The sequence below is a fragment of the Molossus molossus genome, unplaced genomic scaffold, assembly GCF_014108415.1.
Source record: "Molossus molossus isolate mMolMol1 unplaced genomic scaffold, mMolMol1.p scaffold_m16_p_17, whole genome shotgun sequence".
Taxonomy (NCBI): Eukaryota; Metazoa; Chordata; class Mammalia; order Chiroptera; family Molossidae; genus Molossus; species Molossus molossus.
This window is the reverse complement of record NW_023425352.1, coordinates 1,729,398-1,869,260: the sequence shown is the minus strand read 5'-3', so window position 1 is coordinate 1,869,260 and position 139,863 is coordinate 1,729,398. Positions and strand designations below refer to the sequence as shown.

General features: G+C 52.4%; 6 protein-coding genes across 11 annotated transcripts; 2 read left to right on the top strand and 4 right to left on the bottom strand.

Annotated features, from left to right (window-relative positions):
- Positions 1 to 25,534: 25,534 nt before the first annotated feature.
- Positions 25,535 to 56,816, bottom strand: ACADSB (acyl-CoA dehydrogenase short/branched chain). Its single transcript, XM_036265983.1, has 11 exons — positions 56,721 to 56,816; positions 41,331 to 41,487; positions 41,029 to 41,129; positions 38,291 to 38,497; positions 37,331 to 37,501; positions 36,538 to 36,663; positions 35,349 to 35,441; positions 31,842 to 31,931; positions 28,608 to 28,745; positions 27,995 to 28,094; positions 25,535 to 26,268 (listed from the first exon to the last, which is right to left on the bottom strand). The coding sequence occupies exons 1-11, from the start codon at positions 56,760 to 56,762 to the stop codon at positions 26,198 to 26,200; spliced, it is 1,296 nt and encodes a 431-aa protein (XP_036121876.1). The 5' UTR covers positions 56,763 to 56,816; the 3' UTR covers positions 25,535 to 26,197.
- Positions 56,817 to 58,414: 1,598 nt separating this feature from the next.
- Positions 58,415 to 72,658, top strand: IKZF5 (IKAROS family zinc finger 5). Of its 6 annotated transcripts, none has more exons than XM_036265455.1 (6): positions 58,415 to 58,706; positions 59,342 to 59,406; positions 61,649 to 61,811; positions 63,764 to 63,936; positions 65,963 to 66,142; positions 68,741 to 72,658. In XM_036265455.1, exons 4-6 carry the CDS (start codon positions 63,804 to 63,806, stop codon positions 69,682 to 69,684), a joined length of 1,257 nt encoding a protein of 418 aa, XP_036121348.1. In that variant the 5' UTR covers positions 58,415 to 58,706; positions 59,342 to 59,406; positions 61,649 to 61,811; positions 63,764 to 63,803; the 3' UTR covers positions 69,685 to 72,658. The 6 variants fall into 6 exon arrangements, with proteins under 6 accessions (XP_036121348.1, XP_036121347.1, XP_036121350.1 ...); XM_036265454.1 differs by having other exon boundaries at positions 59,342 to 59,435; XM_036265457.1 differs by lacking the exon at positions 59,342 to 59,406.
- A 277-nt stretch (positions 72,659 to 72,935) lies between these two features.
- Positions 72,936 to 81,277, bottom strand: PSTK (phosphoseryl-tRNA kinase). The gene is made up of 6 exons (XM_036265404.1): positions 81,053 to 81,277; positions 78,427 to 78,718; positions 77,985 to 78,183; positions 75,188 to 75,263; positions 74,640 to 74,733; positions 72,936 to 73,500 (listed from the first exon to the last, which is right to left on the bottom strand). Exons 1-6 carry the CDS (start codon positions 81,275 to 81,277, stop codon positions 73,292 to 73,294), a joined length of 1,095 nt encoding a protein of 364 aa, XP_036121297.1. The 3' UTR covers positions 72,936 to 73,291.
- Positions 81,278 to 92,205: 10,928 nt separating this feature from the next.
- CUNH10orf88 (chromosome unknown C10orf88 homolog) lies at positions 92,206 to 100,719 on the top strand. Its single transcript, XM_036265351.1, has 6 exons — positions 92,206 to 92,384; positions 92,827 to 93,030; positions 94,167 to 94,239; positions 95,119 to 95,325; positions 97,354 to 97,805; positions 99,693 to 100,719. The coding sequence occupies exons 1-6, from the start codon at positions 92,221 to 92,223 to the stop codon at positions 99,925 to 99,927; spliced, it is 1,335 nt and encodes a 444-aa protein (XP_036121244.1). The 5' UTR covers positions 92,206 to 92,220; the 3' UTR covers positions 99,928 to 100,719.
- Positions 100,720 to 107,432: 6,713 nt separating this feature from the next.
- On the bottom strand, positions 107,433 to 108,612 carry FAM24A (family with sequence similarity 24 member A). Its single transcript, XM_036264614.1, has 2 exons — positions 108,503 to 108,612; positions 107,433 to 107,670 (listed from the first exon to the last, which is right to left on the bottom strand). Exons 1-2 carry the CDS (start codon positions 108,610 to 108,612, stop codon positions 107,484 to 107,486), a joined length of 297 nt encoding a protein of 98 aa, XP_036120507.1. The 3' UTR covers positions 107,433 to 107,483.
- A 6,872-nt stretch (positions 108,613 to 115,484) lies between these two features.
- Positions 115,485 to 123,799, bottom strand: LOC118632330 (ATPase PAAT-like). Its single transcript, XM_036265359.1, has 6 exons — positions 123,621 to 123,799; positions 122,979 to 123,182; positions 121,803 to 121,875; positions 120,721 to 120,927; positions 118,248 to 118,699; positions 115,485 to 116,361 (listed from the first exon to the last, which is right to left on the bottom strand). The coding sequence occupies exons 1-6, from the start codon at positions 123,782 to 123,784 to the stop codon at positions 116,127 to 116,129; spliced, it is 1,335 nt and encodes a 444-aa protein (XP_036121252.1). The 5' UTR covers positions 123,785 to 123,799; the 3' UTR covers positions 115,485 to 116,126.
- Between the last annotated feature and the right edge of the window lie 16,064 nt (positions 123,800 to 139,863).

The following is a 139,863-nucleotide window of genomic DNA, read 5'->3' as shown; positions in this document are numbered from 1 at the left end:
ACTTTATTCATCTGTCTGTCCGTGTCAACCCATTTTTTAAAAAAATTTAATTCTTATTTATAGACTGACCTTAATAAACTCTCCTCGAGCCCTGCGGGTTTGTCACTGTCATGGATGAAAACGTTATTAATGGCAGGCTGGTCGGCCGGGGACAATGGCTGCCCTTTACCCTCCCGCAGAAACTCTGCCGGGAAGAGGGAGCTCGGTCGATGAGGTCAGAGGTCGGCCGTGGGGGCGCATCGTTGACGCTCTTGCCCATCACCAGAGCCAACCCCACCCGCGCTCGTGAACCGGCCCAGCGCCCGAATGCACCGGAAAGCACAGCACCGGCCCCGGCCTGTCTGTTCAAAATAAAGACAGACACCTGGGGGGACAGGCAGTGAGGGGCAAGGTGTCTGACGCTCGGGGGTGGACAATGGGCGAGGCCTGGGAGCGAACGTGGCTGGGGAAGGGGGCCGCCTGTCACCTAGGCACCTCCGCGAGCGCGTGGCCAGGCTGCCGGGCCTCGGAAGAAAGAAATCCCTGGGGCCCGATCCGAAGTTCAGACCCTGCAGCTCAGGTCGGGGCTGCCCCGCCCACGGGAATGTTTCCATTCTCATTCCTTTTAAAATCAGAAGGAAAAAATGGGTAGAACAGTAAAGGGCATGTAACAAGGAATCCAGCCTAGATTTTGTCTTGATATCAATGCAGTCATAAAATAAGAATTTAAAAATACATATAACATTATAATATCTATATACACATGTACATATCTAAAGTTATATATATTATGGGGGAGAGGCCCGCGAAGACAAAAGTCCCTAAAGCCCACCAAAGCCCTAACGTAGCTTCTGGTCCAGACTCCCAGGCAGCTTTAACGACATCCCCGACTCCTCCAGCACCGGCACTCCATGTTTTATTTTTTTTTTATCCTCACCCGAGGACATTTTTTCATTTTTTTTTTGTTCAGGTAGAGTGGGAGAGAGAGGAACAGAGAGAGAGAGAAACATCGATGTGAAGGGACACATCGAGTGGTTGCCACCCGCACAACCGACCAGGGCCGGGGACAAACTGCAACCGAGGTACGTGCCCTTAGCGGGAACCGAACCCGGGTGTCTCCGGACCGCAGGCTGACGCTCTAACCTCTGAGCCAAACCGGCCAGGGCCACTCCATGTTTTATTAAAAGGCACACTTCGGCCCTGGCTCAGCGGTCAGAGCGTCGACCTGCGGTCCAGAGAGACCTGGGTTTGGTTCCTGCTAAGGGCACGTACCTTGGTTGCAGTTTGTCCCCGGCCCTGGTTGTGTTGTGCAGGTGGCAGCCACTCGATGTGTCCCTTTCATGTCGATGTTTCTCTCTCTCTCTCCCTCTCCCTCCCTCCCACCCTATCTGAACAAAAAATGGAAAAATGTCCTCGGGTGAGGATAAAAAAAAAAGGCACACTTTGGTGGCCTCCTCTCCTTACCTGATGTGACAAGCATTCCAAAGACGTCAGCTTGTCAAGGTGGAAAAATACTGCATCGTATTATAAACCAAGGCTGCTCCTATTAGCCTTAAAATGAGAGGTGTATATGTGACATCTCGGGCACGCCCTCAATAGACCTTAGTCACCGGCTCAAATGGGAAAGTGGTTGGGTCCCTTCTGTGAGTGGAGGGCTAACCCTGCTTGAAGTATAGTTTTTTTCTTTTTCTAGCGACTTAAAACAGGCTTAACCATCATTTGTCAGAGTATCTAAATCCCATTGGTTTTCATCTCCGGAGAGGCCTGGCATGGCCAGTGACATGGTTTGGGTGTCAAGGGCTGAGCTGAAGGGCTGAGACAGCCACAGCTTCCCTGAGCACGTGGCCACCGGGACGTGGGGAGTCCTCTCCGGCCATCGAGCCTGGAGCCGTCAGGTAAATCACGCCACGTCCCCATTAACGTCTCATGTTGTTGCAGGGTGGTAATTTTGACAGCAAAATAAGCCACAAAACTGCATATGCTATTGGGTGACATGTAATTTTAACTTCATTCAGGAGCAAGACTTTTGAGACATTGTTACCTGCGGGAGCAAGCAATAAAACAAGGATGCGCAGGAATGTGTCAAATAGAGGGCCTTCCTAAATTACGCCGGGAGGCCCAGATTAATACCCGGAATCCGCGCCGGGCTGAGTGAGGCGCTCGGAGCAGAACATCCGCCGCGCCGGCGGCATCACTCACCGCAATGAACTGCAGCCGCGCTGACAGCCTGGAAAAATGCCCCCACTTTTCAAACTGTACAAATGGTGGTTGGACACAGTAACTCAAAACTGGACACTTCATTTCAAGTTTAAAGCTAGTGGCCCAGCCACAAACTATTACTCCATCTTCTTTATTTGTGGTCCATGGTTTTGTACTCTTTAAGAATCAAATAAATACTGGTGTAATGGTTAGCAACTGCCAGTTCAACGAAAAATACTGCGAAATTCACCAATAAGTCTTCTTTCCACACACACAAATTTATGCCCCAAGAACAGAGCCCATTCCTGCCACGGGGTCTGGGCAGTTTTTTAATGTAGAGGGAGACTCACTTCAGTGATAAGAGTTTAAACTTCAACTCCTTCCTCCTTGCTTCTCGCTCGTAGATCTCGCGCTGGGAACGGAAGGAGGTAAACGATCAATGTATGTAAGTGGAGGCCCATTAGCTGGAGCCCATTGGCGCTGGGCGGGAGCCAGGCAGGACTTCTTCCCAGACCGGTCCTGCTGCACAGGCTGCGGATCCGGGGGACCCGGGACTCCTCCGGCTCGGCAGTGGCCGAGGCTTCCGGGCTGTCCAGAGGAGCTGTCTCCACTCAGCACACATGATGGTTGATAAGGTCGCCATGGATAAAAAGAGCTCCCGTGTCCAGAGTGCCATTTTTGTTAACTTTTTAAAAAACAGCTTTATTGAGGTGTAATGCACGTATCACACAACTCACCTGTTTAAAGGGTACAATCCAGTAGGTTCTATTTTTTATTTATTATTATTATTTTTTTTCCTTGATTGATTCTAGAGAGAGAGAGAGGGGAGAGGAAGGGAGAGAGAGAAACATCGATGAGAGAGAACATGGACTGGCCGCCTCCTGCACGCCCCCCGCTGGGGATCAGGCCCACACAACCTGGGCATGTGCCCTGACCGGGAATCGAACCGGCGACCTCCTGGTGCAGGGCCAATGCTCACCCACTGAGCCAGAGCGGCCGGGCTCAGTAGGTTGTAATGTGTCAGCAGATCTGTGCTGGCGTCACCACGATTCTTTTTTTTGGCAGAATTTTATGGTTTTATGAACACAGATACAACGTGCACACACTCTGCCCGGTGGCTTTCTGCAACGCGCAGCCTGGCCCTGGGACTGGTGACTCTGATGGCTGCTCTCCCCACAAGGCTTTGCGGCTCCGTGACGCTGTGGACCAGACACTCACGGAAGCCACCGGGCAGCGTGTTCTGTTTTCTGGTTGCTCCCATCACCCATGTTGGGCATCGGGTCTGGCCCTGGAATCTCCTGCGCACCCTACTGTCAGTGCCTCTAGGTTTCCGCCAGTTCCACTTAATTTTGACATATCGGTCTGACTGGTGCCGGCTGAACTTGGTCCTCTTTGTGACAATCCCGGGTTTCACGAGGGGTCTGAGGGCAGCCGTGTGCCGAGTAGAAGATCGCTGCCCACTCCATAGGCAGCGCCGAGGAGGAGCACCGCAACCTTTTTAAAAATATTTTTTTATTGATTGATTTTAGGGGTGGGGAGGGGAAGAGGGAGGGGGAGAGGGAGAGGGAGAAGGGAGGGGGAGGGGGAGAGGGAGAAGGGAGGGGGAGGGGGAGAGGGAGGGGGAGAGGGAGAAGGGAGGGGGAGAGGGAGAGGGAGAGGGAGGGGGAGAGAGATAGGGAGAGGGAGGAGGAGAGGGAGAAGGAAAGGGAGAGGGAAACATCGATTTGTTGTTCCACCTATTTATGCATTCATTGGTTGATTCTTGCATGTGCCTTGACCAGGTATTGAACCCACAGTCTTGGCACATTGGGATAATGCTCTGACCACCTGAGCTGCCCAGCCAGGGCCCCCACAGTCAATTTTAGAACACTTTCATCATCCCCCAAAGAAACCCCGTACTATTAGCAGTCACTCTCCATTTCTCCTCAACCCCCTAGCCCTGGACAACCACTAATCCACACTGATCTCTGTACATTTGCCCAGTCTGGATATTTCACAGAAATGGAATCTAATAGGGTGTGGTCCTTTGTCACTGGCTTCTGTCACTCGGCATCATGTTTCTAAGGTCCATTCATATTGGCATGTATAAGTGCTTCATTCCTTTTCTTTAATCCTCTCCTAAGGATATTTTTCTATTTATCTTCAGATAGAGTGGGAGGAAGGGAGAGAGAGAGAAACATCGACATGAGAGACACATGGACTGGTTGCCTCCCACACAACCTTGACCAGGGCCATGACTGAACCACAACCAAGGTATATGCTCTTGGCCAGAATGAAACCCACAACTCATCGGTCTACAGCCCAACGCTCTAACCACTGAGCAAAACTGGCCAGGGCTGTGCTTCATTCCTTTTAATGGCTGTATAATATTCCATTGCACAGATATACCACATTTTATTTATCTATTCATTACTTGATGGACCTACCTCTCCCAAGGCCCCACCCCAAATTTCGGTGGCAGGCCTGCTATGTTCCAAGCATGCCGAGCGCAGTAAAGCATGTATTTAAGCATGGCTTCCAGGTCTGTGTGACATAACGAGCATCACGCCAGGTATTATTAGTCCCTAGTTAGTTGACAGCAGGGGACACCAGGCACCCGAGACAACAACTCAGAATGTGACTTTCTAGTCAAGGATCTATCTTCCAGGTGACACTGATACACTTGTGTGGGGCCAGCCCTGCGACCTGGGAAATGCACGGCCCTCTCAGTGAGAAAGGGAAGGAGCTAGACTGTGTGTTCTTTACAGAGGTGGCCTCAGGGGCCCAGGAGGGTTAAGCACCCTAGCAAAGATCACACAGAGCAAACAAGCCGTAGAATGCACAGATTTGGGGTTTGGCAGGGCTCCTCTCAATACTCAACTTTGGGTGAGAAGTTGGTTGTGACAAAGCCGTTGTTCTAAGCGTACTAATCCTATCAGGAGGCTGAGGGAGACCAGGAGGGGCTGGTTCCAACAAGGAAGCCAAAGCAGAGCTTTGGGCACTGTGGGCCCTGCCTCTCTGTGCCCTGGGCACAGGCTGGGAGCTCCTGCCTGCAGTCCATTCTCCCCGTCTTCCTCGTTGACCTCCAGGCATCAGTATGCCAGCCAAAGACTGCATTTCCCAGCCCCCATTTCTGCAAGGACTGGTCCATGAGGAAGCAGAAGTAGTAGGGTAGGGCTTATGGGAAATCTCTCCTTGAAAAAAACCCCAAAAAAACCCAAACTTCTTATTAAGAAAAATTTTCAAGCATAAAGAAAGGTAGAGAGATTATGGTAATGAACACCCATCTATACCTGTCACCAGATTTAATCATTATTAACATTCTGCCATCTTTGCTTCTTTTTTCCCCAAAGTAATTAAAAATATTTAGACACGACGACATTTTACATCTAAACATTTTAGGATGCATCTCCGGAAAAGGACATGTTCTTATATACGCACAACACCTACTATCATACCTAACAAAATAAATAACAACTCCTTGTTATTGTCAGAGAAACAGCCCGTATTTAAGTTGGGAAGCCTCCTTCCAGGATACTGGCTCAGATGAGACACGGCTGCCCTTCTGCTCTCCGCCTTTTGCTTTCTGCTTCCCTAGGCTGCAGAGACAAAGGCTGGAGCTCCAGCAGCCACCCTGTGACTCTGAAGTCCTCCTGAGGACAGAAGCCAGAGATGGCAGTAGAAAGAGGAAAAGGCAGAAGCAAACAAACAAAAACAAACAAAAAACCCAACTAACAATAAAATACAAAAAATAAGCAATCAAACAAACACCACCACCACCACCCTGCTCCCCCGCCAAACACCAGTTTAATTTGAATTTCCGTTAAACGAAAATAACTGGCACAGTATAAGTATGTCTCATGCAATAGTTGGGACATGCTTAGCATTTCAAAATTATTCATCGTTTATCTGAAATCCCTGCATTTTGCATGGCAACTGTGTGGTGGACCTGGGCCCCTGGCGCCTGTGGCCCTATCCACCTTCTCGCCTTCCCCGGCAGTTGTCAAATCCTCGGACACATGAGCCACCCCGCCCTCCCAGGTGACTCAGCTTGGTGGCTGCTAACAAGCACCAGCCATAGCCTGGGCTCCAGGCACCAGCCAAGCTCAGGAGGAGCCCCTGGCAGAGGGTGGGGTCCTGGGGCCCCTGGTACAGGGGCCCAGGGAGGGTTCGTCTCCAGGCCTTGTCTCCCTTCCGTCCCCAGGGGACTGTGCCCACCAACCTAGCCTGTGGCTGTGGCCAGAAGCAAAGGCAAGGAGGGAGCCAGGGCCAGTTGCTCCGCTGAGAAAGGGAGCCTGCCGAGCTGGGGGAAAATTGGGGTTCAGTTAGTGTGGTGGGGGCCCGGGCGGGGTTTGCAGCCAGTCCCCTCTGGCGGGGGACAGGCCAGGACAGGGTTGAACGCCTCCCGGGGAGGGCAGCCCTGGAGCGGGGCCAGAGGACCTCTCACGCGCAGGACAGCCCCTTACTCACTGCCCAGGCCACGAGGCCAGGCCTCCGACTGCGCCCCAAAGCCCTGCCTCCCCCCTCCCCCTCTGGGGCCCACATTCACCCTGAGCCCTCACTGAACACCAGCTGAGCTGCCCAACGTGCGGGGCCTGGCTGCCCGCTGAGGATGCTCCAGACCCCGCGTGGCCGCCCGCGGGCTCGGGGAGCGCGGGGCATTACCCTTCATGGACTCAGAGGTGAAGGCGGATTCCACCTTGCCGCGGGGATGAGGAGAGGAAGACAGATGGATCAGCTCCCACTCACTCTATGCTAATTCCGCTAACCAGTGGACCAGGAAATGGCCGGTCATTTGCGCCGCCATCAAGACTCCGCCGAGACGCCGCCTGGAAGCTCCCTTGTCGTTAACGCTGTCCCCTGTGGAGGCTCCTCAGAGCGTCGCTCCAGCCAATTTCCAGAGTTGCAGCGATGGGAGGAACGGGACAGGTGATGGATGTGCAGGTCTTCACGGGAGCCCCCCACCTGCTTTCAGACTGTCCTGTGTCCCACACCCACTGGGTGCCCTTGGCCCCGTCCCAGCCCCTTCCCCGGCCCCTGTACTCCCAGGCGCCCCTCGGGGCTGCGCCCAGGACCTAGGGCTCCTGGAAGAGGACAGAATGGCCAGCCGTGTGCCCGGCAGCGTCCGGCTCTCAGCCGTGGGGGCCCCTCCCCACTGCTCCGGCTCGCGGTGGGGACCCGCAAGATCACTGCCTGGTGTTTGGGGAGCTCTGCTTCCCCATTCCGTGACATGCCTGAGGCCAAACCTGGGGCTGCCTCCTCGGCTGCCCCTCGCCCCTTCAAGTCCAAGCCTTGCAGCCCCAGAAGTTCAGGCTGGAGTCCAGTCCTCTGGGCCCCCTTCTGTCGCCCACCAGCCCTGGGATGTCCACTGTCCTTTGCTGTAGGGCGGCCAGCATGGCAGAGCCCTCCCTCCCGCATCGCACAGAGATGGAGCTTTGCTGCTCCGCGCCCCGGACTGCGGTGGGTGCCCTTCGGCCCTGGCCAGTGTGGCTCAGTTGGTTGGGTGCCATCCCAGGCACCGAAAGGTTGTTGGTTCGATGGCTGTGGGCTGGATCCCTGGAAGGGGCATGCAGGACGCAGCCGATGGATGTTTCGTTCTCACATTGATTTTTCTCTCTGCCTTCCTCTCTCTCTAAAATCCACTTAAAATCTTAAAATAAATAAATAAAAAGACGGTGTGCCTCTTGTCCCAGGGGCCCGAGATCTCCCGTGGTGTACGGAGGCCCCAGTCATTGTCATTTTAGAGAAATCGCTGCTGTAACAGCCTCGTTTACATGGATCCTCCAAGCAGGGCCTCCTTTCCCAGGAGGTGGTACAAGCAGGAGAGGTTTTCTGTGGGATTTGTCTTGAAACAAAAAATTCGTATTATAATTTATTACAATAAATTATCTCATTTTTTAAGTCAAGACTGTAACTGCGTCTGCGATCTTAGACTGAGCTGACGATGAAGCCAGTGCTGATTTGGAGGTATCAAATCAATATCAAATCCACATCAAATCCACATTTTTTCTTTTTTTCAGCAAGAAGCTGTCCAACGGCTCACCCTGTGGGCCGTTCACCGTGGCTGATTTTCACCGCGTGGTCTTACAATGCGTCATTTTCGCAAACTTATGCGGAAGCTCCCTGCATTTCCACGAGGGCGTGTCTTCACCCCTGGCACTGGGGTGGCCTCCTTCGGGTGTCTGCGGTGTGGTCACCCTGCGCATTTTTCTCTTCCCATCAGGGATACCCAGATCCTTACTGCTCCTCGGCTGTGCCTAGAATCTGAAATTCTTCTCCAGCACCATTTGCCCGACTGCACGAAACCCCGCAATCCCGACACAATCTGTAGTTTTACTTTGCAATCCATTTATGCTCCGCAATCGGTTCATATGGGCTTTGCACCGGTGAGCAGGGAGGGACACTCAGGTTAGCAGAAAAGGACAATGGGGAGGGCACTACTTCTGCAGTGAGCAGTGTCAGGAGGGCTCTTGCTACCCCGAGGAAGCCGCCTGACCAGGGCGCTCAGGTGCTGAATCCTAGAACAAGGGGGACCTCGGCGCGCCGGTGCTCCCGTCAGGCATCCAGATCTTTCTTCTGACTCCGAGCAGCAGAGGCGAGACATTCCATCCCATGTGGTCCGCTGCTCCCTGGACCGTGTCTGAGACTCATCCCGGTGGGGACAGGAGCCCCGGGAAGGCTAACGCAGCAGAACTGCCAGGAGGAGCCCCGATCTACACAGAACCTCCTTACACTGGGTCGAAGCAGCCTGCTCACCCCTGCGGGTGCAGGATTCAGCCTGAGATGACTTCCCGCGTCATTTCCCTGGGGACAGCAGGACGCAGGGGCTGGTGACAGGACTCTGGGAAACCCGCTTCCTTACACACTAGTGTCTCCTTCCAGGTCTTAAACAATAAGTAAAACGAATCGGGTGTTTACCATGGGCCAGGTATTGGGGTACGCATGCCGCACGTATGATGTAGTTCTCACTACCCTTTCCGTGCGGCCCCCCTGTGACAGCTGAGGAAACAAAGACGTGGAAAGATGACTTCCTCCCAGGCCGCACACGAGCAGTAAGTTGCAGGTCGAGGGCCGTGGCGGCCGGCCCTCATCCTCAGAGCGGGCCTCGCTTTGGAAAGGAGCGTGGCTTTCTCGTCTGGGTTTAATGCTGGGCGAGCAGAGCCTAATGCGGTGCGACAGGCTCCTTCTGCCCCCCCCCCCCCCAGGTGAGGGAGGAAGAACTAACTCGCCAACGTGCAGCCTCCAAATGGAACAGCAACGCGCAAGGCAAACCCGGGGTCTCCTACACTAACAAGCGTGCCTGATGCTCAATTACGAGCCGGTGTGCACGGTCCTGCGCCTAAGTGAGGGAACCGTCTGTTCTCGGAGGGGCGCCTGCCGGAGAGCCGGGTTACTGCATCGCAACGATGCCTCCTTCCCGAAACTCATAAAATAATTGCGCTGACCACGCTCAATGCAGACTTTTTTCTCCCAGGGAGCACTTTGATGGCCCCTGAAAAGTCACTTTTGGGGGGGGGACGCATTATCCCTCAAGATCCGGTGCCGCTCATTTGCATATGAAAGACGAAGTCCATAAAAGCCCTTTCTTATTTTCTAACGGGGGTTCAAATCAGGGGCCATTATCATCCTATAGAAAGACCCGAATGGCATATGGATCATTCTGGAGAAGGGGACGAGGGCCTGTTAAGGGAATTGTTTTAGTTTTTGCAGGAAATTAATCAGAGGGCTGGGCTTTGTGGAGCCGGAGCGAATCTAATCTGTCCTTTGTTCGAATCCGCCTTGCTCGATTCCTAGCAATTGTAGACAACATGCTCTTTTGTTCGCAGACACTTGTTACATGCATAATTAGAGGCTGCAGTCGCCGTGTTTAAAGAAAAACTGTTTTCCAGTGTAATGTGTGATCTTGATAATAGTATTTTCATCAAAGGTAGCAATTACATTCATTAAGCTGGGACGGCACGGCGGCCGGGAAATTAAGAGGAAAGTGAATAAAAAGCTCCCCTCCCCCTTCGTCGTCTCCTCCCCTCTCGAGCTGAAATGCGCCGAGGTAGCCAGCAATGACAAGCACGCGGCGAATGTAAAAAAAAATAAAGTCCTCCTTAACCTTTCTGAATAATGACCCTGCAGATATCCCAGGGACTGCCACAGAGATGCACTTCTCAAATTAAAGGGCTTTATTCTCCCTTAATTTCCTAGGCGAGTTTCAAACGATCCCAACATACGAGCAGGTCCTTAAAGGCCCTGGGGCTCCCCGGGATGAATTCACAGAAATGAATAGTTTTGTGTTCTCAGAAACCCACAACAAGGCACAAATCAGCCAGTGTAGGAGAGAAATAAGGCCATTTGCCTATTTTTAATTACCCCTTTAACTATTCATTTAGGGTGCCTTCCACTCGGATTTTGAGGCTTCTGTGAACACAGTCCTCACCCCGAGGTATCCGCCCTGGGAAACAGCCCGGCTTCTCGAATCTCCCGGTGTCGCTGGAGAAATTCACTCTAGAAAAGACAAAGTGTGTGTGTGTGTGTGTGTGTGTGTGTGTGTCCTCCAGGCAGAGGCTCAGTGTCTTCACCCCCCCCCCACCCGCTCGGAAGTCCTGCTTGCAAAGTGTGTGTGTGTGTGTGTGTGTGTGTGTGTGTCCTCCAGGCAGAGGCTCAGTGTCTTCACCCCCCCCCCACCCGCTCGGAAGTCCTGCTTGCAAAGTGTGTGTGTGTGTGTGTGTGTGTGTGTCCTCCAGGCAGAGGCTCAGTGTCTTCACCCCCCCCCCCACACCCGCTCGGAAGTCCTGCTTGCAAAGTGTCCTTGCAAAGCCTCAGAGGCTTGATGATTTCAATTTCATTCAGCAGAGCGGGGAGAGCCAGACTTCCCTGGGCAAAGGAGACGGGAACGTGCCACCACCTCTCGGCACCCTGGCTCCGGCCAGGGTTCGACCTGAACTGCTTTCTGAGAAAATGAGACCGGCCCACAGAAAGCAACTGGGGTCCCGGGTTCTGGAGATTGGACATACCCAGCAGTGCGGCAAGCATCGTCATCTGTGAATTGATCCACCCAAATGCCATGCAGATCACCTTGGAGCTGGAAGCCACAGCGCCGACAGGCTCCGTGTGTCCTGCTGGCTGCACAGCCAGATGTGGCCCTGATGCCCACCTCCAACCTCGCAGGCAGGGTCTCACCCTCGGCTCGGGGAGGTGCTGTGTGGAGCGCAAGTGGGACTTCCGGAGGTTTTTTTAAAAATAGTTTTTCTTTATTGATTTTAGAGAGAGAGAGAGAGAGAGATAGAAACATCCATGAGAGAGAACATCGATTGGCCGCCTCCTGCACGCCCCCCACTGGGGATCGGGCCCACAACCTGGGCATGTGCCCTGACTGGGAATCGAACTGGCGACCTCTTGGTGCAGGGTCGACGCTCAACCACTGAGCCACACCAGCCGGGCAAGACCGCCGAAGGTTTCAGCTTTGTGATCTGACCTGCTGGTTAGCCATCGGTTAGACGTGATGAGACAAGAATACTGAAGAAGGGTCCCGGAGCCCAGCTCTGGTCCCAGCTGGCGGCCACATGCCGGCTCTTCTGTGGGTACAGTGGGTACACACACTGGACACCTCACTCCACGCTGCCAGCCTTCCAGGTGGCATCAGTATCATCATGTCCATTTCAGAGTTAGAGACAAAAAACCTGACAGAGGTCGAGTGACCCACTCCAGGCTGTGCCACTGAGGGATGGGAAAGGGACATGCCACCCCGGCCGCCTGACAGCCAAGCCAGGCTCCTGGCTGCGTGGCCGAGGGAGCAAGGGCTAAGCAAGAGGGACACTGACAAACCCGGGTCCCAAGCAGCTCAACAATTACAAGATGTTTCAGAAGAAACTTTAGATTATCTTGGGTGTGTTTGCTTTGGGGACCTCTTTTGAAAACCCATAGGTAGCCCCCCGAGAGCAGAGGGAGGACAGGGCCAGGTACCCAGGGACCGGGCACCTCAGGCAGCTGAAGGTCCCAGGAGGTGCCCAATGGCAGGGTGGCCGGGGGGATCTCCAGCCAGCAGTGCGGGGGAGCGGGAGGCTTTTCTCTGGTCTTGACCGTGATCAGCTTATGGAGTCTCAGTGTTTGGGGATATTTTCTCATGATCATCTGCCCAAACCCTCCCTCCTGCCGGGTGGTGGCTCCCTCGGCACCAGCGGGTCCCAGCTCCGCACCCCAGCTTCCCAGTCCCTAGGTCCATGGAACGGCCTCAGGTCGGTTCTGTGCACTTAGCCCCGCTCATTTAGAAAGTGTTGTGTGTCAAGATAATAATAATTATCATGAATAAAAAATAAAATTTAAAAAGCCCAGCTGGTGTGGCTCAGTGGTTGAGCGTCGATCCCTGCACCAAGAGGTTGCAGGTTCGATTCCCGGTCAGGGCACATGCCCAGGTGGTGGGCCCGATCCCCAGGAGGGGCGTGCAGGAGGCGGCCAATGTTCTGTCTCATGGATGTTTCTCTCTCTCTCCCTCTCTCTCTAAAATCAATAAAGAAAACTTATTTCAAAGTACCCCCCCCCCAAATAAATAAATAAATAAAATGAAGATTGTTGCGCGTCCCTTTGACACCACCGTGCCCTGATCCTGGCACTGGCCTTGCCTGAGAGTGACCAGCAGCTTGTGCGTGTGCGTACGTGTGTGCATGTGTTTGTGTGCATGCGTGTGAGCTCGCGTGTGTGCACGTGTGTGCGTGTGCATGCGTGTGAGCTCGCGTGTGTGCGCACGTGCGTGTGTGCATGCGTGTGAGCTCGCGTGTGTGTGCACGTGTGTGTGCGTGTGCACGTGTGTGCGTGTGTGTGTTGGAGGTGGGGCAGTGTGTGGTCTCTTGATGTTCTTCCTTCCACCTCTGGCGCGGAGGTTGGTTGTGGGGCCGCGGAGGGCAGAGGGAGAGCAAAGACCTGCCTCCCTGCCCGGCTGTGCGCACTGCCCACCCTGACATCGGGGAGCTCCTGGCTCTGGCGACAGCTCCCTGCGCAGACCGCAGACCGGTCTGAAGGTCCGAAGGAGGGTTGGCCACAGCCCCGCCAGCCACAACCCCTTGGGAGAGCACCCCATTCTCCCGCGGCTCTCCCTCTGCGGTCCGCACCTCTTTGTCCTCACCATGAAAGGGTCCAGCGTGATGACGTCACCCAGTCCCACCCACCTCCTGTGTGTTCCCAGGCCTGTGGGCACGCGTGGGACGCGTCCTCCTTGGCCTTGTGAAACCAGAAACTGGACATGGCGTGGTCCTGGCCACCCTCTGGGGTCCTCCCATCGCTTCCCGAGTCTCTTTTCTCCTGCTCTTACGGGGGAAATCAACAACCCCGGCTAAGGACGGTGTGCAGCTGGGACACCTCGGGAACGCCAGGCTGCCTTCCTCCTGGGGACCTCAGCCTGGGCCGGGGCCAGCACCCTCTCCTCCGCCCTCACGCCGAGGGTGGCGGGCTGAGCCGGTGCTCCGAGCCTGCGGGAGCTGGCTGGTCCCCCTCCCAGCCGTCTCCCCAACTTAAAGCACGAGCCACCCATGGACGCTGCCCCTGGAATTCACTGAGGGCCCTTTTGAAAGTGACAGACGGCACCACTGCTGATATTCCGAGCCGACGGGCGTGGGAAACTGGGACATACTGTCCCCTGGTCCTCGAATACTTCAGGGCTCCAGCTCATTCTGCCAGCGGGAGAGCTCGCCCTCCACCTCTGACCCTTCAGCTGGCACCGACGCTTCTCCGAGCCCCTCCCAACCGCCTGAGGGGTGTCCGCTTTGCTCACCGGTTCCGCTCTGGTCATGCCCTTCCCAGTGACCACGTGCCTCAGGAGGCTGGCTGACCCAAAGGCCTCCGCCTGACGGCGGAGCGTGAGTCTTTTTTTTTTTTTTTTTACCTTCACCCGAGGACATTTTTCCATTTTTTGTACAGATAGAGTGGGAGGGAGAGAGAGAGAGAGAAACATCGCTGTGAAAGGGACACATCGAGTGGCTGCCACCCACACGACCAACCAGGGCCGGGGACAAACTGCAACTGAGGTACGTGCCCTTAGCGGGAACCGAACCCGGGTCTCTCCGGACCGCAGGCCGACGCTCTAACCGCTGAGCCAAACTGGCCAGGGCCGAGCGTGAGTCTTAACGACTGTGGCCTGAGACTGGCCGGGAGGAGGCGAAGAGGCCCGCGGAGGACGCCTGCTCCCCTCACTCCCGAGCCACCCTGCATCCCTGGGCCACCGCCGTGCAATGTCCCGGTGACACCTGCGGCGGCTGCAGCCACCAGCCAGCAGCCGCAGGACGGACCGTGGAAGGAGGGGAGATGGAGGGCGCCTGGGCCTGGGACCTTGCCCAGCTGAGGCTCCGCCGGCCGGAGCTCCCCGGACCCGGGTGTCCAGCTGTAGGACCGACCGAGACGACCGCCGGCCCCTCCGTCCAGACGGCTCACCACGCGGCAAAGCCACGCGTGCTGGAGGGGCCACCGTCCCCCGGGGAACTGTCCGAGTGGTGCTTTACGGTCTCGCAGTCCCAGCTGGCCCCACTTGAATGAGTGAAGGAAGGACAGACCTTTACCGACAGCCCTGAGCACACCGTGCCCTGCTCCAGCCACCCTTCCGACACCGTCGAGCCCAGCACCTGGCCCCGGCTTCGTGGAGGCCAGAGCGGGGAGGCGTCCGTCTGTGGGGCTGAACCGGGGAACTGTAAACAAGACTCACAGCCCTGGAGTCCGGGAAGTCCAAGGTCAGGGTGCGTGATCCGGTGTCCGGGAGGAATGGCTTCCCCAGTGACACCCTTGTTCCCGCGGCCCAGGGGGCTGGGAGCTCTGGGTCCCTTCAGAAGAGCCCTGATCCCTTCGTCCCCGCCCCCCAGAGCCCAGCCTCTGGACAGTCACCTTGTTAAGATTTCAACGCACAAATTTGGGGAAACACAGTCTGCAGCAGGTGGAAGAGACTCTCTCTCTCACCCCAATTAGGTGGTTTCACCACCGCTGTTCCTGGCTCCGGCGCCTCCCGTCTGACCCCGGCCATCTCACAAGTTTCCCTCATTCAGAGAGAAAAGCAAGTGTCTCCTAACTTCAGAGACCCTCGCGACCCACCTGACTTGAACCCCCGGACTTGTCTGGATGTATTTGGTGCATAAATGTCATCGACATACTTCTCCTCCTGTTTCCTCCCCCAGAAGAGTAGCCCAGTCCTCCTTGGCTCCGAATGTCTCAGCAGCCCACGGACCAGGGCTCGGCTGCAGGTCAGCCTTCGGCTCATTACCTGGAGCACCTGGCGTGCCCCGCCCAGCCCGGCTCCCAGGTGGGTGCTGCCCCGCCCCAGCCCCGTGGGGCGTTCTCCCGCTCCCCTCGCCCCCGCAGCTCGCGTCGCTGGGCGTCGCTGGGCCTTTGCCGACTCGCTGGCTCCCGAGGCGGCCTCTTTGCTTGTCCTTTGGGTCCCTTTACCCCACACCTGGAAGCCAGCATCTCAGTCTGGCTGCAGCCTCCCCTCATCCTCTCTCAGTGAGAAAAGGCTGGACCCCTTTCCTAGACTTACCTTCACCCCTAACCGAAGGGTATCAACTGCTGTGAGGTGCAGCTGGGTGGGGAGGGGGCACAGCCTCCGCCTCCTCTCAGGACTCGAACCCGGCCGCTCAGCCTCCCGGGCTGAGCACAGTGTGCCCCTCTGCCGGACACACCGCCACCTGCTTCGTCTTTCACATGAAGTTTAATTTGCATTTTTCTATGAACATACATTCTACTTTTGTACACTTTGAACACGATTATTTTCTAAAATCCTGTGGGTCATAATGAGTACATATAAGATCATAATAGAAATAGAAAATACAAAAGTAGAGGTTAGAAAAAAACAACAACAAAAAGCTAGAAAGAACAGGGAATAGAAAATCTCCAGAGAGGTGGCTCGTTTAAAAATTTAAAACTCCCTAATAATCAAGTGAGCACCAGTAAGACACGGCACAGTCTTTATTTAACGCGAATTTAATTACCGGCAGAACAATGCAAATCTATATGAAAACACTTCTCATCAAACCCACAACCTGGGAAGGCTGGGATCCCTGCAATTTTACCCTCTTGATTAAAATCGTTATTACTAATCAAAACAATAAGACCAGCCCATCCGGTGTGGCTCAGTGGTTGAGCATCAACCCTGCACCAAGAGGTTGCCGGTTGGATTCCTCGTCAGGGCACGTGCCCAGGCTGTGGGCCCATCCCCAGTGGGGGGCGTGCAGGAGGCAGCTGATGGATGTGTCTCTCTCTTACACCAATGTTTCTATCTCACTCTCCCTTCCTCTCTCTAAAAAATAAAATAAAAACATGTTTATTTTTATTTATTTTTATTTTTTTTTATCCTCACCCGAGGACATTTTTCCATTTTTTGTACAGATAGAGTGGGAGGGAGAGAGAGGGAAACATCGACGTGAAAGGGACACATCGAGTGGCTGCCACCCGCACGACCAACCAGGGCCGGGGACAAACTGCAACTGAGGTACGCGCCCTTAGCGGGAACCGAACCCGGGTCTCTCCGGACCGCAGGCGGACGCTCCAACCGCTGAGCCAAACCGGCCAGGGCTAAAAACATGTTTAAAAAAGAAAACCCAGACCGACCACAGCTGGGGTGCAGTGTGCGAGCCCTCGGATGGGCTGGGCCGCGGCACAGAGGCCTGACTTCCCCGTGGCAGGGCTGCAGGTGCCAGAGGTCTCAGAGAGGAAACCCATGAGCAGAGGCAGTAAAAACGGCAGAGAAACTGGGGGCCCACACGACTGGGAGTTAAGGGCGTCGGGCCACTCCAGACGAAGGCCAGAAAAAGGAAAGTCGGGAGAAATAACAGAAAGGCCTCAGGGCCGACCACCAGCTGACCCAGCAGCCCCGGGAGCAAGCCCTTTCTTCTGCTGGACCGGAGGAAGGACCACGATTTCCCTTCCAGATGTCCCTTCCAGACGCCTGTGGGACAGCCTGGCTTCTGCGCGATCGTGTGCAGGTCTGGCCTCTAGGGGTCAGTGGTGAACACCGTGGCGCTGGCTGCGTCCGGGTCCTCCGTCACCTGTTATCAGTCAGAGGTCAGGCAGTGAACTCGCTTTGGCATTTGTGTTCTTCTGCAAATTGCCCCGGATTGCCAGACCCACTAGAAAGTTCAGGCCAAAGCAATCAGCCGGAATGAGGCCAACAAACATCGGCATACATTTAGGGTCAACGAGGTGAGAAGTCTGTTCACCCAAAGGTAGCGATGAATGTCCACACCAAATGGTGACTTGTCTCGTAGGAACATGGCAATAAACGACCAGAGGCTACATTCTTTACGTAATGTTAAATAAAAGATGGCCCACACCTCTCTCTAGGCGGGAACTGTTTTGCTTTTGGTGCATCTCAACCCGAGTGCGTTGCCAGATTTCTCGCCCACTGGGCAAGGGCAGGGCTGTGTCAGCCTCCAAGTGCCTTTTATTACAAAATACATCTCCGATGAGCTCAGCAGCGATCAATAGCCTTTGTCTCCTTGGAAAAATCAATCGTGCTGAAAGATGGTGAATTCACGCGCGAGGAAATGCACACACGCTGCACTGGTAGGGTTGTTGTGTGCCCGACAGCCAGACGAAACACGCGTGCAGGGGCCGCCCTGACCCTCAAAGGCTGCGCACCTCCCGGTCGGCTGACATCTCCCGAGGAAACTCCCCAAGTCTCTCTGAGAGAAATCACTAGCATTTAAAACACTGAATTCAAGGTGGTTTATCTCGTCAGTAGTCTCTTCGTGAACTTTTGCTAATAAAGGTAAAATCTCATTGAGCAAGCCCCCCAAACCTCCTCGTTTGGGGTGAAGGGATTGTGACAAACACATTGCCCTCAATTGCTTTTGGCCCCACACAACCGGGCAAACAGCCGGTGCGTGGCTTCTCAATAGCGCCTGAGGGGTGCACAGGTCATCTGTCCGGAGCTGATCACCTCTGATCAGCGGGGGTCCCCCGCCCCTCTAGCAGGTGGGGCGGTGGGGAGATCTGGGTTCGCCTAGCCGGTCCTGCCCTCGGGAGCCCTGGGAGGCTGAAGCAAAACATCTGAACACTCGGGTTTTGGTGTGCGATGCTGAGCCGGGCACACTCGAGACCCCGGGGCACCGTGACCTGCCCAGTGGATGGAGAAACCTGCTTCTAGCAGGACCACGGGAGGGCTGGGGACAGAGACGCCCCCTCGCGGGACTGCGGGAGGGCTGGGGACAGAGACGCCCCCTCGCGGGACCGCGGGAGGGCTGGGGACAGAGATGCCTCCTCGCAGGAGGGCTGGGGACAGAGACGCCCCCTCGCGGGACCGCGGGAGGGCTGGGGACAGAGACGCCCCCTCGCGGGACCGAGGGAGGGCTGGGGACAGAGACACCCGCGCCTCTTTCAGAGAACTTCCTCTGTCGTCAGGCCCTGAGCAGCTAGTAAGAGTGTCTCCCGCCTACTCCTTCTGCAGCTTTGAGGACAGTCACCAACAGCCAGCCGGGCCCCCCAGCCGGGCAGATCTGAATGCCTCGCGGTCAGCGACTAGGAAACGGGCCCGGATTCCGGTCTGCGCCCCCGAGGCGCAGTTTTCTGCGGCAGTGAAGACACTGGCTGCAGAAGGAGGGGTGTGAGGTGGAGTCTCGCTAAGTGCTGGGACTTCCACTCAGGGTCAGCCACAGGAGGAGGCGCTCCGTCCAAAGCAAAGGAAGAGAAGTGTCCACCCACTAACAGTAAAAAGACAACTTTTAAAAAATTCCTCACCTGAGGATATGTTGATTGATTTCAGAGACAGGAAGGGAGGGTGAGAGAGAGAAACCTCGATATGAGAGAGACACTTCTACTGGGGATGGAACCTGCAACCCAGGCAAGTGCCCGGACTGGGATGCGAACCTGCAACCTTTTTGGTGTACGGGATGATGCTCCAACCAGTCGAGACCCGGCAGGGAAAGGGTGGAAAAGGTGACGCTTGCGAACACTGTTAAATCCACTGACACAGTGAGGCCAGGTGGAAACAGGTGAAGGGAGTGGCCACGACCGGGGACCATGACCCATCCTTCCAGCCGGTGGAGCAGTGACGCTCGGAACCTGTTTGCAAGGACGGGGACTTGCACCCTCAGCTGAAGGACAGAGCCGATCGGGCAAACAGGCTACACAGAACGTTAGGAGAGAACAAGCCCCAAGTCCCTGGGGGTGGTCTTTTCTTTTCTTTCTTTTGTCCTTCTTGGTGTGACACCCAAACGGACCTACTGACCTACCGACTCAGTGAAGTTGGACTTAAAAGGCAATAATTCAGTCCGGGTGGGCAACCCTTTCCCTAAGGGCCAGTCGGTATTCTGGGCATTGCGGGCAAGAGGCGCAGCCAAGGCCGTTCTGCCATCACAGTGTGAAAATCATAGTTCCCGGGTCACCCCGAAACGGGCCGTGGCGGGCTGTGGCCCACCGTGAGCCCACCCGGTCTGCACCACGGACCTGGGCTTCGACTTCAGTAGGCTCCTGAGTTTCCTTTTTTCTTGGGAACAGGTATTTTATGTCCACGAAAATACTGCCTTTGAACAGCCGGGTCTGATCACAGATCCAGTCCGCAGGACAAGCTGCTCCAGGAGCGGTGAAGCCTCGGGGCCCAGCTCGGCAGCCGCAAGACCCCCGCTCTGTGTGCGCTTACACCTGCTCCGCGTTCGGCGCCCCCGAAGTCAGAGCCCCCCGGTCCCTCTGTGTCAGAGTCTAGTCCCCCTGTGGCTGCATGGACCTGCCTGCCAGGCTGCAGTTAGGAAAAGCAGGGGAATCGGTTCAAGGAAAACGACGTACCCAAGTGAACAGTCTCAGTAACCCTGCAGGCAGCTTCAACGTTACCTATTTCAGTCACAGCAGCAATATTACGTTAACTGCAATTACGCAGGTCCGCCGCACCCATTATCAGAACGCCCCGAGTCTGCGGCCAAACCACCCTGAACACTCCTGATCTCATCTAACAATGCCCCCGAGCCGCCCGCACCCAGCCAGCGAACCCCGAACCCAACGGGCCCACGGAGCCCTTGCGCTGCACCTCCTTCGAGCTCCCTGCAGACCAAGTCCCAAAGCAGCAGAAACGCCTGTGCCCGAGCGCTGGGGAGAAAGGGCTGGTTATGCAGGTCCCGCTTCCATAGATTATTCCGGCACGTGCCAGGCGGTGACGTCACCACGGGGAGACATTGGACGAGAATTTCATCCTGAAGCCCACGGGTCCTGGCCTCTTGTCCATGGCAAATGCTGGACCACACGAGGGCCCCCAGTTTGCCACGGCACTGCCACGCCCGAGCGCCCGGGCGGCAAGCATGTGGCCTTTGGCCGGTGAGAGGCTGCGTGGACACTGTGACAGCCGGGGGGGGGGCGCTCTGGATGCGGGAACAGCAAGCCCATCACGGCTGACTGTGGATGCCGCCGATACATGTGACTTGTGTTTAATCTTTAAAGAAAATGCCAACAGGGATGATACCGTGAGCTCAGGACACCTAGTCCCGGGGCAGCTCAGTGTGTGTTCTAAGAATTTAGATACCTGCTTGTGGTTACAAAAACCATAGTTTTTGTTTTTTACTGTTCTGAACAAATATTGTGCTATTTGTAATTTTTAAAGTAAGACAACTTGGGGGTGATTTAATCTCAGTGCGCAGATCTTAGTCTTTTTTTATCCTCCCCCGAGGACATTTTTCCATTTTTTGTTCAAATAGAGTGGGAGGGAGAGAGAGAGAGAAACATTGACGTGAAAGGGACACATCGAGTGGCTGCCACCCGCACGACCAACCAGGGCCGGGGACAAACTGCAACCGAGGTACGCGCCCTTAGCGGGAACCGAACCCGGGTCTCTCCGGACCGCAGGCCGATGCTCTAACCACTGAGCCCAACCGGCCAGGGCGAATCTTAGGCTTTTAAACTGTCCACAGGATCGTGGTGTGTATTTCTGTGACTCGGTCTCCTCCGTGGCCAGGTTTAGGTTTCCACGGCTACAGACCACGCAGCTGGGAGTCTCTGACCCGCCTTCCGGTCACCCTCCAGGAGCCCTCACCCTTGTCCACAAGCTGTCCTTTATGTTATTTTCTAATTAACCCAAGTTCCTTCCACTCTAAAGTGACGGCTAGCTTGTTCACAGCCGATGATTTATCTACCACTGCGTATAGCGGGTGTGGCCTGTGAAATTCCGTGTTTTTGGAGTTTGTAGAAATTTCCTTTGTGGCAAAATTCTAAAGTCTGTTCATTTGCTTTTGAAAAGAAACTAAAACTTCTTCCTCTCAATGTCAGACTTTGAATCATGCTACTTGGATGCTCTCCCCCTGTTCTTGCCCCTCCCTCCGGGACTGACCTGTCGGGGCGGCTCCGCTACGTTCTAGGTCCCTTCTGGGTCGACGCTGCCTCTTCGGCGTGTCCCCCTGGCCCTGCGGTTACTTCGCCCTCACTTCAGGGTGTCTGACCAGACGCGGCTGCCCAGCTCCCGCTGCACCAGGGCTCCGGTTCCCTCACCCGCCTCCACGCCTTTCTTTGTACAGGAGACTTCACCACGTACACCTGTCAGCACGGCGTTTGGCTGCATTCCGACCTCGTTTTGTTTTCAACTTACTTCTTAAAACCCAGCCTTTGGTAAAGGCGGTTTCTCCTTCTCACTGTCGCTGTCCACACTGATGAGCCCCAGCCCTCAGCGCTGTGCCAGGCAGCTGTGGGATCGGGGTGCACCTCCTCGGTCCCCTCTGCAGAGCTCCCCGGCCCTTCTCGCCCTGTCGCCCTGTCCGCCGCAGCTCCACCCCTCCCCCTGCCTGTCGCCTGTCGCAGGCCCTGCGCAGCCAGCGTCTCTGCTCGAGAAGACCTGAAACTCGAGTCGGGAGAACCCTTGGCTAATACAGTGAAGCCTCCACGAGCCAGACTCATTCGGGGGTGTTCGCTGCAGCAGAAAGCCTGCTACATCATCCAGTAGGTTTCCCGAACGCTATGTTCAAATACTGACAAATCAGTTGACCTGTTTTCACTTACGTAGACACGTTTGTGTAATTAAGTATGAAAAGTTTCATTTCACAGAAAATCTTCACGTACATTACAATCATTTTACCTTTATACTGACTGGGTCTAGTAAATGTGTGCGCTCCCCAGTCCCGAGTGAACACGCCCACGGCTGGGCGTGGCTGGGCGCGCGTGGGAACATCGAAGGCACGTGTTGAAAGTGCGCAGAGTCCCGCCTCGAGACAGCAGAACCACGATGCGAGGTGACCACGTGCTGACCATTCCCGACACTGTTTCTGGGCCCTGACGCTTGGGCTCGAACATACAGACTAGTCGTAGACATGTAATCTTTACGTCGGCAAAACTGCTATAGTGTTTTTTCCAACATATGGCCTGTTCGTGAACATTTGTTCAAAATAACCGTGAATTAACAACAAAATATAACCTGCTAATTTAATTGTAAGCAAATCTTGGTTTAAAGCATTTTAAAATGAACAGGTGTTCACTTCCACATGTGACATACGGACCGGAAGTTCTGTGCGTTAAACCCGGAGTCTGTTACCCAAGGTGGGCAGACTCGAGGGCTGGCTCGGAAGGGCCAGCTGGCGTTGGCATCCAGACTCCCGAAGACTGAGGACCCACCACCCCTGCCCGAGTCAGGGTGCCATCCTGTGGAGCCCCAGCAAGCCCCTCCCTCAGCCCCGGGCCTGTAGCCAGCCACGAGAGCAGCTGCACAGGCGAGTCGGTGGCGAGACGTCAGGCCATGGAGGGCACAGCAGGACAGGCAGAGGCGCTGGACTCACTGCCGTCCTTCAGCGGCGCCAAGGCAATGCGCGTGCACAGGCTGCCCTGGGCGGGTTCCATCGGGTGAGGACGCACCAGCAACGGAAACAGGACCCTGAGGGGACACCCCTTTCCCCAGGACCTGCTCTTACCCATCTCTGCCCCGCAGCGTGGGGCCCACAGCGCCTTGGACCCTGGGACACGGTGACCTTTGGTCGCACGTCCCCGAATGACAGAAGGAAACAGGGACTGATATCCAGATTTCTGGAATAACGTAGAACCACCAGAGCGGAGCGGCTGAGTGAAAGGCGCAACAAGGTGACATTTCCCAGAGCGGCCTGCGAGCCACGGGCACGAGTGTTGCCCAGACATGGTCTGTGCGGGGACGTGCCGGAAGAGGTGGCCTCCCCACCCAAGGGCTGCTCGTCTTGCTTGTAAAAAAAAGGGTCCTCTGATAAAATTTTCTTCAGCATCAAAAGTTTAAACTTGGTCTTCATTATTAAACCTCCTCTCTGAAAATGAACAAAACTGGCTTACTCGAGAGGCAGATGACCGCGGGCACACAGTGGTGATGTCCACCCCGCAGATGACATTGTGTCCCTTCATCCGCGCGCGCCACAGACAAGCCTGCGCAGCAAGTGTCCGGCTAGCTCCACTCTCCTCCCCACTCTGCAGACAACTCTGGTTCTGCGATGCAAACGTCGGACGTAGACCACTGAACAAACCGTCCACCTCACGGAAGATCAGCAGAAACACGGCAGCAAGGCTACAGCTGGTGCACCGAGGAAAAACGTCACACCCTCAAGCCCGCTGACGTCACACGGCAGCCCCGGCCCGCTGCTCCGGCTGTGCCAGCTCCGCCCGAGGAGCAGGCCCTCTCTGGCAGCGACTCGCCTATGTGAGCAAGCACACCGACCAGCTGTGACACTTCCGAAACGTGAATTCATCAGTCACTCCTACAGCACATCAGCAAGAGTTCCGAGGCGCACAGCCAGGATGAGGGCCCAACCTGCTGAACAGAGACGAGGCGAGTAGGAAGAGCCCCAATCGGGGCCAGCGCACCAGACCCTCATCCGTCCCTGTCCCTGGACGGAGGACCTCAGGCAAGTATTCCGGGCCAGGAACCCTTCGTTTTAAAACCAAAGAGTTGGCTGGATGGTCCTCTAGAGCCCTACTTGGTTTAACTTTCCATGACTTTAAAATCTTTGACACAGGCCCAGCTGGTGTGGTCAGTGGTTGAGTGTCAACCCTGCACCAAGAGGTACTGGTTCAACTCCCGGTCAGGGCACATGCCCAGGATGTGGGCCCGATCCCCAGTGGGGGGCGTGCAGGAGGCGGCCAGTCGATATTCTCTCTCATCGATGCTTCTACGTCTCTCTCTCTCCCCCTTCCTCTCTCTCTAAAATCAATAAAGCAAAATAAAATCTTTGACACGGGCTCCTTGGCCTGTTATAAAACGAGACCTCTCACAATGCTAACCTGGCAGTTGGGTTGAGTCCAGCTCCGCCCATCACATGCGGTCAAGAGGTACCTCGGTGCTCCTGATCCGTCTCTACCTCTGAGCCTCACGTCAGCCTCCTCCTCAGGCTAATGGGCCATGATGACCCGTACGTATGTGAACTATGACACAATTTCCAACTGTTCTTTGTGAACATGCACAGAAGACGCACGTGACTCGAACTCTACCGATGCTAAATATGAACTCAGGTCCGGTGGGCGCGGAGGCCCCCGGCTGCCCTGTGAGTGTCACCGAGGTCCGGCGCAGGGTCACACACTCCCCGCACGGGTTAGGGTTCTGCAGGAGGGGCTGGGATTCCTTCAGTGACGGGGCTCTGCTCTGCTGTGAAGCCCCCTCTCGCCGCGTCACAGCCGGGCACCCACACCCTCCCTTTCGGAGCGCGTCCCTCCTTCCGGGTCGGGTCCGTCTTCCGTCCTGACAGACTCAGTGGGGGGGGGTCTCCATCATCTCCCCCTTTGACAGTTTAGTAGACGTTACCTCTTTCTTCCGAGGTCTAAATGTATCCTTATTTCTTCCTAATATTTCCATGTAATTCCCATGTCAGTTGTATTACACAATTCTGAATATTTAACTATGATCTGCATTACTCCATTTACAGTAATTTACAGAAATTACTCCATTTCAGTAAATATAAATGTCGAAGCAAAAGTACGTTGAAAATCCCAAGTTTTCTTAACAAACACTATCCTTTCGGCACTAAACGCTTCCCTTCGACAGCAGTGACTACAAGCCCTGAAGGTTGCCCACGTCTCTGAGCCACACCCCTCTCAGGGGGCAGGGAGCTGTCGCCACCAGTCTACACCCCAGGGGACTCAGGACATGTCCCCGGAGGGTCTCTCCAGACTGGGATCCCAGGAGGAAGGAATGGCACCAGCTACATGTTCTGTTGGCCTCTGCCTTTCTGTAATTTGTCTTGTAAAACAATACAGTTATTCCTGCTTTCCAAGATATAAAATTATTTTCATACTATTTTTCTCTATTACTGAATATGCTTTTTCAAACAACAGGTCCCTTCTCTCCCTCATTCCTTGTGAGGTTTTGATACAGTTTTTTGCGGGGACAAGACATCTCCCTCTTGAGAATCCCCGAACCAAACAAAACACAATTTCTGAAGTACCACCCACGGTAAAGCCCAGTAACGGAGTTTGAAGAAATAGTATTCAACTCAATGCACAGAGAAATTGTATTGCTGAAAAACATTGCATGATAGGACAGACATTATTGAACATATTCTGATTATTAAACCAAATTATTTAAGCTTTACACCAGAAAACTAACACCACACTTGTTTTGCAAGGGTCTGCGGAAACCATTCCAAATGCACCTTCACACAGGTCAATCATCGGAACAGATTCTACTGCTTTATTGTGTTCAAATAACGTCGTCTTCGTTTATATGGCTGACAGAGTTAGACCCTTATTTTCCACCCAATCTCAGGTATTTACAAATTTTTATCAGTTTCTACCTAGTTCAGCAGCTTAGAACTGATCTCTCTCCTGCAGGACGGCACGCTCCACGAACACGTGACTCGTGCCGCAGGACGGAGTTCACAGGAATATACAAACGCCGCGTGTCACGAACACTTGGAACGCTGGCGGAGAAACCGTCTGCACGTTTAGAACAATCCCCACGGAACTCTGAGAAAGCTTCCGAGAAGATACGAATGCATTTCTCCCCAAATTTTAAAAATGGTCGCCTGAAAGATGGAATAGAAAAGGTCTACCCAGGCCCCAGGACAGAGGCCTTGAGTGGATCACGCCAGTCCCGTGGTGGCGGACTCTCCGCGAACGGCCCGACGGCTCCGAGTCCCCGCGGGCGGCACAGGGAGGCCCTGCGGGGTCAGTGCTCCGCGTCCAGCAGCTTCGCGATGGTGTTCAGCTGGATGTTGGACGCTCCTTCGTATATCGTGCCTTAAACACAAGGACAGTGATCAGGAGCGGCCCCAGGGAAACGTTGAGTACAGAGAGAATCTGCCAACACCACCTCTGCACTGGCCACCACGCTGTCACTAGCAGCACCGTTCAAGTGCCCCCAGACATGCTGCTGACGAGGCACTTTTGCTGAAGAATCATTTTCCGCTTGGCAGTAAGATTCTGGTTCCAGAACCGGTATCACACAGGCGGAGGGCTGTTCCCAGATGGTCAGTGCAGAGCGTGGGTGTCATTCAGGACGGGCCGCTTTCGGTACTATGGCCTCCATCCCCCTACCTGGTCCAGAGCACCGGTCGCCCGGGCTGTGGGCCCTAGCTTCTGAAGTTAGAACTGAAGCCTCAAAGAACAGCATTAAACAAATCCAGCCCTGGCCAGTTTGGGTCAGTGGTTAGAGCATCAGCCCGCGGTCCAGAGAGACCCAGGTTCGGTTCCCGTAAGGGCACGTACCTCGGTTGTAGTTTGTCCCTGGCCCCAGTTGGGTGGTGCGGGAGGCAGCCACCTGATGTGTCCCTTTCACATCGATGTTTCTCTCTCTCCCTCTCTTCCTCTCTCTCCCTCCCACTCTATCTGAACAAAAATGGAAAAATGTCCTCAGGTGAGGATTAAAAAAAAAATCCAAAACTAATGTTTAGTAAGAGAAAGATTAAGACAGATTTTTTTAAAAAAAATTCTCACCTGAGGACATGTTTTTTTCATTGATTTTGAGAGAGGAAGGGGGCGAGAGAGAGGGAAAAACATCGATCAGGTGCCTCCCGTATACACCCTGACCAGGGATCAAACCCCCAACCTAGGTATGTGCCCTGACCGGAAATTGAACCTGCAGCCTTTTGGTGTACCGGACCACGCGCAACCGAGCAGCCCAGCCAGGGCAACACAGTCTGTTGAGGCATTTAAAGAGGCAACCTGAGCCCTGGCCGGTTTGGCTCAGCAGTTAGTGTCGGCCGGCAGACCAGAGAGTAACGGGTTCGGTTCCTGGTAAGGGCAGAACCTCAGATGCAGTTTGTCCCCGGCCCTGGTCGGTTGTGCGGGTGGCAGCCACTCGATGTGTCCCTTTCACATCGATGTTTCTCTCTCTCTCTCTCTCTCTGTTCCTCTCTCTCCCTCCCACTCTACCTGAACAAAAAATGGAAAAATGTCCTCCGGTGAGGATAAAAAAAAAGAAAAAAACAGGCAATGTGGTTTTTAAAAATAGAAATCCATTTTCAAGGACCAGGTGGGAAAAGCCCAGCTGTAGAAAGGAGTCTGCACACGGGACACAGGAGAGGCGAGGCCTCCTGCCCTGTCCCCCGCCACGCGACCGCCAGCCGCGCCCCCCCCCGCCCCCGCCACGCCCCGCCAGCCGCCCCCCCGCCCCCGCCACACCCCGCCAGCCGCCCCGCCGCCCCCGCCACGCCCCGCCAGCCGCCCCGCCGCCCCCGCCACACCCCGCAGCCGCCCCCCCCGCCCCCGCCACGCCCCCGCCACGCCCCGCCCCGCCAGCCGCCCCCCGCCCCGCCGCCCCTGCCACGCACCGCCAGCCGCCCACCTGCCCCCCGCCACGCACCGCCAGCCGCCCCGCCACCCCCCGCCAGCTGCCCCCCCCCCCCCCCCCACGCCCCGCCAGCTGCCCCCCCGCCCCCGCCACGCACCGCCAGCCGCCCACCTGCCCCCCGCCACGCACCGCCAGCCGCCGGGCAACCAAGCCTGACAAGAGGGAAATTCTTACCAATCTTGGCGTCTCGGAAGTACTTTTCCACGGGGTAATCTTTGGTGTAGCCGACGCCCCCCATCCACTCGATACATTTACTGGTCGTCAGTCCTGCCACCTACCAAACACAGAGGCAAAGGGCTGGCTGAGACCCGCCTGCTGCGCATGCCGGGCGCTGGCGCAGTGGGAGGCAGGCAGGGGTGACGCCGGTGGCCGGCGCTCAGACGGACGGCTGGGGACGAGCTTCGCGGGGCAGGGGGCCGGCGTGCAGCTGTGGAGGAGGGAGACTACTGCCCAGGCGGCCACGGCGGCCGAGGCGGCCGGCTCTCCAGCCCCGCCTGAGCCACCGCAGGGCGCGGCCGGCTCCTCCGGGTTCTCCCTGCAGCCGCCGCCCACGCGCTCACTGTGCCCCGCCAACCGGGTGGCCCATAGGGATGGGCCCACAGGGGGATGACGAGGGGTCTTCGGCCTGGGCTGGGCGACGGATTCCAGTGAAGAGCCTGCGAGAACCCGAGACCTCGCACACTAGAGCACTTCGTTCTCCGCCCCTGTGGGAACTGCCAAGCCCAGGTCGCTCCTCAGCGGCGGTCAGCGAGCACACGCGGGGCCAGGCCGAGTCGCGGGTTCTCACCTCCGACGCGTGGTACTTGGCCATCGCTGCCTCCTTCACGAACGGCCGCCCAGCGTCCACGAGCCTGGCAGCGTTGTAGGTCAGCAGCCTTGCAGCTTCCAGCTGGGTGGCCACGTGAGCCACCTGGTGTTGGAGCCCCTGCGACGGGGACCCCGAGACAGAACGATGACTTCCGAGGTCACAGCTCGCCCTCGGAGACCCGCCGACCCAGGGACGTGCCTCCCCCTCTAAGTGCCCCGAGACCTGCAGCCTGTCCTGAGCTGTGATCCTGTGTGTGCTAAGAGTTTCTCAGAGTTCGTGTAATTCATGACTGTCAAGATTTAAAAACTACATGATCACAAAATCAAGTTTAAAAATTTGATAGTTAATAATTGTCTTCAACCCCTCTGATGATCGAAGTTGAGGTTTAATGAAAGTCCAGCAAAGCAAAAACCTGAGTATATTTGTTATTTGCTTGAATGAACCAAACCTGACCCTGCAGCCCTGGCGGCCTGTCCCGGAGACCGCAGGCGGCGTGACCAAGTCCGTCTGCGGAGCTGAGAGCAGCCTCAACCCTCTAACTCCAGCCAAGCGCCACGCAGATAGATAGAACCAATGGTGTTTCTTTTTCTTTCTTTTTTTTTTTATCCTCACCAGAGGACATTTTTCCACTTTTTGTTCAGGTAGAGTGGGAGGGGGAGAGAGGAACAGAGAGAGAGAGAGAGAAACATCGATGTGAAAGGGACACATCGAGTGGCTGCCACCCGCACAACCGACCGGGGCCGGGGACAAACTGCAACCGAGGTACATGCCCTTAGCAGGAACCCAACCGGGTCTCTCAGGACCGCAGGCCGACGCTCTAATCGCTGAACCAAACCGGCCAGGGCCAATGGTGTTTCTTTTCAGGATCAAATTCTAAAAGTTCTCTTCTGATCACCCACACCAGGCAGCTGAGCAACGTCATGATCAGATCCGCCCGCCCGCCCCCAGCACACGGACACTGCTTCCTGGGCGCACGGGACCGACAGCCTCCCCGACGCGGTCCTCACGCCACCCGTCACCGCGACGTGCGCAGTGGCTGGCTCTGGGAAAGCACTCGTGGGACTTAAAGTGAAAATCAGACCAGAAGCCATGACAGAAACGCTGCAATTCTGACACCTCCCCAGGTGCGTCACCCTGGGAACACATCTCCACGCGTGAGATGGCGATGGTGCGCGAGCTGCGGCAGACCCCGGCCCGCCTGTGGTCTCACGTTCTGGCCCGTGAGCTGCCCTGCACACCCACGGCTTAGGGCCTCCCACACGTGCAGTGCTGGCCCGCACGACGCCGTCACTATTAGACCCTGAAGCAAGGCGGCAGGAGAGCTGCTCAAAGGGAGGTTTTGCGCCAGGTTAAGTGATTCCTCTGCGGTAGCAGGTGACACGCTCATGTAAGCTTGGTAAGCCGCCCTCCAGTCTGCCCGCCTGTGCGACCAGCGGAGGTCGCGTAAGTGAGTGGAGAGGAAGACTGCGCGTTGCCACCATCCAACCCCCGCCTGCCAGGGGGGCGCGGGGAAGCACGCACTGATGATGGGGGGGGAGGCCGGGGAAGCATGCACTGATGACACGGGGGGGGGGGCGCGGGGAAGCACACACCGATGACGGGGGGGTGGCGCGGGGAAGCACGCACCGATGATGGGGGGGGGCGGGGAAGCACGCACCGATGACGGGGGGGTGGCGCGGGGAAGCACGCACCAATGACATGGGAGGCGCGGGGAAGCACGCACCGGTGACGGGGCGGGGGGGGCGGGGAAGCACGCACCGATGATGGGGGGGGCGCGGGGAAGCACACACCGATGACGGGGGGGGGCGCGGGGAAGCACGCACCGATGACGGGGGGGTGGCGCGGGGAAGCACGCACCAATGACAGGGGGGGGCGCGGGGGAAGCACGCACCGGTGACGGGGGGGGGGGGGCGGGGAAGCACGCACCGATGATGGGGGGGCTGGGAAGCACGCACCGATGACGGGGGGGGGGGCGCGGGGAAGCACGCACCGATGACGGGGGGGGGGGGCGCGGGGAAGCACGCACCGATGACGGGGGGGGGGCGCGGGGAAGCACGCACCGATGACGGGGGGGGGCGCGGGGAAGCACCGCACCGAGACAGGGGGTGGGGGCGCGGGGAAGCACGCACCGATGACGGGGGGTGGCGTGGGGAAGCACGCACCGATGACGGGGGGGGGCGTGGGGAAGCACGCACCGATGACGGGGCGGGGGGGGCGGGGAAGCACGCACCGATGACGGGGGGGGGCGCGGGGAAGCACGCACCGATGACGGGGGGGGGCGCGGGGGAAGCACGCACCGATGACGGGGGGGGGCGCGGGAAGCACGCCACGATGACGGGGGGTGGCGCGGGGAAGCACGCACGGTGACGGGGGGGGGCGCGGGGAAGCACGCACACGTGGGGGGGTGGCGGGAAGCACGCACCGATGACGGGGGGTGGCGTGGGGAAGCACGCACCGGTGACGGGGCGGGGGGGGCGGGGAAGCACGCACCGTGAGGGGGGGGGCTGGGAAGCACGCACCGATGACGGGGGGCGGGGGAATCACGCACGATGACGGGGGGCGTGTAAGCACGCACACGATGCGGGAGGGGGCGCTGGGAAGCACGCACCGATGACGGGGGGGGGCGCGGGGAAGCACGCACCGATGACGGGGGGTGGCGCGGGGAAGCACGCACGTGCAGGGGGGGGGCCGCGGGGAGCACGCACCGTGAGGGGGGGGGCGGGGAAGCACGCACCGGTGACGGGGGGGCGCGGGGAAGCACGCACCGATGACGGGGCGGGGGGGGCGGGGAAGCACGCACCGATGACGGGGGGGGGGGGGAGCGGGAAGCACGCACCGATGACATGGGAGGCGCGGGGAAGCACGCACCGATGACGCGGGGGGGGGGGGGCCCGCGGGGAAACAAGCACCGAGGCCCCGGGGGTGGGGGGCCCGAGCTCGGAGAGGCGGGAACCTGTCCCAGGCCTACAGCGAGTGGGACAAAGGGCCCGGATGGAACCCAGGGAGCCGCCTGCAGACCCGTGTCCTGGAGCTTCTGAAGCTGTGAAGGGACAACTCCGAAGCCCGAAGCCCGAAGCCCGAATCAGGCCTGGCGGCCTCTGGACGGCGGTCTGTCCACCCCTCCCGCTGAAGGCCCGAGGGCTTGGCGACCGCTCTCATGGACAGGAAGGCAGGAGAGTGCGGTGCAGCTGAAAGATGCTACTAATTACATACCTGAAAATCAAATAATCTTTTGCCAAATTGCATCCTTTCTTTAATATATGGAATAGTGTAGTCAAAACATCCTTGAGCCAATCCCAGCATCTGTTAAAAAAAATATCAGAATCCCTCATCTTGTTGTAAGATTATGCTTTTAATTATGAAGTCAGCTCTCCTTCACAGCTGACTGAAGGGTCGGGGAGGAAGGGCCGGGGATCCCAGGGTGGTGGCACCGAGGGACCCGCACGGCCGCCGCGGAGCTGGACTGCTGGTGACCGGGAGTGCGTGGGTCTCCTGTGGACAGGGGCATGTTCGGTTCCGGCAGAAGCAACTCCCGCAGGGCTGTGCTCCCGACCCAGCCCACACTTCAGGGACCCCCCCTTTCAGCTCTGATTCCCCGGCATCGAGGGAGCTCAGAAACTCTGCTCAGAACTGACTTCAGGGACGGTGGGGGAGCCCTCGTCCTCGGGGCGTCAAGTGAAGAGGTCACTTCTTCACCTCCTGTCTTCTTGTCACTTGACCAGGACTGATAAGAGCTTTGGTTGAGCCCTGGCTGGTTTGGCTCAGTGGTCAGAGTGTCGGCCTGCGGACTAGAGAGACCCGGGTTTGGTTCCCGCTAAGGGCACGTACTTCGGTTGCCGTTTGTCCCCGGCCCTGGTTGGGGTTGTGCGGGTGGTAACCAGTCATTGTGTCTCTCTCACATCGATGTTTCTCTCCCTCTTCCTCCCTCTCGCTCTATCTGAAGATAAATGCAAAAAAAAAAAAAAAAATCCTCGGGTGAGGATAAAAAAAAAGCTTTGGTTGAAAAGAGCATTAGAACAGGAGAGAGCGTGTTGCTCAGACCTGGCTGCAATTAGAACTATCTGAGGGACCTGGGACCTTCATTAAAAACGCCGATGAGGCCCTGGCGGTGTGGTACAGTGGTTAGAAGCATCAGCCCGAGCACTGAAGGGTCACTGGTTCAATTCTCGGGCAAGGGCACGTACCTGGGTTGTAGATTTGATCTCCAGCCCCTCCGGGCACATGTAGGAGGCAACCAACTAATGTCTCTCTCTCCTCTCTCCCTCTCTTCCTTCCACTCTCTCTTTAAAAAAAAAAAAAAAAATCAATGGAAAACCCTGGGTGAGGATTAGCAAAAAAACAGAAGCCAACAAAATAAAAACACTGACATGGGGTCTAACACCTGTGCCCAAAGTGGGACAGGAAGGGGTGTGGCCGCAGCCCAGCCCATCAGAAACCCAGGAGGTGACCACACACAGAGCTGGACATGAGAACAGCCCATGGAAATCGTGAGGCACAGACCAGGGCACCGTGACAGTCCTGGCTGAACCTCCTCATCACTGACCAATCTCCAATCCACTGAACGAGTCAAGCTTCGAAATGGTCCCTAAATTCCAACGTTACTTAGTCATTAAATCACTATGTAATTACATCGTGCTATGTAGGCCTCAGAAAAAGAATCAATAGTTAAAGCTTTGGGGGGAAATGCCCCCCAAATCAGTATTTCATTAGTATTTGTTCACATTTTCCTTTGGCCTTTTATTTGGAACGGTCTGGAGAACAGGGTATCAGGCCAAAAGTTAAAGGGCAAGACCAAAGAAACAGACTCCAAAAGAGCGAGTTAAAGTGAGGCGGACTCACTGCACTTCTGGATATAAGGTGGCGTCGCCACACCCTTGTAGATACAGTGTTACTCCGTCAACACTGCCCTTCACCGAGGTGAACGCTGAAATAGCAGCTGTGGATCACAGCAGGCTCCCGCCTCTGTGAGATGCCTCCGCATGAGCTCTGAAGACTCAAGTCTCCGAGCACGGAGCTGAGGCGGCGCCTCTCCCTCTAACAGCGCCCGGTGTCAGCCACGACATGACCGCTACCGGGCCTCACTTCGGTCAGGCTCCAGATGACCGGCGCACTCTGACTCGCGCCCAGGCTGCGTGTGTCACTGCCAGACATCTGCACTGCCCACATGTCCAGGAATAGGAGGTCTGCCCAATGAAGCTGACAGTCAAGTCGAACAGGAGCAGGTAAGCCCATTCTCCAGTACCATGCGATTTAATTCTCCAGTGACATGCTATCCAATTCTCCAGTAACATGCTAATTCTCCAGTGACATGCTATCCAATTCTCCAGTGACATGCTATCCAAGTCTCCAGTGACATGCTACCAACTCTCCAGTGACATGCTATCCAATTCTCCAGTCACATGCTAATTCTCCAGTAACATGCGATCTAATTTTGTGGGGAAGTATATGTTATGATCTAAGAATATTTTGTTAGCAAGTTAACAGCAGCAGAAAAATGCCGAGTAACATTACTAATTAGCAGCATTTAACTAACCCAACAGGTAATAGACATGTAACATCTTCAGAAATCTGAAAGCTCTTCAGTTCTTAAATTCTGGGCACTTACTGATTAAAAGCAAATGAATGTGGTCTTCAAAAATGGCATAATTCACAATAAAACCAAATACTGTATTGTCTTAAATCTAGAAAATAATTATCACCTAATAGGAAAATAATATTACAAAGGGCCAATATGGCAGGAAGTCAAACAGTTCTCACCTTACATATCTCCTGAATTGTGCTATTTTACTTCGAGCATCCCTCACACACACACAAATCGCCTGAATTACACATGCAAAACACGAAGCAACAAGTATTTCATTATCTACAGATTAGAGACTTTTACTACATGGTACAGTGTTATTCTTTTTCTTTTTTAATCCTCACCCGAGGACATATTTCCAATGATCTTTTCAGGTGGAGGGAGGGAGGAAGGGAGGGAGGGACACAGCAACTGGTTGCCTCCTGCATGACCCCGACTGGGCTGGGGATCAAACCCGAGACTCTGGTCCACAGGCCAACTCTAACCTCTGAGCCAAACTGGCCAGGGCAATATTATTTATCCACTTATTTATTTTTAAATAAAGTGCACCCATTTTATTTTATTTTTAAAATTTTTTTGTTCATTCTCACCTAAGGTTATTTTTCCATTGATTTTTAGAGCGTGTGGAACATCAGTGTGAGAGAGACACAAGTATTGGCTGCCTCCGGCATGACCCTGACCGGGCCAGGTACGTGCCCTTGACCGAGAATCGAACCTGTGACCCTTCGGTCCACAGGCTGATGCGCTAACCGCTGAGCAAAACCGGGCAGGGCTTGTTTATTCTTCATTTGAAAAGTTCTTCCAGAATGAATTTCATGCTTTGAAAGCTGATTTTTTAAAAGTGCTGTACTGATGATGTTTTTCAGAAGTTACCGATCCAAGTGCTGGATAACACGCTCATGTTCCATAGAAAAACCGTCGCCAGGGCGCTGGTTGGGTCTCGGACCTCACGCCGGGACCAGAGGAACAGGAAAGCACAGGGCCCTCGCGCAGCGCCGGGGGGAAGGGCGCCCTCTTGTGTTCGCAAGCTTCCAATACGCCCTGGCTTTGCTGCATTTTCTCCTTCCCACATTTTCTTCCTCTTCCTGCATTTTAATTGACCCACAGGGTGGAGAGTCCAACGGTAAAATCTGACTAACCTGTGCCGCAATTCCTATTCTGCCTTCATTAAGGCTCCCTATGGCGTACTTATAGCCATGTCCAACTTGCCCCAGGATGTTGGCTTCTGGAACCTGAAAAAAAAAATGCAGTTATTTCTCCATTTAATCTGACACGATCCACTGTGGTTCCACGTGTCTAAATGCACACACTCCAGGTGCACTAGTGTGTGCACTAGTCCAGCACAGCCCTTCAGCTCCAAGGAGACCATCACCACAGCCGTGTCTGCACAGCCCACGGGGAGACAGGACCCCACTGCGTCCCCCGAGCCCAGCAGACGTTTGCTGGATGAATGAGTGAGTCTAGAAGGGACCCTCACAGGGCTCATCAACAACACAGAGGAGGAACGTTCTCCCCAACTCCGATCTGTCCGGCAGAGTATGGGGTGTGCAGGGAACTAGAGAAGACAAGTGAACACTTGCTAACGTGTGGGAGGCAAACCTCTCTCCTGTTGACACTACTGGCCCATAAAAGTGAAGTGGTGCATGTGCAACATGCACGTGTGTGCAGAGAGGAGATATTCTGTTTGTTCATAATTTTTAAAAATCTATGCTGGAAACAATACGAAACCACTGGCCTCAGGGTATGGAGCGAGATGACCGGGTGGGAAGGAGAGGACAGCGGAGGTGGGGCGGGAAGACGGCAGGAGTGGGGAGGCTCGGACAGCGGCAGCCGCAGCCCCGGAGCACACCCTCGCCCACGAGTGAGACCACGCTCTGACACGCGTGGTGGACCCCCCACAGCCTGCCCGGGCTGTGAAGCTCTCAGCACCAGCATCTGGGCAACGTCCTTCCTCGTGATACTCAACTCGAAACGGTGGGGCACTGCCGGGTGGCTCCCACTCTCCCTGAGCAACACCCCCACCTGGTGGCCTGTGGTGGCACCAGGCGTCCTTTGTTGAAGCTGTGCTGGGTTCCCAAGCGCCACGTTTATAAACGGGGTCATTGCTGACCTTGGCTCTTGAGGCCCGCTGGGCAATGAGGCATCCACTCTTGGGCTGAACTCTTGCGAAAAGTGCACTTAGTCGTGACCTAACCTATGCCCACAGTAAGTCTTACCCGGTCACCCCCTGTGCACGTCTGGGCACCTGTCCCGCACAACGGCAGCGGGCTCCCTGCGAAGCTGACTTCGCAGCAGTCACATCTTCACCGGGAATCCCGAGGTACCCACCTTGACGTTGTCAAGTGTTAACGGGCAGGTGGAAGAAGCCCTGATCCCCAGTTTGTTCTCTGCTTTCCCGACATGAAACCCTTCGGCATCGCGGTCGACGATGAAGCACGTAATTCCTTTATACCCCTGAGAAGAAGATGTAAGAGGTGACTACCACTTGGATTGATGAGGCCCCTTGTTTCCAAAGAGTTCAAAGTAAACAGAAAGCTAAAAACAAACTTTAGCAATAGTTATGAATGGGTCAGAACAGCAGCCAGTGCATTACGAACAAGAATCAGAGGGCATTGGATTCCAAGTCAGAGACGTCGTCTTCCTGTTACTCTTTCTGGAACAGGAGGGCTAGTAAAGGTCAGTCCCACTGCAGTCCCACATGACCGCGAGTACTCCAAGTCTCATATTTAATTTTATTGCTTTAAAGTTATAAAACTTAATTCAGTGAAATGTTACATTAGAGAAAAGACAAAAGTTAAAATGTATTTATTTTGCTATATGTCTATTTCCCAACTGAACACAATATTCTTAAAACTGAATGCACTAAATAGGTACTTAAATTTTTGAAATAGGAAATTCCACAGAATTAAAGATTACCATCCTACATGATGTATTAGGAGGTCATCAAGGGTGACCCCTGCAGTGGTTAGGTCGACAACAGGAGGTCGGTAAACAGAGGATGAAAAGACACCGCTGTCGAACATCTCGGCGCTGAGAAGGAAGAGCTGACGACCCCCGAGGAGGAGACGGAAGCAAAGACAGAGAGAAGGGGCGGGGAGAAGCAGCCGTGACTTGAACTGACCGCGCTCGGGTCCACGTTCGCCATCACCAGGAACAGTTCGGCCTCTCTGGCGCTGGTGATCCACATCTTGGACCCGCTGATGACATAGTAATCTCCCTTTTTATCAGCTCTGGTCTTCAAAGCAAATGAATCGCTACCTGCTCCGGCCTCTGAAAGGCAGAAGCTTCCTACCTACACATGGGAGGAAAATACCCCCAATTAATCATCATATTTATACTCTGTATAGGAATACTCACGGTGAAATAAACATTTGTAAACCAAATGTGTCGCTACTTTTGTTTATTTATTTGCTTTCTTACTATTTTAGAGAGAGGAAGGGAGAGGGAGAGCAAAAGAAACATCAACATGAGAAACACCGATCACTGCCTCCCTCGATCCTACTGGGATCGAGCTGACAATGGCCAGGACCTCTCAGTCCACGGGACACTCAACCACGGGCCACACTGGCCAGGACCTCTCAGTCCACGGGACACTCAACCACTGGGCCACACTGGCCAGGACCTCTCAGTCCACGGGACGCTCAACCACTGGGCCACACTGGCCAGGACTGTGTAGCTACTTTTAAAACCTGTACTTATCAAAATAGTAACGGTACCGTGACATAATGGTATTATTTTCCAAAACACCCTGTTTGTCTAGGACAGTCTACAGACCTAAGTACACAGACACAATGTTCAGTTTATTAAACCGGCTCTCACGCTTACAGTAGAAAGACATGTGAGTGGAGCCACCAGTGAAGGTATCACAAAATACAGTTGAGACAAAAACTGATCGATTTGTTGCCTTCCAATTCTGCCTACATTTCCAAGTGGCGGGCGAGCGGCACTGATGTGCTGAGCGCGACCTGGTCCGTGGGACGCTGCGCTGCGTCTGGAAGTGGGTCGGCGTCACAGGTACTTTTCTCCTGAAATGCACACCGAGCACAGGAGGCCCCGTCCACGCCCACACCTGTCAGCTCACCTTCTTGGTAGCGAGCTGGGTCAAGTAGGCAGCCTTCTGCTCCTCTGTCCCGTGCTTTCGAATCAGCCCATTGACCACTGTGTTCTGGACGTCACATATCAAAGCCACCGACGCGTCGACTTTGGATAACTCCTCCACCACCAGGACGAAGGAGAAAAACGAAGCCCCGGTCCCTCCGTACTTGGTGTCGACGTCGACCGCCATCAGCTGCGGGAAGACGGGGACAGAGTGGGGGCGCTACTCTCATGTGGCAAAATTTCTTGCAAGAACAAGTTGAAACATAAATTGGAACCACACAAGTTCTAAATTTTAAAATCTGTATGTGTAATTTATTTATATATACCTATATACATATATATACACACACACATATACACACACACATATACACATATATGTATATAACAGCCCTGGCCAGTTTTGCTCAGTGGTTAGAGCATCAGCCTGTGGACCAGAGAGTCACGGGTTCGATTCTGGTCAAGGACACGCACCTGGGTTGTGGTTCAGTCTCAGCCCTGATTGGGGTCATGTGGGAGGCAACCAGTTGATGTGTCCCTCTCACATTGATGTTTCTCTCTCTCTCTCCCTTTCCACTCTATCTGAAGACAAATGGAAAAATATATATATATACACATATAAAACAAATCATACATATTTGAAAAGATGAAGTCAATGCTCCAACTATTTGTTTCCATTTGCGATCTAAAAAACAAAAGTAAGGGGTGGGATGTTTGGAAAGAGAATGGAACGCGACAGCGAGGAAATATCTACTATGGACTCTGATGACCTTTGCCACTAAGAACCGGCCTTGCCTACTGGACAGCGGCCGGCGGGGCTGGTTGGGGCGTCAACATGGCCCTTCTACTGACTTCCCCTCGTGAGGGTGTCGTTTCGTCCGACACCATCGCTCCGCCAGCCTCCTCCACCGGACTCTTCAGTGATTCGGTGGCCATTCCACTAGGCCACTGTGGCAAATGCAGGTGGTTAGCAGACCACATGTGGCGGTGTCTCCTAGAACCACACTGGACGAGGCCCAGGTGCCCAAGGCGTGCCCGTAGCCGCTGGGCCAGTCAGCGACCACTCCTATGCTCCATCTCTGTGCCCTCATCTCAGGAAGAGATAGTGCACATGTAATTCAAGACCCCAAGCTGTCCACAGGTAGCAGGACAGTGCTCCTTCCTGTCTCTCCAGACACTGCAGTCCTGGGGACTTAGCCGCGTGAAGGGGGCCACCAGGGAGAGGAGCGACATGCCGCTCTGCGAGGGAGGACTGTGTGGCTCGGGTGAGCCTGGGGCAGGACGGCAGTGGCTGCTGATCACACCCAGCAGCTGTCAGAGACGCCGCTGCTCTAAAAGCAGCAGTTTCTCTCCATCGGAAAGGACGTTCTTGTCAGCTGTCCTCACAGGCCACACGTGAGCAGGGCTGAGGCTCAGGCCAAGCTGGGAAAGCTGGGGGAGGGGCACAACCCCGCAGGCCCCCGAGACCGCACAGCTGAGCAGGAGCGGGCTGAGGGGCTGGAGGCCCTCCGTGCTGTGGACGACCGGGAACTAGCCCTGCGAGGCGATGCTGAGACCCGACTCCTGACTTCTCAGAGAAGCCGGAGGGTCTGCAAACGAGACGATGAAGGCCATCTGAGAAGTGGACTCCCAGATGCCCTGTGACCGCTGCAGCCCACACGGGATTCCGTTTCCCCAGTATCACTGCTGAAAGGAAGTTGGGAAAACCACTACTACTCATGGTATAAAAGCTGGTCCTTCTAGAAAATATGTTTGTATTGATTTGTTTAGAGAGAAGGGAAGGGAGAGAGAGAGAAACATCACTTGAGAGAGAAACACCGATCGGCCGCCTCCTGCACGCCCCCTACCGGAGATGGAGCCCGCAACCCGGGCGTGTGCCCTGAATGGGAATCGAACCCGGACCTCTCAGTCCCTGGGAGGGTGCTCAATCCACAGACCACACCGGCCAGGCTAAAAAGTTGGTCTCTTTAAAATGAAGAGAAATGAAAACAATTTAGTTAAGTGGAAAAGGCTATTTTTCAAAAGGATGACAGACAGGATTTAAGCCAATGGCTCTGAACAGGAGCTGAGCTCTGGGCCATCCTAAGTGTTCAACAGAGGCGTCACTGCACACCTGCGGGGGGCGCAAGGGCGAGCTGATGCCTCTCCCTCCCGCAGCAGAGCAGCGGACACTTCTGCAACGGGCAGTGTGCCCTACACAGCGGAAACCAGCTGCCCTGGGTCATGTGGGATCCAGACAGGGCCTCTGCCTCCAAGCCCACCCACACCGGGGCTCAGGCAGATGTTTGCTCTGAAGTTTTACTGACGGAGGACACCTTAGCCTCAGCATCACTGAGCCAGATCATTCTGGGGCGGCTGTCCTGTGCACTGCGGGGTGTTCAGCAGCACCCCCAGTGTGACAACCAGAAATGTCCCCAGACATTGCCACATGTCCCCTGGGGACATAGTAGCTCCTGGACAAGTACCAATGGTCAAAAGAAATCACTCTCTCTGGTTTCCAACCTTTTACTTAAAAAGCACAGTATTTCTCATTTAAAATGTTAATTCAATGTTTACAAATCTTTAGGCTCACGATCTGAAAGAGAACAGAGATCATTCTGGCCAGGAAATCAGAGTTCATTATTCTATCATCACAGTCCCTGAAGTGAAAAGCGTACATGCATTTTAACCCCAAAAAGTATTCACAAAAATTTAAAATCGAAAGAATTATGAATTCTATACCCCTTGTTGAAATAATCCTTGTATTACTGATTTCTCCATTTTTGAATTTTCATCCATTGTTGAAACCAAAGGAGCTATTTGTTCCTGGGCAAATTTTTTAACTGTAGGGAAAAAAAAAAATACTGGTGAGACTTTATTCTATTAGTATAACATGCATTACCTTTTTTCAAAAAAATTTTAAATCAATGTCAAAAAATTCCATTCACAAACAGATGAACAGGTTGCCCGGCCCGCGCGGGTCTCGTGACCACACACTGCGGCCCGACGCACGACTGGGTCGCGGAGGTCGCCGAGGTGCTCACCTGCGCTCTTCATCATGGCCTCCTCATCGGTGAACGTCTGCAGGGGGGCGCAGGGGAGCCCGCTGTGTGTCGGACTGAGCAGCGCTTCAGACTGGGAAGACCAGAGGGCCCGAGGCGTCTTCCAAGAAGACAGGCAAGTCGGGTAGTTTCTTCCTAGCTGTAAAAACAGTTGTCGTTGAATAGGGAACACACACACACGCACACGCACACGTGAATAGGGAACACATACACGGATAGGGAACACACACACGAATAGGGAACACACGCACACGCACACGTGAATAGGGAACACATACACGGATAGGGAACACACACGCACACGCACACACACATGCACATGTGAATAGGGAACACACACACCACATACACGGATAGGGAACACACACATGAATAGGGAACACACACAAGCACATGAATAGGGAACACACGTACGAACAGGGAACACGCGCGAACAGGGAACACGCGCGAACAGGGAACACGCGCACGCGAACAGGGAACACACGCGAACAGGGAACACACACGAACAGAGAACACGCGCGCGCGAACAGGGAACACACGCGAACAGGGAACACGCGCGAACAGGGAACACACGCGAACAGGGAACACGCGCGAACAGGGAACACACGCGAACAGGGAACACACACGAACAGAGAACACGCGCGCGCGAACAGGGAACACACGCGAACAGGGAACACACGCGAACAGGGAACACACACGAACAGAGAACACGCGCGCGCGAACAGAGAACACGCGCGCGCGAACAGGGAACACACGCGAACAGGGAACACACGCGAACAGGGAACACACGCGAACAGGGAACACACGCGAACAGGGAACACACGCGAACAGGGAACACACGCGAACAGGGAACACACGCGAACAGGGAAACAGCCCGAACCGGTAAACACCGAGCAACAGGAACACCACGAACAGGGAACACACACGAACAGGGAAACAAACGCGAACAGGACACACACAGCCAACAGGAACACCACCGAACAGGGAACACACGCGAACAGGGAACACACACGAACAGAACACGCGCGCGCGAACAGGGAACACGCGCGAACAGGGAACACGCGCGAACAGGGAACACGCGCACGCGAACAGGGAACACGCGCACGCGAACAGGGAACACACGCGAACAGGGAACACACGCGAACAGGGAACACACACGAACAGAACACGCGCGCGCGAACAGGGAACACACACGAACAGGGAACACACGCGAACAGGGAACACACGCGAACAGGGAACACACACGAACAGAGAACACGCGCGCGCGAACAGGGAACACACGCGAACAGGGAACACACACGAACAGAGAACACGCGCGCGCGAACAGGGAACACACGCGAACAGGGAACACACGCGAACAGAGAACACGCGCGCGCGAACAGAGAACACGCGCGCGCGAACAGGGAACACACGCGAACAGGGAACACACGCGAACAGAGAACACGCGCGCGAACAGGGAACACACGCGAACAGGGAACACACGCGAACAGAGAACACGCGCGCGCGAACAGGGAACACGCGCGCGAACAGGGAACACACGCGAACAGGGAACACACACGAACAGGGAACACACACGAACAGAGAACACACGCGAACAGGGAACACACACGAACAGGGAACACACACGAACAGGGAACACACGCGAACAGGGAACACGCGCGCGCGAACAGGGAACACACGCGAACAGGGAACACACGCGAACAGGGAACACGCGCGAACAGGGAACACGCGCGAACAGGGAACACACACGAACAGGGAACACGCGCGCGCGAACAGGGAACACACACGAACAGGGAACACACGCGAACAGGGAACACGCGCGAACAGGGAACACACGCGAACAGGGAACACACGCGAACAGGGAACACGCGCGCGCGAACAGGGAAACACAACGCGAACAGGGACCACACGAACAGGGAAACACGCGCGCTGAGCGGAACAGGAACATCACGCGAACAGGGAACACGTGCGAACAGGGAACACGCGCGAACAGGGAACACGCGCGAACAGGGAACACGCGCGAACAGGGAACACACACGAACAGAGAACACGCGCGCGCGAACAGGGAACACGCGCGAACAGGGAACACGCGCGAACAGGGAACACGCGCGCGCGAACAGGGAACACGCGCGAACAGGGAACACGCGGTAACAGAAGTGGCAGGACGACTTCCCGGGGAACAACTCCGAGGCCCTGTCTCACCACGCGTCACCGGACAGGGGAGCTAACCCAGCACCTTTGAGGTCACTTCGCGGAACAGAACCGGGCTCCCTGACGTGGGGGCGCACCCGCCGCCAGCCGCTAGGGAGACCCTCCCGCAGGTAACTGACTTGCCCCTCCGAGGAGACGCTTTTGGGGCGGAAGCCGCTCTCCGCCGCCCGCCGCCCTGCAGCTCGTCACGGGGTCGGGGGAAGCCTGCAGCCCAGGGCGCCGGTCTCGGCCCAGCACCGGCGTGAGCAGCTGTGACCCTGGCCAGCGATGGAGCCTGCCCCGGTCTCCCGTCCTGGTCTCCCTCCCGTGCGATCCGCAGCACGTCCGCTCGGGGTGAGGACCAACGAGCTGCCTGGGGCGGGGCGCAACTGCACAGGGCCGGTGAGCGTCGTGACTTCCCACGGGTCGCGGAGACCCAGGGCAGTCCCCGCAGACGCAGGCGGGGGTTAGCTCCGCCCGCTGCGAGGCTCGGACCTGCCCTGGCCCGTGTCTCGTGCCTGGAACCCTTCGGCGCTGACTGCTCCGCGGTGGACCTGCCACAATTTTACCGAAGAGAGACCACCCATTGTCAACGCTCGCGGTACTTCCCAGTGCTGTTTCGCGGAGTTCAAGTGCAGGGAACACAAATAGGAGCCAGTCTTTCCTGAGCCCAAACCACGGGAGTAAGAGAAGCCACAAAACCGCACACACGACGCGATTCTGTGCATACGAAGGAGGCAGAAAGGAGAGCAGAGCTGCCTGGGGCGGGGCGGGGCGGGGCGCAACTGCACAGGGCACGACTTCATCCTTCTGGGGGATGGAAACGTGCCCAAACTGGATGATGGTGACAGTTACACAACTCCGTAAATTTACTGAAAATCATGGTATCATGCACTTTGAAAGACTGAATCCTATGGTATGGAAATTATTCCTCAATCGAGCTGTTTAGGAGAAATGAGCGCTTTCCTTTGTTGAACAAAGTGAAGAGGCCGCAGGTGCCGCCCACGCGTGGTGTGTTCCAAGGGCAGTCTCACAGCTTCCGAGGAAGGGCGGGTGCTCCGGACGGGACAGCACAGGGTCCCGGAGCAGCCTGGCAGGAAACAGCCCCGTGCTGCAGGGCTGACAAGCAAATGTACTCATCACTGCACATGTTTTCTCAAGAGCTCTGATCATGCAGCGGAGTTTACTGAGATTGAGAGAGAAAAGAGAGGAGTCCCGTGCTCGACACCACGGGTCACTTTCCCACGCACCAGCAGCTCCGTGCCCAGGGCACAGGCACTCTGCTCTGGGGTCAACTGGGGAAAAGGCACTGACCAGGAGGAGGAAGACGTGTGTCTCCATTTCCGCACTCACGTGCTCTGTTTTGGGGACTGAGGCAGGAGTTGAGGGCAGCTGCCTGCAGCGTGTCTCCTTGTTAAGGGACAGGGACGTGAGCTGCGGGCTGGAAAGGAGGACGCGGTGCGCCAGGCGTCTTCTTCCTGATGAACCGGGAAGAATGAGGCCGGCAGGAGGGACAGGTAGGAGGTGGGAGGGCAGGGGCTCAGGAAGGGGCGCTGCTGAGGGGTGCTGCATAGCCGCAGGTGCACAGAAGGAAGAAGGAAGGAATGGCGTCTGGAGGAGGAAGAGAAGCGTGGCTGGTGGCGGGCTCTTGCGAGGGCCCCTCCACATACTGAATGAGCGAATCGGCTACCTTCCCGCAACAGCTCGCGCAACTCGCCTGTGACGTTTCCAAAGCTGCAACCGGCGCCACGTGTCTTTCTAGGGGAGAGTATTTACTTCTCTACACCCACGCCGGAATTCTTTGTGTCCCTAAGTCACTGTATCGTCTTCCTACCGAACTGTAGTTTTTTAATTTTTATTCAGAGCTGGAAGGCGTTTATTGAGATCAGCTTTCGTGTACCATACAGGTGCCGAGCTTTTCTCCGTCACCAGAGGTGGTACAGCTGGAGGTCCCCTGTTGCCACCAGGAGGTGGGCCAGACTGTGACGCCTACAATAGCCACGAGCAGCAATAAAGTCACCAGTATCATTCCACAAGACGCTGACTTTCTGTCACACGCCGGGTTTCAGTGCAGAGTTTTCGTCTGTGTTCTCCACCAGGCTCGCAAGGTCATCAATCATCTCGTTTTGTTCCTCCAGCTCACTCCCAATCTCTTGCCCCATCTGCTTCCTAAGTGTACTTTCAACAGAAAGCCCACCACTGAGAAACTCAAGCCAGTGGGTCTGGCGATAACACCACTCTCCCCCTGCCAGCTGGGAACCCCCGAACCCCAATGGTGCACTGAGAAAGTATAGGACCGCTTAACGCACGGCAACATTCTAGATCCGCAGGCTGTGACAGCAGAGGCAGTGAGTGTCCTCTGACAGTATGACGTGCTGGAGGGATGCAATCCACGGGCTGCTTGCCAGCGAACGGAGCCTCTTCAAGCAAAGCACTCGGTGTGGGTGTGCCCTGGGCTTTCCGGCAGAAAGTCGCCTTCCTGGTACTCGGACACGGGAAACGTCTCCTGGCCTCGCCTCTACCCGCACAGCCCAAGCCAATGATTTCTGACTGTCCCCTGCCCTTCCATGGTGACCGCAGCCTCCGCGGCTCTGGTGTCCCCGCCATCAAAATGACTCCCCACAGCTCTAAGCCACCGCATCATCACACTTTCCTGCACAGACAGAACTGCTCCCTGAACGGAAGCGGTACTTACGCCCAGCACTTCCCAAACCGTCCGACTGATCTGCTTTCTGCTCGGCCCACACGACTTCGGCGGCTCTCAGAAGTCAGCCCGGGGCCTGGGCTGCAGACAGGGCCAAAGCCCACGGACGGGGTGGGGTTAAAAGTACACCTTCATTTCACTAACCACTACCCAAAACATAGCATTTTCTTCAATTGTGAATATAGGCGACAAGTTACAGTAGTGTTACGTGTTCTCTGTGACTGTCACCAAAAAAAAATTACAGATATTTTAATATCACAGAAGAGTTGGTTCAAATATCTTGAAATATTGCTGTTGCTCAGTGCTACTTGTCACTCAAACTGCTGCCAGATCTCACTTAAGCAGCACAGCCCTGGCCAGTTTGGCTCAGCGGTTAGAGCGTCAGCCTGTGGTCCAGAGAGACCCGGGTTCGGTTCCCGCTAAGGGCACGTACCTCGGTTGCAGTTTGTCCCCGAACCTGGTTGGGTTGTGCGGGTGGCAGCCACTCGATGTGTCCCTTTCACATCGATGTTTCTCTCTCTCTCTCGTCCTCTCTCTCCCTCCTGCTCTATCTGAATAAAAATGGCAAAATGTCCTCAGGTGAGGATTAAAAAAAAAAAGAAGAAGCACACATTACTATTTACAATTAAAAATATTTTTGTAACTTTAAAAAAAAATTTTTTTTCTGTTGCTATTAGAGAGAGAAGAAGGGGGAGAGGGAGGAGAGAGAGACAGAAACACCGATAAGAGAGAACATCAACTGGCCTCCTCCTGCACGCCCCCCAATGGGGATCGAACCACAACCTGGGCATGTGCCCTGACCAGGAATCGAACCAGTGACCTCTTGGTGCAGGGTCGATGCTCAACCACTGAGCCGTACCAGCCGGGCTATTTTTGTAACTTTTATCAGTTTATTTCCTTTATAATCCTATATAGGTATGCATTTTAAAACATTTTGAGAAAAGGTCTATAACTTCACTCCGGTGCTGTAGACCTTTCACCCATGGCCCAGAAACGGTTAAGATTCCTGAGTGCTGAATGTTCGGGTAAATCTTTTGCTAAACTCATTAAGTTTAGCCACGGTGTCAGCCCTAACCTTTCTCCTTGGTGTTCAGCATAATGAATGTGGTTCCAAACATTCTCCATGCGCTGCAGACAGAGAGCCGTCAGGGAGGCACAGGGACACCCGAGGAGGGTGGTGCTGATCTGCAAAGGAAGAGCCGCTACACTTCCCCAAAGGAAACGCTTGCTGTGACGCAGATCCTCCACCTTACATACTCTCTTCCCTGGTTCTCACCAAGTGTGTCCTCCTGGCTTTTTCCTACAGGTCGGGGTGTGCATGTGTGCGTGTGTGTGTCCCTGACTCCATTCCAGCACCAGAGCTGCACAGGGCTCACTCTAGCCTTCCCCTTTCTTGTCTGTAAACTGTGACAGTGAGAAACCTGACTGTACCTAGGATGAATTTATCTTCTTATTCACACTGAGTACACAGCATGCTAACGCACACCCCTGAGAAACATTCATCAATTAGAGTGCCTAGTACGGTTCTTTTTGTCTTTAGCCTACAGTACCCAGTCCTGTAAAAAATAATTTTCCTTCTGTTACTGGACAGCCCCCTGAGTCTGAGCCAGGGCTGGTCCCTCTGGCTCATCAATCTCACAAGAAGGAATTCAAACGAGTGACAGAAAGCAGTGCCGAAGCAAAGCAAGTGAATTTATTAAGAATACACTTGACATAAAGCACAAGTGGGCAACTCAGCTAGTCTAAGCACATGCCTGGTGGGAGGTTCAAGGATTTTACACCCTTCCCCTTTTGGTTTCAAAGCTCCCCTGCTAGATATCTTGGGTAGCAGACTAGGTTCCAAAGTCCCTTTCTACTTTGTTGTGGCCTCTCCTAGTATGTTTGTACATACATCTGGCCATCTTGTTTCACAAGTTCTAAGGCAGGTGACTTCTTTGTTTAGCAGGTGAGATAAAACTTCCCGTTCTTCCCCCTTTCCCTCTTCCTGCCCTAGCAGCTATTTTCCCTAACATCCCCCAAGTGGTGTCTGTCCTTAGGTTTAACTGGCACAGATAGTATTAATTGGGTTTTTGTGCTCTATTTTCCCAGGCCAGGGTGATTTAGGCTATGTGCCCTCTGGTTAGGAGGGGAGGCATACACTATGTGCTCTCAGTGTCCTTGGCTGGAGAAGAGAAGGTCTTGTGATTCAGAAGCTGGCTGAAAGCTGCCCTGTTTGGCCTTGTTTAACTCTCCTGTCTCAGTTTCCCCTTCCACTTGCCCAGAATTTTCCTAGCTTCTTACTACCCTGCCACACTTCCACCCTTTAAAGGTTTTCTGGCTGGTCTAATAATGAAGTTGATAAGAGACAGATCATCAGGAGAAAAGCAAATTGAAGTTTAGTAACATGTACACGCCCTGCACATGTGATAGAGACTCAGGAACACTAAGTAACTCGCCCAAATGGCAGAAGCAACAAAAGAAAAGATGTTTGGGGTGGAGAGCCAGTTACAGCAGGTGGCCAGGAAAAGCACAGTGCACAAGGGTGACACTGTAACTGGTAAGAATTTTTATGAGTTTATCTGAGCCAACTGACGACAATTGCCAGGAAGCAAGATCTCAGCAGAGAAAATGCCCCGGAGAAGGGCGGGTTTCGCACTTACTCTGGACCCTCGGAGAGCAACTACACCAGGACAGAGCCTACAGGGCCCGCACTGCTGGTCATCGTGTTAATAGCTGACTGTTGACTATCCTGTACCCACCTATGTAAAAGAAGTATGTGTCTATCATTTTACTCTTTATCCGATCCCAGAGCCCCCCACTTGCTTTCTCCCACCTCCCTGATCCTTCACCAATGGATTTCATGTAACTCACTTACACCTCCTCTTTTGATTGTAATGTATAAAATAAGGTGCAAAAGTGCCATCCTTTGGAGTATTTTTTTCAACCCTTTGAGATTTTGTTCCTGGCACTTGTCATCAGTTAGGCTCAAATAAACTCATAAAAATTCTCTGCAGGTTTGAATGTTTCTTACGTTGACACCTACAATTCACCCAGTTCTAACACTGGCCATCTGGAGACTGTGTCAAACTCCACAGGCTAAAGGCTCAGTCTCACAAAGACCCCCTTTCAGATGCCAATCCCAAATCCAGGCTGTGACCTGCACTCCGCCTGACCAGCTGTAGACCAGGTTGTTGCAACCCCCTTCCTGGGGTCACTTAATTCGCGAGAGAAGCTCACGGAGCTCAGCGAAACCTTTCACTTACCGGCTGTGTTCAGTAGAAGAGGATACAACTCGGGACCAGCAGGATGGAGGAGGTGCACAGGGCGAGGTGTAGGGAGGGGGCTCCAAGCCTGCGTGCCCTCCCTGAGCGCACCCCCTCCCGCAACTCTATGTGCCCACCAGCCCTGAAGCTCTCCTAACGGTCCTTCTGGGTTTCTATGGAGACTTCATTACATTGATCACTGTGCTATTGATATGTACCCACGGGGGGTTCTGGATGACAGGTAGGGGGACCTTTCTCTAGTATTTATGCAATTTCCTGTGAACCTAACTATGTATTTCAAAATAGAAAGTTTCTAAAAATTGTGAAAAAGAAAAAAATGGAGCCACTTCAAAACGTAGTTGGAGTTACCGTCCCAGAGGAACTGCCTGGCAGGTCTTACTCCTCAAATCTCTGGAATGTTTAAACTGGGCACAATAGCCTGTGGACAGGCACCAAGCAGCATGTCCCAGCGACTGCCTGCGGGGCTGCCAGTGACAATCGAGGATGGTCTTCAGGTCTCCACAACTAGCATCACGGTCACTCATCCCCACCTGCAGATTCCCTCCTTGGCTCATCAGCACCCACAGAAGTTCCCAGCCACGCAGTCAGTCCCCTTCCCTCCTCATAACCAGGCCTGCTCACCTCCTCCTCTGGGCCAGTGGGCTTCGCTCTGGCTCTGCTCCTGAGCAGCCGTCCTCCTGATCCCCAGTGCTCAGTGCTTCTGGCTTTAGCCTTTTATTGTTAGGTCAACAAAATGAAAACGAAAACAACTCTGCTTTGATGATAACATTTTTTAAATCCTCACCTGAGGACATTTTTCCATTTATCATCAGACAGAGTGGGAGGGAGGGAGAGAAAGAAACATTGATGTAAGGGACACATTGACTGGTTGCCTCCCACACAACCTGACCAGGGTTGGAACGAACCGCAACCAAGGTACGTGCTCTTGACCGGAATCGAACCCACGACTCATTGGTCCTTGGGCCTATGCTCCAACTGCTGAGCCAAACCGGCCAGGGCTGATAACTTTTGACCTACATTATGTCACCCTGTGCACTCTTTCTAGGAGTAGGAATTCTGTCAAAGGGCAAAACGAATTCAAAATTCCGATAAATTTCCCAGATTGTCTTTCAAGCAGTTAAACGTCCGAACTCCCCTGGCAAATGTTTAAGGGTGCCTGTCTGCTAACATGAGAACATTCTGAGATGCTCTGAATTAAATTACAGCCAAAGAAGTGGGAGTCTGCTAATGGCGCTGTTACCATCCTAACTCACTCGCTAGCTTTGATGACAGGAAGAGAGCAGAGGGAGGCCGGACGACAAGCCTGGCCAACTGGGCAGCAGCACAGGGGGCTGCAGCGGTCCACTCCCCAGGGAGCACCCCCACCCCCGGGCCCTGCACGTCCCTGGGGAAGGCAGGGGACGCACGCGCAGTGAAGCTGGGAGCTGGGGTGGTGAGGGCAAGGTGCTGGCTGGCCTATCAGTCTGCCTGGAACAATGACAATTGGCCAGGGGGGCTGGAGCCACTTCAAGCAGCAAATTCCTCAAGGCTTAACTGGGGAAGCTCCCAGTTACAACCTGGAGAAAGAAGATTCTCTCCTGTTCCCCTTGCCTGGCCTCTGCTTCCCTGCCCTCGCCCACGCTCCCTCCATCACCACGTGGCCCTAGAGGCTGCCTGGCCCGCGGCCGTGCAGACCCCACACACGATGGACCGCAGCTGGGCACACAAGCCAAGCCAGCAGGATGCTGGACTGGACCGTGCCAGTGTGGAACGGCAGCCCTGGGCACTGGCTTTGATTCTCGCTCTGCTGAAGACAGAACGGGACCTTTCGCAGGGCGGATGCAGGGCGATGGGACCGCGGAGACGCCGAGGGCTAATGCCACAGAGAGAAAGCTTTCCTAGCCACCTCCCCTTCCATGGGGCCCAGGAAATCTTGTTCCCGTGGCACCCCGAGAGCTCCACTGCCACCAGCCGCAGTCAGGGACCACGAGGACAGCCACCAATCAGCTTCGGGCCACTCCTCCACCTCCTGCTAGGACTTGGGACTGATTTCCAGGTGCTGTTTGCAGACTATTAGACACGCGCATCTGACTCCACGCGAGCTTTCCCGGCTGCTGCCCCCGCCGGTCCACCGGAGGCATCGCCCGTCGCCCACCCAGGCTGGCCGGCGCCACCCCGCTGCCTAGAGCTCACGTAAACCTTTCGGACTGCCTGCAGGAGGTATAAAGGCGCCTGAACACTCCGGGGTGGACACGCGGTCCCTCCACCAGCATGCTGCTGGCGCCACAGACTCCAAACCCCAAACCAGTCTTCTTTTCGGCTCAATAGAAGCGCACTTGCTAAAAACACTGCCGTGGAAGTTAGGTCTCCTTGTTTCCCATTTCCTAGCACCTCACCCAAACAGCCCGAGGGCCAATTTTGGTATTTTTTGCACCCATCTGAGAGGTGATAACTTGTATCACAGAGTATCCTTAAATTTGTATTTCTCTTAAGAGTTTGATCACCTTTTCACATGTCTGAGAACCATCTGTATTTCTTTTTCTGTTTATTGTTCATTCATGTCCTTTGTCCATTTTCCGATTCAATTTCTTTCTCCTTTTCTTAGTAATTTCCAGGAGTGCTATATAAATGAAAGAAATTAGTTCCTTGGTGATAGGAGTTTTTCATTTGTCTTTGACTTCGCTTATAGTTTTTTGTTTTGTTTTGTTTTGTTTTTATGTTGTTAAATCAATCCTTAGTGATGGTATCCAGCTTTTAATCAGAATGACCTTCTTTACTTTAACAAAGGAATTTGCACAGGTCAACTGTTATATTTAATGTGCTTTTTCATACAAGCTAAAGATAACAGATGCATAAACAAATTTAATTTTTTCCCTAAGTCCTTTTTGACTTGTAAGTCCACAAAAATCATAAAATGATTCTAAGCTAGATGCTTCGAGTGCTCACCCTTGGTAAGCAAAATTTTGATACTATTTTTAAAAATATATTATTTAAATGTGTTTTTATTGATTCTTTAGAGAGAGAAAGGAAGGGAGAGAGAGATAGAAGCATTGATGTGAGAGAGGTACATGGATTGGCCGCCTCCTGCACGCCCCCTACTAGGGATCAAACCTGCAACCTGGCATGTGCCCTGACCAGGAATCGAACTGGTACCTCTCAGTCCATGGGACATTTTAATCCACTGACCACACTGGCCGGGCTTGATGGTACCTGTATTTTTTTTTTTTTTGTACGTGCCCCTAGCGGGAACCGAACCCGGACTCTATTGTCCACAGGCCGACGCTCCAACTGCTGAGCCACACCGGCCAGGGCAATGGTATTTTTAATGTCCTCTTTCATTGATTTGACTTTTTGGACCAAGGAAGGATAAAATAATATTATTTTATGATATAATGAAATGTATGCAATACTTCATAGAAGGTTCTCTTAACCTCCAATCTTGCTGGAAATGAAAGAATGTCTTAAAGTAAATGAACAGTGAGATGTAATTACACACCTATCAAAGGAATGGCTAAAATAAAACAAGAAATGAACTCCGATAGGAACCGCTGGCATGCATTGCTGGTGGGACGGTGAGCCACCCTGGGAACCAGTCCGGCAGCTTCTGATAAACACGCAATCACCACATGACCCAGCAATGTTACTCCTGAGTATTCACCCCAGACATATGACAACTTAAGTTCAAATAAGAACAACGGAAATGTTCATAGCAGCTTCATTCATAGTCAAAAACTGAAGCAACCCATGTCTTTCAATGTGTGAATGGTTAAGTACCCACGGCTATCCCTTTCGAGGTGTGGGGACCCACTACGAACCCCAAGTTGGCATAAAGATTACTTTAAGCTGAAGACAGCCCCCCATGACGATTTCTCAGCGTGTCCCTGCCCCTCCACCTCTGCTCCGCCCTCTGCAACCTTCCACAGCCCCCCATGACGATTTCTCAGCGTGTCCCTGCCCGTCCACCTCTGCTCCGCCCTCTGCAACCTTCCACAGCCCCCCATGACGATTTCTCAGCGTGTCCCCTGCCCGTCCACCTCTGCTCCGCCCTCTGCAACCTTCCACAGCCCCCCATGACGATTTCTCAGCGTGTCCCTGCCCCTCCACCTCTGCTCCACCCTCTGCAACCTTCCACAGCCCCCCATGACGATTTCTCAGCGTGTCCCTGCCCCTCCACCTCTGCTCCGCGCTCTGCAACCTTCCACAGCACCCCCATGACGATTTCTCAGCGTGTCCCTGCCCGTCCACCTCTGCTCCACCCTCTGCAACCTTCCACAGCCCCCCATGACAATTTCTCGGTGAGTCCCTGCCCCTCCACTTCTGCTCTGCCCTCTGCAACCTTCCACAGCCCCCATGACGATTTCTCAGCGTGTCCCTGCCCCTCCACGTCTGCTCCGCCCTCTGCAACCTTCCACAGCCCCCCATGACGATTTCTCAGCGTGTCCCTGCCCGTCCACCTCTGCTCCACCCTCTGCAACCTTCCACAGCCCCCCCATGACGATTTCTCAGCGTGTTCCTGCCGGTCCACCTCTGCTGGCACTTGTCCTGGCCTGGATCGCGCCCTCTGCTGTGCTGCCAGGCCACCCCCATCCGTCCGCATTTATTCAACACTGGCAAGTTGCTGGCTTCTACTGTCCTGACCCACATTTCTTAACACAGATGCCCTGTCTCCCCAGTTACAATTGCAATTTCCTCAAGGTCAAGGACCCTGCTGTAAACTTACAGATCCCTAAGATGGATCAGAATACTCTGCAGTGAGCAAAGACACCCCCAGCCCTGGAGTTAGTGGTAATGGGTTCTGCCTGTGTTTACTGAGAATTTACAATGTGCCAAGAGCTGTTCTGAGCACTTCACATCTGTTATCTCACCTAATACTGCTGCTCTCCCCACTGTGGAGAAAAGAAAACGGAAGCACAGAGGGGGACAGTGTCTTGTCTAAGGTCGTACTGCCAACAGGTGGCACAGAGCATTCCGGCTCCAGCGGCATGACTGCAGCCTGTGTCCACTCGTGCATGGACACTTTCTGTCTGGCTACCAAGCTCTCCCTACCCAGATGCCAAATACACGCCTAAAAGAGCGCTGCTGCCTCTGACGAGCGAAAGCTGAACCAGACTTCCACCGAGTCTGGCAGCCGGAGGAACCGAGTAACCATAAAGATCTTCTCCGGCAGCCATGAGTCTTTCCTCCTGCAGGGGACGAAATGAACGAGATATGACCTAACATGCTGTGAAGCCACAGGTCAATTGCTCACGAATGAGGTTGTTCAAACAAAATGAACAGGTGAGTTCTTATCTCTCTGAACAGGCCTGAGAGGCGGCTGGGCTTAGGGCCAGGCTCCCACCTGACTGCTGGGTGGAAGGGCAGGCGGCCAGCCAGCTCCTCACCAGGAAGAGAAAGTCCCAACGCCGGCTTCGGGCACTCGCCGGAAGCCTACACAGGGTGGTGGGTGTAAAACGCTGTCCCTGGTCCATGTGAATGCTCTCTAAATGCTGACTCTCCATTTACCTTCGCACAGGGACCCACATTAGCCTTGCCTTGCATTTCTCTGCCCTCCAGCCACGTGCTGTGATAGCACGTTAACGAAATCTTAGCTCTGGTTATGTATCTCTCAGCCTCCAACATTCCATGGCTCTCCACAGCCCAAAAGATAAAGTCCGGAATTCCTTAAAACGACCCTATTCCCTTTTGCTCCAGTACTCTCCCACTCCTTTCCCCGCTCAGATCTGAATCCAGCCTCCAAAGAGCCTGTCTCTCCCCTAGCGGTCCGAGCCGTCTCTCCCTCTTCCGGACCTGCAGGCAGACTGTGGGCCCCCCCGAAGATTTGTACCACATCTAAATGATATGAGGTTGGCTGGATTCAGTTCCAACCTCTCTCTCCACTAAAAGGTAAACTTAGAGCTAAGTGATTAGGGTCTTCATTATATATATGCAGCATAGCACTCACTGCCTCATATTAGCAATAATTAGAACTGATACTGAAGGATGACTAACCCTAGCTGGGCACTATTTTAAGTGCCTCCCACACATATAAATTCATTAAACCTTCACAAAAGTCCTGCGGGAACGGGTACTATTATTTTCATCATTTTACAGATCAGTAAACTAAGACTCAGAGGTTAAGTAACATGCCCAAGATTATAATACGAGGAAGTGACGGAGCCTGGGAGCGAACCCAGGCAATCTGACACAGAACCCACCCTCTTAACCACATGCTACATTCAACATCCCATCAGTTACATTTCCTGCCAAGAAAACGTGTTTTAAAAACCACGATGGACAGCCTGCGCTCCATAAATGTTGGCTCCAAAACAACAAACTCAAACCCAGGCACTTGTGCTCAACTACTAAAGAACAATTATAAGATGGTATTACATAATAACCACAAACACGTGTGTGCTTGTGACACTATGCTGAACATCATTTGACTAATTTTAATACCCCGAAGTATCAAATACCTTTAATTATCTCTAATGAAACAAAAGGAGTGCTGCCGCGCGGCAGCTGCTGAGAGCTCTTAACTAATTACAGCAAATAAAGAGAAACATAAAAAGTAAACAGCCGGCTGGGAGAAAGGTCCCGAGGGCGCAGACCGGTGGGAGTGCATGCGAGGCAGGGGTGCTGCTAACAAGGACCCCGGCACAAGCACTGCGGGGCATCCACAGTCCGCGTGGGTCGGGGCAGCAGGATGAGGGGCGACAGGTAGCTGTTCCTGGGCGGGGCGTCAGCTCCGGTTCGAGGAGGCGGGCGGGGATGGGTCCCCGGTGCCACGGCGGGCCCCCCGTGAAGATGCCCGGAGCCGGCCAGCAGACAAGGACGAGGGCGATCTCTCCAAGGCCGGTACGTCCGATCCACCGCCTCCGCGGTCCCTTCGGAGCGCGGAGCAGGACCGCGGAAGGGAGGGCAGGGAAACGCTCTGCTTACATTTTAACAACCTTTTTTTTTTATTTGAGGAGAGGGGGTGACACGACCTTTGGGGAACCGTGGCACCGGAGAGGCGACACCCTGCAACCATCTGCATTGATCGGCGAGGCGGTGCTGCCCGGGCCCAGCGCCCTGCCCAGCCGCCGGCGCAGGCGGAGGCCCGCTCGGCCCCGGCGCGGAGGGAGGCGGCGGTCGCGTCGGCCCGCGGGGCACGGTGCAGGGCTGAGCGCGCGGGGGACGATGCCTTAGTCCCGTTAGAAGACCCTGCCGCCGGGCCCGAGGCCGCCCGGACCCCGCGCTAGCCGCCCGCGCACTCACCAGGGAGCCGCCGCGCAGCAGCCGAACCGCCGCGACCTCCATCGCAGCCGCAGGCCGGTGGCGTAGCGGAGCGAACGGATTCCTCTGTGTGCGGGCCGCCAGCCAGCGCCCGGAGCGGTCAGAGCCAGGCCCCGCCCCGCCGCCCCGCCCTCCGTGGCCGCCCCGCCCCTCCACCTCTTGACCACGCCCCTCGCGCCTACGGAACCCCAGCAGAGACATATGCCTCCTTTCCGCGTTTGCGCTACTTCCTGCTCACGCGAGACTTGAAGAAAGCAGTGGGGCGGGAAGGGAGCGCAGACGTACCAAACATGGCGGCGGCGGCGGTGACGAGGGCGGCGGCGGTGGCGGCGGTGGCGGCGGCGGCGGCAGCGGCGTTGTACGAGGCGGCGGGGGGCCCTCGGTGCAGTTGTCAGGCGGTACGTAGAGGCTGCCGTCGGGCCGGCAGCCACGGGGAGCCGCGGGACGGAAGAGCCGGGCTGGCGGCGGAGCGGCTGGCCCCGCCCGGTCTCGGCCCCCGGAGCGTCGGGCGTGCTCGCGGGTCGGGAGGGTCACGACCCGGACCGGAGGGCGCGGTGCCTGTGGCCCGGCAGCCCGGCAGCCCGGGCGCCGGCGGGCGGGGGCGCGGAGGCGGCGGGGCGGGCGCCGGGGCTCCGACAGGTGGTCGTGCGGGGGGCGCCCGAGGCGGCGCGGCGGCGGGGTCCGGGCGGGCGCAGGTGCCGCAGGTGCCGCGACGCGGGCGGGGACCTGTCGGGAGCCGGGCTGGGAGACCTGCGACTCCCGCTGGGGCTGCGGCTGCGGCGACGCGAGGGTCGCGGGCTCGGCTGCGGGCGCCGAGCTCTTGCGGAACCGTGTTCCGAACCGAACGGAACGCCGGCCTTCGGGGCCCCGCGCCGGCTGTTTGTCCCGAGTAGTGACCGGCGGAGGCGCCGTCGGCGGTCGGATCCCGGGGGGCTCGGTGTGCGGGCAACACTCGGGCCAACTGCTCGGCCGTCGGGGCTTCGGAGCCGGGAACTCGGCGCGGCCACTGAGAGGTGGGGCGTTGGGGGGTGTGTGTTGGCCCCTGGGGGTCCAGAGTGCTCCCCGGGACACCCTGAGTGGTTTAGGGTTTTGGTTGCCATAGAGAGTCTAGTAACGGTGGGAACCCCGATGTGCCCTCCTGGGCTGTGCCTGGGCTTTTTCTCCCTTTCACCCCCTTCCCACGGATGTCCCCCCTGAGCGTGGTTTCCCTGCAGCCGTCGGGGGTCCGCTGGTACTAAGCCCGGCCCTTGGAGCAGTGTCCTCCGAACAGATGAAACGAGAGGCTTGAATTTAGGAAGATGTTGACGATTTTGCCAAAAACGAAACCCACCCATTGGGAAAACAACAACAGTAGTCACACTAGTGCATGTGATTCGTTGGCGCTTTTGTGGAAGTGAATCTGTTGCTTTGTTCTTGGGTTTGCTGTTCGCTCGGGTTTTCTTTTCCAGGACAGGGAATGGTAAGATTGGCAGGTCATTCTGTGAGCTTGTTTGTTTGTTTATTTTTTATATATATCCTCAGCTGAGGACATTTTTCTCAAATGGAGTAGGAGGGAGAGAGAGGAAGAGAGAGAGAGAAACATCGACGTGAAAGGGACACATCGAGTGGTCGCCACCCACACAACCCAACCAGGGCCGGGGACAAACTGCAACCGAGGTCCGTGCCCTTAGCGGGAACCGAACCCGGGTATCTGGACCGCAGGCCGCCGCTCTAACCGCTGAGCCAAACCGACCAGGGCTCTGTGAGCTTCTTCAACCTGTAGGTGCTAATGAAATGTTTACCCTAAAGGTTTTGATTTGTGGTGTGTTTTTCTTTGCAGGCCTCTGTGTGGCTTTTCCGTTTTAGTTGAAATCCCCTCCATGGCCTTTTGGAGGCCCTTGGTGTGTCTCCAGAGTGAATTTCAATCACTCTACGTTTCGTCCATGTTGGAGTGGCAAGAAAAAGGAGGAACTGATTTGGGGTGAAAAGGTTAGATCGTATAACTCTGCTTTTGGATTTTTTTTTTTTAACTTGTATTTATTTATGTTCTACTTTGATGTTTTCTGATTTCCCACAGCCTCCCAATGCCCCTTTTTGCTTTCAAGAATTTGGTTTTGGACAGTTGTGTAATCAGAAGAAGTGGGTTCTAATTCTCTTTGAAGACTGTGTTTCCCTTCACAAACCAAACGTAATATGTCAGACTTCTCCGCTGATATGTGTGCTTGGCGGAGTACACCTCTCGGTGGCCATAATTACTAGTCTGTGAAAGTAAGCACATCTGCTCAGCTGCAGTCACTTGCCCGCATGGGCCTACCTAACCCCAGATTAAGTTAGCGTATGTGTAAGTTCGTTGCTAAGGATTCTGTTTCATGATTAGTGACGCTTAAACATGTTGGGTGAATTAAATAGATCCTGCTATTCCCTAGTCATGTGTTCTCAAAATTCTCCTATAGCTTAGAAAAAAGATAGACTTTGGAAGGAAGGTAGTTAAAGAGCCTCTTCTGGTTCTTGTGTTACTGCTGTCTCACCGTCATGACTGTCTTCTCATTTGCCTGTATTGTCAACGACTGGTGAAGAGGGGGTGGGTGTGTGTGTGTTGATCAGAAACTTCCCATTTATAATAGGAGACTGAAGAAGAAAGATCAGAGGACATCATACAAACAAATCCTTTATCAGAAACCAAAGAAAGGTCAGAATAGTTAAGTTACCTGCTTAAAGGTAAAGAGGTCTTCATGTTCTTTTGGGATATCAAAGCTTATTTCTGAAATGCATCTTTCCTTCACTAGTGTGAGTAACCTCTGCTTGTTTTGTAAGAACCTTATTTTTGACCCTTGAATGGATAACTTGAGAGAAGCTATTGACATAAAAATAATTGAGGTATATTCTAGTCTGTTTCTATGTAGACATGTACCTACACCCCATGGAATACCTAGGTTAACTTTTTTTAAAGTTTATATATTTATTTATTTATTTGTTAATTCTCACCCAAGGATATTTTTCCATTGATTTTTTTTTTTTTTTTTTTTTTAAGAGAGTGGTAGGGAGGGAGAGAGAGAGAGAGGAAACCTCGATGTGAGAGAGACACATCTATTGGTTGCCTCCCGTATAACCCCCCATTATGCTGACTGGGGCCAAACGTGCAACCCAAGTACGTGCTCTTGACCAGAATTGCACCCGAGACCATTGGATCCAAAGGCTGATGTGCTAACTGCTGAGCCCAACCGGCTAGGACTACCCAGTTTAATTAATCAGGGGAATCGCAGGGAGAACTCAGAAATTTTGCTGTAGCGTGGGGAAACTTCTTCTCTTTGGTTGGTATAATTATATCAGTCACAGAAAGAATAGGTTAGGCTTGGAATATACCACCCCAGTCTGTTGTAAAAGTGGAAAACTCTTGCCTGGCCGGTATTGCTCAGTGGTTGAGCGTCGACCCATGCACCAAGAGGTCGCCAGTTTGATTCCTGACGGGGTATATGCCCAGGATCTGAGCCAAATCCCAGTTGGGGGGCGTGCAGGAGGCGGCCAATCTGTGTTCTCTCTCATCGGTCTTCATTCCTCTCTCTCTCAAAATCAATAAAGAAAAAAAAACTGGAAAACTCATAAATATATTTCTTTTTCTGGTGACATAATTTTACACATTGGAATTTTGTATAATTTTTTTGGCTAATAAGCTTTAAGGTATTGAATTCATAGCTAGTAAGAAAGATAATTTCAATAAAAACATTATAGTTAGCTGATCCCCGGAGTTGGTGTTTATATTATCTTTGCAAAGGTTTTTAAAACTTATCCTTGTTTTAGAGGCATTTCCAGATATCAGTTAATTTGTGGAGTTCTTAGATTAAACGTTCAACTCTGAGATTGTTGATTACTTTATTAAAGACAGAAAGATGGTTTGGGTATAAAAATCTGTGTTTTCTTTTAATATCAGGAAACTTTCAATTGTTTCAGAATTAGTGTTCATTTTTTATTTATTGTACTTAGATACAACTTGAGCTGGAGAAACCTGGGTCTTGAACCATAGCCTCCATTCAGATTTAGGCATCTTGGCTTCATAATGGACTGTTCATGGACTGGAGCTGTGCACGGGTCTGTCGTGATGTGCACGGGTGTGCGTGCGTGTCTGTGTTAGAGAGGTCTACGGAGACAAACCATGTCAATGTATTTAAAACGAATTAAAAAAAATTTTTTTATGTTTACAATGTTTTCCTTTTTACCATTGGCATCCTGTGTTTTTGGATTTGTATGTTTTTTTGTGTTTTTTTTTTTAAGCCCATCTTGCATTATGATGGAAAATCACACAATTTATGGAAGGGAAATTTATTCTGTGACAATGTGATAATAGCAGAACTGTGGACATATGCCAGCTACCTTTGTGGTTAGGCTCAGTGTGCTCTTAAAACCCAAGGTCTTGCGAGCTGGCCCCTCTGCTGGGTGGCACATGTGCCCAGCGGTGTCGCTTCCTAACCAGGATCTGGTAAGATTTGTCTTGCTTATTGAGGCCTGTTAAAGTACATTCGGATGTTTTCCAGTGAAAACATACCAGTTTTTACATGAACTGATTGGCTAGAAGTGATGCTAAGTTGCAAGGTACATACCAGGATTTCTTTTTTAATTATAACTTTTACAGTTAGAGCACAGACAAGCTATAGGGCTTTACAGCCCGTACAGTTCATGAAACAGTTTTCCAGATCATCATCATTATGGTCTTCATCGTCTTTTGTTTTTTATCTCCCAATCCTCATATCTTTTCTTTCCTTCCTTTTCTACTGCGGGGGTCTCTACCTCCAGTACTGTGTTGAGTAACAGGACGGTATACAGATGCTATAGTATGAAACCTATTAATTTTATTAACCAATGTTACCTCAATAAATTCAGTTTAAAAAATAGCAATAGCGATAGCAAGTATTTTTGTCTTGTTCTTGATTCTGCAGGCAGTGTGTGTGAATTGTCTCCATGAACTGAGGTGGAGTTTTGGAAGCCACCCTTTACCACCTTGAAGTTAAACATTCTGAATCTGAGTCGGTGATTCCGCTGCTGTTTTCTTGCCACCTCGGGTTGCCATCGATACCCTTATGGTCTGGTTTCTTTCAGCGGGTAGGCTGCCTTTCCTCTCTAGACGGTGTTGCGTTACTTCCTGACTTTGAGGTTGTGGAGTCTCAGGACACCGTGTCAGTGCTGCTGCCACACGCTCTGCCTTGCACTCTGACCCGTGCAGTCTGAAAGCTCTGATTCTGGAAGTGTCCTGATGGCTATCACTTTTTAAGACATTTCTCTTGTTTGTTTTTCTCTTTCTAGAACTCATTCTATACCTGTCTGCTACATGTCCTACTTTTTTATGTACATTTTTATAATTCTCCCCATCCCTCTGTGTTTTGAGTTGCCCCCCCGCCTCAGTTTTATTGAGATACAACATTATTATGTTTTGTTTTTTATCTCACTCTTAATATTTCTCATTGGAGCTGACTGGCTCATATTTTATTTCTAGCCAAAGGGCAGATTTTAAAGGACAAATACTAAGTAAAATCCACTATAGAGTAACATGATGATCAAAGGGCTAGAAGACAGAACCGGTCCAGGAAACATGGGGGATGGGAAAAGCCACGGAAACAGACTTGTGTTCTTCGCTAGTCTAAAGGCTGCCCCGTGCTGCTGTGGAGTGGGACGATCTACAGTGGTGACGGTCGGACTAGGCTATTTCCAGTAGATTTCTAGTTAGTGAAAATAGAAACTTTGGTTCTGAAAATGTTGGTCAAGCCTTTGTTAATTGGGAAATACTTTAGTGGAAACCATATTTCACAACCGCTTTTGCCTTTACATAAAAATCTTTTTACTGGAAGAAAAGATTTTTTGCCTTTTAGGTGGTGGACTTCCTAATGTTGTTCTTACTAGAAAACTTTTTGGTGATTTTGATTTATGAATTGGGACCATGAACCTGTGTGAGGACCAGTTTAGATGTGATTACAAAGTCTCACATGAGGCTTCCCCACTCTGTGTCAACATCAGGGATCTTTTCTTTCTTAAATGTTCCCCCATTCTTAGCGTGAGGAGGTGGTAGAGGAGGTAGAGGTGGTTTGGGTTTCTAGGGCAGGGGTTGAGAAAATGCAGCCTGTTGGCCAGCGTGTTTATGTAGCCGTATTGCATGAAAGGGCGGGCGTCTCCTTCCTTTACATGTCGTGTGTGGCTGCTGCTAGCGACAGCGACAGTGTCGAATAGTTTCTCAGAGACTGCGAGACCTGCAGAGCCTCACATGTTTACTACGTGGTCTTTTGCAGAAAGGTTTGCCAGCCTTGTTGTAGACCACCTGTTTCTAGACCACCTGTTCACAGGAACCCTGTGACTTACGAGTTGTCCGTGGTGGCAGTCTCTAGCCATGTGTAGCTATTGCAGTGTGTGTGCGTGTGCGTGCATGTGTGTTTTCTTTTTTCATTGATTTTAGAGAGAGGAAGGAAGAGGGAGAGAGAGACACATTGATGTGAAACATTGATAGGTTGCCTCCCACGTGTGCCTCAACCGGGGATCTAACCTACATCCTGGGTATGTGCCCTGACTGGGAATCAAACCCGCTGGGCCTGGCTATTTCAATTCACATTAATTAAATAACGTTTAAAACCTCTGCTATCTGGAGTAGCCGCATTTTGAGTTCTCAGTAGCGGCGTGTAGCCAGTAGCAGCTGTATGGAGGACGCAGCCCCGGAACACGTCCATCTCCCCGAAATCCCGACGGCCTTGCTGAGCCACTGGCTGCTGTGCTGTCGCACAGACAATCCCTGTAGCGTGCCTGCTCCTTTCATCTGAACTGTTTTCTCTTCGCTCTGTCTTTGTCATTTCCTTCCCCGTAAGACTTAAGTCCGACTTGCAGTAATTTAGATATTGAGCGCGTTGATGTCTCCCCATGGCCCGTGCCGTCTGCAGTCACGGGAGATCACACAGCTGAGGCCAGACCGGGTCCTGGTTGCTGTGCGCAGACCCTGCAGCAGTGCTTTGTCACCGCTGCTCCTACACGCCCATCTCCCGAAACCGTGTCAACTTGCAGTTTTCCCCCCACAGGTATAACGAACTGTAAACTTAAAAAAAAAAAGGGGGCAAGATGGGTGAAAAGAAGCCAGAGCCCTTGGACTTCGTGAAGGACTTCCAGGAGTACCTGACCCAGCAGACCCATCACGTGAACATGATCTCCGGATCAGTGAGTGGGGACAAGGAAGCAGAGGCTCTTCAGGGAGGTAGACTCATCTTAGTACTATTGACAACCTCCTTTTTATAAATCCATTCATGTCTGTGTGTAGCTGTCCATACCACGAAGACCATTATTCACTCATGTGACTCATTCCATTCTTCCTAAAGAGACAGGGCAGTTTTTTTCTTTCTTTGTGCATGTCATAGTTTTGCTGAGGGAGAGTGAGACTCCGCCAGGCCCATGTGGTCTAGAGCTGCTTTAAGGTCTTGTCGGAAGGTTAGGGGCTCCAGATGCCACTTCTGTCCTCCAGGTTCTAGGAACTGACAGACACGGGAACCCAGAGCGTCAGCAGCAGCTTCCACACACACAGGATTCAGCCACTAGGAAATCTGGGTTAGACCTGAAACACAGGGGGGATTTCGGGATTGTCTCCTAAAATGAAGAGAGGGCGGACCTTGTTCACCCATCTAGGAGGGAAAACTAGGAGAAAGCAGCAGCCTGCTGCAGGCAGACCGTGCCTGTGTCTCCTTTGCTCGCCACTCCGTCATTTGATTCTGAAGCTCACTGCGGTCCTCACAGCATAGCCTCTGAGCCCATCTGGACCGCTGTTCCTGCGCCACCTGCCAGCTGGGAGCGCTGTCTACAGCTAGAGATGCAGGGGAATCAGAAGAATGTCGTAACCTGAAAATTATATGAAATTAAATCTTCCTAAAGTTGTATCGAAATACAGCTACACTTGCTTGTTTACATGTTTTCTGCCTACAGCTGCAGCGATGGGTGGTTGTGGTAGAGACCAAATAGCCCCACAGCCTGAAGTACTTGCTGTCTGGGCCTTACAGGAGAAGTTGCCTGGCCCCAACCTAGGTGGTCTGTGGCCCTGTAGTCAGGGACCTGCAGCAGGAACTAGGGAGCTTGTTAGAACCGCAAAATGTCAGACCCCACCTCAGCCACTGAGCCAGAGTCTGAATTTAGTAAGCTCCCAAGGAATGAATATATACATTAAGTGTCGAATGGTGCGGGCCTGGGAAAGCCAGGAGGGGGCGCTGAGCCTGTGCCCCTGGTGCAGTGGCATTGCTGGGTGTTGGACTTGCCCCAACCAGCAAAATCACTTCTCTCCTGGGTGGGGTGTCGCTGGAATTCACTTCAGCCCTGCTACCCCTGGGGAGGAACAGACGTGCTTGTCCCTTGAAGCTGCAGGAATAGAAACGTCCTCCAGACACTGGTCCACCACGTGCCAAACCGGGGTGCAGAGACCAGGGCTGTCCCCGCCGCGTGCCAGACTGGGGTGCGGAGGCCAGGGCTGTCCCTGCCGCGTGCCAGACCGGGGCGCGGAGGCCAGGGCTGTCCCCGCTGCGTGCCAGACCGGGGCGCGGAGGCCAGGGCTGTCCCCGCCGCTTGCCAGACCGGGGCGCGGAGGCCAGGGCTGTCCCCGCCGCGTGCCAGACCGGGGCGCGGAGGCCAGGGCTGTCCCCGCTGCGTGCCAGACCGGGGCGCGGAGGCCAGGGCTGTCCCCGCCGCGTGCCAGACCGGGGCGCGGAGACCAGGGCTGTCCCCGCTGCGTGCCAGACCGGGGCGCGGAGACCAGTTCCTTTATACAAAGTAGTCAGATTAGGTTAAGAGTAAAAAGGCAAACATCTTTTAGCTCTCAAATTAACAGATCTAACATTCAGAGGAATCAAATGCAGTATTTTTCTTTGTGTGCTGAATCAGATCCTAAATGCAACCCAGCTTCTGGGACATATGTGCAAACTGAGAGGACCAGTGCAGAACTCAGCATTAATTGGTTTAGGCTAAAGTAAATAGACTTAGGATTTGTGGGGATTTTCATGACTTCCAGTTACATTTATAGAAGTGGCTAGAATCCTAAACAGTGTACAACTGCCATCACTACTTACTCCCCTCTTTGCCCTCACCTGTCAAACAAGGACAATGCCCTGTTCTCGTCCACAAAAGCATGTTGATAAAATTTTGTAAGTTAACTTGCATTTCATGAAAGATTTTCTACTATGTAAGACTAAATGGCTACATTGAGTTGATTGTGAGATCCATAGTTTGTTTTGCTTTGTTTATAGCTGGAACAGATGATCAGAATGGACTGGATCACCCATCTGTTGAAGTTTCCCTGGATGAAAACTCAGGAATGTTGGTGGATGGGTTCGAGAGGACCTTCGATGGGAAGCTCAAGTGTCGGTACTGCAACTACGCCAGCAAAGGGACAGCCCGGCTCATCGAGCACATCAGGATCCACACAGGTGACGGCAGGAGAGGGGCCGAGGAGGGCGGGTTGATCTGTCATAGGAGTGGTTTCCATCATTTAAAAACGAAGGTTGCTGTAAGGTCTGCGTGAATGAGGAAGTCACTCCCTGCTTCCAGAGCAGTGGCAGAGCAGCACACAGACAGGAAGTGGTCCCTGTAGAGCTCTTTGTCTGGAGCCATCTTTCTCCTTGGTCCCATGATCCCAGCGTCTGCCTGCCGCTCGGGCCGGGCAGGGGATGCTGACGGCCGTCTGAAGTGCGAAGACGCTCCATCTTTATGCTCACTCCGTGTGAGTGAGCTGCAGACTACGCCGCTCAGGCCGAGTCTCACCTTAGCTGGGCCTTCTGCTGTGACAGCCTCCTGACCACACCTGTCCTGGCCCAAGACCAGGTCCGGTGTCCCTCTGTGTGCCCAGTGGCTTCCCATGTGGTGTGGTGGTGGCCTGGAGACCTCTGGAGGACGGGTTGTGTCGGTGCTGTCTTCGTGCCCCCCCCCCCCCCCCCGAGCCCAGCAGGGCCTCTGGCACACCGTTGGTGCCCAACATCTCAGAGTGAGTTTATAGATGGAGCCGTCTGCCACAACAGCACTGGTGAGATTGTCCCTCTGGTGACAGCAGAGGGGAAAGGTGGCGGCGATGCTGGCCGTTCGGAGGGACGCTCTGCGCACCTCACACTCGGTCTCGCGAGCCCCTTTCGGTTTCTAACTTTATTCGATAGAAGGACTTCTTTTTTTTATTAGTATTAATTTATTTATTTTTGTTACAGATGTTTCTCCTTTTTCCCCCACTGATTCCCCCTCCTCCTCCCTCCGCGCCCCGTCCCCAGCTTTGCTGTCCATGTCCATCGGTCATGCATACATGCGTATAAGTTCTGTGGTTTATCTCTTCCCCACCACCCCCTCTTCTGGGGATTGTCAGTCTGTACCCCACGTCCACATCTCGGACTACCCTGTTCTTCAGACTGTTATGTTCATTATGTTCCACAGATAAGTGAGATCATATGATACTTGTCTTTCTCTGTTTGGCTTGTTTCGCTTAGGATAATACTCTCCAGGTCCCTCCATGTCATCTCAAAGGATAAGAGATCTTTCTTTCTTACAGCTGCGTAGTACTCCATTGTGTATATGTACCACAGCTTTTCTATCCGTTCATCTGCTGATGGACATTTGGGCTGTTTCCAGATCTTAGCTATTGTAAATAGTGCTGCTACAAACATGGAGGTACATATATCGTGTCTGATTGATGTTTCAGGTTTCTCAGGGTATATTCCTAGAAGTGGGATCACTAGGTCAAATGACAGTTCTGTTTTTAATTTTTTGAGGTAACACCATAGTGTTTTCCATAGTGGCTGCACCAGTCTGCATTCCCACCAGCAGTGTACTAGAGTCGCCTTTTCTCCACACCCTCACCAACACTTGTTTGATTTGTTGATGGCGGCCATTCTGACAGGTGTGAGGTGATACCTCATTGTTGTTTTAATTTGCACCTCTGATGATTAGTGATGTTGAGCATTTCTTCATATGTCTCTTAGCCATTTGTATGTCCTGTTTGGAGAGGTGTCTATTTAGTTCCTCTGCCCATTTTTTAATTGGGTTCTTTGTCTTCCTTTTGTTGAGTTGTATGAGCACTCTATATATATTAGACATTAACCCCTAATCTGATGTATCATTGGCAATTATGCTCTCCCATACAGTGGGTAGCCTTTCCATTTTGATGATTGTATCTTTTGCTGTGCAGAAGCTTTTGAGTTTGATGTAGTCCCATGTGTTCATTTTCTCCTTTGTTTCTGTTGCCTTAGGTGATGTATCAGTGAAATTTCTGCTGCGTCTGATGTCTGAAATTTTGTTGCCTACATTTTCTTCTAGGATTTTTATGGATTCATGAGTCACATTTAAGTTTTTTATCCATTTTGAGTTTATTTTTGTATGTGGTGTAAGTTGATGATCTAGTTTCATATTTTTGCGTGTAGCTGTCCAATTTTCCCAACACCATTTATTAAAGAGGCTGTCCTTACTCCACTGTATGCTCTTGCCACCTTTGTCAAATACTAACATATTGCCTTGGGTCCATTTCTGGGTTCTCTGTTCTGTTCCACTGGTCTATATGCCTGTTCTTGTGCCAGTACCAGGCTGTTTTGATTACAGTGGCTTTGTAGTATAACCTGAAATCTGGTCATGTGATAGAAGGACTTCTTATAAGAGGTTTTTTGTACTTTTTCCCCTGAAGAGGTATTTGTGTGTGTGTGAATGAGGGTCAGGTAGAGAAGTACACACGAGTGGAGCTTGGGGACACACTTCAGTGAGGTCATGACTAGGCAGGGACGTTGTTGTCAGTTGTGCTATTTCTTCTTTCCCCAAAGCCAGTGGGAGCCGTAGCAGTTTTTATGCTGCACTGACCATAAGACACAGCTGTACGTCTCAAATTGTTGCTGATGGGGCCTGAAGTTTTGTTTGCAGTTTTCTTTACAAATTTTAATACTTTTGTGCAAATGTGAATTTCTGAAAATCATTTCATTTTGATCAATTTCAAAACTAATGACACTTTACCTTAATGAGCTGCTCTTGCAATTTCTCCCCCATTTTTCTTTTTAAAACAGGTGAAAAACCTCATAGATGTCATTTATGTCCATTTGCATCTGCTTATGAGCGTCATCTGGAAGCCCATATGCGTTCCCATACGGGAGAGAAACCGTACAAATGTGAATTGTGTTCCTTCCGCTGCAGTGACCGAAGTAACTTGTCCCATCATCGAAGGCGCAAGCATAAAATGGTACCAATTAAAGGTACGAGGTCTTCCTTAAGCAGCAAGAAAATGTGGGGGGTTTTGCAGAAGAAAACGGGCAACCTGGGCTATAGCAGAAGAGCACTAATCAACTTAAGTCCCCCTTCCATGGTGGTTCAGAAGCCAGACTACCTTAACGATTTCACCCACGAGATCCCAAACATCCAGACGGACTCCTACGAGAGCATGGCAAAAACCACGGCAGCGGGGGGCCTGCCGAGGGACCCCCAGGAGCTCCTGGTTGACAACCCTTTAAATCAGCTCTCCACTCTAGCAGGACAGTTGTCCAGTTTGCCACCTGAAAACCAAGCCCCAGCGTCCCCTGACGTCGTGCCCTGCCCGGACGAGAAGCCTTTCGTGATGCAGCAGCCCTCTGCCCAGGCCATCGTGTCTGCTGTGCCGGCGGGGATTCCCCCTGGCGCCTCCCCTGCCAGCCCCGAGCCTCGGCCCTCGCAGAGTCAGAGGAACTACAGCCCCGTGGCAGGTCCCAGCAGTGAGCCGAGCGCCCGCACCAGCACACCCAGCATAGGGAACAGCCAGCCGAGCACTCCCGCACCGACCCTGCCAGTCCAGGACCCGCAGCTCCTGCACCACTGCCAGCACTGTGACATGTACTTTGCCGACAACATCCTCTACACCATCCACATGGGCTGCCACGGCTATGAGAACCCTTTTCAGTGCAACATCTGTGGGTGCAGGTGTAAGAACAAGTACGATTTCGCCTGTCATTTTGCACGAGGGCAGCACAACCAACACTGATCGGAACAATCACATTGTTCTTTACTTGGCTTTGACTTCTTGTGTTTTGTAGTTTTGTTTATTGTTGGGCTTTTTTGGGGGGGCCCATCCCTAATCCCTAATAAGGTATATGCTAATTTAAAGTTTATACATTATATTTATAGAAAACAGATTTGACAATGGAAACAATGTTTTCCTTTTTTTCATAAAAGTCGGGCCAGGGTCATTTATATGTTAGGAGGACTAGACACGTTGGTGTCCCTTTCCCTCTCATTCAGACACTCAGTTGACGTGCAATCTCTGTCGTACAGGTGTCCCCTAGATGCTCTGCCGGTCCATGTGGACAGCAGAGCTCGGAACTCGATGCCGCCATGGCTGTGTCGCAGCAAGACCTTGCTCCTGCACACTCAGAACGGTGGGATAAGTTACGCTCCAGAGTGTGTTACAACTTGATTGTTGATAGAGGAACTGCTTTCAGATTGCTCTTCGTTGAAATACTACTTAGCTCACATAGTTTAAACTGAATTAGTAGTTTCAACTGATCATAGTAAGCTATTTCAGTGCACAGTAAACCTTCCTTTTTCCATAAGGGGAGATGAAAAATAGTTCATTCTTTCTAAATTAGAGTTATAAAAATTTGAGAGAAAAGTTCTGAAAAGAAATGAAACCTAAGGATTTACATAGAAAACGGAGTTCGCTGTCTGAAAACCTGTTTATTGCATTTCTGGTTTGAAACATCAGTTTTTTCATTGGATTCTTTTCAATCTAGTTTATTTGTAAAACCACAGGTAAATCCATAAGAATGCTAGAAATATCAGAGGATTGATTATCTATGAAGATGCCTTTTTATTCTTTAATTTGAACCTTATATTTAAATCCTTCATTCTGACGTTATTACTGTCAGGTGAGGTTGATAGTGATACTAAGAGTCTGTTCTTCCCCCTGTTCCTTGATGACCAAAGAGGTAAGTGGAAGTCACCCGTCTGGTTCCAGGAAACAGCCCTGAGCAGAACCCTCTGACACTCCTTTTCCTGCCCGGTGTCCATTTGTTGTCCACAATTCCCGCACAGGAAATGTGATGGTGAAGTGATACTTTTAAAAATGAGAACATATATCCAGAACGAGTTCTGGTCTCTCTTCAGAATTAGCCTTTTCAAACACGTTATGTGGAGTCGAGTTGTGAGGCTCATGCGCAGTCTCCAGTCCGCCCGTGCGGTGGCGAGCTGTGTGGGGCCTGCTGGGCGGGCGCCTTTGTAGGGAAGGTGTAAAACGAGAATAGAGTACATTTAAACATCCTTCATTGGTTTACAGAAATAAGACTTGCTAAATACATCTAGAGTAATTTTGAATAGGAGGCTGTTGTTTATATATTGTGTAATAACTCGCTTACTTGGAGGCGAGCTTGGTCAAACAATAAACTATATTGTTACTAACTGTTGGTTTCTGTGTTTGCAAACATTTTATTTTTAATTTGGTTCAAAGCTTGAAAGTGTTACTAATTGGCTTTGTAAAGAGAATGTTCTAACAACTGAGCATGTATTAACCAAATAGGACCACTACTCTTAGAGTAAATAAAAGGGAAATGTTGATGATTTATGTCCACAAAACCCCTAAGTGCCAAGGTGATGGATCTTCTGCCCTTGCAAATGCCATAAAGCCATTAAATGAACTCTCGTGGTTTCATATCCAATCAAACTCGGTTCAAAGCAGCAGCGCCTCGGAGTTTCCCAATGGCCATGCCTCCCCTCCCCTCCCCGTCCAAGACGAGGCGCCTGCATCTGCAGGTCTCGGGCCTCGCCGGGCTGGACACGCCCCTGCTCGTGCCCATGTCGGTGCAGCCATCTCCAGTGGACACCTGCCCAGTGCCGGTTCATTCCCAGACAGGAGGAGGTTGCTGTCGTTTGGAAGCTTTTATCTCCCCTCTCACTTTTATTCTTCAAACAAAAGCAATATGCAAAACAGAAAATGCAAGTTTTCATTAAATGAAAGGAGCTCTTGTTAAAACCAGTTTATTATATTCTGAGCCAAATAGTGACAAATACATTTTTTTCCTGACAACTAAAGATGTTTTGAAGGTGCATTTTAACTTACACGTACTTTTTTCATAATTACAAACTAGAACGTGTGATTCTCATTTTCATGACTTACAGTTGGTATCCCAAAGGGGTTGAGGCGCGAGAGCTGTGATTCCCTCTAAATGCACTAACGTTTTTGAAGCAAATCAACCGTAGAAAGTTTTTTAGTATTGTATTTTTTAAAAGATTGAGAATTTTACTTAAATATTCTGTGAGTTAAATGTATCTTCCACTAAGTATTTGAATATATTTATCCCATTTTATTTTTAACCAACTATTTTGTAGAAATGAGTTGTTGGGGAAAGTTGAACATGCAGTATTTATAGTACTTTGCTGGTAACAGGCAATTCTCTGAACCAAAATTTAATTTGTTCCGTGAACATGTTTAGACTCTTCAAGTTGGTAGATAATTTATCTCCACTAATATTTTTTTAAGAAACTGTGAAGAAATTAATAGGGAGTAACTTTATTTCAGATTTTACTAATGTAGTTACATACTCCTTGAAATTCAAGTAAAGGCTAAACTTTTACTTTGAAAAAGTTCCATTGGGTATTTTCTAGTGCTATTTCATTTTAGAAATAAAGGTTTACCATTCATCTGCAGAATTGTTGGACAAAGGGACTATTGCTTTAAAAAAAAAATGTTCAGACATAAACCTCATTTTAAGTTCTACAAAAATATTTATCAAATGGGCATTATTTAAAAAAATTCCCTAAGGATTCTTTTCATTTAATAGTCTTAACGGATATATGATTTCTACAACTTGTTTTTGTTAATATGTACTTTGATGCAAAGAACATATTTTGTATGCAAAACAAGATGATTATGGCTGCAAAAACTATGTTTAGGGTTCCAGAAAGATTTGATGCTGAAGTGACCGTACCCATTATGTGTTGTTATGAAAGAAGCTTTGCTCTTGTAATTCATGAATAAAAGAATAACTTTCTAATGATTTCGATTTTTCTTTTTAAGAACTAGGATCCAATTAGTTTTTTAGTAATTTTCCAGTATGTAAAATGTTAAAAAAGAAAGGTTTAGCCTTGGCCGGTTTGGCTCAGCGGTTGCAGCATCGGCCTGCGGATCAGAGTCCTGGGTTCGGTTTCTGCTAGGGGCATGTGCCAAAAAAAAAAAAAAAAGGTTTATGGCTGTACTAGTTTGCATTTGTAGGAAGCCTTACCCATGAATTACAAACAAAGACAGCTCCACACATCCACATTCCGTCCCCTTTCTAGTTTCTTCGCTTCATGTAAGATCCACACATCTGGCTCTGCCTCCACCCCCCAGCCCTGCAGGCTCTGGCGCTTGATTATCTGGGTCACACTTGACGAGAGCAACAAACAGATCTTTTATTTACTTTTTATTGTTGGAAGTATTACAGGTGTCCCCCTTTTCTAAGCTAAAGCAAAGACACATGGATCTTTCAGAATGCCTGATTTTTATGAGGAATCATCTTGGGCCTGTCACCTCACTGGCCTAGGAAACACCCAGTCGTACAAAACTGCTGCAGTCGGTTTGCAAAATCGTAACCAAAAGCAGACATTTGGTCAGAAATTCAGAAGTCTGAACGCTGCTTTGAAAAATACTTCCGCACAATGCTCTCTTTCTCATAATGAAAGAAAGAAAGAACGTCTGCTGTGTCCATGGTTTGTGGAGAGCACAGGTATTTTCTGTTTCCTTGTCTCAGGTCTTCCAGAAACTCCGCTTTGAGCTTGTTAAGGTCTTCTGCTAGAAGCTTCAGGCTGCAAGGAAGCACTTGTTCATCTAAAATCAAGACATTTTCAGATTATCTGTGCAAATTGATCAGGCTGTGCTGGCTAATAACACCAGAAATTTATTTATTTCAGACAAACCAATCATTCCTATAAATAACCCCAGTTGAGTCAGTGTGATGCAGAGACAAAAAATCACGTTCATGGGACGTAACAGATCATTTAAATAACTTGCTAGGAAACCACTGAGCAAAACAGACAAGCCCGACGGGGGTTTCTGTTGCGGACAAGAGCTGACTTCACATTCTTGAACTAATGGGTAGTGAGGCCAAGAAGCAGAGCCGGAAGCGGACGGCCTGGTTTGCAAGCAGGTGTTACCACCACCGCTGCCCAGCGGAACTTTCTGCAACGATGGAAGTGTTCTGTGTCTGCCCTTTGCAGCCCGGCAGCCACTGGGCTGCGGGTCATGGGGCTGGAACGGAACTTTCTGTTCAACAGCTATATTGAGAAAGAATTCACACATCATACCATGTATCCGTTTAAACTACAATTCAGTGATTTTAGTATCTTCAGTGTGTGCACCTGTCACCACAATTCTAGAACATTGCCTACTCCATCCCCTTGGGCCTCCCCATCCCGAAGCAACCATTAATCCAGGGTTGTGCCTCTAGATCCCCCCATTCTGACATTTCACTTGACTGGATTCGTAACATCTGGCCGTGCTGATGGGCTTCTTTCATTTTGCATAATTTTTTCAAGGTTCACCCAGGTAACACGTTATCAATGCTTCAGCCTTTCTGTGGCTGAAGAATCCACTTCATGTGGTTACCACACTGTGTTTAATCATCTGTCAGCTGACGGGCATTGGGTTGCTTCCACCTTTGGCAGTTAGGAGTAATGCGGCTACAAACATCTACACATTTCGCAGGAACAGGTTTCAATTCTGAGCACATCCCTGAGAGTGGGACTGCGGGGCCCTGGCTGCACGGCCAGGCCGTCTGCAGGGCAGCTGCCCGTCCCCCCCACGGGCAGGCACAGAGTCCGACTGCACCACATCCTCGGCAACACTTGCACTTCTCAGTGCTGGGTGTCCCGGTGGGTGTGCAGTGACATCTCTGTGCTTCTCATTTGCATTTTCCTGATGACTACTGAGATCGAGTCTGTTTTCACAACTGGAACTACTCAACATACCTTTTGCTTCCTTCATGGTCTGAGAGACAACTCTTCGCAGCATCTGATCAGCTTGATGAAGAACGTTAGTTGAACAAATAAATCTGTCTGTTTCCTATGTAATACAGACACTTATTAGAACAGTTACAAAGTTTTGCATTATCTGAAAAGACAGAGTTGAAACGGCTTCTCCGTTCCAGTCATTCTTCCCAAGGACAGGGTCTGAATGAAATACATCCCATTGGGAATGGTTCCATCCGGGCAGTGGGGTGCTGGCAAATGTTCAAGAATGGGCTCTCCAGGGACAAACGAGAACCATCTAGCGCCTCTGTCAGTCGGGGGTGTAAACAGCCCCGTCCCTGCCCTGGAGCTGCCCGCACAAAGGCTCAGCAGTTCTGAGAATGTACCGGCTGAGCCCTCGGCGCTGCCCTGTGGCCGATGCTGCTGACCGAGGCCCCCTGCACGTGTACTCACGTTCTGTCCTCACTCCAGAAGGTCCTCCTACCGTCTGGAGTGAGGATAAAGGAGGCTCCTTCTCCTCTACACTAACCCTGAACCGGAAGACTCACCTTTTGTTCCGCATCGTCCTCAACATGTTTCACTGGATTCTCCAGAGCAGTGAGCAGTAAATCAGTCACCTCCGGGCTGTAAGAGGGGTAAAGTAAGCCTCACAGCTCTGGCCAGACATCCCTTCTCCGCCACCCAGGCCGGTACTGCAGGCACCAGAAGGCGCCTGGACCCCTCAAGAAACGCTCAGTCCACCTCCTGGCCTCTGCTCGTCGACCGGATGTGGGTTAGCAGAGTCCCTCACTTATCTGGGGCCCATGGAGGGTCGAGGCAGAACTCATTCATTCCTTTAACACATATCTACTGAGCATATTCTATGAAAAATGTTGCACAATTATGCATGTGAAACTATGCTAAACCGAGGGTAAAGCAAGATCCCCACCATCTCCAAGGGGCATGTAACAGACAGAGACAGACAATAAATTAAGCAAAAAAAGAATAACGCCAGACACTGACAAGTGGTGAATTAAGAATTCACACAGTGATGCCCTGGCCAGTTTTGCTCCGTGGTTAGAGCATTGGCCAGCAAAACAGAGAGTCTCGGGTTCGATTCTGGTCAAGGGCACATACCTCAGTTGTGGTTCGGTCCCCGGCCCTAGTCGGGGTCGTGCGGGAGGCAACCAGTCAATGTGTCTCTCCCACATCGGTGCTTCTCCCCCCACCTCCCATGCTATCTAAAAATAAATGGAAAAACATCCTCGGGTGAGGATTAAAATAAAACAAGAATCCACGCAGTGAGGATGAGAGAGCCCGGGGTCTAACACACTCCACAGTTGGCTGCGTGGCGAGGGCAGCCGGAAGCACACGTGTGTGGAAGGGTGGAGGGAACCGCTAGCCCAGGGCCTTGAGGCAAGAACGAGCTTGTGCTCACGCCCCAGAGAAGGAAGCAGTGCAGGGAGCGAGGCAGGGTATGGGTGGGGGCTGAGCAGGCCAGAGCATGGCAGTTACGACAAGGTGTTTGGAGTTTACCCAGTGCAGGAAGGGTAGAAGAGAAAATTAAGGCAGTGAACTCACGGAGTTAAATCTCAACCTCAAGGTGATTTTTCTCACTAAGAACAACCAGGCCTAGAGAGTGAGGACCCGGGTCCGCACCCGGGCTGCGCCCTTCCTGCCGGTGGCGCGGAAGGCCTGAGCGAGCCCATCCGGAAGGGAGAGCCGTGTGCACCCTCCCGGGGCTCTGAGGGTCTGCACCACGCTCAGAACGTGTCCCCCACGGGACCTATGTGCAGCTGCTGCTGCTCCGTCTCAGGAAGCCTGGGAAGGGCCCATCTGTCTGCCCTGCCTCCTACCACGGGCTCCCAGACTCAAACGGCCGTTCTGGACCTGTGGCTATTCTGGACCTGTGAGCACAGACCAAGTCCGGACCGAGACTCTGCTGAGAGTTGGGTGGTTCAGGAGCAGCCCACGCTCTGCTTCTCGGGACAACCGGCCTCTCTGTCCGGAGCACAGCGCGCAGCCCTGCGCTGCTCCCGGCTGCCTCCAGGCCGAGCCCGCTGTTCACTCCAAAGGGAGCCCCTGACCTGTTCCTCACGAGCACCAACACCTGGCTGCCTGCCAGCCTCGGGGTACTGGCAGAGTTAAAGTTAGAGACCTCAGCGACAGCGCCTTTCATAAACCCAAACCAGCCACTTAAATCTAATTTTTCTCTGTTATAAGATACATAAAAACTGTATCCTAGGAACTAACCATTTTTAAAAATGAGCCTTTAAGAACCACTGACCCCAGCTGCCAGCCGGGCGGGAGCCAGAGACACATGGCAGGAGCCGGAGACACGTGGCGGGAGCCAGGGACAGGAGCTGGGGACAGGAGCTGGGGACATGTGGCGGTGCCGGGGACAGGAGCTGGGGACATGTGGCGGTAGCTGGGGATAGGAGCTGGGGACAGGAGCTGGGGACATGTGGCGGTAGCCGGGGACAGGAGCTGGGGACATGTGGCGGTAGCTGGGGATAGGAGCTGGGGACAGGAGCTGGGGACATGTGGCGGTAGCTGGGGACAGGAGCTGGGGACAGGAGCTGGGGACATGTGGCGGTAGCTGGGGATAGGAGCTGGGGACAGGAGCTGGGGACATGTGGCGGTAGCCGGGGACAGGAGCTGGGGACAGGAGCTGGGGACATGTGGCGGTATGCTCGCAGAGCTGCGCCATCGGATACGATAACACTGGCCACACGGGGCTCCTTGAGTTCAAAGCAATGACCATTTAAACTTCAGGTCATCAGGTGCACTGACTATAGTTCGGGTGCGCAGTGGTCACGTGGCCGGCGGCGACCACATTGGACGGTGCAGGAGAACATTCCACCAGGGAGACAGCGAGGGGCCTACGAGCAGTGGGCCGTCTCGAGCTCTGCAGACAGACCACGCCCTGAAGACACCTGACAGCACAGCCTCATCTCTGCACCAGCAGGGCGACCCCAGCGAGGTCAGGCAGAACTAGGACCCGGGATCCAGTCCATTCTTTTCCTCTCCGTAAGAAAACTCCTGGACAACCGATTTAGATTAGCCTGGGATTTTAGCAGGAGTACCAAAGATGTGTCCTCTGAACCCCTGCCTGACCTCCAGGAGACCAGAATCGTAACCAGGGCACACAGCTGCAGACTAACTTAGGTTCCCATCCCAGGTGTCACAGGTTCGGTGACTCTGGGCAAACGATATGTTCTCACTCCGTTTCCTCTTCGGCACAAAGGGGGAAATAACAACATCTCTCCGAGGCCGTGTGAGGATGAACCAAGTGGATCTGAGTAAAGTGTTCGGCACACTCCTGCCTCCAGGGGACCGCAGGAGGGCCTGCCCTGAGTACAGTACCTGGTCTCAGAGGGACCTGCTGACCCCCGGATCGTGAGGCTGTTGTGTTCCCACGCGTTTTTCCCAGGGTGCGGCTCTTCCACCTTCCTTCCCATCGCGTGGATGGTCTCGGCAGGCAGTGCCCGTGGTCTCTGGCCATTCCTCTGTAAGCAGGTCTCGAGAGAACAGTCTAAAAAGAGCTGGCAAAAGCCTAATGAATCTGAAAACAATTTGAAACCACAAAATTACTGGCGTATTATTTTCCAAAATGTGAACAAAACACATTAGACAAATTATCCCAGCTGCAGCAGGGAAAACCATGTGCAACAATGAGCCACGGATAGTTTTGAAAAGGAAGTCAATCATCAACCTCCTAATCCAATTAAATTCTCACTGAAGGCAGTAGTGATTTGGATAGGCAAATAAATGTGTGTGTGCATTAAAAAAAAAATGTTTTAATTACATTTCCGAGCCAGTTGGTAGACTTCATATCTCATACTTTGATAATAAAAGTTGTCATCTAAAATCAAAATCAAAGGTCCAGAAACAACGGTCTCTGTCAAGAGGTAGCCAGACTGGCCCTCCCGCGCTGCCGAAGAAAGCAGGCCCTGATGCTTTAAGCAGGTGGTAAAATCTTCCCACATGGCTTCAGTCCTGTTGGGTGGGGCACACATCTGACACCCATTAATGACAGCCACCAAGAAGTATTCCAAGTACTTCAACAGCTCCTGTCGAAGCAGCTTCCACTGGGATGGCTACAAAAGACCAAAGGACTGCAGTTTATATTGGGCTATGGCAGCCATGCCTCATTGCCACCCGGCCCCGTACGACAATTCCGGCCTGCAACACTGAACCATTGATTGGGTGGTCCCCAAACACAGCTTCTTCTCTCGTGCGTCCATGTCCTGCCACAGGACTCCTCCGCGATATGAGTCCTCTGTGAACAATTCTGACTCAGCCTGGTAGAGGGCAGCCCAGACCCTCCCTTGGCTACCATGACACCTGTTCTGCACACACTGGGCCTCCAGTCCAGCAGGGTTTACACGGTGTAGGCATTTGTTTGCCCGGCTCTGTGTCCCTGCTCGTCCTCTGTACACCCCGCCTCCCGCAGAGGGTCTGGCACCATTAGGTAGGTGCTCCAGAAATGCACATTAAGTAACTGAATGACTCAGTGAGTGCATCACTAAATGAAAAGCTGTTACCATCCAGGAGAAAGAAGCCAAATGACATGCCATGCCAAATGACAATAGACTGGCTATGATACAGCAATGCAGGTTTGCCTTTGAAATGAGAACAGTTGTGGACAGAAAGAGAATCAGGTGAAAGGTCCCTGGGTCAATGGGGAAAGACCTCAGGCTAACAAAAGGGTTGGAGTGCGATGGGGAAAGATGGAGGAAGCAGAATGAGGGGACGAGAATACATAGCTTAAAAGTATGTAATCCTGTGTTGCATACATAGCAAGGGCTGTGGAGGGCAGTGACACAGTTATGAGGTCAAACACCAGGGCCGGAGGTCAGGGTCCCTCTCCTACCTACCAGTCCATGCCTTACCACATCACTGAGATCACAGTACACACAACAAACCCATCAGCTAAACTCACTAAAAAAAACCAGTCCAGCCCTGGCCGGTTTGGCTCAGCGGTTAGAGCGTCAGCCTGCGGTCCTGAGAGACCCGGGTTCGGTTCCCGCTAAGGGCGCGTACCTCAGTTGCAGTTTGTCCCCTGGTCGGTTGTGCGGGTGGCAGCCACTCGATGTGTTCCTTTCACATCGATGTTTCTCTCTCTGTGTTCCTCTCTCTCCCTCCTACTCTACCTGAACAAACAAAAAAAAAAAACCAGTCCATGTTAAAGGAGAGAGATCCTTCTTATGGGACTAGATGCGTCCCATGGCCTTGGTCTGCAGGAGGGGTGGAAGAAATGTAAGAGCCAGGAGAAGCCCAGCAAACAGGCAAACCCTAACAATAACCTTCGGCTTTGTCCAGAGTGGGCCAACTAGCACTCTGCGAATCCGGCGCTGCCAGGGACCTGACACTGCATCTATCTCATAATCAGTCGAGAATGGGGGTGTGTGTCACTTTGCTGGAGCAGTCTGACATTTCCCCACACACCAAATGTGCTGTATTTCTGCATATATACTTATAGTGAAATCACATCACATGCGTATTTTATTTATGTGACTTCACCTACATTCAGGCACGAACGACAAAAATAACTCCCCAGCCCAGCAGGGTGGCTCAGCTGGTTGGTGCATTGTCCCGTACGCGAAAAACGTTTCGGGTTCGATTCCGGTCAGGGCACATACCTAGGTTGTGGGTTCAATTCCCCGCACGGGAGGCAACCGATCACTGTGTCTGTCTCTCTCTCAATTTCTCTCTCTTTTTAAATCAATAAAACGTCCTGAGTATTTAAAAAGAAAGAGCTTTAAATTCTTCAGACTATTTCGACCAGAGTGTTTGCTCGGGAGTGCACATGCGATGGGAGGCATGAACCTCTCTCCCGGGCTGTTCGCAGCGGCTTCTCCAAGGGCAGGCTTCTCCCTGCGCGGCGCGGGGCCGGAGGCTCACGGAGGGGTACGGCCCCGCTGGGCCCCATTACTTCATGGGGTCCCCTGAGAAACAGCCGTCCTTCCCCTGGTGGCAGAGGCGGGCTCGCCCTGCGGCGAGGGGGGCCGGAGCGCCGGACCGTGGCGGGAGGGACCCTGGCGACTTGGCTCCTCATTTTGTCTTTTTTCTTAAAAAGGGTTCCCCAGCCGGATGACCTGAAGGCCCCAGACCCTGAATTCCCCCGGGCTGGAGGGTGAGCTGGCTGCACCCAAGGGGTTTGCAAGCGCACTCTGGACTAGGGGTCCCCACCTTGCAGCCAACCGCAGAACCGGCCTGTCCGGTAAGACACCGGGAGACGTAGGACACAGACGCGCCCGTGCAGACGCAGGACCCTCTGCGCGACCTGCCCTGAGACGGGGCCACTGGGCCAGCGCCCCTCCGCGGGACCGCAGCCCGGGGTCCGCGCCCGGCCCCGCGCCCGGCCCCGCCCCGCCCCGCCAGTCTAGGCCTCGGCCCCGCCCCGCCCCGCCCCGCCCCGCCGGACTGACCAATGGCCGCGCGCTCGCCTCCTGCGGGAACACGTCCGGCATGACGTCATCGTAGGCGACGACGCCGACGGCCCAGCCGCGCTCCTGTCGCAGCCGGTGGCTGAGCGCCCGCGCGAAGGTCGACTTCCCTGCGGCGGGTAGGCCGCACAGGACGCACAGGACGCACAGCCCTCGCCTCCGCGGCCCCTCGCCGCGCGCGCCCGCGGCGTCCCTGCCGCTCTTCATGCTGCCCCGGGAGGCCGCGGCCGCCGGAACGTCGTCTGCGGCACGGCCCCGCCCGGCCGCCGCGCGTGCGCAGTCTCCCGCCGCGCTCCTGCGCCCCCTGGCGCCGCGGCGGGGGAAGGGCGAGGCCGAGGCCCGAGGCCCGAGGCCCGTGGTGTGGGCCGTTTCCGAGGGGCCCCGAGGTCACCTGCGGCGCCAGGCGTTTTCTCCAAGGGTCAGAGTTGGAGTCTTCCGTTAGAATCGTCCTCGTGTGGGAGCTGGCAGGCGTTGCCGCATGAAGTCCCCTCCCCAGGAGTCACAGAAGCCACTCCGAACCTCTTCCCCACCCCCCTTGGAAAGTCAGTTACTGAAACTCAAATAGGAGCGGATCCTGGCAATCCGACCCCAGACTCGCTGCCCCTCCTTGGTGTGAGTGGTGCACAGCAGTAGCTGTCAGTCGTGCCCTGACGCCGCGAGTGGGCAGCAGGTGTGAGGAAATAGGACACGAGAGCAACATCCCTTCACCTCAACTCCAGTGCGTTCACGTAGAGTACAGTGGGTATATCAGTGTAAAAAAAAAAAAAAAAACAAGTCCTAAGTGTAAGGAAGGGGGGGCGGGGCGCCGCCGAATAAAACAGAAGAGACTGGAGAGCCAATCAGCCGAATAAACAGGGATCAGGCTTTATTGGGTACATTCCTGGCAGGTTCACAGACTCCGGGGGTCGAGTCCTAGAAGCCGCGCTCAATGTAGGGGCTTGTGTCTTTTATATCTGCCTGTTGCAGCTGGAATTTGGCCCTTAGGGTTTGGCCCTGCGGGGGCTAAGCATGGAGCCTCTGGAATGTGAGTCGATAAGAGCAAGATGGGAGTTAATCTACAAGCTCGAGGCAGGCCGTTCAGGGTGGGAGACAAGGCTGAGCAAGCAAGACAATGGTCGAGCACTTTGCCTGGCGCCAGTCCCCAGGCCATCGGACACTAAGCTGCGGAGAGAGATAAAACAAATTTCTTGTGTGGGGGGATACAGTGGATTAAAATTGAATTTAGATTCTAGCTTTCACGTTATTCATTTTTAAAACCACTTTATTTTTTGTTATTTCTCACCTGAGGATATTTTTTCATTGATTTTTAGATTGAGTGGGAGGGAGGGAAAGAAACATCCATGTGTTCACATTCATTGCCTCTTGCACAACCCCCAACCAAGGCTGGGGTCGAACCTGCAACCAAAGTATGTGCCCTTGGCTGGGAATTAAACCTGGGACCTTTCAGTCTAAGGGCCAACGCTCTAACCGCTGAGCCAAACCAGCCAGGGCTCACTTTATTTTAAGGTATGTTCAAAATGTGAGCAAGTGAGGTTAAAGATCAGTGTATACTGGAGGAAAATGCAACCAATAGCTCAATACCAAATCATGTAGTTGGAGTCATGCCCTTTCCAGATTTGTTTCTTTCACTATCTGCATATTAGTGATAGGCAAAGATTCCTCTGTTTCTGTTCATGGCTTGAGAGCTCACATCTTCTTAGAACTGAATAATGTTGTCTGCATAAACCACAGTTTATTCATTCACCTACTGGTTGTTTCCACGTTTTGGCAGTTATAAGTAATTCCGCTATAAACAACTGTGTGCAGGTTTTAGTGTGTATCTTAAGTTTTCAACTTTTCTGGGTAAATACCAAGGAGCGTGATTACTGGATCTTAGGGTAAGAGTATGTTTGATTTTGTAAGCAACTGCCAAACTGTCTTCCAAAGCGGCTGCACCATTTTGCATTCCCACAAGCAGTGAATGAGAGTTCCTGTTGCCTCGCATCCTTGACAGCACTTGGTGTTGTCAGTGTTTTAGAGTTTAAACATTCTAAGAGTTGTGAAGTAGTATGTCATTATTTTAATTTGAAATTTTCTAATACATGATGTCAAGCTGCTTTTCATGTTTATATGCCATCTGTACATTTTTTTTTTGGTGAGGTGTCTGTTCAGATCTTTTGCCCATTTTTAAATTGGGTGGTTCCTTTTCTTATTGCTGAGTTTCAAGAATTCTTTGTATATTTTTTAATAACAGTCCGTTATAAGGTACATCTTTTGCAAGTATTTTCTCCCAGTGTGTGGCTTGTCTTATCATTCTCTTGGTGGTGGTTTCCACAGAGAAGAAGCTTGTACTTTCATGATGTCCAGCTTACCAATTACTTCTTTCATTGTTGTAACGTGTCAGCGAGACAACCAGACGCACAGCCGAATTGTACAGGAGCACTTGGTTACACCGGGAGGCTGGGGGGGATCTCCCAATCCCAGCCCCGAGCTTCCTTTGTTCTTTGCTTATATAGGAACAAAATACAGAAAAAACTACATTAAAAAAAAAGACAGAAAGAGCTATATTCAAAGAAAAAACTTGCATTCCTCCTGGCTCCACTTAATTGGCATCAGGGCTGATACAGACTTCTCCAGAGGAAAAGGGTCGGTTGCAGGGGTTAGGGCAGTCATTAATTTCTTCCTTTGTTATGGTCTCTTCAAGTTTCCCAAGGCCATCATTAACCCCTTATCTTCATGGTTCCTCTGGGTGTCAGTCCCAGGTTTTTTAGAAAACTGTTTGGGTGTTTATGTGCGGGAATAACTGATCAGAATGGAGTTTGTTTTTTAAATAGCCCAGTTCACATGAAGCTTTTCTAGGATCAAGTTTTATTAAAATCTCTTTGGGATTCTGATTGGAATTTTATTGAACCTGTAACTCAGTCTGTTAATAATATTTAGGTCCAATAATTATCTCCTAATAAAATTTTGTAATTTTCCCTATAGATGCCATATATAGATATCTTTACAACTTTTAATTCCTAGTTAGTATTATCTAATATTGTAAATTATACTCTCACCAATTATGTTTTCTATTTCTTTCCTGTTCTTGTAAAGAAATGCAACAGATTTTTGTATATTTTATATCCTGCTGCCTTGCTAGCTTTGCTTATTGGTTGTACAGGCCAATTATTTTGTAGAGTGTCTCTCATTTTGAGTGTACCTGATGTTTCTTCATGATTAGATTTAGGTTATGTATTTACTCAGCAAAGACTACCACAGCAGTGATGTATTCTCAAATGAAACACACAATGTTGGTTTTCCCCATCATTGGTGATATTCATGTTAGCTGGTTGATTAACATGTCTCCCCGGTTTTTCCACTGTAATACAACTTTTCCTCTTTGTAACTAATATCTTACAGAGTGATACTTGGAGACATATCCTGTGGGAATATCCTGTTTCTCACAAAGCTCTCACCATTTTGATCAATTACAGCTATGATGGCTGTCAAAGGGTGATTTCCTAACTCTGTCCTTTCGGACATTTAATCATTTTTATCAGAATTGATTTATAGATTTACTCAGTGGATTCTATGAGTGTTCATGCTCGAACTGTGCTGAGAAGGCAGGCCTGGTGCAGCTGCTCAGGCAGTGCAGCAACGCCTCCCTTGGCTTCCGGAATGTGATTCCCGTACATTGCCAACCTCCTGAACTGCAGTGGAACTGGAAGCCACCCCCCAAATGCCCGGAGGCTTATCGTGTATAAAAGGTGGCTGGAACCCTGGCTCGGGGCTCAGCCTTTGGAGGTGGCTCCCCTGGGACAGTACCAGTGCACATTAAACAGTCCTTTCTAGTCCTCCGAGGGTGTTGCAGTCTGTCTCTTCCCACCGATCGAATTTCAGAGTTGCAAAGTGGGAGGCCCTTCAGGCTGACTCTTGTGTCCTTTGGTCATGCCCCCCCATCCTTCTTTTGAACATTTTCATATTTTATGGCACAGCAGTATGTTCCAGATCCATCTTGTCCTTCCCTGCCCTAGCTCTGGAAGCAACCATTTCTTCAAGAAGCTCTATTTTTTTGTTTTGTTTTTAGTGGAGACTGGTTCTCAGAAATCAAGATTTGGCTCTGACAGGTGTGACTCGGTTGGTTGGGTGTTGTCCTGTGCACCAAAAGGTTGCTGGTTTGATTCCCCATCAGGGCACATGCCCAGGTTTCCGACTGGGTCCCCAGTAGGGGGTGTGCAGGAAGCACCCAATCAATGTTTTGTTCTCACATGAATGTTTCTCTCTCTCTCGCTTCCTCTCTCTCTAAGTCAATTTTAAAAATCTTAAAAAAAAAAAAAAAGACTCATTTCAATAAAAGAAATAAATCGAGATCTGGACACTAAGTGTGCTCATTGTTATGGATGTGCTATTGCTTACTATCTCAGCAGAGAGAGATGGGAAATCTTTACTGTCCATCCAGCCATCCATCATGAGTTCACAAGAGTACCTTCAATACCAATGCAACACCTGAGAGTTCGTTTTAGAGGTTCTCTTTTCCATCTTTGTAACTCCTTTGTCTCTCAGTGAGAAACCTGGTTCTTACTGTCCTCAGAATATACTTACTTGCTCAGTTCTGAAATAGAGAAACTTTTAAATAGCTTTTCCATGCCACTGAACAAACCCTGACCTGGGCCCGAGGCTAAGGTGACTAGATTCCATTCTCATGTGGGCCTCTTGGCTAAGACGACTAAGTAGCTCCATTTTTATCACCAATGGACCTTCCTCAATATTTTTCCAAAAATAGGTTAATTACCCCTAGAAGTAAAGGAATTTCGCCTAAGATTATAGTTGCCCCACGTGTTGGGAGGCATTTGCAGTTTCCAGGATCGGTATTTGCAGACATTTGCTGTACTGGTAATTGCAGGCATTTGCGGGTATTCGTGAGCCTGGTGAATAATGCTAATTTTGACTTCTGTAATCGCTGTCACGCCCATTATACAGGTTCTCGGAGGGGGGGGGGAAGAAGGATGGGGCTTCTGTCTTTAAAATCCGACAAGCAAGAAGAATCGTTGCTGCTGATCTGCGGGGAGACTGTGCCCTCCGCAGCCCGCTGGCGAGAATAAGGAGCTCCTTTACAAGTTGGCTGTGCGTCTCTGGTTATCTCACTGACATAACAACCCCATGAAAGTTAAACTGTAACGAAAAAGATTCAGACTGAACACCAGAGGAAGTGATGTGATTCTTTTATTCACACATGAGGACCCAGAGGAGGCAGTTTTCAAATTCTGGGCCCTGACTTGCAGGGTGCGCCTACGTTATAGCAGGCTGGGCAAGGCATCATCATTTGGCACGAAAGCTTTAAGCAGCTTACAGAAGCAGGAAGTGAAAAAGTTATGTTATTCCCTGAGTGCTCGTTTTTCTAAAATGGTGGCTTACTTCCTCTATCATTTCCCCCCTTTTGATGCTGTTAGCTGCTATCTGCATCATTATATGAATGGCTATTGTCTGGATCCTCAGCCCTTTGCAGGTTTTGATACCTGCATTGATATTGCTGAAGGGCTAACACTGGCTGCAGCTCGCCTGGTCATGGTGGACCCTTAGAGTCCGGACTATACTTCGCATTATGTATGGCCCGAGGCTTATTCCTAGAATGATGGCTAATGGTCCAATGAGTGGGAGTAGCCACTGGAACCAGGCCTGTGTGTCTATTCCCCAATTCCAACTTCCTAATTCTTTGGCTCTGCATTTTGTTTTCTCTCAGCTCTTCGACCTTTTGTGTTCAGATTCCAGACTGGTTTACAAAGTAGCGGCATTCTTCCCCTAAGAACATGCAAGTTCCTTCTCTTTCTGTTGTTAGCAGGTCTAGGGCCTGGCGGTTCTGTAGGGTTACTTCTGCTAGTGAATTAATCTGTTGTTGGATGGTGGTCAAGGAGTCTGCTACTGTAGTCATGTCTGCATTAAGTTGGGCAGACAACTTACAGTAGATAAAGGCAGAGAACCCTAGGCCCCCTACTCCTGTCCCTATCCCCACTGCAATGCCAATTCTGGCTAAAGCTTCTATGCCTACCCCCCCTTTAGACTCAGGTAGGTCTCTTTCGGCCCAGTCAGAGTAGGAGTAGGTTCGATATTTCCTGGGAGGTTCGGATGCTGAGGCTATGGGTAAGGAAGACCTCTAGACATCTCCCAGTTCAGTTGGTGGGGAGGCACCTATAGGCCTCCCGTCCACACAGGAGGAATAATCCTGGCTCAGTACAGAAACTGCTATTATTGGGGATACTGAGGCTACTGGTACAAAACTCTGGGTTAAGAGACCCTACTGCAGTGGTTCTCAACCTTCCTGATGCCACGACCCTTTAATCCAGTTCCTCATGTTGTGGTGACCGCCAACCATTAAATTATTTTCATTGCTACTTCATAACTGTAATTTTGCTACTATTATGCTTAGGTGATCCCTGTGAAAGAGTGGTTCAACCCCCAAAAGGGTCGCCACCTACAGGTTGAGAACCGCTGCCCTACTGGGTTTTCTTCTGGGGAGACATTTTTGGACTCTAGGCAGGTGACATTTGATCCTCTGGTGTCCAGGAATACATTAGTTGTTATTGGCCCCTGGGTTAGGGTCTGATTTGGGCCAGGGGGTGTCCTAGTATGATTCCAGGTACATGGGACGAGAATTCTAAGGAGTCCTTTCTCCTGGAACGGTAGGCAAACAACTTTCCCGAGTTGGTATGCTGAGTACATGGTTCGTACTAGTTCCTGAACCTGCACTATGGGGCTGATTTTCTGTAGTGCCTCTGGAAAGTGGTAAGGTTGGCACCCTTATATATTATCTTTTCCTCCTGTTTCTTTAGCCGTCCGGCTATTTCTCTAACAGCTTCTTCTTGGACCGTCTCAAATTCCTCCTGGGTTAAATCACCTAATTGGCAGTAGGTACTCCAACAAACCTGTCTACTTGGGGGCCCGTATGCATTTTTGACTCTGGTATCCAATAGTCCCTCCCAATTTCCCCGTCATGTATAACTTGTTGTCCCGGTTATGTTGGGGGGCCCAGTAACTTTAGGGTCAGTGCCTGGGAGATAACGTTGCAGGCATTCCACGGGCATAGCAGAGCTAAATGTAAAGGACATCGCAGGCAGTTTATAGGTTGCTACCCCTCCTGCAAGTCGTATTCTTTCTGCAGGCCTGCTACATTTACATACAGGGGCTTGAATTGGGGCAGGGTCTGCTACGCAGAGCATACTAAGTATCCAAAAGCACAGACAAGCCCAAGATATGTTCCCTTGAGAGCCAGTCACTCCCAGGTGTTCCATTCTGTTGGGGCTACAGTCATCAGTCCAGTTCCTAAGATTACAGCAAAACTTCTCACTGCAGTCAGGTACCATCCTGGGCACTTGTCCATTCCTCTGAGCCTCCGTCAATGCCTGGTTTCCTTTTCAGCTTCAGGGCCGGCAACCGTGGCAGCTGGTCCTCTGGGTCCCCATCCGTCCTGAAATCTGGGGGTCTGTTGCTCTCTTGGCTCAGCTGTGATGGATCCAAGGGGTAAGTCCTACAACCTTAAGTGTGGTAGGGGTTGTTAGTATGACAAGGTGGGGCCCAGTCCATGTGGGTTGGAGGAGTTCCTTTTTCCAGTATGTTATCTATACGTAGTCCCCTGGTTTATGTGAGTGGGCTGGCCCCCGTCATGGTAAGGGTTCTTGGCCTAACCCGGCCTGATGTATCTGGCTAAGTGACTGCCCAAGCTCCTGGATTGCCCTGCTTCTCCTGTAATTCGGAGCTCTCCTCTAGGTAGGGGTAGTATGGCTGGTGGCCGCCCACAGACTAACTCAAAAGGTGTATATCCTGGGGAATTGGGGGCATTTTGCACCCTGAATAATGCCAGGGGGTAACAGGTCTGGCCAGGGCAGATCAGTCTTCTGATGAAACTTTGCAAGATTTTCTTTTAGAGTCCGGTTCATGCGCTCTACCTTTCCTGAGCTCTGAGGGCGACAGGCAGTGTGTAGCTTCCAAGTAATTTTTAATTGTGTTGCTGGTTCCTGGAGCACTTTTGCAACAAACGCTGGCCCGTTGTCATTGCCAATGGTTATAGGTAACCCGAAGCAGGGAATAACTTCTCTGAGGAGGATCTTAACTACCTCTCTGCTCTTTTCTGTCCTGGTGGGGAAGGCTTCTACCCATCCTGAGAAAGTACAGACTAAGACAAGCATGTATCTGTATCCCCGGCTAGGCTTGATCTCAGTAAAATCAATCTGCAGGTCCTCAAAATCCTGCTGCCCCGTGTTGTATTCTGGGGAGCCTTTTCGGGCGGCCTGCTGCATTACTCCTGGCACAGGTTAGGCACTGAGCTGCTGCTGCTGCTGCACTTAGTCCAGACATGTTAGGGAAATAGTGGTACCTTTTGAGTAAGGCCTCTAGGGATGCTTTCCCTAGGTGTGTGAGGGCATGGCATTGCCTAACGAGCTTGTTGGCCTGGCCTTGTGGTACATAGAGCCACTCATCCGGCATTTTCCTTATGCTGGTGGGCATTCAGAGGTGGTTTTCTTGTATGGCCCATTTCCATCCGTCTGGGGCGTAGTCTGGCTGGTTGAGGTTCAGTTCTAATAGGGTACCTTCCATGGCTGGGGTATTTGCTGGGGCCTTTCGTATAGCTGTTGCTTTTGCTGCCTGATCTGCCTTTCTATTCCCTGGGGCTATTTCTGTTTCTTCTTTCTGGTGGTCCCCGCAATGCATTACTGTTACTCTCAGAGGGGCCCAAACTGCTTCTAGCAGTGGAAGTATTTCTGCCTTGTTTTTAATTTCATTCCCTTCGGCTGTTAAGAGTCCTCTTTCTCGGTAGATTGTCCCATGGATACGTATGGTGGCGAAGGCACACTGAGAGTCTGTGTAAATGTTGGCCCTTTTCCCTCTGCTATTTGGAGCGCCCTGATTAATGCCCAGTTTTGCCTTTTGCGCAGACCAACCGGCCGGCAGGGGCTTTGCTTCAATTATTTTCTTTGTCCATGACAGCGTACACCGCCATTCGCTTCTCCTCAGTCATGTACCTACTCCCGTCAGTGCAGTGCATCAGATCTGGCTTGTCCAGGGGCTGGTCTCATAGGTCTGGTCAGCTGACACACACCTCCTCAGTTGTCTCGAGGTAATCATGATCCGGCTCTCCCAGCTCAGCAGGGACGAATGTAGCCAGGTTATTCGCCAGACGGTACTTTCATTAGAGGGTTCTCATGAAGTCTTTGGTATTGTGTCAGCCCCAGGTTGGAGAGCCATTTGTGTCCTTGTACAGCCAGAAGGCTGGATACCACGTGGGGAACAAATATGTTGATCTCTTGCCCAAGTGTAAGTTTGTCTGCCTCCTGTAAGAGAGTGATGGCTGCAGCCATTGTCCTCAGGCAGGCTGCCCAGCCTGCTGCCACACTGTCCAGTTGTTTAGATAGGTATGCAACCGGCCTTTACCATAGCTCCACTTGCTGGGTAAGGACCCCTAATGCTATTTTCTCCTTTTCATGTGTGTAGCAGTCAGAAGGCTGACTGGGGTCTGGCAGCCCTAGGGCTGGCACGTGCCCAAGATGATTTTTATGGCCTGGAAGGATTTCTCCTGTTCAGCTTCCCATAAGAGGGGTGCTGTGTCTGGGCCTTTCAGCATTTGGTATAGTGGTTTGGCTAATGCCACATACCCTGGTATCCAGATTCAGCAGAACCCGGCCGTCCCTAGGAACTCAAAGTTCCCTCCATGTGGCTGGGCCATCATGACTTGATTCCTTTCTTGGCCCAGGACCCGTTTCCCTTGAGAAATGAGGAATCCCAGATATTTTACCTGGGCCTGACACATTTGTGCTTCCTTCCATGAGACCCAGTACCCTGCATCTGTTAACACTTCAAGGAATGTCACCAACCTCTGGCTCAAGCAACGATGATGAGATAGGTATCAATTCCTTAGTTTCTCAAGTTTCCAAGACAACGTTTTTTGAAGAAAGCAATTTCCCATGAGCCTTCTCACTGTTTCCTCACTTCCTAATATTGTATTATATGTTTAATGTAAAGATGTTCAAAACAATCAACCTCTCCGACAGACAAATAAACAAGCCTTCTGTTTTAACGTTGAATGTCATTCATTCGTTATTCACTTGGTATTAGCGTACCAGTTACCGTGGTAAATGCTGAGGATTCACACATAAAGACATCTGGTGTTAAAAACAAAGCTAATCACTCCTTTGAGGAGTGGGGAAAAGGAAGGTCATACAGGACAGGATCACTGATGTACACAACCTAGAACCAGGCTGGGGTATTTGAAAAAACATTACAATTAAGGGCTCTGAATTATGAAATTCACTTTCTCCTTCAGAGTCCAAACTCACCTGCACAAAAGTCTTGAGGAAGACGATGAGTTGTGGGGTGTAGGCACCATTTCCCATCCCACCAGGGGGCATCTAGAAGGTTCCATCTGCACTTACTTTGCACACCCTTCGGTTCCCTCAGATTCCACTTCCCCGGAGACCCCAGGCCGCTACTGCTCCAGTGCAGAGCCCGAGGGTGGTTCCTTTGACACCCCCTGGGGGCACCAGGTACCCCTCACCTGCGCCCCTGCCCGTAGCCCGGCAACCTAGCTCCCTCCCACACCCCGCCCCGCAAGGGGCCGCCGCGACTCGGTCCAGGCCTCCACCAGGCCGTCGCTTTGAGATCCAAGAAGAGGGAGGGGGAGGGGAGAACAAAGCGACTCCCCGCAGGTCCCCAGCCCACCGCGCGCCGCTGCAGGGGCGGGAAGGACTCGCCGTTCACGTCGGAGGATCTGGGGCACGTCCTTCCCGTCGTGCGAGCGACGACACCACACCTGCATTTCCACGGAGTCTCAAGGCACCGACCCTCGCGGGCCTCCCGTCAAACGTCGTCCACCACCTGCCTCTTTTCCCTAGAAACTTCGAAGGACCCACCTGGTGGCCCTGGGACCGCCCACGCCTGCGCACAGCGCCTGCGGTGGGGGAGGTGTTCTCAGAGCGCATGCTCCGCCCTGGAAGCTCCGCCCCTGAGACCTCCCGGCACTTCTGAACTGGTACCTGAATCCCGCCGCACGCGCATGCGTTGCTACGGTACTTGGTCTCCCCGCAGCTGGGAGAAGCCGAAGGAGCCGGAAGTTGCTTGGCTTCATCACCTCCTCTTCGCCTGGCGGAAACCCAGGCTCCCGAACACAGGTTCCGGGGCTGGTCTGGCCTGCGGGTGGCCGAATGGAGACCCGGACGGAGGACGAGCGGTTGGCCCGCCGCCCGACGCTGGCCTCTTCCTGGGATGCGGCAGGCGGGGCCCTGGACCAGCGCCTCCGGGTCTCCGCAGCGGGACTGGGCGGCCGGGACCTGGACTGGGACGAGCTGCTGGCGCCGCCGGCCCCGGGGTGCGCTGGGCCGGCGGGGGCGGGTCGCTGCTCCCCGCGGCCGCGCTCCTGGGGTGCTGAGGGCTCGGGGGCGGGCGGGGCACCCCGACCCCCATCCCCGCCGTAGCCGCCGGGCGGTCCGAGCGGCCCGCGCCCCCGGCTCCGCCTGCAGCCGGCGAGCTGCCCTCCGCGGCCAGAGCGGCGCAGACACCGCCCGCCCGGCCTGGGCGCGGCCCGCGGCCCCGAGCGCAGAGCGGCCCCGAGCGCGCGGGGGTGGAAGGGGCTCCGGGGCTCGGCGGCGGCGGCCAGCAGGCGCGCAGGGCGAGCCGCGGGGCCCGGCCGTGTGCGGACGGACGAGGGCGGCGCGGGGCCCGCAGCGAGGGCGGCGGGCGCGCGGGACCCGGGCGGACGCGCCTGGCGCCAGGTGCGCGGAGCCCGCCGTGACGCCGCCCTGTCCTCCCAGCCAGGATCTGGCGGTGCTGAAGCGGAGCCCGGGGAGCCGCGGCGAGGAGCCCTGCTGCCTGCACCTGGCCTGCGACCCCGACGGCGGCGCGCAGGTCGGGGCGGTGGGCGTCCTGAGCTCCGCCCGGAACATGGAGGTGTACGTGGGCGCCGAGTACTGCGGCACCGGCAGGGGCAGCAGCGTCGGCACCGTCCTGGACCGCAGGTCTGTGCCCGCGCGGCCGCTCGCCGTCGGGCTCCTCTCGGGGGTCGGACTGCGGCGCCCCGTTCCGGGCGACTTCAACGTACCGCGGGCACAGAGTCAGACCTTCAGGGACCCCCGGGACCGGCCCGTTGTTTTCAGGACCCCGGGTATTGAGAGCTGGGGGATCGTTGGGTGGAAGGTCACAGCTCGGCAGGGGCGCAGATTCCTCCTGTTCTGTACCTCAGGGGCTCAGTTTTCCAAAAGGTAATTTGTCCATCAGTGTGGACCGTTGATCTTCTCTTTTGGTGGGAAGCCCTGTACGAACAGTGCCCAAGCCCAGCGCTGTGCCTGCATATTTACCCCGGTATTACTACTTGTTGATATTTTCAGACTTTTACTCTTTCTTTTATAGAACCCAAAATATAAATCGTTTTATATGCCATGCATGTTGGACATGGTAGATACAGTATATATGTTTACCAAGTTTTCAAATGTGTTGTTGCTACATAATTCTACAGTTCTTATCAAAGGTAATTCTATCATACAGCTAGTAAGTGGCAGATGGAGTCCCTCTGCCCAGGGCCATTCAGTGGGAGCCACAACCCTTCATGCTTCACCCGAGAAACTGAATCCAGGAAAAGTGTTGTCCTGAAAATTTTATTTTAATTTTTAAAAATTGATTTATAGAAACAGAGGAAGGGAGTGAAGGAGAGATAGAAAATCGATGAGAGAGAACATAGATTGGCCGCCTCCTGCACGCTCCCCACTGGGGATTTGGCCCACAACCTGGGCATGTGCCCTGACAGGGAATTGAACCAGCGACCTCTTGGTGCATGGGTCTAAGCTCAACCACCCAGTGACACTGGGCAGGCAAAAAAACCCTTATTTTTAAATGTGATTATTAAAAGTGATCATGTGGCCTGGTTGGTTTGGCTTGGCAGTTAGAGCGTCACCCGTGGACCAAAGTTTCTCAGGTTGTGAGGGGGCCAACTCATCATTGATGTTTCCCCACTCCCCCCCCCACCCCCACAGTCTGTCTAAAAACAAATCAATAGAAAAATACCCTTAGGTGAAAATTAACAAAAAAATAAATATTTAAGTAAAAATGATAATGTGTGAAAGGAAAAAAATAACTCAATTTTTATTTTTGTTTTTAGAGAACATGAAAACATTATCTTGTACAAAAAATATCTGAAATTGGAGTCCTCCGCACATGCTTGTAAAGTAAAGGTACGTCATTAAAATGCTCACTAAGTTGAAAACTGCAGTGTTTGCACTGTGCATGTTGGTCTTACGTTGGGTTGGGAATGGCGTTACTCACCTTAGTCCCTGGAGGTTTTAACACTGCTCACCTCCATGACAGCCATGAGAAATCATTGGCTCCGGACTCCAGTTTGGCGTTTGCCCTGCATCACACAGATGATACACACACACAAGCACACACACGGACGGAGGAGCAGATCCTCGCTGAACTCCCGTCTGTCTGGCCCTAAATCCCGTTCCCTTCACTGAGCTAGTCTGTGGTCCTGAACCAGGCGTGAAGCGGCTTCCGGGTAACAGCCGGGACACAGGGAGGCAGCATAGAGCCCTGCACAGACCACTGCCGTGGGAACCCGAGGAACTGGTCAGGGCTCACCTCCGCTGATTGGTGGCCTCTGAGAAGTTAGAAGTCCCTGCACGCGTCTTTCTTACCTGTAAACTACTGAGCAACAGTCGATCAGCTTCACATTCCTTTACAGTTCTGACTTCTACAATACTGACTTTAAGATTCAGTATTTCAGCGATGGCTGCAAGGGCTCTGGACGGCCTTGCTTTATAGTAAATAGTGTTACAGCAAGTGCAGTGTAATGAGCTGTGATTGGTATGGTTCGTCTTTAATTCCTTACCTAAGTATACAATGTTGTTTCACATGTGATCTCTTAGTTTGGAAAGGGCTTTATTATTTAAATAGTTATTTGGAGTGTTTTTCAGACTATAACTGTTCTAGAGAAACTTAAGGTTTAGATTCTTGCCTGCTTCACTGTTACTCAGGTAATAACAAGAAGTAACCCTAGATGATGATTGTCTTAAAATAATTACTTATGTTCCTGAACTTCTGTGTCGCACTAGTTGCTGTCCTTCGGTGAAAAGCAGTGTGTGTTCGTCAGTCACGTCGTGGTGCACGTACAGCCCGTTTCAGCAAATTCCTCAGCGAGCTCCCCTGCTCTGGGGTCCAGGGTGGACCTGGAGAGGGTCCAGACCATGGTGGAGTCCATGGGGTCACCGTTGTCACCTGGAGCTCAGCAACTGATGAGAATGGTTAGATTCCAGCAGCAGGTGCGTAGAAGGGATGTCTTTCCAGGCACCAAGAACCGGTTTTAAATGATGGCTTTTTATAAGGACATGCGGTGATTTAAATTTTCCTTTGAACTTTTATTACTGATTTGAGTAGTCTGTAGTTACTCGTGTAGAAATAGCATTTTGTACATCTACTCTCTTGAAAATATATACTTTTGTTACAGATTTCACCATGTTCCATGGATTCACTCATTCATTTAGCTAGTGGGTGGATTAAGCAACTTCTCAGGACTGCATTGGTCACTGTACAAGGTTCAAGGGTCAATCTCTGTATCCTGTCCTCAGGGTCCTTTTCGGGTCATTTGGGCAGTTAGGACACCGTGTGGGATGGTGGGAAGGCGGGAAAAGGCTTACTCACGAAGTAGCGCTGTGTCGAGTTCCTTAGAGAAGAAGGCTGGTTAGGCAGGTTCCTTTGGAGGGAAGCAATTCCACGGTCTCCAGAGCTGGAGGAACAGGGTGGAGCTAGGAAATGGGTAGAAGGTCATTTCTCTGGAGCAAGGAACGGACAGGGCAAGGTTAGAGTCGGTTGGGGCAGGATCCGAGAGCGATTTGCAAATGATTTTCTAAGTCTATGGGTTTTTGACCTGCATTTGAAAGAAATTCAAGTCTGTGTCTGTCTGTGAGGCACAGTGGGTGGGCGTTGTCCTGTGCACCAAGCAGTCACTGGTTCGTTTTCTAGTTAGGGCACATGCCCAGGTGGCTGGCCCGATGCCCAGTGTGGGGCATGCAGGAGGCGGCCAATCCATGTCCTCTCTCATCGATATTTCTATCTCTCCCTCCCTCTCCCTTCCTGTCTCTCCAAAAGAAATATTTTAAAAGACATAATACAAAAACAGCCTCATGTAACTTTGAGAAATGTACCAACACGAACATAGTGCAGACATCTTTGGAGAAGGGCAGAGGCAGGAGAACAGGAGAGCTGACGACCGCGGAAACCACAGGAAGCAGTTTCGACAAGAACAAGGCCGCTGCCTCTGTTTCTCGTGCCAGTCTCTCACCTGGGTGCCCCGGAGGTTCCTGACTGGTCCTCTGTGCCACTGAGCTGAGACCACAAACTTAATCTATTATTCTACAAATTATTAAAGCAGACATAGCCCAAGGGTAGCTCACTGTAGTCATTGAAAATGTTTAGTCGTTGAGAATGTCACCGATTGACCCACAGAACATCACACTGTAAGTGTGTAACTGACCGTTATATTGTCCATGAAAAAGCAGCTGCTAAGGACAGCCTTGGCTTGCCCTGGCCGGTGCGGCTCTGCGCCCGGGATGTACCTGGGTTGCAGGTTCGATCCCTGGCCCCATTCAGGGTCCTGCGGGAGGCAGCCGATCAAGGTGTCTTTCTCTGTCTCTTCCTCTCCCTCTCCAACTCCCTCTTCCCCTCCTCTTTCCATCTGTCTGGAAACTAATGGAAAAATATCCTTAGGTGAGGAGTAACCAAAACAAGAAAAATATCCTTGGCTTACTGAATACAAAGGTTGACAGAGAATATTTAATTCTGGGAAAATAACCTAAAACTGTGACTCAACTGAGAGTGCTACATTTTATTAGCATAAATCAAGGAGGCCTGTGTAGTGGAAATGTTACAATGTGCCAATGCAGTTTTCCTACGAGTGCTAGTACTTATTTTAATTTTTTCTAAAGGAAATATTACAATCAAGTGATTAAGATCCCTGACTCGTTAGGTGGCTGGATTCATGTCCTGTTTCTTCCACTAATTCATTGTGTGACCTCGGTCAAGTTACCTTTTTTTTTCTTTTTTTTCTTCGTTGATGTTAGAGGAAGGGAGTGGGAGAGAGAGAAATATGGATGAGAGAGAACATCGATTGTCAGCCACGTTACCTGCAACCTCGGTCTCCTTGACTTCATGCTGCGTAGTCGACGTAGCTCACTTCATAGGGGTGTTTGAGGATCAACTGGAGGAATGCACATTGCGCGGTTCTGAGTTACTGCAGAAATGAGCGTCATCATTGACATTAACGGGGACGTTTCTGCACTTCCCTTGCTTAGAACGGCGTCCCCATCGGAGAGCAGCTGCAGTCGGTGTTGGGAAATGCTGCGCAGCGGATGGCGGGTCTGCAGTCGTCTTCGCCCCTAGGGGCCATGGACGGGTTGTCCCCCAGCCCTTCCCCCTGCAGAGCTGCGTTGCCCGCGGGAAGGCTGGAGGAAGGCCTGGCAGCTGGCACTGATGGGCGGTCACGGCCCCCCGGGGAGGCACTCAGGACAGCCCTCGGGCAGTGGGAACCTCTGCCACAGGAGCGGGCTCTTCCTCCGAGCGCCCGTGAGCACGCGGTGTCTGCCTTGGTCCCCGAGCGAGCTGGCGGCCGCTCCGGTCCCCCGCAGGCGGACGTGCTGTCTCTTCTCCAGAGCCTGTGTGGCCAGGCGAGCCGTCTCCGTGTGGAGCCCCACCGCGAGTGGCCGGGACCCGGCCCCAAGCCCCGGGACGGCCTCGTGGATGCTGCGTAAGTACTGAGTAACTCCTGGGGGAACTGTCCCCAGCGGTCGTTGTAGCAGCTCTTGCATTTTAGCAGACACCCCGACAGGAAGCAGACTTCTCGGGTAGAACGGAGGTTTCCGGGGACTGCCGAACTGGGGTCCGCGCACTCTCCGGGTCGCGAGGGGTCAGCGTCAGTGCGGGTTGGAGTGGAGTGCTCTGCAGGGGTCGAGGGCGCTGTGGGAACCGTAGTCAATACCTGCTTGCCTCTGTCCCAAATGAGCCACCGGAACCTTATTTTTTGTGCATCGTGTGTGACCTAAGCTAACTTGGAGACATGAAAACATTTTAAGCTTATAGTTCCTTACAGTTGCAGGCTCCTATCCCTGACCTCATAATTCCGATTTTTTGGCAGTGCTGGTGTGACTGAGGGACGGCTGAGTGTGTACACGTTCCTGTCCTTGCACAGCTGTGACGGTCACAGTACAGCACTGACAGGAGTCCGCGCTCCAGCCTGTCCTGTGAACGCCTCTGCCTCAAGTTTACTCTCCGGCTCAGTTTCCCCCATATACAGGGAGGTGGTTGTGTCGGTTGAAATTTTCTCACGGTCTTCAGTAGCATTGGGGTCGGCAGCGTTATTTATTGAAATGTGGCTCTTGTTCAGTAAGAAATAGAAAGGTAACCCCTGTCTGTAATTGTTGATAGTCTACATCACTGTTCACAGCCGGTATGTGATATGGCAAAACTAAAGCCCCAAGAAACAAAAAGGCAAAACAAAAGAAACACTGGACAGATTGAGAACTGCTCTGGGTCAGCTGAGAGGGAGTCCCCACTCCTCCAGATCCCCCTTCCAAAACACAACCCTGCGCCCCCCGCGGCCAGCGCCCCAGCCCGCGTCCGAAGGAGCACACTGCCCGCACCGGAGGCGGGACCCTCACCGTCAGCCGCCTGGTGTCTTGGTCACAGATGGGGCCGCACCTCGGCAGATGTGGTCTGTGTGTCAGTTTCTGTGATCGTGAATCTTCTCGTGCAGTCTGCTGATGTGGGAAATTTCATTAATTTTGATCAACTGAACCAGCCTTGCACATCCAAGATAAATCCCTCTTGGTCCTGCGTATCATTGTTTACACATTGCTGGATTTGATTTGCTGGCATTTTGTTGAGTATTCTTGAGTCTAACTCAAGAGAGATATTGGTCTGTATTTCTCTTTATACTGTCTTTGTATCAGGGTAATGCTGGCCCACAAGGTGAGTTCTGTGTTTCAGAAGAGATTGTGTGAAATTGGTGATATCTCTTCAGTGAAACCAGCAGACCTAGATGTTTCTTTCTTGGAAACTATTTAATTGCAAATTCCATTCCTAATGTAGTAAAGTTGTCAGTTCTCCCCATTAATATAGAGGCTTAGTTAACGTAATGCACTTTAAAATCCCTGTGTTTATTTTGTAGACAAAGACAAGATTATTTTTAAGTTATAGGAAAAGGCAAAAGAGGTAGAAGCTAAAGCAACTTGGGCAGATGATGAAGGGGGAGGAATCAGTCTTCCGGTGTCAAGCCTTCCCTAGCGGGGGTGTTCAGGCCCGTGGAGTCGCCAGAGGGGTAGATACAAGATCAGTGGACACCTTGGAGGGCCCAGAGATAGCCCCACACAATTGTGCTCAACTGATTCTTGACAAAGGGGCCACAGCAGTTCAACGGCGAGGACAGTTCTTGAACACATGGCCTGGAGCTGTGGGGTGTCCAGCAGGCAACAGTGAGCTCTGCGCTGAGCTCGGGTCTCGTACGGAGTCATCCAGGTGGACGGTGCGCTTACTCGTGACGCCCAGAGCTGTGTGTTGGCTGCTTGTTGTGACGTTTGGGTGGTTTGCTGCAATATTAGAAACAATCGTCACAGTATTATTTTTAAATTACCTTTAGGATGGGAGAACAGCCTGTGTGCTCCTACTTGGAAAAGATTCTCTCTAAGAACATGGAACGGCTGGAGAAGAAGCTCGCAGACTACATTGACCAGCGAATATATAGACTCCAGGAGCACTTTGATAACAAGATTGCTCTGTTGATGGACTTGCTGCAAAGCCCCAGCTCGCCACCCCATGGGCTGCCTCTCAGACATTACGACTCTGGAGAGACTCTTTCAAATGGGGAGCGATAAGTGCTCCGCAGGCAAGGTGCCCACAGGTGTTTCTTACGTGTTGACGACAAAGCTGAGACCCGCAGCTCGAACCGGTGCTCAGTGTCCCTGCGGGAACGTGACCTCAGCGTCCACTGTGCCTGCGCTTGTGACTGCAGACCCGGTGCTGTGGGTGAGAGTGAGCGTGATGGGTCCGAGTTACCTCGTTTGCACCGTGTTCACAGGACAGAAATGTACGTGCCCGTCTGTGTTGTGTCGGGGTTTAAAATCTTTAGGGATTTATAATGGTGTTTGATAGAAGTTTTTTATTTATAAATGACTATTTCACAGTATTAGAAGTTTGAAAAATGATGCTCAAAGTATTTGATTTTTTTTTCTTTGAAATTGGATACTGAAGACTTGGAACCTTTAAGTCCGATCGGTGATTTCCACACTCACGTTGCTCGGGGCGGGTGAGGCGCATGCGCCGGCCCCTGCAGTCTGGGCTGTTGGTTCCAGGCCTGTGGCAGGACGGGAAGCAGCCGTCAGCACTGTCTTCTTGTGGGGCTGTCCTGTAGCTCTCGGGCCGGACGGAAAGCCAGAGAAGTTACCTGTTGTAGCTCAGCCCAGACAGGAGGGCGAACTCCCGCTGTGGGTGGAGACGGCTCCTCTCTGCGGAGCCTGCGGGGTGTTGCCGTGCGACGTGCTGGGGCTCTGCGTGGAAGGAGGGAGGCGCGTGACCTGACGGTGGGGGTTCACTGGCGGACTCAGTGTGCAGACATTATCACTATCGGATGTGTGCTGATGGGTGATGCATCTGCAAATGGAAAGCAAATATGTCCACTTTGGAAACAACATGTCTTAAATAGCAATGCTTTGTTTTCAGTGACTTTGCTGGTTTGTGTACTTGGTTCAGTCTCCTGGTACTACACAGGTGACAGGGTGGAGCACACTGCAGCCAGTCACCAGGTCACTTGCATATCACTTTCTCTAGTCTTTTCTCATTAATGGGACATTCACAACGTGTACAGTTACAAGAGAGCGTTTTCTTTGTCATTCACGAGAAACCTGCGCGGCTTCCATGACCGGCAGTGCGGTCTTCCGGCCCCTGGTGTCTGCAGAGCAGGGGACGTGCCCACCAGTGACGCAGGCGGCAGAGACAGTGATGATGGACCTCCTGCAGGTGTGCAGAGGAAACACTGGGAGCAGAGGCTGTGTGACTCGGGTCCGTGCTCCCAGTTGGTGCACCTTGTGACTGCTGGGCCGAACTCCGGGCACTGGACAGTGAGCCACACTTCACAGGGGCCACGAGAGACAGTGAGCTCGAGTTATCTCCCGTGTCCTGGAGGGTGCAGGGCTGAGCTCCGGGCACTGGACAGTGAGCCATACTTCACCGGGGCCACGAGAGACAGTGAGCTCAAGTTTCTCTCTGGGTCCTGGAGGGTGCAGGGCAGAGCTCCGGGCACTGGACAGTGAGCCACACTTCACAGGGGCCACGAGAGACAGTGAGCTCGAGTTTCTCTCTGGGTCCTGGAGGGTGCAGGGCAGAGCTCCGGGCACTGGACAGTGAGCCACACTTCACCGGGGCCACGAGAGACAGTGAGCTCGAGTTTCTCTCTGGGTCCTGGAGGGTGCAGGGCCGAGCTCCGGGCACTGGACAGTGAGCCACACTTCACCGGGGTCACGAGAGACCGCGAGCCACACTTCACCAGGGCCACGAGTGACAGTGAGCTCGAGTTTCTCTCTGGGTCCTGGAGGGTGCAGGGCCGAGCTCCGGGCACTGGACAGTGAGCCACACTTCACCGGGGTCACGAGTGACAGTGAGCTCGAGTTATCTCCTGCGTCCTGGAGGGTGCAGGGCAGGCCTTGCAGGGCCCACAGGAAGGCGTGGCCGGGTGCAGGCAGAGTCGGGTCCTGGGCACATGCTGTTCGGGTCCACGCGTGGAGGGCTCCGGGGTTTCCGGGCTAAGGCTGGCTTCACCAGTTCACACCCGAAAGGGTTGTGGTGCTCACCGCTGGGCCTTCCCTCAGAGGGACAAGGGGGAGGCGGGGAGATGGTGGTCACGGCTGTCGGGGTCACTGCCTGTGGCTCTGGCAGTGACTGTCCTTGCACGAGGAGCTGAGTGTCATTGAAGGCCCCGCGACAGCAAGGCAGCAGGTCATTTAGGAAGAGACTGGCTCTTTGTCTTTTGTTTTATATCCTGAACAAGACCTCACTGGAAGTCCTCACAGACTCTTCCGTATTGGAGGGACGGAGCCTGGACCCTGGTGTGGCGGCTGGCCCACAGCCGTGCTGAGGGTCGGGGTGCTGGACTCCGTCCCCTCAGTTGCGGGGGCTGGTGTCTCCTCAGCAGGAAATTCTGGACGCTCACCCACACGCACAAGCACCCACCCTGAGACTAACACCTGGGTCAGGTGGTGGCACACAGCACGACACCTGCAGCCGCATCTCGGTGACAGAGCAGCCGCGTTCCAGGCCACGGGAGTAAGTCCGTGAGCCCCTTAGCCCGGCTCCCCCTGTCTCCCCAGCCCGTTCTCCCGGGATCCTCGCCTTCCCCAGACCCCTGCAAGCGAGGGCCTTCCACGGGCCTGCACCTGCCAGGAGTCCAGCGTTGCCCTGGGAAAGGACCTCCCTCCGGGGCCTTTCCCTCAGGCCGACCTGGGGCTCCAGGCTCTGGGGGACACGTCTGGACGGACAGCGCACCCCCAGAAGTTGGCACATGCCACGGCTTGGCCGCTGGTTCCGAGTCTGTGACACCCCAGTGGAAGGCGTCGTTCTCGTCGTCTCAGGGAGGACTCCCTGTAGTAAGATCCAGACGATTCGCCACCAGGGGCACTTTGTCTCATTTGGGGACATCGCATTTCCTTACGAGGCTGCACGGAGTCAACAGATGCTGTTTTCCTCCCAAGGACATGCGCAGTGATAGCCCTTCCTGTCCAGTCCTTCCCGCCCCATCTCTGCTCTCCTCACACTGCAGGGCAGCCTCCCAGCACGTGCGCAGTGATAGCCCTTCCTGTCCAGTGTTCCCATCCCATCTCTGCTGTCCTCACACTGCAGGGCAGTCTCCCAGCACGTGCGCAGTGATAGCCCTTCCTGTCCAGTCCTTCCCGTCCCCATCTCTGCTGTCCTCACACTGCAGGGCAGTCTCCCCAGAACGTGCGCAGTGATAGCCTTTCCTGTCCAGTGTTCCCATCCCTTCTCTGCTGTCCTCACACTGCAGGGCAGTCTCCCCAGCACGTGCGCAGTGATGGTCCTTCCTGTCCAGTGTTCCCGTCCCCATCTCTGCTGTCCTCACACTGCAGGGCAGCCTCCCAGCACGTGCGCAGTGATAGCCCTTCCTGTCCAGTCGTCCCGTCCCCATCTCTGCTGTCCTCACACTGCAGGGCAGCCTCCCAGCACGTGCGCAGTGATAGCCCTTCCTGTCCAGTCCTTCCCGTCCCATCTCTGCTGTCCTCACACTGCAGGGCAGCCTCCCAGCACGTGCGCAGTGATAGCCCTTCCTGTCCAGTCCTTCCCGTCCCCATCTCTGCTGTCCTCACACTGCAGGGCAGCCTCCCAGCACGTGCGCAGTGATGGCCCTTCCTGTCCAGTGTTCCCGTCCCCATCTCTGCTGTCCTCACACTGCAGGGCAGCCTCCCAGCACGTGCGCAGTGATAGCCCTTCCTGTCCAGTCCTTCCCGTCCCCATCTCTGCTGTCCTCACACTGCAGGGCAGTCTCCCCAGCACGTGCGCAGTGATGGCCCTTCCTGTCCAGTGTTCCCGTCCCCATCTCTGCTGTCCTCACACTGCAGGGCAGCCTCCCAGCACGTGCGCAGTGATAGCCCTTCCTGTCCAGTGTTCCCGTCCCATCTCTGCTGTCCTCACACTGCAGGGCAGCCTCCCAGCACGTGCGCAGTGATAGCCCTTCCTGTCCAGTCGTCCCGTCCCCATCTCTGCTGTCCTCACACTGCAGGGCAGCCTCCCAGCACGTGCGCAGTGATGGCCCTTCCTGTCCAGTCCTTCCCGTCCCCATCTCTGCTGTCCTCACACTGCAGGGCAGTCTCCCCAGCACGTGCGCAGTGATGGCCCTTCCTGTCCAGTGTTCCCGTCCCCATCTCTGCTGTCCTCACACTGCAGGGCAGCCTCCCAGCACGTGCGCAGTGATAGCCCTTCCTGTCCAGTGTTCCCGTCCCCATCTCTGCTGTCCTCACAATGCAAGGCAGCCTCCCAGGCACGTGCGCAGTGATAGCCCTTCCTGTCCAGTGTTCCCGTCCCCATCTCTGCTCTCCTCACACTGCAGGGCAGCCTCCCAGCACGTGCGCAGTGATAGCCCTTCCTGTCCAGTCCTTCCCGTCCCCATCTCTGCTGTCCTCACACTGCAGGGCAGTCTCCCCAGCACGTGCGCAGTGATGGCCCTTCCTGTCCAGTGTTCCCGTCCCCATCTCTGCTGTCCTCACACTGCAGGGCAGCCTCCCAGCACGTGCGCAGTGATAGCCCTTCCTGTCCAGTGTTCCCGTCCCCATCTCTGCTGTCCTCACACTGCAGGGCAGCCTCCCAGCACGTGCGCAGTGCTAGCCCTTCCTGTCCAGTCCTTCCCGTCCCCATCTCTGCTGTCCTCACACTGCAGGGCAGCCTCCCAGCACGTGCGCAGTGATAGCCCTTCCTGTCCAGTGTTCCCGTCCCCATCTCTGCTGTCCTCACACTGCAGGGCAGCCTCCCAGCACGTGCGCAGTGATGGCCCTTCCTGTCCAGTGTTCCCGTCCCCATCTCTGCTCTCCTCACACTGCAGGGCAGCCTCCCAGCACGTGCGCAGTGATAGCCCTTCCTGTCCAGTGTTCCCGTCCCCATCTCTGCTCTCCTCACACTGCAGGGCAGCCTCCCAGCACGTGCGCAGTGATAGCCCTTCCTGTCCAGTGTTCCCGTCCCCATCTCTGCTGTCCTCACAAGCAGGACAGCCTCCCGGCACGTGCGCAGTGATAGCCCTTTCTGTCCAGTGTTCCCGTCCCCATCTCTGCTGTCCTCACACTGCAGGGCAGCCTCCCAGCACGTGCGCAGTGATGGCCCTTCCTGTCCAGTCCTTCCCGCCCCATCTCTGCTGTCCTCACACTGCAGGGCAGCCTCCCCAGCACGTGTGCAGTGATAGCCCTTCCTGTCCAGTGTTCCCGTCCCCATCTCTGCTGTCCTCACACTGCAGGGCAGCCTCCCAGCACGTGCGCAGTGATGGCCCTTCCTGTCCAGTCCTTCCCGTCCCCATCTCTGCTGTCCTCACACTGCAGGGCAGCCTCCCAGCACGTGCGCAGTGATAGCCCTACCTGTCCAGTCCTTCCCGTCCCCATCTCTGCTCTCCTCACACTGCAGCGCAGTCTCCCAGCACGTGCGCAGTGATAGCCCTTCCTGTCCAGTGTTCCCGTCCTCATCTCTGCTGTCCTCACACTGCAGGGCAGCCTCCCAGCACGTGCGCAGTGATAGCCCTTCCTGTCCAGTGTTCCCGTCCCCATCTCTGCTCTCCTCACACTGCAGGGCAGCCTCCCCGGCACGTGCGCAGTGATAGCCCTTCCTGTCCAGTGTTCCCGTCCCCATCTCTGCTGTCCTCACACTGCAGGGCAGCCTCCCAGCACGTGCGCAGTGATAGCCCTTCCTGTCCAGTCGTCCCGTCCCCATCTCTGCTCTCCTCACACTGCAGGGCAGCCTCCCAGCACGTGCGCAGTGATAGCCCTTCCTGTCCAGTGTTCCCGTCCCCATCTCTGCTGTCCTTACCCTGCAGGGCAGCCTCCCCGGCACGTGCGCAGTGATAGCCCTTCCTGTCCAGTCCTTCCCGTCCTCATCTCTGCTGTCCTCACACTGCAGGGCAGCCTCCCAGCACGTGCGCAGTGATAGCCCTTCCTGTCCAGTCCTTCCCGTCCTCATCTCTGCTGTCCTCACACTGCAGGGCAGCCTCCCAGCACGTGCGCAGTGATAGCCCTTCCTGTCCAGTGTTCCCGTCCCCATCTCTGCTGTCCTCACACTGCAGGGCAGCCTCCCAGCACGTGCGCAGTGATAGCCCTTCCTGTCCAGTGTTCCCGTCCCCATCTCTGCTGTCCTCACACTGCAGGGCAGCCTCCCAGCATGTGCGCAGTGATAGCCCTTCCTGTCCAGTGTTCCCGTCCCCATCTCTGCTCTCCTCACACTGCAGGGCAGCCTCCCAGCACGTGCGCAGTGATAGCCCTTCCTGTCCAGTGTTCCCGTCCCCATCTCTGCTGTCCTCACACTGCAGGGCAGCCTCCCAGCATGTGCGCAGTGATAGCCCTTCCTGTCCAGTGTTCCCGTCCCCATCTCTGCTCTCCTCACACTGCAGGCAGCCTCCCCGGCCGTGCGCAGTGATAGCCCTTCCTGTCCAGTGTTCCCGTCCCATCTCTGCTGTCCTCACACTGCAGGGCAGCCTCCAAGCACGTGCGCAGTGATAGCCCTTCCTGTCCAGTCGTCCCCGTCCCCATCTCTGCTGTCCTCACACTGCAGGGCAGCCTCCAAGCACGTGCGCAGTGATAGCCTTCCTGTCCAGTCGTCCCCGTCCCCATCTCTGCTCTCCTCACACTGCAGGGCAGCCTCCCCAGCACGTGCGCAGTGATAGCCCTTCCTGTCCAGTGTTCCCGTCCCCATCTCTGCTGTCCTCACACTGCAGGGCAGCCTCCCAGCACGTGCGCAGTGATAGCCCTTCCTGTCCAGTCCTTCCCGTCCCCATCTCTGCTGTCCTCACACTGCAGGGCAGCCTCCCAGCATGTGCGCAGTGATAGCCCTTCCTGTCCAGTGTTCCTGTCCCCATCTTTGCTGTCCTCACACTGCAGGGCAGCCTCCCAGCACGTGCGCAGTGATAGCCCTTCCTGTCCAGTGTTCCCGTCCCCATCTCTGCTGTCCTCACACTGCAGGGCAGCCTCCCAGCACGTGCGCAGTGATAGCCCTTCCTGTCCAGTCCTTCCCGTCCCCATCTCTGCTGTCCTCACACTGCAGGGCAGCCTCCAGCTGTGCGCAGTGATAGCCCTTCCTGTCCAGTGTTCCTGTCCCCATCTTTGCTGTCCTCACACTGCAGGGCAGCCTCCCAGCACGTGCGCAGTGATAGCCCTTCCTGTCCAGTGTTCCCGTCCCCATCTCTGCTGTCCTCACACTGCAGGGCAGCCTCCCAGCACGTGCGCAGTGATAGCCCTTCCTGTCCAGTCCTTCCCGTCCCCATCTCTGCTGTCCTCACACTGCAGGGCAGCCTCCCAGCACGTGCACAGTGATAGCCCTTCCTGTCCAGTGTTCCCGTCCCCATCTCTGCTCTCCTCACACTGCAGGGCAGCCTCCCAGCACGTGCGCAGTGATAGCCCTTCCTGTCCAGTGTTCCCGTCCCATCTCTGCTGTCCTCACACTGCAGGGCAGCATTACACGCGCGCCGCCTAATCCCAAAGCAGGTAATACACGCAGGGAAGTACCTTTACAACAGACAACACAGCACCTGAGGCACAGGGTTATTTTCAACACTGCATTTATTCAAAAGTGCATGAGTGTTCTACAGTACGTAGTATAATGCAAACACTATAAAACTCGCCTTGAAAAATAAAACATTCTACTAAGAAACAGTGTTCACGATCTTTGTGCCCACAAGTCACAGACCCTCGTTTACATCGCAGAAGCACGGCGGCAGGTTTTCAGAGTCAGCACACAAGTCACACTCCTCACAGTTCTGGACCTTGGGGTAGCACCCGGAGGTTGCATATGTGGATGCGGTGATCGTGTCACGGGCGACCATGGATGGATTTTTTAAGACCAAACAAACAGGTGAGGTTGGAGCTCTGAAAAAAGACAGACACATTGTTACGAAGACAGTCCATTTGTTACACGTCAGGGTACCCGGGAAGTTTAGTGCTGGAGCCCATCACACACCGGACACCAGCCCCATACGGAGCTCGGCCCGTCCCAAGTTCCTGTCTAATCTCCTCTCTCCTCAGATCCCTAGAAATGGAAACTCCAGCTCAGCAAACAAGGGGGAGGGACCGCAAGTGTGGGTCAGCCCGCTGGTCGCTGCAGGCCCGCTAAGCGCCCCGGCCAGCTGTCCCCAGGCCCTGGGGCTTACCTTCCGGGTCTCGGGCTCATCTTCCTGGAAGGGGAACACCCTCCTCACAGGGAATGTCTCCCGCAGTGGAAGGTCCTCTGCCCCAACTGACTGACCTGTCTGATCTACACTCCGTTGTCAGGTGTCCCCCCGGATCTTTACACAGCTCACTTCCCACACTCCAAAGGCCACCTCACTGTCCCCGAGAGCTCCCCAGCCCCGGCGAGGGGAGACCGACTCCCCGTCCTCTGGGTGAGCGTGAGGCAGAGGCTCGGGCACAGCCCGCCATGCAGTCTGCAGGGCCTGGGACGCGGAGGGCCCGCGGAGGGTCAGCTCGGGAGGCCGGCGACAGCAGGCAGCGCTGACATGCAGCCACCCAGCCGGGAACACTCACGCGTGAGCTCACCCGCGACCCGGGGGGGAAGCAGCCCAGGTCCCGTCCTCACCTGCCTTGGCCTTTTCAACCTGCTGTTCCCGACCTCACCCAGGGTGGAGCCCTGGGCAAGGAGCGACCTGCTCAGGCAGCCCCAGGTGCCCCGTGAGGGCCCTTCACTCTTCCCCACGTCACTTACTTCAAGAGGTCGGTCAGTTTGCACAGAAGAGTGGAGGCGCAGGACATCAGCATCAGTATGGCGACCAGTAAGGCAACGCCGACAGCAGTCATAACGCTGACGTCGAACATCTTACACACACCTGGGCAGAGGGGCAGCACGCAGTGAACTCGGCGCCCGCCCCACACAGCCAGGCGGCAGCCTCAACACGCCTCCTTCAGTGGAGGAAGGAGGAGCCCACAGCACGGAGCCTCCTGCGTGGAAGACACGAGGGGTCTCCCGGGAGGCCCGGGACCTCAGCCGGCCCAGCAGGGTGAAGGGCTGTTCGTGGACGGAAAGGGGCTGGGACCCAAGTCAGAGAAGGGATTCGGGACAGAGGGTGGGACAGCCTCTCCCTCTCCCAGGCTGTCAGCGACATGGGCCGGCACATGAGCAAATGGTTTTCCTCCCAAACTCCTGGGCCTCCTGAAATATGTTCACTGGTAAGAGTCAGGATAGACCCCTTGCTGTTCATCAAATTTGAAAACATTTTAAAAGCATAACTAAGAAAATGACTTCTTCCAAAATGTCATGCTGTACAATCTGAGAATAAGCAAACCCATTGTGTAGTGAGATGTTTGAAGGAAAAAGGGTTTTTAATTTTCCCATGACAATGTCATGCCATCTCATTGTTTAAGGAGAGTCTGGGAGCCCGGGTCCCTCATTCTGTCTAGGAGACCATAGGCCTTCCTGTCATTTTCCCTCCAAAATCTTCCCAGGAAATTCAATTTATTTGGAACAAGCAATTTGCTTAATCTAATGCTCTGAACTGGAGAACCAGGAGCCAGGAAAGAATACACAGTATGACTGCTCAGCATACTCAGCATAAAAACCATCCAGCTATGGATGAAGGGCCAACTGTATAAACTGTTTTTTAAACTTTAGAAAACAGGGTATTTTATGAAACCTGTCCTTTGGTACTACACTTGACCTTGGCCAAAAGGCCAAGAAGCAACCAAACCTGTCCCTTGGGAGAGAGGGATCTAATCATCCCTGTGAGGAGGAACTAAGGCCCAGGACAGAAGAGCTCACTTTAGAAGCACAGCCATTGTCCAGCGCCGACCGGTGACGTGGCCTGTGTGACATCAAGTCTCTGCACACGAGCTCCTCCATGGAGTTCTGAATTCTATTCCATTGGACTGAGGTCTTAGCCCCCATGGAACAGAAATACTATTTTGAATCACTTAATTCTACGTCTTTACATTTTCAAGTCTCGTTTCCCTCTAATTTTCAGAATGTGACTGCTAATCACAAGCAAGTGTAAGATTTCCATTTAATGAGAAGAGAGAGAGAAATGTGGGAGGCTAAAAACTCCCATATACTTAACAGTTCAGCTAGAGAAAACGGGTTAGACGATGTTGTAGCTACATCATGAAACTGTGGAGCTATCTACTAGGGTTTAAGTACATGCTCATTGACATTGGAAGATTTTCACTTTTTATCAAAGGTGTTCATGAACAAAAGTGAACTGAGTGAATCTGAAGACTTAATTGGCCCCACCCAATGGCTTGCGAGCGAGGTGGCGTCCCATCTAGCAGAGCCAGCCACATCGAAGGGGGTGCAGGGTACAAGGCTTCGTAAAAAAGAGTGAGACCTTGACATTTCCAACAATGTGGGTGGGCCTAGGCGCTGTTATGCCAAGTGAAGTAAGACAGACAGAGAAAGACAAATACCATACGATTTCCCTTACATGTAGAATCTATAAACAATAAATAAAATGAACAAACTTAAGAGAGTACAAACCGGTGGTTGCCAGATGGTTTGGGGAAGGATAAAGAAGGTGAAGGGCCCGGCCAGTGTGGCTCAGTGGTTGAGCATCAGCCCACACACCAAGAGGTCACTGGTTCGATTCCCAGTCAGGGCACATGCCCAGGTTGTGAACCAAATCCCCAGTGGGGGGCATGCAGGAGGCGACCAGTTGATGTTCCCTCATCGATGCTTTTCCCTCTCTCTCCCTCTCCCTTCCTCTCTCTCTAAAATCAATAAAGAAAAAAATTTATAAAAGGAAAGAGATGAAAGGGATTAAAAGGTACAAACTGCCAAGTATAGAAATAGTCACAGGGATAGCAAGTACAGCATAGGGGATCTAGTCGACACATGACCATGTACAGTGCCAGGTGGTAAGATTTACCATGGTGATCACTTCATCAGGTTTACTACTGTCTCATCGCTATGTTGTACTCCTGAAAAGAATATAAGATTGTGTCAATTATAAGCGAAAAGTAAATTTAGAAGAAAAAGTATGGAAGACTTTTCTAGAAAGGAGAGTGGGACAAGGAAGTCATCAGCAAGAGAAAAACGAAGGCTCATTAGAGGAAAGTAAGAGTTCAAGTGAACACGCCTTCTCATTGGCTGAGCCACAACAATGTTTCTATTGGCTGGGCTTTTTGCTGGGCAAGAAGAAAATCTTCCTTTCTCCTGGAGTAATCAAGTAGCTGCACTTCCTGTTTGGAAGGTCAAGGTATGTCTCTTCCTGTCAGGGTCTGTAGGTGGTCTTCCTGCGATCAAAGGCACGGCACGGCACGAGAGCTCCTTCCACAGGCCTTCCTGATTTGCATTTCAGTTGACATTTCCTTTATTAATTTTCGCAACAGTTAAGACAAAACAGTTACAAAAACGCTAGTTGTATAGGCTACTTGTTCTAGGCAGGTGTGTTTATGGTGCTCACACCCAGCCAATCTAGTAACATGAAATGAGAAGGCACCAGGTGGAAAGGTCGCCAGTTCGATTTCCGGTCGGTGCACATACCCAAGTTGTGGGTTTGGTCCCTGGTTGGGGTGTGTACAAGGTGGCAACTGATTGATGTTTCTCTTTCATAGATGTAGCTCTCTCTCCCTCTCCCTTCTCTCTCTCTAAAATATCAATTTAAAAATACTGAAAAAAATTTAAAAAGATGGTTTAGATTTGTTTCTATCTGATCCTCCCCACGAGGAGTAAGTGTAACCCCTGGAAAAAACAAAGGTCGACAAAAGGAGAACTGGAAGCTGGAAAGAGGGAAGCAACGGGCCGGGGACCCCAGGCCCCGATGAACAGACAGCAGCATGGGAGGCAGCCTGGCGCAGTGTCCCCGACTCGGAGTCTAACAGGAGGTGGCTCCGGTGGGCTTACCCTCCCTCCTCGGATGCATGAGTCCTGCTGACAGGAAGGGGCAGGGCACGGGCTCTGTTCCTTGCTGGTTCTGAGATTCCTCTCCCCTGTTGAGAGACAGTGGGGCGGCCGGCTGGCAGTCCAGAGGGGATCCCACTAGAACCAGCATCGTGGACCCCACAGGCCAGGGATTCCCGCCCCGCCCAGCTGGCAGCAGGTGGCTCTGAGCTGGGGTGGGTCCTTCTCCTTCAGGCAGCACCCTCGGGACATGGGCATCCTGGTGGCACCAGAGCAGCTAAGATCTGAGTAACACTGTAAAAGCCTCTGAACATTCAATTGTCCTTGGAACTTCATCCCACAAAAGCACGCCAGGGCCTGCACGCTAAACCTACGCAGGTGACCACCTGATAAAATTAAAGATTGAAATAGGACCTAGTCTCCTAACACAACAGCTAAATACCCAGGATTCAATGGAAAAGCACCTGTCAGACCAAGAGCCAGAGAATACCTGAATAAGAAAAGGTGCCAACAGCAAGATAAATCAAGTGTTGGAAATACCCAAGAAGGGTTTAAGGCAGCCATCATAAAATATCTCCAATAATCAATAACAAATTTTCTTAAAAGCAAAAATACAGAAATACCAGCAAAAAAAGTAAAGGTTATAACAAAAGAACCAGATGGAAATTATAGAACCAAATAAGTACACTAGTAAAAATTAAACAAAACAAACACAAAACATTTCACTGGATGGGCTCAAGAACTCTTGAAGACAACAGGGCTGAATCAGCAAACGTAAGGACGGAATAAGAGAGTTTACCCAAACTGAACCAAAATGAAAGCCTCAGGGACCAGGGGGACTGTAATGGAAGACCCAACATTTATGCCATCAGAGTCTTAGAAGGATAAGAGAAAGAAAATGGAACTGAAGGAATTTTTAAAGAAATAATAGCTAAAACTTCTCAAATTTGGTAAAGATACAAACTGGCTCATTCAAGAAGCTGAGGGGAAAAAAAAAAAAAAAGGTGAGAAAACCCCAAGCAGGATAAAACCAAGAAAACCCATGGCAAAACACATGATAATAATGAAACTTCCGAAGACTAAAGACAAAGGAACAAACTTGAAGACAGCCAGACAGAAATGACACGTTACCCGTAGGGGGACACCAATTCACATGAAAGTGATTTTCTCACCTACGATCACAGAGGCCACATGGAAGTAGCCCACGCCATTTTTCAAGTGCTGGATAAAAATAATTGTCAATTTCAAATTATATATCCAGCAAAACTATCCTTTGGGAATAAAAGGCAAAAAAAAATTTTTAAGAAGACATTTTCTGATGAACAAAAACGATCTAGCCCTTAAAGAACAGCAATAGGAAAAGTAAAGTGAACAGGTATCACCTCACACCTGTCAGAACGGCCGCCATCAACAATCACCAAACAACAAGTGTTGGCGAGGGTGTGGAGAAAAGGGGACTCTAGTGCACTGCTGATGGGAATGCAGACTGATGCAGCCACTATGGAAAACAATATGGTGTTACTTCAAAAAATTAAAAATGGAACTGCCATTTGACCCAGTGATCCCACTTCTAGGAATATACCATAAGAAGCCTGAAACACCAATCAGAAAGAATGTATGTACACCCATGTTTGTAGCAGCACTATTTACAATCGCTAAGATCTGGAAACAGCCCAAGTGTCCATCAGTAGACGAATGGATAACAAAGCTGTGGTACATATACACAATGGAGTACTATGCAGCTGTAAGAAAGAAAGATCTCTTATCCTTTGAGATGACATGGAGGGACCTGGAAAGTATCATCCTAAGCGAAACAAGCCAAACAGAGAAAGACAAGTATCATATGATCTCACTTATTTGTGGAATATAATGAACGTAACAGTCTGAGAAATGGGGTAGTCCCAGAGACGTGGAAGTGGGGTACAGACTGACAACCCCCAGAAGAGGGGTTGGTGGGGGAAAGATAAACCACAGAACTTATATGCATGTGTGCATGAACAATGCACATGGACAACAAAGCTGGGGACAGGGAGGGGAGGATGGGGGAGGGGAATCAGTGGGGGAAAAAGGAGAAACATCTGTAACAAAAATAAATAAATTAATAAAATTAAAAAAGTACAGTGAAAATGGCTGACAAAGTGAAGGGGTAGGAAGAGTGTGTTAGCTAGGATGGTCGAGGAAGGCATTTCTGAGGAGGTGACATTTCAGCAGAGACCTAGAAAAAGAAAGTTTGCAAAATGTATTTAATTTTTCATTTGAGCCTATACTACATTAAATTGCTTTCTCCCAAAAAACAAACAAACAAACAAAAAGTTTGCAAAATGAAGGTGTTGCAGAGGGGAATCTTACCCACAGAACCCTGAGGCTGCCGTGAGTCACGTGTGCTCAGGGACAAGGACAGGGCAGCGCGGCTGGAGTGGGACGTGTGCAGGGCAGTGTCGGCAGGACACGGACTGGAAAACGTAGCCAAGGACACAACCTTGCGGGGGTGCCAAACTCTAGTAAGTCTAGATTTCCTTTAGCTTGTTACAGAACACCTCTGGAAGGTGCTCGTCGGGGTTTTAGGAGGAGCCCCTGCAATCTGGCCGGGGCCCCGGCTTGTGAACACAGGCCCGCAGTACTACCTGAGCACACAGCAAACCGAGGGCTGGCTGGGACGGACGCTGGCCTCACCCCCGGTTCTGACTCATACGTCTGCGGTGGGGCCTGAGAATCCGCGTCGAGCCAGTTCCCAGGTGATGCTGATGAAGCCGGTCCCTGAACCACACTGGAGACCACAGCTCAGTAGCCACGTGCTGCAGAACAGCGGTCTTCGGTCAGCGGCAGACCGCATGTACGAAGGTGGTCTCCAATAACAGAGCTGAAAATTCCTGTCACCTAGCGACATCGTAAGTGCCGTAGCATTTCACCTACACGTTTGTGGCGATGCCAGTAAACAAACCTACTGCTTGCCAGTTATAGAACGGTGCGGCACATACGATTGTGTATGGTATGCACACTTGATAATGAACGACTGCCACTGGTGTACGCGCTCACTGTGCTACACCTGCTTGTTTCAGGGTGTCCTCCACTCACACAAGAAAGCCCGCTGCTCCGGGGCAGGCATCGTGCCGGCAGCAGCCGCGCGTACCCTGCGCTCACATGTGCAGCTGCGTCACTGCAGCCCGTGCTCGACCCCGTCTCGTGTGGCTTCGCGCAGGAGGCTGTGCAGGCGTGAAGCCTGGGAGCAGTATCTAGACCACGTGCTCCAGGTGTGCACAGGCTGTACCACCTCGGATGGCTGCATGCACTCGACGGCACAACCAAGAAATCACCCGAGGATGCGTTCTCAGGTCCCTTCATCGTCAGTGCACAGGACTGCAGGGGGCTTGCATGTGACCCCTCGCCAGCGCCGACGTCGGATCAGGAGGGGAAGGGCACTTTCCACTTCACTGGAACAGTAATGATATTAGGGAGCATGTGTGTCACTGCTACTGTTTGAGAGGAAGGACAACAGAAGAGCAGACAGAGAAGTGGGAAAGTCTAACATTTACTGGATTTCCATGTACCAGGACTGTGCTGGGGCAGCACGTTCAAAGGATGATAAACGTCACACAGGAGAACGCGGAAGGCTGTGACATTCCCTTTGACAGCAAACAGTTCCAGATTGGATGCACTTATTTTTTAGACGCCGATACATCGCCCATCAGCACACACACAATAGAGATAATGTCTGCACACTGAGTGCCAGCGAACGGCCATCTCATGGTCACGCACCTTCCTCCTTCAAAGCAGAGCACCCCAAAGGCTCTGCAGAGAACAGCCCGATCTGCTCCAAGGGGGAGTTCCTCCGACTTTCTGCGTTGAGCTGAAACAAAGTAACTTCTCTTGTTCAGTATCAATCACTAAATCTAAAGAAACAATTCTAACAAAGAATAGGCCAGTTTTGATTTTTACTTTCCTATTTATAGCCACAATATGACAGAAAATGAAATAAATGACCCTAATTTAACTAATTTTACAAAGGTCAAATAGCACTTTCCAGTTTGTATTGAGATAAACAAGATGAAATTTAATTTGGTGATCTGAAATTAAAGGTAGCAAGTCATAAGCACCAGATTTTCCAAGAATAACCAATTTGAAAAAGAAAAAAAAAATCAAATACTCTAAGCAAGTATCCATATCCCTAAAACATAAGGTCAAATAATAAATAAAAACAATAGTTCAAATACATATCCAATATGCACTAACAAACCATACGGAAATCCCTAAAGATTTTAAACCCCGACACAACACAGACGGGCACGTACATTTCTGTCCAGTGAACACGGTGCAAACGAGGTAACTCGGACCCATCACGCTCACGCTCACCCACAGCACCGGGTCTGCAGTCACAAGCGCAGGCACAGTGGACGCTGAGGTCACGTTCCCGCAGGGACACTGAGCACCGGTTCGAGCTGCGGGTCTCAGCTTTGTCGTCAACACGTAAGAAACACCTGTGGGCACCTTGCCTGCTGAGCACTTATCGCTCCCCATTTGAAAGAGTCTCTCCAGAGTCGTAATGTCTGAGAGGCAGCCCATGGGGTGGCGAGCTGGGGCTTTGCAGCAAGTCCATCAACAAAGCAATCTTATTATCAAAGTGCTCCTGGAGTCTATATATTCGCTGGTCAATGTAGTCTGCGAGCTGCTTCTCCAGCCGTTCCATGTTCTTAGAGAGAATCTTTTCCAAGTAGGAGCACACAGGCTGTTCTCCCATCCTAAAGGTAATTTAAAAATAATACTGTGACGATTGATTCCAATATTGCAGCAAACCACCCAACTGCACAACAAGCAGCCAACACACAGCTCTGGGCGTCACGAGTAAGCGCACCATCCACCTGGATGACTCCGTACGAGACCCGAGCTCAGCGCAGAGCTCACTGTTGCCTGCTGGACACCCCACAGCTCCAGGCCATGTGTTCAAGAACTGTCCTCGCCCGTTGAACTGCTGTGGCCCCTTTGTCAAGAATCAGTTGAGCACAATTGTGTGGGGCTATCTCTGGGCCCTCCAAGGTGTCCACTGATCTTGTATCTACCCCTCTGGCGACTCCACGGGCCTGAACACCCGCGCTGTGGAAGGCTTGACACCGGAAGCCTGATTCCTCCCCCTTCATCATCTGCCCAAAGTTGCTTTAGCTTCTACCTCTTTTGCCTTTTCCTATAACTTAAAAATAATCTTGTCTTTGTCTACAAAATAAACACAGGGATTTTAAAGTGCATTACGTTAACTAAGCCTCTATATTAATGGGGAGAACTGACAACTTTACTACATTAGGAATGGAATTTGCAATTAAATAGTTTCCAAGAAAGAAACATCTAGGTCTGCTGGTTTCACTGAAGAGGTAACACCAATTTCATACAATCTCTTCTGAAACACAGAACTCACCTTGTGGGCCAGCATTACCCTGATACAAAGACAGTATAAAGAGAAATACAGACCAATATCTCTCTTGAGTTAGACTCAAGAATACTCAACAAAATGCCAGCAAATCAAATCCAGCAATGTGTAAACAATGATACGCAGGACCAAGAGGGATTTATCTCGGGTGTGCAAGGCTGGTTCAGTTGATCAAAATTAATGAAATTTCCCACATCAGCAGACTGCACGAGAAGATTCACGATCACAGAAACTGACACACAGACCACATCCGCCGAGGTGCGGCCCCATCTGTGACCAAGACACCAGGCGGCTGACAGTGAGGGTTCCGCCTCCAGTCCGGGCAGTGTGCTCCTTCCCACGCGGGCTGGGGCGCTGGCCGCGGGGGGCGCAGGGTTGTGTTCTGGAAGGGGGATCTGGAGGAGAGGGGACTCCCTCTCAGCTGACCCAGAGCAGTTCTCAATCTGTCCAGTGTTTCTTGTGTTTTGCCTTTTTGTTTCTTGGGGCTTTAGTTTTGCCGTATCACATACCGGCTGTGAACAGTGATGTAAACTATCAACAATTACAGACAGGGGTTACCTTTCTATTCCTTACTGAACAAGAGCCACATTTCAATAAATAACGCTGCCGACCCCAATGCACTAAAGACCGTGAGAAAATTTCAACCAACACTACCACCTCCCTGTATATGGGGGAAACTGAGCCAGAGAGTAAACTTGAGGCAGAGGCGTTAACAGGACAGGCTGGAGCGCGGACTCCCATCTAGTGCTGTACTGTGACCGTCACAGCTGTGCAAGGACAGAAACGTGTACACACTCAGCCGTCCCTCAGTCACACCAGCACTGCCAAATAATCGGAATTAGGTCAGGGATAGGAGCCTGCAACTGTAAGGAACTATAAGCTTAATGTTTTGATGACTCCAAGTTAGCTTAGGTCACACACGATGCACAAAAAATAAGGTTCCGGTGGCTCATTTGGGACAGAGGCAAACAGGTATTTACTACGGTTCCCACAGCGCACCTCCACCCCTGCAGAGCACTCCACTCCAACCCGCACTGACGCTCGACCCCTCGAGACCCGGAGAGTGCGCGGACCCCAATTCGGGCAGTCCCCGGAAACCTCCGTTCTACCCGAGAAGTCTGCTTCCTGTCGGGGTGTCTGCTAAAATGCAAGAGCTGCTACAACGACCGCTGGGGACAGTTCCCCCAGGAGTTACTCAGTACTTACGCAGCATCCACGAGGCCGTCCCGGGGCTTGGGGCCGGGTCCCGGCCACTCGCGGTGGGGCTCCACACGGAGACGGCTCGCCTGGCCACACAGGCTCTGGAGGAGAGACAGCACGTCCGCCGGCGGGGGACCGGAGCGGCCGCCGGCTCGCTCGGGGACCAAGGCAGACACCGCGTGCTCACGGGCGCTCGGAGGAAGAGCCCGCTCCTGTGGCAGAGGTTCCCACTGCCCGAGGGCTGTCCTGAGTGCCTCCCCGGGGGGGCCTGACCGCCCATCAGTGCCAGCTGCCAGGCCTTCCTCCAGCCTTCCCGCGGGCAACGCAGCTCTGCAGGGGGAAGGGCTGGGGGACAACCCGTCCATGGCCCCTAGGGGCGAAGACGACTGCAGACCCGCCATCCGCTGCGCAGCATTTCCCAACACCGACTGCAGCTGCTCTCCGATGGGGACGCCGCTCTAAGCAAGGGAAGTGCAGAAACGTCCCCGTTAATGTCAATGATGACCGCTCATGTCTGCAGTAACTCAGAACCGCGCAATGTGCACTCCTTCAGCAGATCCTCAAACACCCCTATGAAGTGAGCTACGTCGACTACGCAGCATGAAGTCGAGGAGACCGAGGTTACAGGTAACGTGGCTGACAATCGATGTTCTCTCTCATCCATATTTCTCTCTCTCCCACTCCCTTCCTCTAACATCAATAAAGAAAAAAAAGAGAAAAAAAAAGGTCACACAATGAATTAGTGCAAGAAACAGGACGTAAACCCAGCCACCTAACGAGTCAGGGATCTTAATCACTTGATTGTAATATTTCCTTTAGAAAAAATTAAAATAAGTACTAGCACTCGTAGGAAAACTGCATTGGCACATTGTAACATTTCCACTACACAGGCCTCCTTGATTTATGCTAATAAAATGTAGCAGTCTCAGCTGAGTCACAGTGATAGGTAATTTTCCCAGAATTAAATATTCTCTGTCAACCTTTGTATTCAGTAAGCCAAGGATATTTTTCTTGTTATTGTTACTCCTCACGGGAGGATATTTTTCCATTAGTTTCCAGACAGATGGGAAGGGGAGGGGAAGAGGGAGTTGGAGAGGGAGAGGGAGAGACAGAGAAAGACACCTTGATCGGCTGCCTCCCGCAGGACCCTGAATGGGGCCAGGGATCAAACCTGCAACCCAGGTACATGCCGGGCACTGAGCCGCACCGGCCAGGGCAAGCCAAGGCTGTCCTTAGCAGCTGCTTTTTCATGGACAATATAACGGTCAGTTACACACGAACAGTGTGATGTTCTGTGGGTCAATCGGTGACATTCTCAACGACTAAACATTTTCAATGACTACAGTGAGCTACCCTTGGGCTATGTCTGCTTTAATAATTTGTAGAACAATAGATTAAGTTTTGTGGTCTCAGCTCAGTGGCACAGAGGACCAGTCAGGAGCCTCCGGGGCACCCAGGTGAGAGATTGGCACGAGAAACAGAGGCAGCGGCCTTGTTCTTGTCGAAACTGCTTCCTGTGGTTTGCGCGGTCGTCAGCTCTCCTGTTCTCCTGCCTCTGCCCTTCTCCAAAGATGTCTGCGCTATGTTCATGTTGGTACATTTCTCAAAGTTACATGAGGCTTTTTTTGTATTATGTCTTTTAAAATATTTCTTCTTTTGGAGAGACAGGAAGGGAGAGGGAGGGAGAGAGAGAAATATCGATGAGAGAGGACATGGATTGGCCGCCTCCTGCATGCCCCACACTGGGCATCAGGCCAGCAACATGGGCATGTGCCCTAACTAGAAATCTAACCAGTGACCGCTTGGTGCACAGGACAACGCCCACCCACTGTGCCTCACAGAGAGACACAGACTTGAATTTCTTTCAAATGCAGGTCAAAAACCCATAGACTTAGAAAATCATTTGCAAATCGCTCTCGGATCCTGCCCCAACAGACTCTAACCTTGCCCTGTCCGTTCCTTGCTCCAGAGAAATGACCTTCTACCCATTTCCTAGCTCTACCCTGTTCCTCCAGCTCTGGAGACTGTGGAATTACTTCCCTCCAAAGGAACCTACCTAACCAGCCTTCTTCTCTAAGGGCTTCGACACAGCGCTACTTCGTGAGTAAGCCTTTTCCCGCCTTCCCACCATCCCACACGGTGTCCTAACTGCCCAAATGACCCGAAAAGGACCCTGAGGACAGGATACAGAGATTGACCCTTGAACCTTGTACAGTGACCAATGCAGTCCTGAGAAGTTGCTTAATCCACCCACTAGCTAAATGAATGAGTGAATCCATGGAACATGGTGAAATCTGTAACAAAAGTATATATTTTCAAGAGAGTAGATGTTCAAAATGCTATTTCTACACGAGTAACTACAGACTACTCAAATCAGTAATAAAAGTTCAAAGGAAAATTTAAATCACCGCATGTCCTTATAAAAAGCCATCATTTAAAACCGGTTCTTGGTGCCTGGAAAGACATCCCTTCTACGCACCTGCTGCTGGAATCTAACCATTCTCATCAGTTGCTGAGCTCCAGGTGACAACGGTGACCCCATGGACTCCACCATGGTCTGGACCCTCTCCAGGTCCACCCTGGACCCCAGAGCAGGGGAGCTCGCTGAGGAATTTGCTGAAACGGGCTGTACGTGCACCACGACGTGACTGACGAACACACACTGCTTTTCACCGAAGGACAGCAACTAGTGCGACACAGAAGTTCAGGAACATAAGTAATTATTTTAAGACAATCATCATCTAGGGTTACTTCTTGTTATTACCTGAGTAACAGTGAAGCAGGCAAGAATCTAAACCTTAAGTTTCTCTAGAACAGTTATAGTCTGAAAAACACTCCAAATAACTATTTAAATAATAAAGCCCTTTCCAAACTAAGAGACCACATGTGAAACAACACTGTATATTTAGGTAAGGAATTAAAGACAAACCATACCAATCACAGCTCATTATACTGCACTGCAACACTATTTACTATAAAGCAAGGCCGTCCAGAGCCCTTGCAGCCATCGCTGAAATACTGAATCTTAAAGTCAGTATTGTAGAAGTTAGAACTGTAAAGGAATGTCAAGATGCAACTGTTGCTCAGTAGTTTACAGGTAAGAAAGACGCGTGCAGGCGACTTCTAACTTCTCAGAGGCCACCGATTAGCGGAGGTGAGCCCTGACCAGTTCCTCGGGTTCCCACGGCAGTGGTCTGTGCAGGGCTTTATGCTGCCTCCCTGTGTCCCGGCTGTTACCCGGAAGCCGCTTCACGCCTGGTTCAGGACCACAGACTAGCTCAGTGAAAGGGAACGGGATTTAGGGTCAGACAGACGGGAGTTCAGTGAGGATCTGCTCCTCCGTCCGTGTGTGTGCTTGTGTGTGTGTATCATCTGTGTGATGCAGGGCAAACGCCAAACTGGAGTCCGGAGCCAATGATTTCTCATGGCTGTTATGGAGGTGAGCAGTGTTAAAACCTCCAGGGACTAAGGTGAGTAACTCCATTCTTAACCCAACGTAACACCAACATGCACAGTACAAACACTGCAGTTTTCAACTTAGTGAGCATTTTAATGACTTACCTTTACTTTACAAGCATGTGCGGAGGACTCCAATTTCAGATATTTTTTGTATAAGATAATGTTTTCATGTTCTCTAAAAACAAAAATAAAAATTGAGTTATTTTCTCCCTTTCACACATTATCATTTTTACTTAAATATTTATTTTTTTGTTAATTTTCACCTAAGGGTATTTTTCTATTGATTTGTTTTTAGACAGACTGGGGGGGAGTGGGGAAACATCAATGATGAGTTGCCCCCTCACAACCTGAGACACTTTGGTCCACGGGTGACGCTCTAACTGCCAAGCCAAACCAACCAGGCCACATGATCAGTTTTAACAGTCACATTTAAAAATAAAGGATTTTTGCCTGGCCAGTGTTGCTCAGTGGTTGAGCAGAGACCTATGCACCAAGACGTGGCAGGTTCAATTCCCCGTCAGGGCACATGCCCAGCTTGTGGGCCAAATCCCCAGTGGGGGGCGTGCAGGAGGCGGCCAATCTATGTTCTCTCTCATTGATTTTCTATCTCTCCTTCCCTCCCTTCCTCTGTTTCTATAAATCAAGTTTTAAAAATTAAAATAAAATTTTCAGGACAACACTTTGCCTGGGATTCAGTTTCCCGGGTGAAGCATGAAGGGTTGTGGCTCCCACTGAATGGCCCTGGGCAGAGGGACTCCATCTGCCACTTACTAGCTGTAAGAAAGAATTACCTTTGATAAGAACTGTAGAATTATGTAGCAACAACACATTTGAAAGCTTGGTAAACATATAAAACGATTTATATTTTGGGTTCTATAAAAGAAAGAGTAAAAGTCTGAAAAGATCAACAAGTAGTAATACCGGGGGAAATATGCAGGCACAGCGCTGGGCTTGGGCACTGTTCGTACAGGGCTTCCCACAAAAAGAGAAGATCAAAGGTCCACACTGATGGACAAATTAACTTTTGGAAAACTGAGCCCTTGAGGTACAGGAAACAGGAGGAATCTGCGCCCCTGCCGAGCTGTGACCTTCCACCCAACGATCCCCCGCGGCTCTCAGTTCCCGGGATCCTGAAAACAACGAGGCGACCGGGCCGGTCCCGGGGGTCCCTGAAGGTCTGACTCTGTGCCCGCGGTACGTTGAAGTCGCCCGGAACGGGGCGCCGCAGTCAGACCCCCCGAGAGGAGCCCGACGGCGAGCGGCCGCGCGGGCACAGACCTGCGGTCCAGGACGGTGCCGACGCTGCTGCCCCTGCCGGTGCCGCAGTACTCGGCGCCCACGTACACCTCCATGTTCCGGGCCGAGCTCAGGACGCCCACCGCCCCGACCTGCGCGCCGCCGTCGGGGTCGCAGGCCAGGTGCAGGCAGCAGGGCTCCTCGCCGCGGCTCCCCGGGCTCCGCTTCAGCACCGCCAGATCCTGGCTGGGAGGACAGGGCGGCGTCACGGCGGGCTCCGCGCACCTGGCGCCAGGCGCGTCCGCCCGGGTCCCGCGCGCCCGCCGCCCTCGCTGCGGGCCCCGCGCCGCCCTCGCCCGCACACGGCCGGGCCCCGCGGCTCGCCCTGCGCGCCTGCTGGCCGCCGCCGCCGAGCCCCGGAGCCCCTTCCACCCCCGCGCGCTCGGGGCCGCTCTGCGCTCGGGGCCGCGGGCCGCGCCCAGGCCGGGCGGGCGGTGTCTGCGCCGCTCTGGCCGCGGAGGGCAGCTCGCCGGCTGCAGGCGGAGCCGGGGGCGCGGGCCGCTCGGACCGCCCGGCGGCTACGGCGGGGATGGGGGTCGGGGTGCCCCGCCCGCCCCCGAGCCCTCAGCACCCCAGGAGCGCGGCCGCGGGGAGCAGCGACCCGCCCCCGCCGGCCCAGCGCACCCCGGGGCCGGCGGCGCCAGCAGCTCGTCCCAGTCCAGGTCCCGGCCGCCCAGTCCCGCTGCGGAGACCCGGAGGCGCTGGTCCAGGGCCCCGCCTGCCGCATCCCAGGAAGAGGCCAGCGTCGGGCGGCGGGCCAACCGCTCGTCCTCCGTCCGGGTCTCCATTCGGCCACCCGCAGGCCAGACCAGCCCCGGAACCTGTGTTCGGGAGCCTGGGTTTCCGCCGGGCGAAGGGGAGGTGATGAAGCCGAGCAACTTCCGGCTCCTTCGGCTTCTCCCAGCTGCGGGGAGACCAAGTACCGTAGCAACGCATGCGCGTGCGGCGGGATTCAGGTACCAGTTCAGAAGTGCCGGGAGGTCTCAGGGGCGGGGCTTCCAGGGCGGGGCTTCCAGGGCGGGGCATGCGCTCTGAGAACACCTCTTCCACCGCAGGCGCTGTGCGCAGGCGTGGGCGGTCACAGGGGCACCAGGTGGGTTTTTCGACGTTTCCCGGGAAAAGAGGCAGGTGGCGGACGACGTTTGACGGGAGGCCCGCGAGGGTCGGTGCCTTGAGTCTCCGTGGAAATGCAGGTGTGGTGTCGTCGCTCACACGGCAGGAAGGACGTGCCCCAGATCCTCCGACGTGAACGGCGAGTCCTTCCCGCCCCTCCCGAGGAGCGCGGTGACCAGGGGACCGGCGGAGAGTTGCTTTGTCTTCCCCTCCCCCCCGTACTTCTAGTCCTCTGGGAGGGCGGTCCGGTGGAGGCCACGACGGAGTCGGGGGCGGCCCCGGGCTTGGCGGGGTGTCGGAGGGAGCTGGGGTGCGGGGGACGTGGAATGTGATGGACCCGAAGGGTCTGTAAAAGTGAGAGCAGATGGAACTTTCTAGATGCTCCCAGGATGGGAAGGGAAGGGTGATGGCTCTGAGCCTCTTTCAACCTCACCATGTCTGGCCAACCCCGGCACCCCGATTTGCTGACTGCGGATGCAGAGCCTCTGCCCGGTGACTGACACCCAGCCACGTGCACAGACCCCGGGCTGCTCGTTTATCTGCTACCTGGGCATCTGTGTCGCTTCCTTTGTGTGCTCCGTGCACACCTTCTGTGTGCTCCCTTCTGTGTGCTCCGTGCACACCTTCTGCGTGCTCCCTTCTGTGAGCTCCGTGCACACCTTCTGCGTGCTCCCTTCTGTGGGCTCCGTGCACACCTTCTGTGTGCTCCCTTCTGTGGGCTCCGTGCACACCTTCTGTGTGCTCCCTTCTGTGGGCTCCCTTCTGTGTGCTCCGTGCACACCTTCTGTGGGCTCCCTTCTGTGGGCTCCGTGCACACCTTCTGTGGGCTCCCTTCTGTGGGCTCCGTGCACACCTTCTGTGGGCTCCCTTCTGTGGGCTCCGTGCACACCTTCTGTGGGCTCCCTTCTGTGGGCTCCGTGCACACCTTCTGTGGGCTCCCTTCTGTGGGCTCCGTGCACACCTTCTGTGGGCTCCCTTCTGTGGGCTCCGTGCACACCTTCTGTGGGCTCCCTTCTGTGGTCTCCGTGCACACCTTCTGTGGGCTCCCTTCTGTGGGCTCCGTGCACACCTTCTGTGGGCTCCGTGCACACCTTCTGTGGGCTCCCTACTGTGTGCTCCGTGTACACCTTCTGTGGGCTCCCTTCTGTGGGCTCCCTGCACACCTTCCGTGGGTGGATTTCATGAGGGCCATCAACCGAAACTGGGAGGAACATTCCCATCTTTGTTTTTATTCACTGCACCCCGAAGTTTTACGCTTCCATGATTAGTGAAACAACAGTAAACCACATTAGGATAGAGCCGTGCTGTCAGCTCGTCACTAAAAGGATCTCTGACATTGTCACATCACATTGGTGTTCTTACAGCTATTGTAGCACTTCTTCAAAACTTTCTCATTGTAGTCGTCAGACTAGGTGTAACTGACATATAGGAAGAGGCACAGTTTTTAGTATACAATTCTTTGACCTTTGACAAGTGCATATAGTTAATATAGTGAACTTTACAGTGTGGATGTACCACAGTTTGTACGTGGTAGTTATTAGAACTGGGCGTTGCATCTGTTTGTAAAGAAATAGGTATACTACTATATTATATGTTTGGTTTGGAAAATATTTTCTGATTATTTCAGTATACTTGTAATCCAATATATTTTGTGTTATATGCTTAAATGTGTTACTCTGGATTGGGTCCATTGACCTCACCAGGCTGTGTTTTGTCCGTGACACAGGAAAGGTTCTGAGCTGTTGTGCATTTTCCCACCGGCTACCTCCGAGGATGGCGGAACACAGGCAGGCCCGTTTGGCCTGCAGGGACCAGCTGGTTAGTCATTGACAGGGCAGAACGTTGCAGTCTGCTGCCAAGTTTGCAGTTTGCTTTCCTTGGTTTATTTTAGCCTGGTTGCATATTTATAAAACATTTGGGGAGGAAAGGATTGGATAGAAATTGGGAGAGAGGAAAAAAAAAAAAGAAAGAAATTGGGAGAGGTCATACGGTATGATTTACCTCAGTTGAAAAATTCCTGCCAAAACCGTCCGGGAGGTGTAACAAATGGACTCAGAAGAACTCCAGAAATCTAATAGGTCCTTCCTCCCTCCCTTCCTTCCTTCCTTCCTTCCTTCCTTCCTTCCTTCCTTCCTTCCTTCCTTCCTTCCTTCCTTCCTTCCTTTTTCTTTCTGTCTTTCTTTTTTCCCTCACCCTGGATATTTTTTTATTTATCTTCAGACAGAGTGAGAGAGAGAAACATCGATGTAAGAGAGACACATCAATTGGTTGCCTCCCACCCGCTGGGGACAAACTGCAACTGAGGCACGTGCCTTTGGCTGGAACTGCATCCGCAACTCTTTGGTCCGAGGGCTGATGCTCCAACTGCTGATGCTAAAACTGGCCAGGACAGTTTTTTATTTCTTTAAAAAAAAATGTATTTAGTGATTGATTTTAGCGAGGGAGGAGAGGGGGGGAGAGAAACATTAATTTGTTGTTCCACTTAGTTATGCATTTGTTGGTTGATTGTTGTATGTGCTCTGACTGGAGATCAAACCCACAACCTTGGTCTCTTGGGACAACTCTAACCAACTGAGCTACCGGGCCAGGGCCAGTATAATTATTTTCTTAAGAGTGGTGAAGAAACTTTGAAAAGAAAGCATTGACACAAAGGGCATGCGGTGTGGAAGAGGATAATGCTGGGGGCTGGGACTGGATAGAGGTGGTCACAGAGGGAATATGGACCATCTGTAACAGTGTCGACCATAAAAATAAAGTAAAAGAAGATAATGCTGAAAAAGTGTTGCTTCCTAACTCTTTAGTTGTTAGACGCTCAATAATGATGCAGCCTTAGAGAAGAATGTTGTGGCAGCTGTGTCCCCAGCACTGGTGAACCCCCGTGTCACTCCTCCCTCAGTTCACCTGTGGGAAGACTGTCCATGCCAGTCTCGGTTGCCTTCTGACGTGCTGCTAGGACCAACGTGCAGGAACCTGGAACTGCTGGGAACAAATACCAACGGTTTGCATCTTTCCTCCTTTTAGTACAACATTTAACATTTCAGGGAAAGTATATTCTTAGTTTTTGATAATTATAGTATTTCTTCACTTGGCTTTAGATGGTCATATTTACCTTACTCCTAATGTATTTTTTCAGTAAATATGAACTTAGGAAAAAATTTTCTGAATCTAGTGTGCCTTTTCTGGTGACATCTTTTATTTTTGTCTGTATATTAACTGCTTTGGAACTTTAGGCAGCTGGTTTAAAATGACCACGTGAGAAAAGGTTGAATGGGAATGAGAGGAGAGGACGTAACAATTTGATGATAGAAGACTGATCGATCGATCATGGTGCTAGTTCGGGGTTGGCAGACTTTCTGTAAAGGTCCAGATAATAAATGTTGAAAATAAAGACAAATCAATCAAGCCAAAAGCTGGTTCACAGAAAAGCTCAGTGAAATCGATAAACCCCTAGCAAGGGTGACAAAAACACATGAAAGAAATTGCCAATATATGCAGTAAAAGAGTGGGTGTTACTAATGAGCTTTCAGAAATTAAGAAGGATAACAGGTGAATCACCTCTGTGTTTCGGCATCTTAGAGGATAAAGATTGCCAAAACTTAAGTAATTGGTAATTTGAATAATCCGATAACTAGTAAAGAAATTGAAGTTTAGTTAAAAATTATTCAGTACTAGGCCCAAGTGGTTTCACTGACAAATACTACCAAATAATTAAGGAAAACATAACCCACAATTCTATGTCCCTTATTATAGGAAATAGAAAAGGAGGGAGTCTCCTAACTTACATTTTGAGGCCAGAACATTAAAAATCAACAGAATTACAAGAAAAGAGAACTGGACACTGTCTCTCATAAACATAGATGCAAAAATGGGCAACAAAGTGTTAGAAAACCCAGCTATATATAAAAGAAGAAGAATATACTGTGAATAAGTGGGTTTTAACCCACAATTTCAGAGCTCATTATACATTCAAAAATCAAAGGTAATTGACAAAGTAAGGAAAACCATTTTGTCATCCCACTGAGTATTTAACAACAAATTTAAAACACTTTTATTGAATTTATTGGGGTGACATTGGTTAATAAAACTACATAGGTTTCAGGTGTACACGTCTATAATACATCATCTGTACATTGTATGGTGTGTTCACCACCCAGAGTTGACAAAATTTAGTGTCCATTCAAGATACAGTGCCTTAACAAACTAGGCATAGAGGGGAACTTCTGAAACACGGTACAGTGTATGTATAAAAAATATACTTACTGTGAGAAAATGAATGCTTTTCCTTCTAATATTTGTGAGAGGACAAGTTTCTCTCATCAACAAATCCTCAATATTGTGCTGAAATTCCTGGATGGTATAATAGGTCAGTCTAAGGAAGTAAACATACAAGCTGGTAACAAGAGCTATTCGTATATGACATGACTCGCTAAGTAGGAAAATTTCAAAAGATACACAAAAAGTTTCATAGACCTAGTAAGTGAGCTGAACAACAAAGTCAGTGTTAAAAAGTTCACGGCTCCATGTGCCAGCAATGAACACTTGGAACTTTAAATTAAAAAAAAAAATTACAGTTAGCACCAAAAATAAAAATAATCACCAAAGTATACATCTGACAACCTTTGGGTAGAACATATATGCTGAAAATGAAAACATTCCTGAAGTTAATCAAATATCTAAATAAATGGAGGGATTATCCTGTTTATTGATAAGAAGACTCGATATGTTAAGAAGTCAGTTTTCCCCAATATGATACATGGATTCAGTGCAGGAAGTTTTGGGTAGATGTTTTCAAGCTGATTCTCAAATATATTTGGAAAGAGAAAAGAATTAGAATAGCCATAACAAGTCTGTAAAGGAAGGACAATTGTCAGTTTCAAGACTTATTTTGAAGCTACAGTAATCAATACAAAGATTGGAAAATTGTAGACGTGGATCAGTGGAACAGAATGGAGATCCCACAAATAGATCCACAAAAACGTAGCTGATTTTTTTAAAACATTACAAAGGCAATTCAATGGGAGAATGGATAGTTGTTTAAAACTAGCTGAATGTCCACATGCAAAAAAAAGAGTCAGCACTTACCTTATACCTACACAAAAATTAAAGGAACGTGAATTATAGACCTAAATGTAAAGCAAAACTATGCAATGTGGAAAATAGGAAATTTGTGTGACCTTGGGTTGACAATGACATTTTTGATATGATGACACCAAACATAGAATCCATGAAAGAAAAGATTGATAAATTGGACTTTATTTTAATTAGAAACATTTGCTCCATGGAAGACACTCGTAAAGGAATGGAGAGGCGGGTTCGTGTAGAAGCAAGATGGCAGAATGTGAAGCCGTGGACCCTCTTTTCCCTAGTGGACAAGTCAGAAGGGAGCGGGATGGTATATTCGAAGTGCTGGGAAAAAGAAAAGAAAACAAATCCTGCTAACCGGGAGTACTACATCTGGTAAACATGCAGAAGAGGTAAGGACTTCCTCCATGGAAGGTGAGACAGGGCAGTACTGTGGGGCCTGCCTTACAGGAAATGCTAAAGGAGTCATTCGGCCCTGGCCCATTTGGCTCAGCGGTTGGAGCGTCGGCCTGCGGTCCGGAGAGACCCGGGTTCGGTTCCCACTAAGGGCACGTACTTCGGTTGCAGTTTGTCCCCGGCCCTGGTTGGTCGTGCGGGTGGCAGCCACTCGATGTGTCCCTTCACGTCGATGTTTCTCTCTCTCTCTCCCTCCCACTCTATCTGTACAAAAAATGGAAAAATATCCTCGGGTAAGGATAAAAAAATAAAAAATAAAAAAAAATAAAGGAGTCATTCGGCTGGAACGAAAGCACGTGCCACTCGGAAACTCACTGGTGAAATCGATAGAGCACTGTAATGATGCTGGACAAGTCACTTGGTTCTAGCATAAACGTTAAAAGACAGAAGTCTTCAAACAGCTCTAACAATGTGGGTACACATATAAGAAGGTGTAAATTATGACACTGAGAACTGTGTGCAGGGGCAGTAAAAGTGGAATGTTCTTTGTTTGTTTGTGTTTTAATCCTCACCCAAGGACATTTCTGCATGTATCTTCAGATGGAGTGGGAGAGAGAGGGAGGAAGAGAGGGGCAGAAACATCAATGTGAGAGAGACACGTCGAATGGTTGCCACCCAGAGGACCCCAAACACATTGCAACCGAGGTACGTGCCCTTGGCAGGAACTGAACCCGGGACTGTCCGTTCCACGGGCCGACACTCTAACCACTGAGCCCAACTGGCCAGGGCTAAAAATGGAGTGTTTTTGTATGTAATCACAGTCAAGTTAGTTTAAAATAGACCTATGTTTTATGTAAGCCTCATGGTAACCCCAATACGTATACCTACTCAAGGTACACAAGAGAGAGGAGTGAAAGTAGACTGTTTTAAGAACACACGTTGGCTGTGCTGTGCTAAGGTCAGCGTGGTCAGGGGCAATGAGCAGGAGGCGTGGGAGTTAGGAGCTGTTACACTCAGATCCCAGAGAGCGGTACCCACGTGCCGTGCAGACTCGTGACGGGACCCAGTTCTCCTCTCCCTGTTCTGCTCCAGGGACTCAACCTCAGTAGCAAAAGGTGGAGCTGAGACTTCACCTGCCAGCTTTTGGTGGCACCCCAAGTCTTCTAGCAGATGGAAAATGCCATCTTCATCTGGGCTCAGTTCTGCCCACTCCTCGCCCCGGGGATCAGCAAAGTAATAGGAGGTGCTTGAGCGGACCCCTTTCTCCGACTCACTGAGTTCTTCCTAAGAAAAAGACACGGTAATGGAATTTGAGGGTCGGTTCTAGCAGCTTTCTGTGCCCTACTTCCTTTAATCCTCAAAGCACCCCTCCCAAGTAGGCCTCCGTGTGTCCAGTCTCCAAACAGGGACTCTGCTCGAGCGAGGTTCCGGGGGAGCGAAGTGGAGCTTGGTTTCCGGCTCCCTCTGCTCCCTGCAGCCCCGGGCTCTTGTCCTCGTCTGCTCCGGCCACCCCGACCGAGCCACCGCCCGGGCGGCTGGCACAGCCCCGTGCTCAGTTCTGGGGACCACACGTCCCAGCGCAGGGTGTGAGCCTTCGCTTCCTCCTCCGCTCTCCCCTTGGCTTGGAGCCGGCGGTCTCCCCGTGTTTTCACGTTCTTTCCTCTGTGTGTCTGCGTCCTGATCGCCTGTGACGAGAACACCGGTCGTGGTGCATTAGGGCCCAGCCTAATGGCCTCGTTATAACTTAATTACTTCTTTAAAGACTCCGTCTCTAAATACAGTCACATTCTGAGGTACAGTGGGTTAGGGCCTCAACATACAAGTTTTGTTGGAGAGACACACAATTCAGCCCACAACAATCTTTTCATTGGTCATTGACCCCTTTTGACATTTGAAATACAAAGCAGTTGTTGGAAAAATAATTCTTCTTCCGTGGCAACCCTGAGCATCTCTCTTACAATTCTTTTCCCCACGGATTGGCACGTATCGGTGTGGTGAGGTAAGTAATTTAAACGGACCGTGTGCATCTCACTGGAGGAGAAGGAACCTTGAGCATCTCCCCAGCTCCGCCCTCCTTCCCCACACGGCCACATTCTTGGAGACAGTGCCCTGCCGCCTCGGACGGGGCAGCCCAGGGTTCGGCTTTTCTGCCTGCTACAGGGTTTCTGCAGACGCACCCACAGGACACATTCCCAGGCAGCTTGGAGGGAAAACCCACAAGGGTCCACAAACCTGCGTTCTTCTGCCTGTCACACCTGTCCTGTGACTTCGGCCTCCAGCAGAACAGCAGTGCCAGCCACGTGTGGGTTTATGTGGGAAGGTGGCAGCTGTATGGCTGGTCTGTTAGGGGTTTCAGAAGGGGGAACCCCCCTCCCTCATGCACAGGAGGTCCCTAGGCAGCCCCCTAACGAAAGCCCTTCCCGGTCATCTCCACACCTGGTACGTGGTAGGCACCGAGTGTTTGCTTGTGGGGTCAGGTGGCTTTCTGGCTTTTCCCTGCTGTCTGTTAAGATTATGAGTTGGCGTCACTGAAATCTTAAAACTTCTCTGCTCTTCCTCAAGAAAGCAGAACCTGGAAGGTCAAAATCCTGGCCCGGGTGAAAGTGGACAGCATGGTGCCAGCAGGAACAAGTGGGACTAGGTGGGACCTGACCGGTTCTGCTGGTAAAAGTCCCTCAACCCGCCCCCAGAGCCCAAGTGTGGTGCTTACACATCATGAGAGGCTAGCCAGAGGTGCCAAACACGTGCTCCACACCTGCACAGAAGGGGCTGGATGAGCACAGCGCACCTGGTGGGATATTCTGGTGCTGAGAAGCGAGTGCTAGTCTGGAGCTAAGTGGTTTTATACCCTGACGTTCTCCGGGGGCAGGGGCGGGGGGGGGGGCAGAAAGCCTTATACCTCGTCAGAACCAGAGGCAGAGAGAAGGATGGGGGCCTAGACCCCCGCACTCCCCAGGCTGCATGGCGCTATCCCAGGGTTGCGTAACACATGGCCAAATCAAGAACAGACTTTGACTCTGGGTTGTGACGCCCCTGCCCGTCCTTCGCGGTGTCCGTGGAGCTCTGAGGGATCCTGGACTTTCATGCTGACCCGCAGGCAGTGAGGCTCTGTCCTCCTAACTCGGCGCTGTCAGAGGAGGACTAGTGGAGACGCGGGACTTTCACCATCTCCCGGGGGTAACCAGGCCACGTCCGCCGTGGTGTCTGTGGAGAACCAAGCATGAGGGTTTCTTGTTGTTTTTTTTCCTGAAATCTTAAGTGTAAGAACCTAGTTGAGCTCCTAGAGGTAAAACTCATGAAAGTGTGCCCTTCCCCAACCAAAAAAACCCTGGGTCTCCAGGAACTTTTTAAACCTTCAAGCTCATCCTCGTTCAGCCTCTGTAATTCATGGTTGATCCTTTAAGTGTCCCAGCGGTGCCGGCTCCTGCCGAGCTGTTCTCCACCCACTCGTCGCTTCGCTCTCTGGTGTCGCTTCGGTTCTTTGGTTGTTGCAAGAAGACTGGTTGGCTTTCATTTTTTTCAGATTTTTTTCTTGTTTTGAAGTTGACCACTCACAAGCTCGTTGTATGTTGGGGTGGAAACGAAGTTCTACATTCATCTTTATTCACTTTGTTCTTTCTGTTCTCAGCCCAGATGATTTCAGCTGTCCTATCTTCCAGCTCACTGGTTCTTTCTTCTGCCTCGTAGAAGTGGATGCTAGTGAATTTTTTTCAGTTATTCTACTTTCCAGCTCCAGAATTTCCATTTCGTGGTGGCGGTGGTTCTTCTTTTACTCTTTCAATCTCGCTATCGATATTCTCTACTGGAGACATCATTCTCATACTTTTCTTTACTCTTTCAGATATGGTTTCCTTTAAACATATTTAAAACAGCTGACTTGAAGTCTTTGTCTAGTGGGGCCAATGTCTGGGTTCTTTGGGGAACATCTTTATTAATTGCTTCCCTCCCCTTGTTTTTATGGGCCATACTTTTCTTACTTCTTTGCGAGTCCTGTAGTCTGTTGTTGAAAACTGGACATTTAAAATACAGTGATACCTCGGTTCTCGAACGCCTCGGTTTTCGACCAAATCGGTATTCGACCAGGAGATTCGAGAAACTTTTGTCTCGGAATCCAAACAAATATTTGGAACTCGAACTTCCGAGATGAGCCGAGTTGAGCCGAATGGCGTTCATTCGGCCCAGCGCGCCTTGCTTGAGTCATCAGTGTGAGTGCAGAGAGAGTCACGCTTTGTGGAGTCACGCTTTCCTATTGGTTTCATTGCTTCGGTTCTTGAACAATTCGGTTCTCGACCGTCTTCCTGGAACGAATTATGTTCGAGAACCGAGGTATCACTGTAATATAACATGGCAACTCTGGAAATATTATCCCCACCCTCCAAGGTTTCTTGTTGTTGCTGCGTGTTATAGTTGTTACTGTTTTTTAGTGACTTTTCTGAACTAATTTTGTAAAGTCTGTGTTCTTTGTTGTGTGTGGACACTGAAGTCTTTATAATTAGCATAGTGTCCAGCTAATGGTTAAACAAATATGATCTTCAGTGCCTGGAACCTGTAATTTCTCCGAGTCTTTCATGGGGGGCTGTGTGTGCATGTTGAATCAAACTTCCAGCAATCAGCAAAGTGGTGTAAACAGTGCCTTCGCCTTCCCCTCCTGCTGGGAAGAGCCTCAGGTGAGCCTTCGGACGTGAGCGCTGACGGCCGTCTCCGCGTCCCATGGCCTTCCAGTCGCCTTCCGCCTTCCAGTCGCCTTCCGCTCCTGCCTGGGAAGAGCCTCAGGTGAGCCTTCGGACGTGAGCGCTGACGGCCGTCTCCGCGTCCCATGGCCTTCCAGTCGCCTTCCGCTCCTGCCTGGGAAGAGCCTCAGGTGAGCCTTCGGACGTGAGCGCTGACGGCCATCTCCGCGTCCCATGGCCTTCCAGTCGCCTTCCGCTCCTGCCTGGGAAGAGCCTCAGGTGAGCCTTCGGACGTGAGCGCTGACGGCCATCTCCGCGTCTCATGGCTTCCAGTCGCCTTCCGCTCCTGCCTGGGAAGAGCCTCAGGTGAGCCTTCGGACGTGAGCGCTGACGGCCATCTCCGCGTCTCATGGCTTCCAGTCGCCTTCCGCTCCTGCCTGGGAAGAGCCTCAGGTGAGCCTTCGGACGTGAGCGCTGACGGCCATCTCCGCGTCTCATGCCTTCCAGTCGCCTTCCGCTCCTGCTGGGAAGAGCCTCAGGTGAGCCTTCAGACGTGAGTGCTGACGGCCATCTCCGCGTCCCATGGCTTCCAGTCGCCTTCCGCTCCTGCCTGGGAAGAGCCTCAGGTGAGCCTTCGGACGTGAGCGCTGACGGCCATCTCCGCGTCCCATGGCTTCCAGTCGCCTTCCGCTCCTGCCTGGGAAGAGCCTCAGGTGAGCCTTCGGACGTGAGCGCTGACGGCCGTCTCCGCGTCTCATGCCTTCCAGTCGCCTTCCGCTCCTGCCTGGGAAGAGCCTCAGGTGAGCCTTCGGACGTGAGCGCTGACGGCCATCTCCGCGTCTCATGGCTCCAGACTCCAGACGTGTGTCAGGCTTCGCACGGCCTCTACGGAGAGCGAACTTACCAGTTTTGCAGTGGAGATTTGGGGCTATTCTGTCATCTGCCCCAAATGTTATCCACTGTTTCAAGCAGCCAGGAACGTAAAACAATTGCCTGTGATTGCTTTTGTCCCTGAAGAGAAGACTTTGTACTGGGTTGACTCCAAACGAGGTCAAATACAGACAGCTTTTCTTCTTTTTTTTTTTTTATCCTCACCCGAGGACATTTTTCCATTTTTTGTACAGATAGAGTGGGAGGGAGAGAGAGGAAGAGAGAGAGAGAGAGAAACATCGACGTGAAAGGGACACATCGAGTGGCTGCCACCCGCACGACCAACCAGGGCCGGGGACAAACTGCAACCGAAGTACATGCCCTTAGCGGGAACCGAACCCGGGTCTCTCTGGACCGCAGGCCGACACTCTAACCGCTGAGCCAAACTGGCCAGGGCTACAGATAGCTTTTCGATTGAGGTCTTCCAGGTAACCAGGAGACAGAGCAAATAATGAACATTCTCTGGAAATGAGGCTTCGAAAGAGCTGTGCCTTTATTCTCTCCCTCTGGTGGCTGCGTGGGAGTCTGGGCTGGTGTTTTCAAGCCCTCCGTGGGGCTGGAGAGTGAGCAACGGAACGACGCCACGAAACTTGCTGTTAGACTACGATTCGGTTGCTCGTGAATAAATGTGTCCTGAGGGGCTGCGAGCTTTTAGCTAATTTCCGGGGGCTGAAAACTTAATTCTGACCAATTTTGCCAGATTTTTTATTGCTTTAACAGAGGAGAGAATTTTCAGAGGTCTTCCACCAGCATTTTTGTTGATAATTCCTTTGTTTTCAATGGCCTCACCCAGGGTTTGGCCAGAGCAGCAAGAAATAACCTCTGTAGTTAAAATATTGCCCTCATTTATATATTTTAAGTTTTTTCTTTATTGATTTTAAAGGCAGAGGAAGGGAGAGGGAGAGAGAGATAGAAACATCGATGAGAGAACATCGATTGGCTGCCTCCTGCATGCCTCCCACTGGGGATCAGGCCCACAACCTGGGTATATGACCTGACTGGGAATCGAACCGGCAACCTCTTGGTGCAGGGTCAACACTCAACCACTGAGCCACACCGGCCGGGCTATTTCCTCATTTATTTGAACCAACTTTGCTGGATGTGAATACCTTGAAATCATAGAAACCTGGTTTAGAACATGTAGCTTATTCAAATTACTTTTTGAAATCTTTTTATCTTAACCATCAAGTATGATAATCTGAAGCCAGTGAGCCTATTAAATGGCAATAACTATTATTTCATTGTGTGAATAAAATACAGAGTCTAATCAGTCTTTTATCATTGAACTTTTAGATATGTGAGTTTTGCCCTGGCCGGTTCGGCTCAGCGGTTGGAGCATTGGCCTGCGGACCAGAGAGTCCTGGGTTTGAATCCTGCTAGGGGCACGTACCAAAAAAAAAAAGATACGTGAGTTTTTTTAGATATCAGTCGCTCCATACTACTGTCCTTTTATTTTATTATGAACCCAAATTTGCTTCTGATGGAACATCAAGCCTGAAAGGGTCTCCGAGGGTCACAGAACCCGAAACGGTGCGGCCGAGAGGAAGTGATCGAAAGCAGCATTCGGCAGTCACATCTCGGCTGGTGCTGAGAGAGGTCTGCAGAGAGCACAGAATTCAGAACTCCACGGAAGGCAGCTGGCGCCCGGAACGCCGACGTCACACAGCTGGGGCCCGGGGGCCATGGAAGCCGAGCTGGGCAGGGCTGTCCAGTCTGCGGGCTCCGGCGGAAGCGGGCTCTTCAGCTTCTCTCCCGGTCACTCCTCACACGATAGTCACACGTTTCTTTCTCACGTGAGAGGTTCGAGAACTTCCTGATAAGATGTTCTGTTCCCTAAAGCTTATTGTGATTGTATCTCTGCTTCACCACCTGCGCACGTCCGGCTCTGAAGGCGTGCCCAGTGAGTATGCCTTGGCAGCCTGGCCCAGTCCTCCCCGGCTCGCTCTGACCTAGACCCAGGGAGGGAGACTGAACAGACTGCTCACTCCCGACAGCCTGGGTTCCCGGGAGGGTCAGGGTTCAGAGGGAGAAGGCGGCCGGCAGTGGGAGAGCGGAACATCTCTTCCCTGAAACGTGTCACAGACGGATCTGTGTCTTCAGTTCTGCCCAGCACCACACTGAGGAGCTTATTCGCGTAATCATTCCCATGGGAAATTTAAAGTCTGCTGTACAGGGAGGGGTTAATTCTTACTCTGAAAGGAAACACATTTGAGGAGGCCCAGGTGTTAGGGAGGAAAACCATTTGCTCACGTGCCGGCCTGTGTGGCCCACAGCCTGGGAGAGGGAGAGGCTGTCCCACCCTCTGGCCCGAATCCCTTCTCTGACTTGGGTCCCAGCCCCTTTCCGTCCACGAACAGCCCTTCACCCTGCTGGGCCTCCCAGGAGACCCCTCGTGTCCTCCACGCAGGAGGCTCCGTGCTGTGGGCTCCTCCTTCCTCCACTGAAGGAGGCGTGTTGAGGCTGCCGCCTGGCTGTGCGGGGCGGGCGCCGAGTTCACTGTCTGCTGCCCTCTGCCCAGGTAAAGAGAATTCTCAAATGAACTCGATATTCACGTTCAGTATTGGTGGCGGTATCCTGGCGGCCATACTCATGTTGTTAGTTGTTGTCACCTGTCTTTACTTCAAAGTGGCCAAGGCATTGAGGTGAGTGACGTGGGGAAGAGTGAAGGGCCCTCACGGGGCACCTGGGGCTGCCTGGGCAGGTCGCTCCTTGCCCGGGGCCCACCCTGGGTGAGGTCGGGAACAGCAGGTTGAAAAGGTCAAGGCAGGTGAGGGCGGGACCTGGGCTGCTTCCCCCCTGGGTCGCCGGTGAGCTCACGCGTGAGTGTTCCCGGCTGGGTGGCTGCATGTCAGCGGTGCCTGCTGTCCCCGGCCTCCCAAGTTGACCCTCCGCGGGCCCTCCGCGTCCCAGGCCCTGCAGACTGCATGGCGGGCTGTGCCCGAGCCTCTGCCTCACGCTCACCCAGAGGACGGGGAGTCGGTCTCCCCTCGCCGGGGCTGGGGAGCGCTCGGGGTGTTCTCTCTTCATCGCCCATGGCCTTGGGGACAGTGAGGTGGCCTTTGGAGTGTGGGAAGTGAGCTGTGTAAAGATCCGGGGGGACACCTGACAACGGGGTGTAGACCAGACAGGTCAGTCAGTTGGGGCAGAGGACCTTCCACTACGGGGGACATTCCCTGTGAGGAGGGTGTTCCCCTTCCAGGAAGATGAGCCTGAGACCCGGAAGGTAAGCCCCAGGGCCTGGGGACAGCTGGCCGGGCGCTTAGCGGGCCTGCAGCGACCAGCGGGCTGACCCACACTTGCGGTCCCTCCCCCTTATTTGCTGAGTTGGAGTTTCCATTTCTAGGGATCTGAGGAGAGAGGAGATTAGACAGGAACTTGGGATGAGCCGAGCTTCGTATGGGGCCGGTGTCCGGTGTGTGATGGGCTCCAGCACTAAACTTCCCAGGTACCCTGACGTGTAACAAATGGACTGTCTTCGTAACAACGTGTCTGTCTTTTCTTCAGAGCTCAAAGGCTATCTGCTTGTTTGGCCTTAAAAAATAATCCACCCATGGTCACCCAGGACAAGTTCACCGCATCCACATCCATAACCTCTGGGTGCTACCCCAACACGCCGTACTGTGAGGAGTGTAACTTGTATGCGGACTCGGAAACCCTGCCACCATGCTACTGCAATGTAAACGAGGGTCTGTGACTTGTGGGCACAAATATCTTCATGAGCAATCCTTTCTTAGTAGAATGTTTTCTTATTCGAGTCGAGTTTTATAGTGTTTACATTATATTATGTACTGTACAACATATTTATGCACTTTTGAATAAATGCAGTATTGAAAATAACCCTGTGCCTCAGGTGCTGTGTTGTCCATTATAAAGGTACTTCCCTGCGTGTATTACCCACTTTGGGATTTGGTGCCTCGCTTGTTAGCATGTTGCAGTACAAGGAGAGAGAGATTGGTGCCTCGCTTGTTACCATGTTGCAGTACAAGGAGAGAGAGATTAGCCACTAGCTTGTTACCATGTTGCAGTACAAGGAGAGAGAGATTAGCCACTAGCTTGTTACCATGTTGCAGTACAAGGAGAGAGAGATTGGTGACTGGCTTGTTACCATGTTGCAGTACAAGGAGAGAGAGATTGGTGACTGGCTTGTTACCATGTTGCAGTACAAGGAGAGTGAGATTGGTGACTGGCTTGTTACCATGTTGCAGTACAAGGAGAGAGAGATTGGTGACTGGCTTGTTACCATGTTGCAGTACAAGGAGAGTGAAATTGGTGACTGGCTTGTTACCATGTTGCAGTACAAGGGGAGAGAGATTGGTGACTGGCTTGTTACCATGTTGCAGTGCAAGGAGAGTGAAATTGGTGACTAGATTGTTACCATGTTGCAGTACAAGGAGAGAGAGATTGGTGACTGGCTTGTTACCATGTTGCAGTACAAGGAGAGTGAGATTGGTGACTGGCTTGTTACCATGTTGCAGTACAAGGAGAGAGAGATTGGTGACTGGCTTGTTACCATGTTGCAGTACAAGGAGAGTGAAATTGGTGACTGGCTTGTTACCATGTTGCAGTACAAGGGGAGAGAGATTGGTGACTGGCTTGTTACCATGTTGCAGTGCAAGGAGAGTGAAATTGGTGACTAGATTGTTACCAGGTTGCAGTACAAGGAGAGAGAGATTGGT

Bases quoted from the DNA above. Each gene is read 5' to 3' on its own strand.
- CUNH10orf88 (XM_036265351.1), top strand. From the start codon at position 92,221: ATGGAGACCCGGACGGAGGACGAGCGGTTGGCCCGCCGCCCGACGCTG. The intron at 94,240-95,118 runs GTACGTCATTAA...GTGTCGCACTAG, and splicing joins CACATGCTTGTAAAGTAAAG to TTGCTGTCCTTCGGTGAAAA. The intron at 95,326-97,353 runs GTGCGTAGAAGG...TCCCTTGCTTAG, and splicing joins TGGTTAGATTCCAGCAGCAG to AACGGCGTCCCCATCGGAGA.
- IKZF5 (XM_036265458.1), top strand. From the start codon at position 63,804: ATGGGTGAAAAGAAGCCAGAGCCCTTGGACTTCGTGAAGGACTTCCAG. The intron at 63,937-65,962 runs GTAGACTCATCT...CTTTGTTTATAG, and splicing joins AGCAGAGGCTCTTCAGGGAG to CTGGAACAGATGATCAGAAT. The intron at 66,143-68,740 runs GTGACGGCAGGA...TTTTTAAAACAG, and splicing joins GCACATCAGGATCCACACAG to GTGAAAAACCTCATAGATGT.
- LOC118632330 (XM_036265359.1), bottom strand. From the start codon at position 123,784: ATGGAGACCCGGACGGAGGACGAGCGGTTGGCCCGCCGCCCGACGCTG. The intron at 121,876-122,978 runs GTCTGTGCCCGC...TTTTGTTTTTAG, and splicing joins GGCACCGTCCTGGACCGCAG to AGAACATGAAAACATTATCT. The intron at 116,362-118,247 runs GTAAGTACTGAG...AATTACCTTTAG, and splicing joins GACGGCCTCGTGGATGCTGC to GATGGGAGAACAGCCTGTGT.
- ACADSB (XM_036265983.1), bottom strand. From the start codon at position 56,762: ATGGAGGTCGCGGCGGTTCGGCTGCTGCGCGGCGGCTCCCTG. The intron at 35,442-36,537 runs GTGGGTACCTCG...TTTTTTTTTCAG, and splicing joins TAACACTTGACAACGTCAAG to GTTCCAGAAGCCAACATCCT. The intron at 28,095-28,607 runs GTGAGAACCCGC...TGTGTTTGGTAG, and splicing joins CCAAGTACCACGCGTCGGAG to GTGGCAGGACTGACGACCAG.
- PSTK (XM_036265404.1), bottom strand. From the start codon at position 81,277: ATGAAGAGCGGCAGGGACGCCGCGGGCGCGCGCGGCGAGGGGCCGCGG. The intron at 78,719-81,052 runs GTCAGTCCGGCG...GGTCTTTTGTAG, and splicing joins AGGCGAGCGCGCGGCCATTG to CCATCCCAGTGGAAGCTGCT. The intron at 75,264-77,984 runs GTACTGTACTCA...CCCCTCTTACAG, and splicing joins GCAGGTCCCTCTGAGACCAG to CCCGGAGGTGACTGATTTAC.
- FAM24A (XM_036264614.1), bottom strand. From the start codon at position 108,612: ATGTTCGACGTCAGCGTTATGACTGCTGTCGGCGTTGCCTTACTGGTC. The intron at 107,671-108,502 runs GTAAGTGACGTG...GTCTTTTTTCAG, and splicing joins AAACTGACCGACCTCTTGAA to AGCTCCAACCTCACCTGTTT.